The sequence below is a fragment of the Carya illinoinensis genome, chromosome 2 (genome assembly GCF_018687715.1).
Source record: "Carya illinoinensis cultivar Pawnee chromosome 2, C.illinoinensisPawnee_v1, whole genome shotgun sequence".
Classification (NCBI taxonomy): domain Eukaryota; kingdom Viridiplantae; phylum Streptophyta; class Magnoliopsida; order Fagales; family Juglandaceae; genus Carya; species Carya illinoinensis.
The window spans coordinates 33,323,916-33,441,801 of record NC_056753.1 but is presented as its reverse complement, the minus strand read 5'-3'; the positions used below and the strand labels follow the sequence as shown (position 1 = coordinate 33,441,801).

At 35.0% G+C, this 117,886-nt stretch overlaps 13 protein-coding genes and 2 long non-coding RNA genes across 27 annotated transcripts; 6 read left to right on the top strand and 9 right to left on the bottom strand.

Annotated features, from left to right (window-relative positions):
* Positions 1-14,609: 14,609 nt before the first annotated feature.
* Positions 14,610-17,711, top strand: LOC122301125 (G-type lectin S-receptor-like serine/threonine-protein kinase SD2-5). The gene has a single exon (XM_043112232.1). The coding sequence runs from the start codon at positions 15,126-15,128 to the stop codon at positions 17,559-17,561; it is 2,436 nt and encodes an 811-aa protein (XP_042968166.1). The 5' UTR covers positions 14,610-15,125; the 3' UTR covers positions 17,562-17,711.
* A 3,510-nt stretch (positions 17,712-21,221) lies between these two features.
* LOC122301123 lies at positions 21,222-23,244 on the bottom strand. The gene is made up of 3 exons (XM_043112231.1): positions 22,376-23,244; positions 22,068-22,240; positions 21,222-21,623 (listed from the first exon to the last, which is right to left on the bottom strand). The coding sequence occupies exons 1-3, from the start codon at positions 23,015-23,017 to the stop codon at positions 21,476-21,478; spliced, it is 963 nt and encodes a 320-aa protein (XP_042968165.1). The 5' UTR covers positions 23,018-23,244; the 3' UTR covers positions 21,222-21,475.
* Positions 23,245-26,018: 2,774 nt separating this feature from the next.
* On the bottom strand, positions 26,019-27,327 carry LOC122301124. Its single transcript, XR_006240141.1, has 2 exons — positions 26,937-27,327; positions 26,019-26,239 (listed from the first exon to the last, which is right to left on the bottom strand). It is a non-coding gene; the product is annotated as an uncharacterized LOC122301124 (long non-coding RNA).
* A 1,618-nt stretch (positions 27,328-28,945) lies between these two features.
* Positions 28,946-30,707, bottom strand: LOC122295440 (EPIDERMAL PATTERNING FACTOR-like protein 8). The gene is made up of 2 exons (XM_043104461.1): positions 29,787-30,707; positions 28,946-29,436 (listed from the first exon to the last, which is right to left on the bottom strand). The coding sequence occupies exons 1-2, from the start codon at positions 29,872-29,874 to the stop codon at positions 29,219-29,221; spliced, it is 306 nt and encodes a 101-aa protein (XP_042960395.1). The 5' UTR covers positions 29,875-30,707; the 3' UTR covers positions 28,946-29,218.
* Positions 30,708-32,156: 1,449 nt separating this feature from the next.
* On the bottom strand, positions 32,157-39,994 carry LOC122301121. 6 transcript variants are annotated; one of them, XM_043112226.1, is made up of 6 exons: positions 39,113-39,987; positions 38,845-38,947; positions 36,784-37,040; positions 36,333-36,423; positions 32,510-32,576; positions 32,157-32,433 (listed from the first exon to the last, which is right to left on the bottom strand). In XM_043112226.1, exons 2-6 carry the CDS (start codon positions 38,847-38,849, stop codon positions 32,380-32,382), a joined length of 474 nt encoding a protein of 157 aa, XP_042968160.1. In that variant the 5' UTR covers positions 38,850-38,947; positions 39,113-39,987; the 3' UTR covers positions 32,157-32,379. The 6 variants fall into 6 exon arrangements, with proteins under 6 accessions (XP_042968160.1, XP_042968159.1, XP_042968164.1 ...); XM_043112225.1 differs by having other exon boundaries at positions 39,141-39,986; XM_043112230.1 differs by having other exon boundaries at positions 36,784-37,045; positions 39,113-39,984.
* A 1,047-nt stretch (positions 39,995-41,041) lies between these two features.
* On the bottom strand, positions 41,042-42,742 carry LOC122301120. The gene is made up of 2 exons (XM_043112224.1): positions 41,608-42,742; positions 41,042-41,483 (listed from the first exon to the last, which is right to left on the bottom strand). The coding sequence occupies exons 1-2, from the start codon at positions 41,777-41,779 to the stop codon at positions 41,272-41,274; spliced, it is 384 nt and encodes a 127-aa protein (XP_042968158.1). The 5' UTR covers positions 41,780-42,742; the 3' UTR covers positions 41,042-41,271.
* Positions 42,743-42,885: 143 nt separating this feature from the next.
* On the bottom strand, positions 42,886-47,156 carry LOC122301119 (phospholipase D alpha 1). Its single transcript, XM_043112223.1, has 4 exons — positions 46,959-47,156; positions 46,615-46,714; positions 43,719-45,618; positions 42,886-43,568 (listed from the first exon to the last, which is right to left on the bottom strand). Exons 2-4 carry the CDS (start codon positions 46,705-46,707, stop codon positions 43,135-43,137), a joined length of 2,427 nt encoding a protein of 808 aa, XP_042968157.1. The 5' UTR covers positions 46,708-46,714; positions 46,959-47,156; the 3' UTR covers positions 42,886-43,134.
* A 9,609-nt stretch (positions 47,157-56,765) lies between these two features.
* On the top strand, positions 56,766-58,137 carry LOC122295433 (ethylene-responsive transcription factor WIN1-like). Its single transcript, XM_043104453.1, has 2 exons — positions 56,766-56,919; positions 57,422-58,137. Exons 1-2 carry the CDS (start codon positions 56,840-56,842, stop codon positions 57,897-57,899), a joined length of 558 nt encoding a protein of 185 aa, XP_042960387.1. The 5' UTR covers positions 56,766-56,839; the 3' UTR covers positions 57,900-58,137.
* A 7,031-nt stretch (positions 58,138-65,168) lies between these two features.
* LOC122301118 (DEAD-box ATP-dependent RNA helicase 15-like) lies at positions 65,169-70,246 on the top strand. The gene is made up of 12 exons (XM_043112222.1): positions 65,169-65,425; positions 65,544-65,662; positions 66,394-66,494; positions 67,029-67,201; positions 67,372-67,603; positions 67,782-67,900; positions 68,209-68,265; positions 68,354-68,538; positions 69,264-69,408; positions 69,519-69,602; positions 69,693-69,756; positions 69,927-70,246. Exons 2-12 carry the CDS (start codon positions 65,550-65,552, stop codon positions 69,935-69,937), a joined length of 1,284 nt encoding a protein of 427 aa, XP_042968156.1. The 5' UTR covers positions 65,169-65,425; positions 65,544-65,549; the 3' UTR covers positions 69,938-70,246.
* A 784-nt stretch (positions 70,247-71,030) lies between these two features.
* LOC122301117 (signal peptidase complex catalytic subunit SEC11C-like) lies at positions 71,031-82,893 on the top strand. 3 transcript variants are annotated; one of them, XM_043112218.1, is made up of 8 exons: positions 71,031-71,228; positions 71,599-71,711; positions 72,113-72,184; positions 79,338-79,373; positions 80,684-80,729; positions 81,019-81,106; positions 81,714-81,771; positions 82,542-82,893. In XM_043112218.1, the coding sequence occupies exons 1-8, from the start codon at positions 71,150-71,152 to the stop codon at positions 82,590-82,592; spliced, it is 543 nt and encodes a 180-aa protein (XP_042968152.1). In that variant the 5' UTR covers positions 71,031-71,149; the 3' UTR covers positions 82,593-82,893. The 3 variants fall into 3 exon arrangements, with proteins under 3 accessions (XP_042968152.1, XP_042968154.1, XP_042968155.1); XM_043112220.1 differs by having other exon boundaries at positions 71,033-71,162; XM_043112221.1 differs by having other exon boundaries at positions 71,048-71,203.
* Positions 82,894-85,116: 2,223 nt separating this feature from the next.
* Positions 85,117-97,044, top strand: LOC122301116 (pentatricopeptide repeat-containing protein At1g52620). 3 transcript variants are annotated; one of them, XM_043112216.1, is made up of 5 exons: positions 85,117-88,143; positions 88,256-88,326; positions 89,556-89,671; positions 90,117-90,278; positions 94,274-97,044. In XM_043112216.1, the coding sequence occupies exon 1, from the start codon at positions 85,437-85,439 to the stop codon at positions 87,909-87,911; it is 2,475 nt and encodes an 824-aa protein (XP_042968150.1). In that variant the 5' UTR covers positions 85,117-85,436; the 3' UTR covers positions 87,912-88,143; positions 88,256-88,326; positions 89,556-89,671; positions 90,117-90,278; positions 94,274-97,044. The 3 variants fall into 3 exon arrangements, with proteins under 3 accessions (XP_042968150.1, XP_042968151.1, XP_042968149.1); XM_043112217.1 differs by lacking the exon at positions 94,274-97,044 and having other exon boundaries at positions 85,117-88,132; positions 90,117-90,634; XM_043112215.1 differs by lacking the exon at positions 94,274-97,044 and having other exon boundaries at positions 90,117-90,634.
* Positions 97,045-97,715: 671 nt separating this feature from the next.
* Positions 97,716-100,696, bottom strand: LOC122301114 (O-fucosyltransferase 13-like). Of its 4 annotated transcripts, none has more exons than XM_043112211.1 (6): positions 100,459-100,696; positions 99,901-99,977; positions 99,395-99,465; positions 99,199-99,287; positions 98,706-98,927; positions 97,716-98,588 (listed from the first exon to the last, which is right to left on the bottom strand). In XM_043112211.1, exons 1-6 carry the CDS (start codon positions 100,584-100,586, stop codon positions 97,856-97,858), a joined length of 1,320 nt encoding a protein of 439 aa, XP_042968145.1. In that variant the 5' UTR covers positions 100,587-100,696; the 3' UTR covers positions 97,716-97,855. The 4 variants fall into 4 exon arrangements, with proteins under 4 accessions (XP_042968145.1, XP_042968147.1, XP_042968148.1 ...); XM_043112213.1 differs by having other exon boundaries at positions 98,706-99,102; positions 99,395-99,499; positions 100,459-100,525; XM_043112214.1 differs by having other exon boundaries at positions 99,395-99,499; positions 100,459-100,525.
* A 6,554-nt stretch (positions 100,697-107,250) lies between these two features.
* LOC122301113 (cellulose synthase-like protein E1) lies at positions 107,251-108,155 on the bottom strand. Its single transcript, XM_043112210.1, has 2 exons — positions 107,990-108,155; positions 107,251-107,903 (listed from the first exon to the last, which is right to left on the bottom strand). Exon 2 carries the CDS (start codon positions 107,784-107,786, stop codon positions 107,358-107,360), a length of 429 nt encoding a protein of 142 aa, XP_042968144.1. The 5' UTR covers positions 107,787-107,903; positions 107,990-108,155; the 3' UTR covers positions 107,251-107,357.
* A 1,361-nt stretch (positions 108,156-109,516) lies between these two features.
* LOC122295428 lies at positions 109,517-111,020 on the top strand. The gene is made up of 3 exons (XR_006238068.1): positions 109,517-110,601; positions 110,699-110,796; positions 110,887-111,020. It is a non-coding gene; the product is annotated as an uncharacterized LOC122295428 (long non-coding RNA).
* Positions 111,021-113,060: 2,040 nt separating this feature from the next.
* LOC122301112 (pentatricopeptide repeat-containing protein At1g52640, mitochondrial) lies at positions 113,061-114,934 on the bottom strand. The gene is made up of 2 exons (XM_043112209.1): positions 113,223-114,934; positions 113,061-113,116 (listed from the first exon to the last, which is right to left on the bottom strand). The coding sequence occupies exon 1, from the start codon at positions 114,876-114,878 to the stop codon at positions 113,310-113,312; it is 1,569 nt and encodes a 522-aa protein (XP_042968143.1). The 5' UTR covers positions 114,879-114,934; the 3' UTR covers positions 113,061-113,116; positions 113,223-113,309.
* Between the last annotated feature and the right edge of the window lie 2,952 nt (positions 114,935-117,886).

Here is a 117,886-nt window from a genome sequence, read left to right as displayed (position 1 = left end):
AAATTTTCGGGTCGGATCGAATCGAGTTATGGTGGCCTTTCTGTAACAGCCCGCTAGAAATTCAATTAAGGAATTTCTATTGACTTTAGGAATCTCGTGAAAATTCCGTAAGTTTACACGAATCGACTAATTGCATAGGTTTTAGCCTGTCAACATAGTTAGTGTTATCACTCACTATGGTGCCAGAAATGCGATTTTAATTATTTGAGATAGTTAGAAGTGTCAGAATACATTATAGTCTACACCACTAGGCTTAATTGAATATTTAGGATTTTTCAGTACTAAGTTTATTACGTTTATTTTTGGAGTGAATAGTAATCTTGGTAAACGTACTAAACGTTGTGTTTTCAAAATCACAGTGTGAAATGTCCAAATTACGTTGTGTTTTCAAAATCATTATGTGAAATGTCCAAGTTTATGTCGAATACATGGGGCCACAACAATTGTGGAGTATGTATTTTTAATGTTAAGTCAAGTTTGTGTAGAATACATGGGGCCACAACAACTGTGGAGTATGTATTTTTCATGTTAATTCAAGTTTCAGAGCAAGTTCATGCTAAGTCAAGTTTCAGATCAAGTTCATGTCAAGTCAAGTTCAGTTCATCATTCAATTTAAGCTATGTCAATTATGCTATGTTGTACGCTAAGTTATGCTTTAATTACTTATGAATTTGATTATGCATTTATGCTTTTACTGTCATACATGTATCATTAGTCTGTATGGAAGTTTTTTGTTAACTTGCTGAGATTTGTAATCAAATCTCACTTTGGTAGTCCCAACTACCATTCCCCCCGAATGGTAGATCTTGTTACAGGACCTGAAGGAGAATCAGGAGCTGATCAACTAGACACAGTTGACTAAGTGACGGTGCGACATAAATGTTGATATAGTAATTAACGTAAATTACTACTTGTACGATTGAGTTGCATCTCTACTACTTTTTGGATCATAACCATTTTGGACTAGTGTTGTGATCTTAGTTGTTCAATGGATTTTTATTAATGAAGTATGTTTTAAGCATTTGGGATATTTTCAATTTGGTGCATAGTATTGCTAAAGAAAAAATTTATCCGCTGCGAATATTGCATATTGTTAGATGCATGTTAGGAATATTACATCTTATATGTCATGAACGGGGGCAGGTAACCTTGTGTTGCATGTCTCGACGCTTCAAATGTCCGTCCGATCCCAAACGGAATTTGGGGGCGTCACAGGGTGGTATCAGAGCAATACGTCTCTGGGCAGTAAATCCACATGTCCTTAGGAAATGCACCAAACATTAGGCTTGAATTTCTTAAGGTATGAAAGGTAGCATGTGGTTTTTATACATATACTCGTGTGTTTCAAGAAGGGACACATGACTCGTGATAGAATACCTCGGAATCCTAATGGAGATAATAATCAAGAGGATCAGAATTTCCCGATGGATGAAGGATTAGTTGAGGTAAACATAGTTAACGTTGATCTGATTGCAATTGATGGTAGTATTGCATTATTGTTATTTTGGAGTAGATCAAGTCATTGGGGTTGGTAAATTGTACATTGTTTGATTCAAACGAGTCATTGTTTCTATTAATTGTGGTGCTTGAGAATTCAGCTTGGAAGTTGAATTGTTACTCTAGTGGTAAGAGTAAAAAATTTTCATTAGAAGTATTATTGTTCATACCAATGTAGATATAGAATACATTTTAGTAATATGAGAAAGGATATGTAGGATTGATGAATGGTATTCCACATATTTGGAGAATTGTTTTGATTCTAAAAATACGATAGAAATTGTGTTTGGAAGAGTAATTTGATTAGGAGAAGCTTTAGCCTTAGTAGGATTCATTTATGATAATAGTATTACCATGCTGCCAGTAAATGATTTCTGGCAAAACACTATCTTTATGGATACATAGATCGATCTTCTTTTGAAGACTATTATATGGAGAGTAAAATCTTGGTCTTGAGGATTTATGTGAACATTAGGAACAAATCATTTAGAGTTAGAATAATTGATAATTTATGATGGATAGAAGAGTTATGACAATCATAAGAGAGAAAGTTTCAAGTTTAAGTTATTAACTGGTCAGTTATCAAAGTACCACCTAGGAAGATGACTGATTGTTGCGATTATAAAGAAGTAAGTTAGTCCTAGACCAGTAGAACTCCTTGAGGTTTTTATTAACTTGAAGATTACTGAAAGTTTGGATATGCATGATTAAATGCATATTTATATGAGTCATTGGATCATGTCATATATATGAAAATCCCTGAAAGAAATAAAATGGAGTACATAAAACGTATACCAGAAGATAGAAACACAAATATGAATATTTGTGAAGTATTATTTTATTATCATAAAGCAAAATTACAGAAATTTGAGGCTCTTTACCTCAATCTTTAAACGTTCTTGCTCTTCAAAAATCTGCATGCCTCTCCTATCTAAAGGAGTAGCAACTCGAAAAGAAGAGTTAAGCAAAGATTTTAAATCTCTGTTCTCTCGCTTTACTGCTTCTATCTTCATGTTGGATTCCATAAGAAGCCTCTGAAGCAGAGAAATACTCTCGTGGAGTTTGTCAACCCCACCAGTCCTGGATTGCAGTCTCTGAGAATATGCGACAATGGCTGATGAGTATCGAGTACCGAGACTCACAAGCTCGTAGATAAGTTCATTTTCTGACTTATTAGTCAGATCATTATTTGATTGCATAATAGCACCTATGGAAGAAGCAGAAACAACTGGGGAATGAGGTGCAGAATACCTCATGTTTTGGCAATGAGAAGATTGCTGAGCCATTGCAAAGTGAGTAAGCAGAAAGAGATTGCAGAGTAAGAATGCAGATTAATTTCAGAAAAGTGAAGAAGATGAGATGAGAAAGAAGATGAACTGAATAATTCTTTTATAGAGAAAATTATGACGAATCACCTCTCGTGAATCATTTCTCTACAAGAGACAAGAGCAATGTAGTATCATCGCTGCGGTGCCTGACAATTACAGAAGAACAAAGTAGTGTCGTAGCTATGCGGCGCCTGACAACTACAGAAGACCTATAAAAATCACGCGGATCAGAGTTGTCTGGTCTAAAACAGAGTGCCACCGATTTTGTTAAAAAGAGAGAGGTTAACGGTTTAATTTTGATGAATTCTTTACTAACTATGGTATTTACAAGAACATTTAAAGTATATCACCTATGCTTTTCTAAAGAAGAGTTTCGGAAGATTAATTACTTAAAGTTTTAGGTTTGGAGAGTATGTCGTTACAACTTGGCCAACCTTGTGCAAAGAAGTATAATCTAATTGTTGATTAAAGTAAGAGAGTTAAGGAATGACATAATCTCAAAGGCATAAATATATATATATATATATATATATATATATATATATATATATATATACGGGATAGACAATAGGTTGGTAAGCAACACCTCCTCATTAAATTGCTACTTCTTATTTAATTCGATTTCGAGGACGAAATTTTTTTTTTAGGAGGGGAGATTGTAACAGCCCGCTAGAAATTCAATTAAGGAATTTCTATTGACTTTAGGAATCTCGTGAAAATTCCGTAAGTTTACACGAATCGACTAATCGCATAGGTTTTAGCCTGTCAACATAGTTAGTGTTATCACTCACTATGGTGCCAGAAATGCGATTTTAATTATTTGAGATAGTTAGAAGTGTCAGAATACATTATAGTCTACACCACTAGGCTTAATTGAATATTTAGGATTTTTCAGTACTAAGTTTATTACGTTTATTTTTGGAGTGAATAGTAATCTCGGTAAACGTACTAAACGTTGTGTTTTCAAAATCACAGTGTGAAATGTCCAAATTAGGTTAGCGAAATTTTATTTGGATACTTGGCAAGATCTTAACCACACATAATAAATAGTATTAGATACTTAGTACAAAGAGAAACCATTAGATGGAATTGTGAAGGAAATCAAGGTGTGAGATCATGACACCTAAGCAAAATACACATTTGGAAAATATCTTAAGAACATAGATTTAAAATACACATGGAAAGATTTTAACCACATTACTCTTCCAAGTCTACTCCACATTTAGAAAATATTTTAAACTAATTTCGTGGATATTATTGGGTAAAAATATCTTGAGTTGATTTTTATAGATATTATTAGGTAAGAGAGTCCTACACTCCACTCTCACTCCGGTAAGAGAGTCCTACACTTAACTCTCACTTTGGGTAAGAGAGTCCTACACTTAACTCTCACTCCAGCCTCATCTCTTCCATATCTTATCCACAAGTATCTCCAGCCACCCCTCCCCACGAAATTATCTTCATTTATGATTTCCATTGAAAGAATACCAAACACTCTCTCTCCGACAACTTTTAGGAGTTCTTTTGCACACCCATTTCGAAGCTTTTGTAAGTATTTTATCATAAAGTCTCCTTCATATAAGTTGTTCCTCTTTGAGTCTAGTTTCTGTAGATGTATTTTTCGTATCATTCCATGGTCATTTGGTCGGTCAAAAGTATTTTTAACCATGGAAAGGTCATTCTGGGCGTGAATCTGGAGAGTATGTTATAGTTTGGAGTTTTTGACCAAGCTAATGGATAGATATTGGTCCGAAATTTTTATGGAGTATTGTTAACATGTATATATGACTATTGGTTGAGGATTTTTGCATGATTAAAGGTTTTGATGAAAGATTTTCTTAGATTTAGAAACTTAGAAACTGGAAGAGGAAAAACAGTTTCTGTTTTGAGAAAGTTTAACTCTTTGGTGGTCTAAACCTATTCTAATGACTTTAATAATTTTATTGGAGGATACTAAGTATCTTATATACATGTTATATTATTATTTTGAAGATATTTGATGTTAGTTTCAAAGATATGAAATTTTATGCAAAGAGATATTCAAATAAGCCAAAGTGTGGATATTCTTTGCTAAATTTATGTTTTGGTTAATTTCTAACCATGTGATCTTGAATTAGAAGCTTATATATGTTTTAAGACATATTTTTAAACCATGTGATGGTTTGGTTTGAAGATCATATAATTATAAGTCATAAACCAAGAGATTTATCAAAACTAGTTGAGGAAAAAGTTTATGTTTTTGGACTAAGTGTAAAACCAAAAACTCCAAATGTTATTTTGTGATTTTGGTGACTTTAGTTCGATGATTTAAAGCATGGTTGATGTTAGGATGATATTATGAATATGTTAGAAGTAAGATTTGATTTTTTGAAATTCTTGGAGATGTTTTGATTTAAGGTCAAAACTTGTGATTCAAGTGCTTGGATCTTTTTACAAAAAATTTTGGTGTTAATTATTAGCTTTTTCTAAATGGATGTTTTAAGTATGGTTTTGAACTTAGAATTGGAAGATGTTTGTTGCAAAATTTTGGTTTAAGCATGAGTTTTGAAGTTGGAAGGAATTGCAACAAAAATCAAGGGAAATGGCCTATGGATGTTTCGGCCATAGTGTGTTTTCCATAGTTGTGTTTTGTTTTAAATTTTTCTGAGTTGATATTTAAGTTTAGAACAAAATTTACATGAGGAATGTAAATTTTGGAAACTTTTGGAATTAGTATACAAAATCCTTAAGTTATGGGTAAAACGGTCATTCTCCCACATGTAGAGAGTAAAATGAAAATTTTACTCTTTAAGTTAGTATTTTCCATATTTCAAATTATTAGTGATTTAGTTCTAACTTTTAGAATCACTAATTACAGTTCCTCGTGATCGCACTTGAAGTTTTATAAGAAACGCGGAGGTCGAGGTAAATTAGCTTTTAACTTACTAGCAGTCTACTGTGTATGTGTGCTAAGTAAAAGAGCTATAGTGTATGTATGTGTGTTATCATATATGTCATGCCACGCCAAGTTATCACGTAATTGTTTATTATACAGAATTTATTCTGTCATCAATTTTTATCTGTTACATAATATATTCTGTTATGTATTACTGTACATTACAAGTACGTCATGCTAAGTATGCCATCTATTACATGTATGTCAAGTCATGTAATATTCACTGTTGCAAGTATGTCATGTTAAATATGTTGTCTATTATATGTTATGCCATGTTACGAAATGTTTCTATCTCAAGTTGGTCATGTATTTCAAGTTATGTTCAAATCACGTTTCATCTTGAGTACATTATGTTTGTGGAGAATACATGGGGCCACAACAACTGTGGAGTATGTATTTTACTACAATTGTGATGCGTAGAATACATGGGGCCACAACAACTGTGGAGTATGTATTTACATGTAGAATACATGGGGCCACAACAACTGTGGAGTATGTATTTTTCATGTTAAGTCAAGTTTGTGTAGAATACATGGAGCCACAACAACTGTGGAGTATGTATTTTTCATGTTAAGTCAAGTTTGTGTAGAATACATGGGGCCACAACAACTGTGGAGTATGTATTTACACGTAGAATATATGGGGCCACAACAACTGTGGAATATGTATTTTTCATGTTAAGTCAAGTTTATGTCGAATACATGGGGCCACAACAATTGTGGAGTATGTATTTTTAATGTTAAGTCAAGTTTGTGTAGAATACATGGGGCCACAACAACTGTGGAGTATGTATTTTTCATGTTAATTCAAGTTTCAGAGCAAGTTCATGCTAAGTCAAGTTTCAGATCAAGTTCATGTCAAGTCAAGTTCAGTTCATGATTCAATTTAAGCTATGTCAATTATGCTATGTTGTACGCTAAGTTATGCTTTAATTATTTATGAATTTGATTATGCATTTATGCTTTTACTGTCATACATGTATCATTAGTCTGTATGGAAGTTTTTTGTTAACTTGCTGAGATTTGTAATCAAATCTCACTTTGGTAGTCCCAACTACCATTCCCCCCGAATGGTAGATCTTGTTACAGGACCTGAAGGAGAATCAGGAGCTGATCAACTAGACACAGTTGACTAAGTGACGGTGCGACATAAATGTTGATATAGTAATTAACGTAAATTACTACTTGTACGATTGAGTTGCATCTCTACAACTTTTTGGATCATAACCATTTTGGACTAGTGTTGTGATCTTAGTTGTTCAATGGATTTTTATTAATGAAGTATGTTTTAAGCATTTGGGATATTTTCAATTTGGTGCATAGTATTGCTAAAGAAAAAATTTATCCGCTGCGAATATTGCATATTGTTAGATGCATGTTAGGAATATTGCATCTTATATGTCATGAACGGGGGCAGGTAACCTTGTGTTGCATGTCTCGACGCTTCAAATGTCCGTCCGATCCCAAACGGAATTTGGGGGCGTCACAGGGTGGTATCAGAGCAATACGTCTCTGGGCAGTAAATCCACATGTCCTTAGGAAATGCACCAAACATTAGGCTTGAATTTCTTAAGGTATGAAAGGTAGTATGTGGTTTTTATACATATACTCGTGTGTTTCAAGAAGGGACACATGACTCGTGATAGAATACCTCGGAATCCTAATGGAGATAATAATCAAGAGGATCAGAATTTCCCGATGGATGAAGGATTAGTTGAGGTAAACATAGTTAACGTTGATCTGATTGCAATTGATGGTAGTATTGCATTATTGTTATTTTGGAGTAGGTCAAGTCATTGGGGTTGGTAAATTGTACATTGTTTGATTCAAACGAGTCATTGTTTCTATTAATTGTGGTGCTTGAGAATTCAGCTTGGAAGTTGAATTGTTACTCTAGTGGTAAGAGTAAAAAATTTTCATTAGAAGTATTATTGTTCATACCAATGTAGATATAGAATACATTTTAGTAATATGAGAAAGGATATGTAGGATTGATGAATGGTATTCCACATATTTGGAGAATTGTTTTGATTCTAAAAATACGATAGAAATTGTGTTTGGAAGAGTAATTTGATTAGGAGAAGCTTTAGCCTTAGTAGGATTCATTTATGATAATAGTATTACCATGCTGCCAGTAAATGATTTCTGGCAAAACACTATCTTTATGGATACATAGATCGATCTTCTTTTGAAGACTATTATATGGAGAGTAAAATCTTGGTCTTGAAGATTTATGTGAACATTAGGAACAAATCATTTAGAGTTAGAATAATTGATAATTTATGATGGATAGAAGAGTTATGACAATCATAAGAGAGAAAGTTTCAAGTTTAAGTTATTAACTGGTCAGTTATCAAAGTACCACCTAGGAAGATGACTGATTGTTGCGATTATAAAGAAGTAAGTTAGTCCTAGACCAGTAGAACTCCTTGAGGTTTTTATTAACTTGAAGATTACTGAAAGTTTGGATATGCATGATTAAATGCATATTTATATGAGTCATTGGATCATGTCATATATATGAAAATCCCTGAAAGAAATAAAATGGAGTACATAAAACGTATACCAGAAGATAGAAACACAAATATGAATATTTGTGAAGTATTATTTTATTATCATAAAGCAAAATTACAGAAATTTGAGGCTCTTTACCTCAATCTTTAAACGTTCTTGCTCTTCAAAAATCTGCATGCCTCTCCTATCTAAAGGAGTAGCCACTCGAAAAGAAGAGTTAAGCAAAGATTTTAAATCTCTGTTCTCTCGCTTTACTGCTTCTATCTTCATGTTGGATTCCATAAGAAGCCTCTGAAGCAGAGAAATACTCTCGTGGAGTTTGTCAACCCCACCAGTCCTGGATTGCAGTCTCTGAGAATATGCGACAATGGCTGATGAGTATCGAGTACCGAGACTCACAAGCTCGTAGATAAGTTCATTTTCTGACTTATTAGTCAGATCATTATTTGATTGCATAATAGCACCTATGGAAGAAGCAGAAACAACTGGGGAATGAGGTGCAGAATACCTCATGTTTTGGCAATGAGAAGATTGCTGAGCCATTGCAAAGTGAGTAAGGAGAAAGAGATTGCAGAGTAAGAATGCAGATTAATTTCAGAAAAGTGAAGAAGATGAGATGAGAAAGAAGATGAACTGAATAATTCTTTTATAGAGAAAATTATGACGAATCACCTCTCGTGAATCATTTCTCTACAAGAGACAAGAGCAATGTAGTATCATCGCTGCGGTGCCTGACAATTACAGAAGAATAAAGTAGTGTCGTAGCTATGCGGCGCCTGACAACTACAGAAGACCTATAAAAATCACGCGGATCAGAGTTGTCTGGTCTAAAACAGAGTGCCACCGATTTTGTTAAAAAGAGAGAGGTTAACGGTTTAATTTTGATGAATTCTTTACTAACTATGGTATTTACAAGAACATTTAAAATATATCACCTATGCTTTTCTAAAGAAGAGTTTCGGAAGATTAATTACTTAAAGTTTTAGGTTTGGAGAGTATGTCGTTACAACTTGGCCAACCTTGTGCAAAGAAGTATAATCTAATTGTTGATTAAAGTAAGAGAGTTAAGGAATGACATAATCTCAAAGGCATATATATATATATATATATATATATACGGGATAGACAATAGGTTGGTAAGCAACACCTCCTCATTAAATTGCTACTTCTTATTTAATTCGATTTCGAGGACGAAATTTTTTTTTTAGGAGGGGAGATTGTAACAGCCCGCTAGAAATTCAATTAAGGAATTTCTATTGACTTTAGGAATCTCGTGAAAATTCCGTAAGTTTACACGAATCGACTAATCGCATAGGTTTTAGCCTGTCAACATAGTTAGTGTTATCACTCACTATGGTGCCAGAAATGCGATTTTAATTATTTGAGATAGTTAGAAGTGTCAGAATACATTATAGTCTACACCACTAGGCTTAATTGAATATTTAGGATTTTTCAGTACTAAGTTTATTACGTTTATTTTTGGAGTGAATAGTAATCTCGATAAACGTACTAAACGCTGTGTTTTCAAAATCACAGTGTGAAATGTCCAAATTAGGTTAGCGAAATTTTATTTAGATACTTGGCAAGATCTTAACCACACATAATAAATAGTATTAGATACTTAGTACAAAGAGAAACCATTAGATGGAATTGTGAAGGAAATCAAGGTGTGAGATCATGACACCTAAGCAAAATACACATTTGGAAAATATCTTAAGAACATAGATTTAAAATACACATGGAAAGATTTTAACCACATTACTCTTCCAAGTCTACTCCACATTTAGAAAATATTTTAAACTAATTTCGTGGATATTATTGGGTAAAAATATCTTGAGTTGATTTTTGTAGATATTATTAGGTAAGAGAGTCCTACACTTAACTCTCACTTTGGGTAAGAGAGTCCTACACTTAACTCTCACTCCAGCCTCATCTCTTCCATATCTTATCCACAAGTATCTCCAGCCACCCCTCCCCACGAAATTATCTTCATTTATGATTTCCATTGAAAGAATACCAAACACTCTCTCTCCGACAACTTTTAGGAGTTCTTTTGCACACCCATTTCGAAGCTTTTGTAAGTGTTTTATCATAAAGTCTCCTTCATATAAGTTGTTCCTCTTTGAGTCTAGTTTCTGTAGATGTATTTTTCGTATCATTCCATGGTCATTTGGTCGGTCAAAAGTATTTTTAACCATGGAAAGGTCATTCTGGGCGTGAATTTGGAGAGTATGTTATAGTTTGGAGTTTTTGACCAAGCTAATGGATAGATATTGGTCCGAAATTTTTATGGAGTATTGTTAACATGTATATATGACTATTGGTTGAGGATTTTTGCATGATTAAAGGTTTTGATGAAAGATTTTCTTAGATTTAGAAACTTAGAAACTGGAAGAGGAAAAACAGTTTCTGTTTTGAGAAAGTTTAACTCTTTGGTGGTCTAAACCTATTCTAATGACTTTAATAATTTTATTGGAGGATACTAAGTATCTTATATACATGTTATATTATTATTTTGAAGATATTTGATGTTAGTTTCAAAGATATGAAATTTTATGCAAAGAGATATTCAAATAAGCCAAAGTGTGGATATTCTTGGCTAAATTTATGTTTTGGTTAATTTCTAACCATGTGATCTTGAATTAGAAGCTTATATATGTTTTAAGACATATTTTTAAACCATGTGATGGTTTGGTTTGAAGATCATATAATTATAAGTCATAAACCAAGAGATTTATCAAAACTAGTTGAGGAAAAAGTTTATGTTTTTGGACTAAGTGTAAAACCAAAAACTCCAAATGTTATTTTGTGATTTTGGTGACTTTAGTTCGATGATTTAAAGCATGGTTGATGTTAGGATGATATTATGAATATGTTAGAAGTAAGATTTGATTTTTTGAAATTCTTGGAGATGTTTTGATTTAAGGTCAAAACTTGTGATTCAAGTGCTTGGATCTTTTTACAAAAAATTTTGGTGTTAATTATTAGCTTTTTCTAAATGGATGTTTTAAGTATGGTTTTGAACTTAGAATTGGAAGATGTTTGTTGCAAAATTTTGGTTTAAGCATGAGTTTTGAAGTTGGAAGGAATTGCAACAAAAATCAAGGGAAATGGCCTATGGATGTTTCGGCCATAGTGTGTTTTCCATAGTTGTGTTTTGTTTTAAATTTTTCTGAGTTGATATTTAAGTTTAGAACAAAATTTACATGAGGAATGTAAATTTTGGAAACTTTTGGAATTAGTATACAAAATCCTTAAGTTATGGGTAAAACGGTCATTCTCCCACATGTAGAGAGTAAAATGAAAATTTTACTCTTTAAGTTAGTATTTTCCATATTTCAAATTATTAGTGATTTAGTTCTAACTTTTAGAATCACTAATTACAGTTCCTCGTGATCGCACTTGAAGTTTTATAAGAAACGCGGAGGTCGAGGTAAATTAGCTTTTAACTTACTAGCAGTCTACTGTGTATGTGTGCTAAGTAAAAGAGCTATAGTGTATGTATGTGTGTTATCATATATGTCATGCCACGCCAAGTTATCACGTAATTGTTTATTATACAGAATTTATTCTGTCATCAATTTTTATCTGTTACATAATATATTCTGTTATGTATTACTGTACATTACAAGTACGTCATGCTAAGTATGCCATCTATTACATGTATGTCAAGTCATGTAATATTCACTGTTGCAAGTATGTCATGTTAAATATGTTGTCTATTATATGTTATGCCATGTTACGAAATGTTTCTATCTCAAGTTGGTCATGTATTTCAAGTTATGTTCAAATCACGTTTCATCTTGAGTACATTATGTTTGTGGAGAATACATGGGGCCACAACAACTGTGGAGTATGTATTTTACTACAATTGTGATGCGTAGAATACATGAGGCCACAACAACTGTGGAGTATGTATTTACATGTAGAATACATGGGGCCACAACAACTGTGGAGTATGTATTTTTCATGTTAAGTCAAGTTTGTGTAGAATACATGGGGCCACAACAACTGTGGAGTATGTATTTACACGTAGAATACATGGGGCCACAACAACTGTGGAGTATGTATTTTTCATGTTAAATCAAGTTTGTGTAGAATACATGGGGCCACAACAACTGTGGAGTATGTATTTACACGTAGAATATATGGAGCCACAACAACTGTGGAGTATGTATTTTTCATGTTAAGTCAAGTTTATGTCGAATACATGGGGCCACAACAATTGTGGAGTATGTATTTTTAATGTTAAGTCAAGTTTGTGTAGAATACTTGGGGCCACAACAACTGTGGAGTATGTATTTTTCATGTTAATTCAAGTTTCAGAGCAAGTTCATGCTAAGTCAAGTTTCAGATCAAGTTCATGTCAAGTCAAGTTCAGTTCATGATTCAATTTAAGCTATGTCAATTATGCTATGTTGTACGCTAAGTTATGCTTTAATTACTTATGAATTTGATTATGCATTTATGCTTTTACTGTCATACATGTATCATTAGTCTGTATGGAAGTTTTTTGTTAACTTGCTGAGATTTGTAATCAAATCTCACTTTGGTAGTCCCAACTACCATTCCCCCCGAATGGTAGATCTTGTTACAGGACCTGAAGGAGAATCAGGAGCTGATCAACTAGACACAGTTGACTAAGTGACGGTGCGACATAAATGTTGATATAGTAATTAACGTAAATTACTACTTGTACGATTGAGTTGCATCTCTACTACTTTTTGGATCATAACCATTTTGGACTAGTGTTGTGATCTTAGTTGTTCAATGGATTTTTATTAATGAAGTATATTTTAAGCATTTGGGATATTTTCAATTTGGTGCATAGTATTGCTAAAGAAAAAATTTATCCGCTGCGAATATTGCATATTGTTAGATGCATGTTAGGAATATTGCATCTTATATGTCATGAACGGGGGCAGGTAATCTTGTGTTGCATGTCTCGACGCTTCAAATGTCCGTCCGATCCCAAACGGAATTTGGGGGCGTCACACTTTCCCTACAGGTCATTCTGGATCCGGCCAACATATGATTTGAGCGGGTCGATGTGCTCTTCGTGGCCCAACTTCTTGAACGCCTTTCTAATTTTCTACGTCTCGTGTTTAGTATTGGTATAAATTGAATATAAAAATGCCAACAATAGCTCTCAAGTAGTACTACAGTGTGATGAGTGGCATGCAACAATATTCTAGGACGCACAGCTTGATTACTTGATTTTCTCGGAGAATCTGACGCATCAAGAGGAGGTCGTACTACTAGAATCTATGAAAAAACAAACCCAATGGTTCACATGATTCACAAGGAAGTCAAAATTGTGTGCATTGTTTATCAAATTACGAGCTGGAGGTAACAAATTAATGATAATCAAATAGTTTGCATTATTGCCAAAGTTGATTTTGTTGTGGGACGATTTTCCATTTCCTCCGATGTGGCCACGACTTTTGACCAACTTCTTTCCTTTTATTAAAAATGAATAATGTTATATATAGTTATAAATTATGTTATTATATAAATTTTGTATATTTTTTTAAATAAAATTTATTATTAACAAATTATTTTTTATATAAATTTCATATGTACTTATTTAAAAAAATAAATAAATAATATATCTATACTTTATAACTGTAAATATAGTTTTTATATTAAAAATGATCTCTTTAGAAACAAACGACAAACTCCCATCAAAAACAAACTTTTGACTTTGAATAAACAACGAAAAATTGCATATTATGTCGGTTGACTATGGCGTATCGTGAGTCGTGATCGAATGGTACATTGAGGGTTGCCATCTAGGGCTACAGGTGTTACATGAAGTGGGTTAGTGAAAATATATATATATATATATATTAAACTTTTTTAGTGTGCAGAATATATTATTTAAATAATAAAATTTGATTTATAAGATTTAAATTTTAAAATATATATATTTTAAACTAAATTAGGTCATATAATACTTTATTATATCTATTCTACTATATCTACTTTACGTGTTCACTTGATAATAGAATTTTTATAAAAAAAAAAAAAATGACAGTCTAAATAATTATTGAGAGTTTCAAAACTTTGAAAGTTTTTATAAAGAAAAAGAATGAAGTAGGACGAATAAAGGGCACGCATGTTCGGTGAGACATTTGACTTTGAAAAGAAAAAGAAAAAGAAAAATATGAATGTTGTACCAATCGCAGCAGCAAAAATAAAAATGAGAAAGGAAAGGTTAAAAGGGAAATATGACAAATTTAATGCAAAATCACCCTTATGACATTTTTTTTTTAATTATTATTATTATTATTTCAAAAAGCAGCTGATTCTTCAGTATAACGGCATCTTCACCGTTTCCTTTGTATGGACAGCTCAAAGCATGTTCGTCCTTAATGAATGAATACTGCTTTCTTTCGATAAATGGCTCAAAGCATGTTCCTTCTTAATAAAGAAACACTGCTTTGGAATCTGACGATCTATTTCCACAACCTCTCTGTACGAGCGTCTCTATCTGTACCTGCACTTAAATTTAATTAGAGACAGACAGACGGTGATGGTTCGCGTTATTCATATCCACAAAATAAGAAAACACGGTCTTTGCAAACCCATTTGTTTCTGTAACTGAATCAAGAAATGAGGTTAGCATCTCTGCAAGTATCTCGACTTTTATAAAATTCTCATTTTGGGTGTCGGGCAATATCGATCATGAGTGTTAGAGACTGTAAAGTCAAATTCGAAGTTCTTCTTTGACGTTCGTTTTTCAGCATAAATTTGTCCGAAGCCCTGAGATTTTTAGCCGGTATCCATATTGATAAGATTTTTGTTCACTAATTTAGCCAAGCTCCATCAATTGACTCGGTTACTGGAATTATGGGTTTGTTCCCATTCATAATCTTGCATCTTTGTCTACTCGTTATGTTTGAGACCTGCATTGCCAGCATTCAACAGTTTGGAAAAATATATCCTGGGTACCAAGCTTCTCAGATGGTATATATCGATAACAAAGGTATATTTCTACTGTCGAACAATGTGAAATTCGCTTTTGGATTCTATACCAGTTTGGATGTTACACTGTTTCTTCTAGTTATCATTCACATACCTAGTTCCAAGGTGGTCTGGACTGCCAATAGAGACTTATTGGTTCAAAGGACAGATAACTTTGTGTTCGGAAAGAATGGAAATGTTTACTTGGAACGTGGGAATGGTGTTGTTTGGTCGACAAACACTACAGGGGAAACAACCACATCCATGGAATTGCGCGATTCAGGGAATTTGGTGTTGGTTGGGGTTGGTGGAAGAATTCTATGGCAGAGTTTTAGGCATCCTACTGATACCCTTTTGCCTGGTCAGGAATTCTTGGAAGGCATGCAGCTCAAAAGTTTTCCCAACCGTAATAACTTGTCTCAACATCTTGAATTCAGGTCTGGTGATTTGGTCTTGTCGGCAGGGTTTGAAACTCCACAAGTTTATTGGTCCATAACAAATGACAGCCGGAAAACCAATAACGGCATCAGCGGCAAGGTTCATTCTGTGACTCTGGCGTCCAGTTCCTGGAATTTCTATGATCAAAATAAAACCATACTTTGGCAATTTGTCTTCTCCAAGAATCCTGGATGGAATGCCTTCTGGGCTGCTGTTTTAGGCTCTGATGGGTCGATCTCATTTTATAATCTTCAAAAAGGGGCATCAAATTGTACTCCTGAGGCAATCAAAATACCACAAAGTTCTTGTGCCACTCCTCAGCCTTGTGGCCCGTACTATATCTGCTATTTTGAGAACAGATGCCAATGCCCTTCACTTCTCAGCTCACACTCTGATCTTTGCATGCCTCACATGAATTTAACCTGCGATGGCTCCAAGAGTTCAGTAAAGCTTCTACATATTGGCGATGATCTTAACTATTTTGCACTGAACTTTGTTACACCCTTGATGACATCTGATCTAAATGCTTGCAAAGAAGCATGCCTAGGAAATTGTTCCTGCCTTGTGCTGTTCTTTGAAAGCAGTTCTGGGAGTTGCTTTCTGTTTGACCAGGTAGGAAGTTTCCAACGGTCTAATGCGGGTTCTACTGGTTATATTTCGTATGTGAAGGTTTCAGGTGGGCCAAGTCCTGTCATCGGAAATGGAAGGAAGCACATCTTTTTAATCATGGTCGTGGCTTTTGCAACTGTGATGGTTATTTTTGGACTGCTTTATGCTGGATACTGGTGCCACCATAAAAAGAAGATATTAATACAATATCCTCTGGATGATTCTGAAGAGGATAATTTCTTGGACAATCTTCCTGAGATGCCTCTTCGTTTCAGCTACAATTATCTTTCTAGAGCAACCAAAAACTTCTCTACAAAGGTTGGCCATGGAGGGTTTGGCTCAGTCTACATAGGTGTGCTCCCAGATGGTACTCAAGTGGCTGTGAAACAGTTGGAGAGCACTGGGCAGGGGACAAAAGAGTTTAAAGCTGAAGTTACTACCATTGGGAATATCCATCATGTACACCTGGTCAACCTCAAAGGCTTCTGCGCTGAAGGACCCCACCGGCTTCTTGTCTACGAGTACATGAGCAAAGGGTCATTAGATAAATGGATCTTCAGCAAGAATGGGGACGGTCACTTGTTGGATTGGGATACAAGATTTAACATTGCTTTGGGAACAGCAAAGGGGTTGGCTTATCTCCACGAGGAATGTGAAGTGAAGATTGTCCACTGTGATATCAAACCTGAAAATGTTCTTCTGGATGATAATTACGTTGCAAAAGTTTCAGACTTTGGTTTAGCTAAGCTAATGAACCGAGAACAGAGCATTGTATATACAACACTACGGGGTACAAGAGGGTACCTTGCGCCAGAATGGATTACCAACTTTGCCATCTCAGAGAAGAGTGATGTATACAGTTACGGCATGGTCTTGCTTGAGATCATAGGAGGAAGAAAGAATTACAATTCGAGGGCTAATTCTGAGAAATCGCATTTTCCTTCTTATGCCTCCAAGATGTGGGAAGAAGGAAAATTGAGAGAAATCCTTGATACAGAGCTAAAGATTGATGAAAACGAAGAAAGGGTTGTCACTGCTATCAAAGTTGCATTGTGGTGTATACAAGAGGATATGCATTTAAGGCCACCAATGACTAAAGTAGTGCATATGCTTGAAGGTTCTTGTGCTGTGCCTCCGCCTCCAACATACTCTCAGTTGGGTTCTCTGTCAGGTTTCTCTAAATGGGGCAGTCAAGGACCTGCTTCATCTGGAGTACTTAATGGTTACTTCAGTGATGAGGCCTTGTCAGATGTTCGCTTATCAGGACCAAGATGATAGGACCAGATCTTATGGTAGAATATTTCATCTTAACTTCTCTATTGTTGTGATAAGTTTTGTAAATTTATCATTTATGTTAGATCTCAAGATTTGCTCATCTTGGTTTCTGACAACTTGTTAACGTTTTTTCACATGCACATTGAGCTTTGATTCTTCTAGTCCTGCTACGAATATTCCTGGAAAACTCACTGGTTTGGTTGATGCTTTCTGAATTGTTCAGTCTAGTCGACATGCATGTTGTCAATTTCTCCTCATAAAAAGTACAGGAGCGATCCAGAACCAGAAACAGAGACAGATCAGCAATATAATTATAAACTACAGGAGAGGAACAACATACGGGGTAGAAGACACATCGTGCATTATGATGCACGTTTGCAATCATACGCAAAGTAGAAAGGGTCAACTTGGGGACTCACTCAAGTGTCGAGATTCGCTCCCCTACTAGAGGAGCACTCGGCTCTATCAACGGGGTCAAATGGCGGGATTGAGAAAATTTACATGGGCTTTTCCGGTTTTGTTCTTAACAGTCTCGCACATACTTGGGCCATGCCTCGGCGAAACTCATCCAGCTCGGACTTTGGATTTTCATTTGCCATATTTAAACATAAAAAGAGAATTGCTTTTCATTTTCAAAGAAAATACTTACCAATTGCCATTAAATTTTAGATATTTATTTATTATAAAGTAGAATTAACGTATTATATTAAAGCTAATTGTATACTATGCACTCCACTAATATAACATTCTCATAATATTAATTATTAATCATATGGGAAACATGTTTTGGAATTTATTGATGAATTTTTTTTTTTTAACTTTTTAAAAAACAATTAATATTGTATACAATATTACATTGAGAATGTTTACAACTAGTATAACTCCTTTTATTTATAGGAGCGTGTTATAAAAGTATATTTACCTGCAAATAGATTTATCATCATAACGCACTCAAGTTACTGTATGAATTTAACGATCTCAAGTGAAAGATAGATAGATACATAAACTGAATCTTAGAATATTTATTATTTATATAAATATTTCGACCAATATTAAATGATCAATAACTATGATATGACACATTTTAGGTATCTGTCTTGTTATCATTTAAGATCTAAATTTAAACCAAACTCGAGAGAATCTTAATTTTAAAGGCATGGTTAGAGTGACCATACCGCATGACAAAAATATCATTGAGTTGCTTTTGAAACTTTAGACGCCAAATGCTAAAACGACATTAAAATACAACAAAATTCAGATACCATCATCATGGTTTGACAAAAATCTCCAGGGATACCTAGTGACTCAAAAAATAATCACTCTAATGAAAGCCGGCTTAAATATCTGTGCCTACACAGAGATCCCTATGCATATGCTCGCCAACCACAAGCAAGGTAGGTACCAATTGCCACTCAGCGGTTGAGATGTTTCACTTGGCATTTAGCACCACCACCATTGCACCATGAGTTTTAATAGTATCCTTTTTCAATATTTCGATATTCCAAGGTGATAATAGGAATGAGTTCTATTACATGTAATTATTTTTATTTTGTGTATTCTTTATACATTTTATTGATATGATTAATTATAATAGTTATTTTATATTAAAAAAATATCATAATTAATCATATTAATAAAATACACAAAGAGTATGTAAAAATAATTGTACATAAACTTTTTTAATAAAAAATTTGGTGAAAGTTTCAAGATGAAAAACTGATCTTACAATTAAAAAATCTCAATAAAAAGTACTACGAGCATTGCCAAGTCTAAAATTTAGCTAGAATCTCACATTTTGACTATAACATCAAGTTTTAATTAAACGAGTTCATGTTGAACTAGTCATCTTAAAGGTAAAATAATAATATAATATTATATATATTAATAACATTTGATAATTTTTTTTATTTTACAAATACAATTCATATATTAATTAATAATTAAATATAATATTAATTTATTTATAAAAAAATATTAATTAATAATTTTTAGTACTTTTATTACTGTTTAAAAAATCTATTTCATGAAACTAAGTAATAACATGAACCAAAAAAGCATGATCATGTGTGGATGCATAAAACAGATATATTGGACAAATGATAAAATGCAATAGACGGAAGTAATTACTTAGAAAATAATATAATGTAAAATTTTATAAAATAATCTTTTGACATGTAAACAGTAACTCAAAAATTACTATAGTTGTTGAATTTTAGACTATTCTAGTGTAAAGACTTTTTCTCGTTTAGATTTACATTGATATTTGGCTAAGTCATTGCTTTGAGTGTAAAACGAGAACAGTTATTTTTAATGACAGACTTTTACGTCACTAATATGCCGACTAATATGTGAAGTGTGCTTACTAATCAAACTTTTTCGGGTAAAATGCAAGTGAATGTGGTTCAAAGATTGTAGGCTTCGTAAAATCCATTTTCATGGGTCCAGACTCCATAGGTTCGAAGCATTCCATCCATGCAACAGGAAAAACAACTGGAGGTGCTGACCGATGATATTTAATTACGACTAAGAAGGCTGGAGCTCCACTCCTTATAATAATAACTACAGACAAAACAGACAGATTAAAGTAAGAGGGAGCATGATATTGAGATATCAGCTTATCTCTGATTGTAAGTAAGAAACAGAGGTTGATGGGATGCAAAATGATTTGAGGCCGCAAATAACAATAACATCTATTTTGCAGAGATTATTATATAGGGATTGTACTGCAGACGAACTTGCAATTTGCAAGCCGCCCTGGCCTCTCCCCTTATTCTCCTCCGTCCATTTTTCACGCTGGATATTTTTATCAATTTATGTTGATGTTCATCTGGTGTGACTGGTATTTTTCGGAAGTTAACCTTCCTGGAATTTGTTGGCTCCCACTGTTTTGCAGAAAAGTTTAAAGAGATGTGAACCTTAAAACAAAAATCTAGAACCTACTTTTTGGAATGATCTGAACCCACTAGGAATACTAGTGAAAATGCACCCGAACCAAAACAAGTTGAAAGGAAAAAAAAATAGAAACAACGTTAGATTCTAAGTTGAAAACACTTGACGTTGAGTTAAGTTTAAAATAAGATAATAGAATGTTATAAAACCCATTTAAGATTAATTTAGGTGTTAAGATAAATTTAAAAATATTTATGAAAAATAAAAAAAAAGAATAAATTTCACATATAAAATAATATTGGGTTAAAAAAAATTATATATATCAAAAATTTTGAATTTGGATGAAATTTAAACTAAATAATTTTAAAATTAAATATTTAGATGTTAGATTAGATTAAATTACAATCAACCAATTGAGCCTGTTTGGCATGCAAATCTTGGAACTCGCAGTTTCAACTTTCAACGCAGCATCTTTCCCTACTCACCTTATAACAAATTACAAGCTGAATGCTTTTTGCCCTTTTTTTTTCCCCCTCTTTTTTGGAAGCAGCCTAATGGGTCTAGTAAATATTTTTCTAGCTTATCTTCTTGTTCTTTCAGGCTGTGCAATTCATCGGCTAGATATACATACCAATTAATAAGTTGCATCAGTTTGAAAGCTCAGGGAAAAATGGAGGATTACATCAGTTGAAAATGACGTGGTTTATTGCATTGCATTGCACTGCAGCTTCATTCATCATTTTCCATTGTATAATAATTTAGACTACGGCGTTAACAATTAGGGGACTTGTCTTTCTTTTCTTGATACCGAGCAAACACAAGTCAAACATAAGTACATATTTCCTCATTTCACACATTCAAAATGTTCCTGCTTAACTGATATTGGGGTGGGGGACGGCTAATGAGAACTTATTGTCAGAAAAACAGTTCTTACCCATATTTACAGAAAAGGAGGTACGTTATTTCTTAACTACTATGTTACTTGAGCTTATCCCGCAGGGAGGAGAGTTTTCAAGATTTGAGATTTAAGCTGCAGTTAAATGAGAATGGTGAGAGGCTCCATGGAAGACACTCGTTGGAGAAGCAAGACTGTGATCAGTTTTGCGTTGTTCTTCCTCATCCTCTTCTTCTTCAGCATCCCATAGAAATCGAGCATACGAGGCTAAGACATAACTGCAACAGAAGTTTACATCGAACTTTAGCAACAACTTTGCTAAAGCGTTTTTTACAACGCATCTACGGTAAGAAAAGTGAAGACATAAAAATATCTTCTTTTTTTAGCAGTACAAAGTACAGTCCAACAAAATATCTTTGGATGAGACAAATTATTAGAAGGGTAGGGGTACTGTATCCACAATTTGCCAGCCTGTGTGGTGGCCTAATAATTGTACTTTTCTTTTTATTTTTTTATTTTAAATATTTTTAAGAAATGTTTTTTCATCAGCTCATATAGGAAAAACTAACCCTTGAAAGAATCAATCTAAAACAAATTAAGATTTTATTTACACGCACATAATATTGGTATTGGGATTAAAATCTAAAAATAGTCAAAACCCAAGCTTGATGAGCTGAAATATGACCAGGAGAGTTCGAGTAACAAGGAGATAGCTTTCTTACCAATCTTCTGGGGCGGTTTTAACCGCTTGATGAAAATATGTCTCGGCTCGATCAGCATCCTTATTGATTTTCCATATCAAATCAGCATAGAGAGAGAGAGCATTTCCATCGCTTGGATTAGCCAAAATTGCTCGTCCACAATACTCTTCTGCTTTATTGAGATCTCCACGAACCTTCATGCAAATAAAATCACCAAACAAAAGTTTACCATATAAGTGAATTAGCTAGGCCGGATCGTTTCTTTTGTGTAGCAACGTAACAAAGAAAGGGATCAATAACGTTATAATTTCAAATGACTTCTTGATTACCTCCTTTAAAAACTTTGCATAGTTTCCAAGCAAAAGTGCATTCCCTGGGTTTGCTTCAATCATCTTCTGGTAATAAACATCAGTATTCTCACTTCCATGATTATTGCTTTCAAAAGACCCTGACCAGCCATCATCACTTCCATCTCCACCATTTGATCCTCGCCTACCACCACCACCACAAATCCGACCACCATCACTCCCAACTCCACCGCCCGCCACCAGAGTCTGCATAACGCTATCTTTCTTCCCCACAGCACACACTTCATTATCCACAACACTCTCACCCAACCCAGAGCTTGAAAAAAGCCTCTGAACTGAAGATACCGATGATACCAAATATGGCTTTAGCTCCTGTTCCTCCTCTTCTTCACCTTCTTTGACAGTGAATTTTGGTTGTTTTTTATGGGAGTGAGATATGGAATTCCTCTTTCTGGGCTTCGGTGGGGATTGAAAGTCGGTTTCTGTCAAGGCTTGGGTTAGCTTCTTGGTCGAGTCCTCTGTGGGAAAATGATGAAAAGATGTTGTCAAGGAAACTGATCTGGTTCTCTGAAGATGAAGAACTGGTTCGGGCTCTGGGGAAGAATCCTTGGTGTGAGGTATCCATGAGTTTAAGATCGGTGCGGAGGAGCTCCTCAGAAGCATGGCTTTTGATTTCAGAGGGAGAGAGAGACAACGTTGAACGATGCAGAGAATGAGAACGCAGCTCGTTAATAAAAAAGAATCTGGCTTTTGAGAGGTGGTAACAGAGTAGAGAGAGAGAGCTCTCGGGGAAGTGGAGCGAGTCAAAGTCTCGAAGCCAAAGGGGATTTTCTCTGAGAGACGAAGCAATGCCTCCTCTTGTTGAACACCGAACTGTAGATCCGAAGTGGTACTTTGAAATAAAAGAAAGGGTAGGGTGTGTGAAGGAACAAGAGATGAGTCAATCTGGGCCGTACGATTGTTGTTATCTTGCTATGTGGCACAGCACATTGCTCAGTGTAAGCGGCTCGGATTAAGTACTGTTCAATCATACTGTCTCTGAGGGACTGACACGTGGGTTTATATCACGTGACGTGTGAGCCCACCATAGTTGATTGACTCTATTTTTTAATCATCCGCTGGCATCAGGATTGCACGGTCATGAATCGGTTTTGGAAGTAACGAAAGTGGCATCCGCTGCCTGCTTAGCTTTCCCCATGGACTTTGACACGTTCTTCCTTGAATCAGAAAGAGAATGTGGCTCTATGTCACCCGACTGTCACAAAATGTTCACCAATGACCAATGAGTGCCCGGATATGATTATGAGAACGAACATAATTGAGGATGTGATACATTGAGATTATTTTATAATCCAATGAATATTATAAGCTAATTATCCTAATGCATTAGGAGACGTGGATGCGGCAGTTCTTTCTAGTCAGTTTAGATCAATACATTACAGCATAACTCTCTTTACTGCAACTTTCAACTGCAGTTTTATAGTCTGTTTATCAGACTAATTAAAAATCATCATCAAACAATTTTTCTCTTGTGTGAATTGGATGAGAGCCATTTGTTTGGTTCCGATCACTCCTTTTATTTTTTCTTTTTGTGTTATAATGTGTGTTAGCTTTAGGAAGACTGTAGGGGACTCACACCCCATCAAATTTGTATCTTGTTTTTGTTAGTTTATCTATAAATGTTCTACTTTCTAGGGGGGAAAAAAAAACCTAATGCATTACAAGAATGACCTTAAAAATCTACTCATCATTCCTACGAGTGTAAAAAAAAAAAAATCAGAAAACTGGTTAAATCGGATCAGACTAAATTGAACTGGTAGATTCAAACCAGTTTCTAAATAATCCAGTGCAATACCAATTCTTAAAAATCAAAACTAGTCCTAAACAGTTAGACCGATGCGGTACCGATTCCTAAATTTTGAAAATCGATTTAAACCGAATTGAAACAGTATATATTTATAATTTTTTATATTTTATTATATATTATATGTTAAATTGCTAATTAATATGACATAAAATTCTAATCTTATTATTCAAGTCAAATAATTTTATAACATAAAATTAATATAACATGTGATATAGCATAAAATTAATCTTATAATTTTTACAACATTTGATAAATTTTGGTCTATTTATTAATATCAAGTTATTAATATAAATTTACTTTTGATATATATAAAGAATAAATACATTTTTACAGATTTGATCATATATGCTCATATAAAAAGTCTAGAACTTATATAAATTATATTTAAATTCAATATTATACTAGTATGTGTTAATTGTTATAAAATAATGTACTTGTACTATAATATAAATAGATTTACAGTTTAGTATATATAAATATCATATTATTACTAACATTGATAATTCGTAAAACTAGAAAAATTAGACCAAAATCGAAAAAACCAGAAGTTTCGATTTAGGTAGTGAATCGGCCTGATATCAATTCTTAAATTTTTAAAACTGATATATACTAATTTGATTAAAAAAAATGTATAAAACCGAACCCTTTACACCTCTAATCATTTATACATTACACTCCACAAATAATTTTTAAATTTTTTTTCCTTACCAAATATGTGATGTATAAATAATGAATAGAAAAATTCCTTTAATTTAATAAGAATAAAAATAAAAACCCTAGTGTAATGTGCGGATGATAAGTAAAAATACTCTTTATAAAATAAGTTTTATGTATTTTATCTTACAAAAGGCCATTCCATTTTGATCTCGTTTGGATATAAGTAATGTTTTATCTCATCGTATCTCATATTATCATTACAATTTTTTTAAATTTTCACACAAAATATAATAAAAAATTAAACTTTTTCAAACTTTAAAACAATAATAATAATATTTTAATAATATTTTATTCAAATTATAATTTTCATGTCGTCTCATCTCATCTCAATCCACTATCTAAACAGTACCTTAAATACAACCTATAGACACAAAATGTAGGTTTGGTTTGCTTGTCACGTACATAAACCATACTCTACTATACGAGTATCAATGTTTTGAATTTTGTACCGTATTGGCCAGTATTTCTCGTACCAGAATAGTGACCGGTATAGAAAATGCATGTATTTCATATCGAATTAAATAGTGGCCGTATTGGTATGTTTCAATCAATACCGGTTGTACTAGTACCTGTCGAAATTAATAAATTTTTGTAATTAATGTAAATATTCTAATTTTTTCATAATTTTCATTCTAATTTTCACATCTAAAGACTATTTTCTTAACTTAAAAATATTATTAAATTTTTTAAATATGTTTTAACTTTTTAAAACTTGCATTGATATTATTTTAAAATATAATTTATACATATATAATTAATTTATTATATATAGATTATTACAAAATATTACCTGAAACGATACCAGTACCGAAATATTTCTTCCAATTTTTTAACTGAAATGATATTAAAAACATTACCCCGAATACATCTCATCTTGTGGGTGGGTTCCCATGCACCCAAATAGTGGGTATAACAGTCCTACTTATTTTCTGCAAGTTTTATGGTCTTTTCTTCTGCTAAATAAAAATGGGAGACCTGATCATGGTAACATCATAACTACTGAGAACAGAACGGGAAGGATCTAGACGGTAGAAAGGCAAAGACACTCTCAAAAAATTAATGGACGTTTGATACTCCAAATTGCCAATAGCCCAGAGTCAGTGCCAAATCCAAATTCATATCATATTGACTTTGATAAACCAGTACGTTTTTTCATTTCCCGAATGCCTGATGCCTGATGTATTATCCTAATGCAATTCCCCCAATCCCATGCAGAAGCCCAGAAGAGGAAATAGTGAAATACATCCAGGAAAGAACAGTAAAGAAGATCTGTTCTCTATCTCGAAATTTGAACAAAGATGCTGCAAACTTCAGGCACTTCAGCACTAGTGTATTTTATATAATGCACACGAGAAAAAATAATAATAATAATAAATAAATAAATAAATAAGGGTATTGGGCATAAGAGGCAAAAACAGGGTGGGGCATGAGAGACAACCATCTATTCCCTGGTCAATTTTCCATTGGCATGCATCGATTCTAAAGAAATCATGGACATGCCACCAACAGATGATATGGCTTTTTACAGTCATCCTTATTTTGTTTTGCAAACCACATCCAATCTCACAATATTCATACAATTGAGATCCTCGTTTTTTTCAGTAATTGAAAATGAATCATGTCAGTAGTACGAGGCTATTAACCAATCTTGAAAATTAGAAGAAGGAATGTGTCAAGTCGTGTTTTTGTTGTAATATTGACATCATGTAAATTATATATGTTCCTCAACCACACTCATATTAAGTTTGAATTAAATTTAAAAAATAAATCATCAAGTGATTTGCAAGAATAGATAAATGGGTTGAAAAGGCATAACTTTTCTTACAATCAAAAGAAAAAATAATATCATGCAACCAAAAAAAATACTCAATATGCATTTTCAGCAGATAATTACTTGTCTTCAGAATCGGAAATCGAACGCATGTCAGCCAAAAAAACTACGTAAATGCAAAAGAAAACCAAAACAAAAAATCAACGAACTCAACGTGGAACCCGAACCTGTGAGAGAAAGCGGGTTAGAATTCCGGGTGTGGTGGCTTGGCAAGGAAGAAGGAGCGGCGGCGCGCGAGGACAGGAGGGAAGGAGATGATTGGCGGAGACAGGGAAGAAGTTGTGGGAACGGGTGCATGGTATTATAGGGAATTAAAGGAGGAAGAAAGAGAGGGAAGGGTTTTGGAAGTGGTTTATGGAAGACGGTGGTGGAGGGAGAGACGCTGGAACCGAGTCTCAGATGGTCGGGCCATTTTGAAGGAAAACCGAACGAGCTTCGATTATGGAATTTGGTTAGATGCTCTAGTTATAGCCTATAGGGCTGGTTGATGGGCTTGGTGCTTGGGCTCGTGTCAATGTGGGCTTGGCTAATTGGACTTCAAATTTCGACTCTTACTGTTCTCTGACCCAAATCTAAAAAAAATTACAAAAGCATACTTATTACTACTGTTCATACAAGCTGCCAAGCTGGCAGAGAAATGCTAAATCAACAGATGGTGGGTCCCAATCAAAGTTTTGAAATCCGTTTCGGAGACCATTCCGGTCAAGGTATTGGAACGAAATATTTCGGTACCGGTACGTTTCGGTGTACCGTTTCGAGATTAATTATATATTATATATAAATATTTATATGTATATATAAACTAATAATTAATAAAATAAATACATATATATGTAAGTGTGTGATATGTATATGTGTATATATATAGAAGAATTAAAGATTTATAAAATGAATATATATTGAAAAAAATCATAAACTTGAGTTACGACACAAAAATAAAGGAAAAAAATTAAAGAATAGACAGATTATTAAAAGTAACAATACTTCTAGTGCACGGAAAGAGGTATTTGAATTCTAAAAGTACAATTTTATTCATTATTTTTCAACTTATTTACAAGAGAGTTTTTTTTTTTTTTTTTAGACCGGAATTACTATTCCGGCCGGAATTGACCGGAACGGCCGGAATTTGACCCGGAACGGAATAGACACCTATCCGGTTCCGGTCACTGTTCCGGCCGGAACGGAACGGTTTTTAAAACCTTGGTCCCAATAGTGTCGATTTTTTTTTCTTTTTTTATTTAGTGATATTTTTTTAATGATGTTGTGAAATTTTTTTTTAAAATATAATATTTAAAGGTGTTAAAAAAATATATGAAAAAATAAAATAAAAAGATGAAATACAACCAATTTTGGTGGTTGTAGCCCAAGTAGCTAACGTATAGAATTATTTAAAATAAACTGCATAGGTTATGATCAAAGCTTAATCTCGCCTATTACCCCAAGTTGAATGTCCAAGTTTTTTGCTTTTCAAATTTGAAATATTCAGAGTGTTTAGATAGTGAGATGATTTTAGATATTTTATAAATAGTAATAAAAAAGTAATATTAAAATATTAAATAATAATGAATAGTGATAAAAAATAATGAAAATTAAAAAAAAAATTATTATAAAAGATAGATATATAAAATAAGTACTACAATATGTTCGTAATATTTGACAACAAATAAAAAAAAATGTTATAATATATTCTTTATAGATGTAGCGATCTCTGAACAATCGTTTTCTCATTAGTCAAACAATCTTGCAATGCGCAAACATTGATCAAGTAATTAAATACAACACATCCAAGGCTTGTTTAAAGAAAGCCTATATATGATGGTTTTCGAATTCCAAAGGCAATCCCCGAGACAAAGCAATTAATTAAAGTCCTTTTGACGGGTCTCTATCCGTCCGAACCCTCAGGTTGTACGTGGAAGGTGGCCGTGATGATGATCTTCATCTATTGCTACGTACGTACGTACGTGCTTGTTTCTGAAAAGCTTTTGACCTGTCGCATCGTATTAGTCTTTGCTCAATCATCATGAGGGTACTGGGTCACGAAGGGATCGAAGGGAAGAATGATTAATTCTGTTTCATGTTAGATCGATGTCGTATAAATGCAATGCAAGAAAGGCAGTAGCTGAAACTAGAGGAATTTATGGGTATCGTCAAACCAAACACTACGTTAACATTAGCGTAAAAAGTCTGATCATTATGATCAGCAAGCGCATCAAGCATTCAATGCGACTAAAAAGCAACCCAAAAGAATCTATCTCAAAATAATATTTTCTTAGACAAGATGAAGTAAAGGAGTGCAGGGCCGCATGAGATCGAAATCACTTAAATCTAATGATATCATACAGCAAACTACAAGTGATAAGAGAGACGAGAGGCGCCTTGAAATGAGCATTTTTCTGGTCTTTAATTTGTAACAGTTTTCTACAAACAGAATGGTGAGTGATTGAGATATTCATGGTTGATAGAACTTATTCCCACATCTGCATTTCCATGTGAGGAGATAGTAGCTGTCATCTTCATTAAGAGACCATGCAGCGAAACTCCCTTTGCTTTGGTGAGAAGGAATGACTAGAGTAGCAATGCAAGGCCTGCAATTCAAGCACTTGTTCACACAAGCAGGTGGCTTTGATCCCAGCACCAGTTCCTTCCGCGCTAAACTCTCGCCGTATCCTGAAGATCATAGCGATCCAATTAACATGGCAGTAAAATGCATGTAACTTTACTTAGTGCAGTACTTAAACGTCATATATAGTGTCGACCCCATTCTGGCACTGCATGGTATTAGAGACCTCACAGTTCAGAACCCCGTTAAACAGGGATGGGGGAAGATAATTTATCAAGTACACGCGTATAATAGTGAATGATGAAAAACTTAAAACAGTAAAATTAATTTAATATCCTGGAGAATAGATCAGACTCAAACACCCCGAGGAGAGAAAGTAAGATGCACTTGGGATTTTTGCACCATGTTTGAGAAAGCTCTGAACAGTTTCTACCGAATGGATTGGACTTTGTTTTACCTGATTTCGGAGGTATAAACGTGAGAAAAAAGACGAAAGCCACAGTGACTGCTACTTTCAGGCCGCGTAGACAGGTTCTTGGGGCCATCAGTTAGTCACAGCCTATGAAGATATTGGCGATTGTGAGGTAAATTACAGTTAAGAAGGGGATTCAGAGAAAGAAGAACAGAAAGAACTATAGAAGGATCGGGTGTTTGATTGAGATAGAATGGAGGGAGGGAGGGAGGGATTTAAGCACAGAGAAAGTATCTTAAGACTTAAATAATGTATGACCAGGTTGAGGGCTGTTTCCTGTGGAAGAGACAGTCCCCTGGAGCCGTGGCTCGCTCACCAATTACAACAATTCTGTGAGTAGGAAAATGTGCTTTTTTTTCTTTTTTCTTGCTCTTTTTGGGGAACTGTTGCACTGACTTTAGGTTGTTAGTAAATGACTGAGGACTGAAGTCCATATATCAAAGCTGACTTGATTGTCATGGTGTAGACTGTGTAGTGGACAGCTCATAACCCCAGTTAATCCTTGCTTTGAAATTAACTGAGATCCCGACGTGACCAAAAATTTTGAGAGTTTTAAGAAGATAGTATGAACTGTAGACTGTAGTACTTGTTTTATATTTTTGCTTGTGAAAAATTCTCAGGTGTATTTAAAAAGATATTTAGAAGGAAACAATTATTGAAATGTATACATAGAATACTCCGATGCTGATCAGATTTGATTTCTACAACCTCTATTACTATTCAGGACAGGCATTTGTACATGTTGTAGTTGTAACAATTAAATACGTCTCCCATTGATGATATTAATTAAAGCAGCATACGTACGTGTCCTTCACTGTAAACTACGATCTTCTCCCATAATGAGTTTTCCAGCAACCTATATAGTCTTCGTCCAAGCAATTCCCTCAAATATTGCTGCTCTCACTACAAGAAATTAGGCTTTTTTCAACGATTTTAGTATTGTTACAAATATAATTGCTGCAATTGCAGATTAATTCCAACGAATTTGATGTCGATGCAGACTTTTAACATCAAGTTTTAAAATTGATTTTTTGCAGCGATTTTTTTACTTTTTACAATGTGAGCCGACCCCATGTGAGCGAATGGTGGACGGGGATCAAGCATGCATGTCCATGATTCTTTTGACCTGCTTTATAAAAAAGCTCATAAAAAGAACAAACAAACAAAGATCATGAGAATGTTCTCATCATGATCGAAGCTACATTAAAAAAATATTTACATAAAATAGTTGAGCTTTTCGTATTGTTTTTTAGTACTGTTATATTTATAAATAAATTATATAAAAATAATCTCATAAATTAATATAATTTTATCTGATTTATTACATTTATTTTATAATAAAAATAATTTTATAATTAAAAAATTATAATAAAATATATTAATTTATAAAATTATTTTTATATAATTTATTTGTGATTAAAATAATTATTTTTTGCGAGTGGCGCTGGGAAATGGCGGTTCAATAAAAACGTACGAAAGGTCGATGAATGGGGGCAAAAGTATTGTCCCAATACGCAATCGTACATGAATATAAAAGAAATGTCGACGAGTACACGAATTTCGAAACCCAACAACAGGGACAAGCACCCCCAATCTAACGGTTGCTAGTAGGGGTGTCTTCACTGATCTGTCTTTGTACGGAAAGAGTGTGAAGGAATGGATTGGACGTAGCATTGGCAAAACTGTTGAAATGATAAGTACAACGTCATTCGAAAGCAGCAAAAATGCCAGATGCTACCGAAAGGTAAGGGCTTTGATCGAGTTTATCTTTTGGTGGGTCCAGATTCTGAACCTGATCGATCGAGGCTAAAAAGGAAGAGAAAACCAACCCTTGATCTGGGCAAAATGTAAAGCTCCACCCGTTTTTCCTTTTCTGTAAAAGGATATCCATGATGCTAGTCCTTTTTTCAGCACAGAAGGGTTATAGTTATATTTACTAATGAGTAAAGACTAGAGAGAGTAGTGTCGTTTGAGGCCTTCGAACCATTTTTCCTATTTCATAGTCATAATTTGATTTATAAAATTTAAATTTTAAATCCGTTTGTTATAGGGAAACTTTTCCATTGGCGACAAGCAGGATATGAAGTGATCAAATAAGAGTTCGGTTTCAATTGGAAGGGACAGGCTTGGTCCGGGATTGTCGAATTAAAAGCCAGATAAACAACATCCAAAATTCAATATCGTGGGAGATTATGATTCACCTGCATTGTTCTATTAGGATGGTCAGGAAAAAGCTAATGGAGAAAGAATGAATTAGAACCCATCTGGATGTTAGCTACGCAAACCATGAAAACTCTGGTGAGGGCTGGTGGTAATTAAGGCAGTGTAGACAACCTTTAAGAGATTCTGCAAAACTTGCCCCCATGAACGGCACCAGCTGCCGGTGCCTTATCCTGAATTAAATGTAATACAAGCGTGTCAAAAAGCCTGGATTATAAAAGCCACAACATGCCGGATGATGTTACAATTGGTAGGCAAGCCCTAGTTTGCTCAAATCACCCTCTTGCTATGGAAGCAACTTGAATGCAGCAATGGCTGATTTTTTATATCTAAAAAACTTAATGCATACTTCTGCTGCTCAATCATATAATCCCTCCTGCTCCCAGATGTCGACAAGAAAATCTACCATTTCCTGTGTCCAGGATCAACAAAGAATTACATATCGCACGGTATGGGGATCAGATCAGCTTTTGAGAGCATACACTTACAGCAAGCGGTAAAGGATGTGAGAAGGGCTTGTTGCTCCCAAGCAAACTTTCATATGATGCATTCCAACTGCAAAGCCAAAATTTTTTACCAATGCATAGACAATGAGTGCCGACAATATATAATAAATGAATTCATGAATACACCGATACCTACTTTTACAAACAAAGGGGTATATATTCCAGAAACTTTTCTGCAAACATTTCCAGCATCTTTCACCCATTGCTGTTTTTAATACAAAACAAAAAAAGGTGCCCGTTTATGAATAAGCCAAACAATTTATATGCTTAAGACCACTCATCCACGACAGTCACACGAAACAAATGGGATGTAGAACAAATCTTCCAACTTTTTCATCCTTTTGTTTTGAAGTGCCAATAATCTTTTAAGGCCAGATGGCACAACATGAAATGAATTTGTTCCACAAGATAGAATGCCGCATGTTCATATAATACAATGAACACGTTGATCAAATAAATCCAAGGAAAAGAAAGCGTTTGCCAAAAGACGATGTCCATTTTATTTTGGCAGGGTAGGGGAAGGGAGGTGGGGAGTGAGTTTGGCCCCAAGGGGAGGGAGATGGGAATAATTGAACTAGCAACCTCCGTTGCATGAGGCAAGATCCCCAACCAATTGAGCTACCCCTTAGAGCTTCTCGGGTCGATGCTATTTCCTACAATCCTGATACAAAATCATAACTTAGATTCAGATTGCACAGGAGAAAAAAAGGAACTTGCTCCGAACTTCTATATAGAAGAAATATGAAAAATATCCATTCCAATGCCCAAGGGGAAATAATAAACAAAATAAAAATCCCACCCCTTTTCCCTTCACTGGCTTTAACGGGGAAAAAAGACCAAAAGTCTTACAAATAATTGAAAAAATCTTGCTGACCAACTAATGAATTTTTTTATAGGGAAACAAAAGTTTTATTGATAAAAATAAGTGGGCCTAGCTCAAGTACACAGGACATATACAACATGCTGACCAACTAATGATTCATTACTTCAACAAGAAAAGGAGAGAGGTCAAAACAAGCACAAACTCAAACGAGAATCGAGCTTTCTTTTTTCCAATATGGAAGATGATACCTTTATGCCTAATGTGGTGCACATGGAACGAAAGAAATGGCCGCTGTTTTGAGGATAAGGAGCATTCCCCGGACAGCTTTAGGGACTTTTTCTTTCATGCTTTGTTACTTTGGGCCCACTCTATTGCATGGAATGGCACGGGACTTAATGACTTGTATGCTACTATCCATAGCACGTAGTTTTGGTAACTAGGCTTTTCTTGTATACTCCCTGTGTACTCGGGCTTTGTCTATTTACAAGGATCAATAAAATTTCTTTTACCTATCAAAAAAAAAAAAATTAAATCATCTACCAACCAAAACTAGGTTAACCCACCAAATCTGAATATAGGTTAACCCACCAAAACTACATTTTTTTTAGGTAAACATGCCAGAACTATCATTTGAGGTTGCTACTTTTATTATGCTGATCCCGAAGAAGATTGGAGCATTAGAGGTTAAGGATTTTAGGCCCATTAGCCTCGTTAATGGGGTGTACAAAGTTATCTCCAAGGTGCTCGCAAACAGATTAGGGGAGGTTTGGGGTAAGATAATTATGAAGCCACAAAATGCGTTTGTTCGGGGTTGACAAATCCTAGATTCAGTCCTTAAAGCGAATGAAGGCCTGGATAGCATATTAAAGTCTAGTTCCCTAGGGGTTATTTGTAAATTAGACATGGAGAAGGCATACGATCATGTAAACTAAGACTTCTTTCTATATTTGTTAGGGAGATGCGGTTTTGGGGATAGATGGCAAAACGTAGATCAGTTGGTGCATCTCAGCGGCAAGGTTCTTAGTCTTGATTAATGGCAGCCCTACTGGTTTCTTCAGTAATTCTCAAGGATTAAGGCAAGGAAACTCGTTGTCCCCACTTCTCTTTGTTATCATCATGGAGGCCCTTAGTAGGATGCTATCGGCCGTGGTTATGAATGGGTTTATGGCTGGATTTTCGGTGGATAACCCCAATCGGGGCCTTATTACTTTATCTCATTTATTATTTGCAAATGACACACTATTATTCTGTGAGGCAGATCAAAATCAATTGAGGGCACTGAAGGCACCATTACCATGCTTCGAAGCAGAATTAGGCTTGAAAGTAAATTTTGATAAATCAAAATTAGTGCCAGTGGGCAACGTCAGCAACACTCGGTAGTTAGCCAGCATACTTGGGTGTAAGGTGGCCACTCTTCCGATGACATATTTGGGACTGCCATTGGGGGCTGCCTCATGGGCTCTATCCATTTGTGACACAGTTATCAAGAAGATAGGAAAAGGATTGGCAGAGTGGAAGAGATTGCACTTGTCAAAAGGTGGCCGATTGACTCTCATTAAGAGTATTCTCTCTAACTTACCAACATATTTCTTGTCTTTGTTTCCAATTCCAACTAGTGTGGCGGCTTGGATTGAAAAACTATACTGCAATTTTTTATAGAGTGGGACGGGGGATGAATTCAAATTCCATCTAGTCAATTGGGATAAGGTGTGCAGGCCAATCTCATCAGGTGGGTTGGATATAAAAAATTTGAGACCATTCAATTGGGCCCTACTTGGGAATTGGCTATGGAGGTATAACTTAGACCAAAATCCCTATAGAAATTGGTGGTTGATTGCAAATATAGAAGCTTGTGGGGCGGTTGGTGTACTAGAGAGGTAAATGGGGCTTATGGAGTGGGGGTTTGGAAGCACATTAAGCGAGGGTGAGGGGTGTTTAATCGCCATTCTAAATTAGTGCTAGGTGAGGGTTCTCAAATAAAGTTTTGGAATGACAAATGGTGCAGGGATGAGGCTCTAAAGGATTCTTTTCCATCTGTTTTCCAAGTAGCACGTGATCAAGAAGCTTCAGTAGCGAACCTTATGATTCGATCAGGGGACCAAGTTTAGTGGAATGTCATTTTCAGTAAAGCGGCGTAAGATTGGGAAGTAGACAACTTTGAGGCTTTTTTCAACCTACTATATTTTGTGGAGCCAAATGGTCAACAAGTTGATAGGTTGGGGTGTACACCTGCAGGTAAGGGTGCTTTCTCAATACAATCCTTCTATAAGTGCCTCACACAATTACCAAATACTCAGTTCCCTTGGAGGAAAATTTGGAGGAATAAGGCGCCTCCTAAAGCAGTCTTCTTCACTTGGATGGTAGCCCTAGGGAAGATTTTGACAACTGATAATTTAAGGAAGCGCCAAGTCGTTATTCTAGAATGGTGTTGTATGTGCAAGAAATCCAACGAGACAGTGGAGCATCTCTTGTTAAATTGTGAGGCAGCTAGAACCTTGTGGATTGAAGTGTTCAGCCGAGTAGAGTAAACTTATGTAATGCCTGCCACAGTGGTTGAGCTACTGGCTAGCTGGACACTTCCGAGAGGTGTCCCACAAATCAAGGTCGTGTGGAAGATGATCCCAATCTGCATTATGTGGTGCATATGGCAAGAGCGTCATGATCGCACTTTTGAAAACAAGGAGAGGTCACCAGAGGAACTTCGATCTTTATTTTTCCATACCTTATTTCTATGGGCCATAGCTTTAGATTTTAATGGCCTAAACTTTCATTATTTTCTTGTGGAAACTTCGACCTAGATAGGTCTTATCTCTTGTATACCATTTTGTGTATTTGGGATATGCCTATCTCTATTAATAATATCGTTTACTTATATATATATAAAACTATCATTTGAGGTTCAAAGGCTATGCCCTCAGATCTCCAATTATAATGCCCTTGTTTATTTGAAAATTTCCAAAAACAGAAAATAGAGCAGCTCACCTTAATTTGGGTTCTCGTGCCTGTTGACCCCTGATCTCAGATCTTTTATTTCCTACCCAACGCTGCCTAGTCTGATTCCAGAGAAGAAGACCTATAGCCATTTAAGATAAATGTTAAAAGTCCAACATAAGCAAAAACATAAAACAGCCACATGCATACGCACACAAAGTGAACGCGTGACAAATGGAAGAGCAACATGCAGTAATGTTTACAATGTCAAATAACTGAGGACACCCAATCAAAAAGCATATGCAAAGTTACAGCATGAAGGGTGGTGAGGGGACATTCTCTGAAATATTAATTGGTGTCCTAATGATGCACACAGACTCTCCTCCACGCACCCGGCAAAAAAGGAAACAAAAAACAGAGTGAAGATCCACAGCAATGCCAGATATATGGATTCATAAGTTCTATAAAGTTACTGACCATCCAAGGAGAATTGAAAACTTACCATGATTTACATATTCAGAAGGGGTGTTAGCACTGCCAGCAACCCCATGCAGATCCAGAACTTGGTTGTTTGTACTAATTGATGAGATGCTTCCTTGTGACTGAATGGCGCTGTTGTCCATATCCCAGGTGCTGGTGGTCCAGAAATCCTCTAATATGCTAGGTTTCTTCACCTTCTGATCTTGAATCTGCAATCCTTTTGATGGCGCATCAACTGATTTTGTTAGTGGGGACTTGGTATAGCATCCAAGACAACCACTGCTCTGTTACAAATCACATCTTATTCTGTTACAAATCACATGTAATAATATAGCCAATAAATAGCAGCCACCACAAACTAAAAAACCCCAGAGAACCTGCTCTCTCAATGTGGAAAGAATATACTGTCATTTTATAATCAAATATAAAGAGGATCACACATGCATAAATCAGCTGACACAGAGTGAAACTAGCCAGCTCAGATGATACATTAAATTTTGTTGAAAGGGTTGCACCCCAACAAATAGAAACTGCAAGGGAAAATAGAAGAGTTCAAAGAACAATTATTAAAGATATAGCAAGAATCCATTGCATACTGGTGATAATGAACTCGGTATTTAAAAGACAGCATGAAAATAAAGCATCAGTGCCCCAAACCTCATCCAGATGCAAGTTCAAGCCGAAATTATTGCAACATGAAAAATATGTGACTATTGGAAGGACTCAAAGCTTGATAAACCACAAGGGCAATACACATGCTAAATGTGCACCAGCTGTACTAATGCACAAAGGCTCCATGGAGCCTAGGGAAAAGCTTCGAATACATATCAAGTCATTTTGTTCTTTGGGTCTATTAGATAGACATACTACTATGCAAGATCTTTGATTTTCAATCCTCGATGATAATACAATATAACTAACTTGCAAAATAATGATAAGTATCTTTAACTTAAAAAATATGACTAAATTGCTAAGCTACTAAATGCGAGTTCTGTAGTTTGTATACAGGAGAATCAAAGAGCATTGGAAATCAATCCTTTGTTCAAAATGGTAAGTCATTCCATTTAAATGGGCATGTTCTTCTTGTTCATATAAAATTAAAAATTGTTCTAAACTTCAAGTCAGTTTTGTCTGTTTTTGCCAAAAAAAAAAAAAATTTAAAAAGTTCAAGCCAAGAAGAAAAGGGGGAGGGCACATACTTGTAAGTAGTGTGCTAGACTATTCGGAACATCAACAATAGAGTTTGTACAACTAATCAATGGTAATTTCTAACCAGTTCAGACCTAATCATTTTTCTTTTTATAGGCTTCCAAATCATATTTTCTAACAAATTGAATATTTGCAAAATAAATAATCAAAAGCGCATTCTTTTTTAGTGCTTATTGCTTCACGAAAAAATGTGCACTTTTTATGCTTTGGGTGCACTTAATTACATGCTTGACAACGCTGTGCATGGAATTGGCAGAAAACTATACAAACTCCAAAAGCATATCCAATACAATTGACAAAACAAGAGAGGTAGAGTTATTGTATCACGAAATATAGCCAAAGACTCTCAATCCATTTGATTGCCAAAAAATGTTGAACTTTCTTTGCATATTTCATTGAACAGCATTGATTAAACCGTAATTGCAAGGGACATGGAAACAATGGATTTAACGGAGGCTCATCAAGGTGTTTCAGTTAGTTTAATTAAAATTTTCAAACTCTATTACCAAGATTAATATAGAACCTCCTGCCCACGAAATAATAAAAAATGAATATAAGAGAGACGCCATTTTAGGCTTTTAGTTTTAGTGGCGAATCATAGATGATGGGATTGCCGAGTTCAATTGAGTTTGTCACTTCTCAATGAACCAAATTACATGATATACTACGGGTCAGCGGTGCCCATTTAATTTCCTTCATTCAAATCTCGACTCTTTCTTTTCCCTGGAATCAAACAGCTAAATCCACAACAGATTCTAATTCAAACATAGAAAACATATCCTAAACCCACAAAATCTAGAAGCTTGAAAATTCATTCAACCAAAAAACCCGCTGGAGAACTCCAAATCCGTAATGGGAATCACAAAAAACTTACCCCATGTCATGCAATACAAGAAAGACACGCAAAAGCCTTATCAGATCTGCTTCGAAGCTACAATGGGAAACCGATTCTGGGAAAGAAATATCAGAGAGCCCTCCTGGGTGCCAGAAAAATACAAATAATGGGTATCAGAGATTTCTTTTATGGTGAATCAGAGGAAAAAATCAGAACAAAAATGAATAAGGAAAAAAAAAAAAGATTGTTTTCTTCAATCAAGGAGAAGAAAATGACCGCCCAAAATAACAAAGGAGCAGAAAAAGACCTGTGAGATTGCGTAAAAGAAGACTCACCCTCTTTCTCTTTCCCGAACCCGAAAGCCCAGTCGAAAGGGTTGGCCTTTCGGATTGCTGCTTGCCTGTCTCTGACAATAATTGGGAATAAAGAAGAATACAGGTTGAATAGGAAATACAATTATATATGGAGACTGCTAGCTCCCCTACAATTTGCCACCGTCAGGGTATTCCTTTTGGGTTGCCCTTTTTAGCCACATCGACACTCCGATGCAGAATCTACCACCACCTGGTCCTACACAACATCATCCATGATACTCACTTTTAGTTCCTCCCTCCCCCCCTCCTTCACCGACCAGCTCATACTCAAAATGCAAGTTCCGTCTTTTGTAGAGATTTACATCTCTCTATTTTACTGAAAAGACAAACAAACTTTGTTCGCTTGGGGCACGTGATTGGGCATCGAAGAAAAAACGGAAAAAGAATCCGAATTTTTCAATAGCTAGCACGCGTGATCCATACTCAGGAATATCTGTACTGATTTGTTTATCTTTGGATGTGCCTCTCCTCTCCTCTCCTTTTAGAGCAACAAAAACCTTCCTTTGCTAAATTCATCTCGCTCTTACATTTTGCTTGCTTACATGTTCGTATTTGCTTCTGACTTGCAAAGAACGTTTTGGGATTCTTGGTGCTTCTTCATGTCATAGAAAACTCCATTTCCGTCAATCAAAATTGCTTGCTTGTAGATACCGAATATGCTCGCCACAATTTAACCTTTCACGAAAGCGTAAGCGTGAATGCACCTACTTCTTTTTTAATATTAATTAAAACTTCCGAGAAAATCACTGGTTTTGCAAGCATGGCTTTTTCTTTCTGAAAGTGTCACTTTTTGTATTCTTTAACCAGATCGCACGTATATATGCAGGGTTACCTTTTTCTTTCACGTCTCCTTGCGTCAACCTCGACGAATCATCGGAGCCCAATCAATTATTGAGAAAATCTGACTGTTCCGAAAGAAAAATTCTATTAACAAGCCTCGTGCATTACAAACAATTATTTTTATTATTTTTTTAATTTTTTTTCTTATTAAATATATAATATATAAATAATTAGTACAAGAATTCAATTATTTTAAAAATAATAAAATTAAATAAAATTTTAAAAATAAAAAATTATATAATATGTAATGTAAGAACTTATAAATAGCAAAACTCGTTCCAAAATAATGAGGAGGGATGTTTTCATGTTTGATCATTCCATTCCAAAATATGAAAAGTTATTTTCAAGCAAGCGTGTAAAATAAATTTTTAATATTATTAAAATAGTAAAATTTGATTTATATATTTTAAATTTTAAATTTTATTTTTTGTTTAAATCGAATTTAATAAAGATTTGACCTGATGTTTCTTTTTTAGGCCTAGCTTGAATATAAAAAGTATTTCATCTCATCTCATTATTATAATATTCTTAAATTTTTATATAAAATATAATAAATAATTTATTTTTTTAATTTTAAAATAATAATAATATTAAAAATTATTTTAAAATTAAAAAATAATATTTTATTTAATTTTTATTTTAACTCACTATCTAAACTCCACGTATTAATATGTTATGTTGCAATACTTGAGGTTTACTTTCAAGAACAAACTTGAAATAATTGACTTTCCGAAATTCCTTGTCTTAAATAACCCAAATTTTGTTAGAAAATGACCCGCTTTAATAAATTTTTACTACTTGCGAAATTATTTCCACCACAATTCGAGTAAACTAACATAAGAACAAAATTGACTATTATGAAAGGGTTGGATACTGAAAATGATACACATTTGAAAGTTAAATAAATTATTATTTTAAATATTATTTTTATTTTAAAATTAAAAAAATTTAATTATTTTATTTTATTTTATATGAGAATTGAGAAATATTATAACAATAAATGAGATGAATTGAAAAGTTTCTTCTATCCAAACAACCCCTAAAATTCAACCAATTGAAATACATAGAAATACATAGAATTCACGTTCCCTTAAATGGAAACAAAGCATTGCCAAATAAATTTCTTATTTAAAAAAAAAAAAAAAAAAAAAAAAGAGTAAGACGGGGCAAGTATTTCCAACCACAGAAATGAGAAGTACAAGATTTTTCTTCTACTGAGCCAACCCAGAAAAGCGAAGAATATTACAACTCCTCAACATGAGCACTGCATTTTTTGCACGCGCTCCTTGAGAATTCCATTGTACAATGCAACCCGATTCTCCGGCATTCCACTCATTCTCCGGAGCTCGCTTCTGCAACCCATTTCAACTTTGCTCCGTTTCATGTGCTCCTTCCTGCATTCCTCGCCATTCCCCCTCGGATCCTTCGCATTCTCAGCAAATTGCACTTTCTTCATCTTTTTGTCTACGGTAACAAAGAGAAAACACAGTCATTTACCAACAAAAATGATTGGATGTGTTATATATAGAGCTGCACAACCCAAGCACCCCGGAACAAGTAAAAAGATAATTAAGGAACCCACACGTACCTGAATATAAGCAAGAGCGTAGAACTATTTGCTTGTCCGGCTGTTGGGAATTTTGAGTCTCCGAAAGTTGGGTTGGTGTGAAAGATTTTTGCCTGCAATAAGCCAGAAAGAGAGCGGTGCTAGAGATAAACATGGCTGTGGCCAAGACCAAACCCTGTGATATGGAAGACATGGCGAAACAAAACCTCAAAGAAGATCGAGAAAGAAAGATCAGAGCCCAAGGAAGTTCCTGTTTTTGGGTTCGAAGAGAAGTGAACAAGGAGGACTACTATATAGAGAGGGGGCGGGGAGTTCAGCAGATAATTAAAGAAAATGGGAAGAAAAAGGGATGTGGGAGTTGTTAAATTAAATGGTAAGAACATCCGGATTTCTCTGGTGCTCTTTGGCATCAGAGAGGAAGGAAATGGGAAAGAGGAAGAATTTGGTGGTTTTGGTAGGGGTTTTGTTCTGGGGCAGTGCATGTGCAGGCCAAAGCTGGGGAATCTGTTATGGGGAGACTGAGCTCAGCAGTCAACTTGGTTTGGGGGGGGGGGGGCCTCTAGAGAGAGGATGGGTGGGAGGGGACCTCTCCTGGTCAAGGTTTTTTTGAGTTTAGAAAACGAGTGGGAACGGGACTCTGGCAGGTCCCCCCGCCCGACGAACAGAGAGTCGTTTGCTCGACGCGTATTTTGAATGAAATAGGATGGCATCTTCGTCGGAGAGGGTACAACCATTCAACGAACTAGCAAGTCGCGAAGTTCCTACTTCTTTTTGTGTTCCTTTTTTTTTAATATAAGGAACTGAAAAGGTTTTATCCTTTTGATTACCGTGTAGCGGTTCGGTCAGTAATACTAGAAGAAAAAAGAGCGTGAAACCTAGCCATCTTGTGGGTCATCTGCTAATGTGACAATAAGATTTGAACTAATAATCTATCACGGTCCACGGATCGTTTTGCTTGATGATTATTGTTGGCGCATCTCTACTTTTTTTTAACTAATATATTTGCAGTATCCATAGTTTGATTGAAGTTGCACATTAAAGTTTAGGAAAATACTATCTATATTTATATTTGTACTTGAAAAATCATATAGGTTGATGTGATAAAACGAGGCTATCATTCAATACCTAAAAGAATATTTTCTATTCCATTAAATATCAGATCTGGCTAATGTGTCTCTATCATACATAGGGTAAATTCATCATCTTTTCAGCGAGTACAGAGGGAGCAACGTATTGATGAATTTTATCTTCAAGTAATCGGTAAGAAATATTCAATATTAACACTTAGGACAATATTGATTAAAAGAAAAATGGGAAGGGGGGCAGCATTTATGGGCTAAACAAACAATACTCGAAAGCTATTATACTCGTCAGCATCAAAAGCACACAGCATTACCACATCTCTAAAAATCCTGACAGAAAAATAATCTCCTCAGATTATCACAGATTAAAAAAAGAAAACAAAAGAAGAGTTTATTGCACAACTAACATAACGGTAAAGACTGGTGCAGAAGGTTATTACTTTGATTAACCAAGAAGGAAATACCACTAAGTAGTAAGGATTGGAGGCATGTAGTCAGATTTCGCACCCAGAATACGAGCCTTGGTGTCTGGGAAGAACTCAAATCCAGGTAGCTCTGTGATTCCTCCTTCACTGGCTACCCCAATGGGATAACGCAGCAGGTGACCAGGCAGGTCATGCTCAAGTGTCTCGCTTGAATACAGATCCCAATATTTGTCAGCAACCTGGTTCACCTTCCTGATACACTCCTCGCTTTCTGGCTGAAGGAAGGAATCATCGAGCATGCCAAGGTGCTCGTACCACAGTGCCATACGGAAACCGTGGACCTGGCCACGTGCTGGCTGCCTGGTGGCCAGATGATATGGTTGGTAGGCTCCCATTGCAATCTCAGAGTCCTTAGCACCATCCATAGATCTCTGGTTGATGTTGGCAGATCCAACAATTATATATTCATCATCGACTGCCAAAACACATAGGTCATTTCAATGAAATAATTTATATCGAGGCAAAAGAAACATCACCGAAGTTGAATAAATCCTTTTTGAGTTCAAACTTTGAGTGGAAAATTAGTTTTTTTTAACTAGGGTTCAATTGTGGTGGCATATCTTACCAATCATCATCTTGGAATGTACATAGATCATGAAACGCCTGGCCTCCTGGGCTCTGATGTAATCTGAATCAGGTTCTGGTTTTTCTGAAGGCTCGTATTCTCCATGCTTTTTTACCTCCCGATTTCCAAGGCAGAAAAATGTTAAATAGTTCCGAGGATCCTCCTCAATGCCCTTGCCTTTCAGAGCCTGAACAATATCTTTATACATCATCTCCATTGTCCTCTTCTGCCAATCTAATATTGCTTGAACTGATCCACTCTCTGGGATACCCTCCGGCCACATTGGGACAACGATATAGACTCTGAACCTTTCCCCTGCTTCAATCTTACTAACAATCTTAAGTGAAAGCTCCTTTGGAATCAGATGCAGGGCACCAATATCCTCAGGCTTAATACCATCAGCACTCCAGGCAAAGGAGCTTCCAAGGAAATACTGATTTTCAATATAAATGAAATCCTTTGCACGTCTAATAGCATTAATATAAGCATCCTGAATGCTTCGGTCAATGATGTTATCCTTCCCGCTAACAAGCCCAGCTCTGGCTGCATCTTCAGGTGTCTCTGGGAAGCCAAAAGCAGCCCCACCATCAATGGATCTAAACAACTGCACATTCCATGTCTCATGGTCATCCGGGAATGTAACTGGCGATGGGGTAATAAGAATATCATCAAGCTCTCTGAGCTGAATAAGTAAATCCTTACCACCCTGCTTTCTCCACCTCTGCTCAAAATTAAATAAGACATCCCAAGCAATGGGTCCTTCAAGTTGGGAATGTATATCATGCCATGGTTCCCTTGGACCACCTTTTGTGATTGAAGCACCAGTAAAATTGGGCTGATGAAAATCATCATGATGCACAGTGTCCAATGTCCTGAAAACTGAATGAAAGGCAGTGTCATATCTCCCATCACAAAGATCAATACCCCCGACAAAGCTCACAATTCTCCTCTTCTGTGATCCTCCAGCAGGCAGCTCGCTGTCCACCACCACAATCTTCTGGTGATGGGTGAACATGGTAGAGATCTGTAAATCCTGAATAATGCTCCCACCATCATCAGGATTTCGAGGACATAAGACACAGTGCACATCAGTGTTCTGAAAATATTGTTCAGTTTCTTCATCATGGGTGGCCATCAATCCATCCTTTTTCAGTAAACCGACAGAAGTCCTGTCATCCCAAACAAGCATAAGAACCCTAACACCTTCACTTGCCTTTTTCTTAAGCAGCTCACCAAGCATGATGTCTCCTCCAGGCTTTGGCCTTCTTGAGTCCCTTACCAAGGCAATTTCAGTATACACAGACCATCCAGTAATGTAGATCAAGTGCTTTGCATTAGAGATTGCATCAAAAATATCTTCCCAACATCTGTGGGGCTCATAATATGTCCCACCAGCAAGAGGGATTTTAGGAACAAAGTTATCTGGTACGTGAGCATCTTGGTACAGAGAAACCCTACATCCTTTTCTCTGAGAGAAGAATGTGTATGGTACTCCAGGAAATTTAGGACTTCTGATACCCCGAGACCAATTACGGTCTTTTGTAACGTCGAAATATTGTAGCTTGACATGAATCTTAGAACCTCCATGTACAGGGTTTTTTTCCTCATCCAATATTTCAACCCATTTATCCACTTCTTCTCCATCCAATATTTCTTCAACAGGTACATATGCTCTTCCGATTAAGGTTGCCCCAATTGGATTATCATCTTTGACGGTGAATATAACATCTGAAGCCATATGGGTGCAGTAAATATGAAAAGACTCGTACCACCTGGGGTTCTTATGCTCGTTTTCTATAATTCTTGTCCTACCAACTCTAGCTTTTCCTAGATCGATAGTTGCATAGAGTTTAGTAACCCCTTTGCCAAAACCAACAGTCTCTTCAATACCTTCCATAAGCTACAAAGTGTAATTTCACTAATAAATTACAAAAATGAAAGGAAGAAATAATAATATTGATACTGTTAGTAATAGCCAAAAAAATAAATGATAAATAATAAACCAATGCTTTTAAAATTGAAAATGAAATGCCAGTCTGTGAATGAGGAAAACAACCTTCCAAATTGGAAAACCTATAGTCCAGAAACAAGCATCATATTCCAGAGATGAAATAAATTGACGATAGACACAAATGATCAAATTGGTTACAGTGTAGTATATTAAATGCTGATGGGATCTTCATATAGTGCAGATGCTGATAAAAATTGCAACGAAAAGACCCTTGATAAGAGAACGAACAAATGAAAGGAAAATAAGAACCACAATCTTTAACAAAATCTGGGTGCCACAACAAAATCTATAAAGAAGAAAACAAAAGGAAATCTGAGTTTATGAAAAGAAGTATTGAAGCAGATAGTCATAGACTAGAAGCTACAAAATCAGTTTCTCGTTCTCAAACAATGAAATTACCATCTGCATCTAGCATCAACCATTTGTTTCCACAATTTTTCCCTTTTTCAAGTGCATGCTTGGCATACATGTCCAATTCAAGTGAGATTTACGAGTCAGAAGTCAGAACACAAATATTCGAAGTGTACTTGGACTGCACCCTTCAGAAGATGATTAAAAAACTTATTCACTCATCTTAAAAAGGTTTCTTTTAATATTCTCTACATCCTATGTTTATGTGTTTTTTTCAATTGACTCATGTCGTTGCATCGCCGATCATCGCGATTATAAATTTTTTCCCCAAAGACATATCTACATTAAACCATAACAAATAACTCTGAATACCAAATAAGTATCAAAATAACTTAAATAACTAAACAAAACAAAAACATAGCTCGTCGGAAAAAAAAAAAAATCAATAATACAAATCACAATGATTGACTCAGATCCTAGCTGACATCTACAAATTTTGTAGAAAAGGAAGTAAAAAGAAAAATAAACATATACCTTGCGGAAGATCCTAGGGCCACCGCCACTGCGGAGCTCGTCCACCTCAAAGATCGTAGCGTGAAGCGTGCCATGTAGCGGAGTGTTCTCCATTTCTCACCTGTGTTCGCCAGAACCCAAAATTAAGAGAAAGATAAGCAAAAATAACAAAGAAGAAAATATCAGGTATAAGGGCCAGAACAGAAGGAATGGTCGGATCAGAGTGCAGAGGGACCTAAAAGTGTTGAATCCAAAAGGATACTGGAATTGGAGTGTAATATTAGTCGTTGACGGTAGATCAATCAAAGACGATGATCAATTAATTACTACTATTATCAGTTTATAAATGAGAGAGATTAACCAACCTTGGGTTTGCGATTTGCGAGAGAGAGAGAGAGAGAGAGAGAGAGAGAGATCTGAAAATGGAGAGGACGCGATCCGCTTTTGGTTCACTCGATGAATGCAGCACACTGAGACGACGGGAACATAGAGAAAGATCCACTAAAACAGGGAAATTTGCTATTAAAATAGTTCCCCGTGGAGCTTCGGGGATGGAATACGATATGATGGCAATGCCATGCAATGATGATAATGGCCTTCGAAAAAAAATTATAAAATAAAATAAAAAAATGGAATTGTTTTTTAATCACGTTCAATGTCCTAAAGATGGAGGTTAATGAACAACATTATTCGATTAACTGTTTGGGATAAGATTGGTGCACTCGTTGTCGTTATCTTAATTCATTTATTAATAGGAATTATTTATAAATATAAAATTATGATCTACTATTAAAACATGTAACTCTAACAAAAATTCAGCTCGATTTATATAAGATGGTATAAATCTAATAACCTTGCGTTCATGCTTTTACAATATTATTTTTAACTTTATAATAAAGATATTTTAAGTATTTAAAACTAAAAATGAAATCATGTTTATGATATAATACAATATTTTTCATATAAAAGTACTATATATACAAATGAATATTAAATTTATAAAATAACGTGACTTTATATTATTCGTTAGATCTATTTTACAATCTAACGTACTGTATTAAATCACGTCAATTTATAAATTTATTTTTATATAATTAATTTATAGTTAATAAATTAAATGAAATGAATTGACTTATAAAATTAATAATGAGATGTTTTGGTGTAGTTATAGAGTTGGTTAATATTTATTGTTTGAACAATTCAACGTCCTAATGGCAAACTCTTGCCAAATGAAGAATATTTCATATATTTTACAAAAATATTCTTTGATCGAATCACATAGTGTTTTGACTCGTTTAGAGGTAGAGAGATAGAAAAAGGAAGACCATGATTACTTTACCTGTTTACCACCAAATCATGGACTAAAGTTACAAACTTTAAATTCATTATTCAGACATGACATAACTCTTTAATAAAATAACATTTTTTCACAAAGACGTGTCCCTCCCACGTGGTAGTTGGCTGGAGTGGCTCAGTGGGAAAGCAAAGCTCCTTTTTCTTTATCGTTGATTGAGAGTGAGAAAGATTTCATCCGTGAATGAAGGCGAGATGTCCGACCATCTAGATGACAACCAGGGAACCCCACTTCCTTTTGTTTGACAAACTCTTTAGAAGTTAAAAGGACAAGAAGGCTAAGCAAATTTTGAAATAAAAAACAATTAAAAATAACTTATTTCTTAAAAAAAAAGATTTATTATTAAAAAATAATTTATTTTTATTCGTTTAAAGTCTAACTTGGTCTAGATTTTAATAATTACTTTGTCTCTGTTTAATTTATTTGTTGTAAATGAGTTTTAAGTGCGTTCAGATAAAGAATTGAAATGAGATAAATTTAGATAAAAATAAATATTAAATAAATTTTTATTTTTTAATATTATTTTATATAAAATTTTAAAAAAATTATAAAAATTAAATAAGATAATTTGAGACGAGTTATCACTTTTTTATCCCAACCGGCCTCAATTCTCATTCTGTATTTTCTTGGACTCTTGTTTATGTCTAATCAGCATTTTGATATCTGATATTTTGGCTGATCAAATAAATATGTTTTTTAGGTTAATCTCGGCAAGGCACGTTATAAATACATATCATTCAAAAAATATGAAAAAATTAAAAAATAAATAATTATAAAATTACATTAAATAAAATTTTAAATCTATATATCCACTTTTATAAATTTCAATACAAAACATATCTTACAATTTAATCACAAAAAAAAAAAAAAAAGGAATGAAACTATACTAAAGTTTGAATTTTACCTCTCTTTTTTTAATAACTATTGGTGACAAAAATCGGAGTTGAGTCGCCGCAACATGTGGAGTTAAATTTTAATTAATAGCAGATCCACCGACTATTTAATCGCGAAAAACGTAATAAAGAATGAAGTGACAAAAATAAAGTTGAGCCGCCGCAGTACGTCTCCGAGTCGTGTCAGGATTGGATCAGACCCGACTTACGAGGTTGCCGACGGGAGGATCCAACGGCTACCATTGGGAGAGAAACAATCATCTAGGCCATTAAAAGTGATATATTTTTTATAATATTATTCTTTTTTAGTTTTTTTTTTCAAGTAGTGATGTCAAAAGATGGGCACGTAGTTTTTGAAAAAAATCGTTCCTGACACGCTATCCCTTGTTGGACTTCTGAGTTCTGACACGTATGCTTCAAGTAGAGAACGTGACCAGGCTCGGCAGAATAATTTATTTTAATATTATTAAAAAAATAATAATATTGATCACATTCTTGTTCAAATGCATCGGAATTCGGACTTACTATCATTTTTTTAATAATTAAAAGCCACCGAACATTCTATTCAGATAGGTTTTAACTATTTTTAATAATAAATAAAGAAATAAACAACGGTGAAAAACCACCGAATATTCTATTCAGATATAGGTTTTAACTATTTTTAATAATAAATAAAGAAATAAACAACGGTGGAAAACCACCGAACATTCTATTCAGATATAGGTTTTCAAGTTAAAATTTAAAATTAAATAAAATATTATTAAAATATAATTTTTTTAATAATATAATTATTTTATATTTAAAAAAATTAAATTATTTATTATATTTTATATATAAATTTTAAAAAGTGATACGTAATGTTATAATAGAAATATAAATATTAAAAAGTGATATTTTTATTATTTTTCTATAAGAATGGTTGAAAACTTAGAGAAAACCTGTTTAAATGTTAAGGTAATTTTAGATCATTTAAATTAGTTTCGTATCTATATATACTCTCCATCCAAAGACGCACCACTTATTTCATATGAGATGATCTTATTTTTTTCATCTTAATTAAATACTGTTTATTTATGAAAATTTTATTATTATTCAATTACAACATGTCAACAACAATAAAAAATAAGCACGCCTTTGTTTCTTACTTTGGTTAATTAAAACTAAAAATCTCATCTCATCTCATCTCAACTCATCATTACACATTTTTCAAATCCTCATACAAAATATAATAAACAATCTAACTTTTTTAAATCCCAATACAAAATTAATATTCAAAAATTATATTATAACAATATTTTATTCATTATTATTTAAAACATCTCATTTCATCTCATCTATGTAATCAAACGGGGCCTAAGAGAATCAATGATCGAATCCCTTCTTTTTATGTAAATAAAAAAATATAATTAATAAGATTTATTATTTTTTTAAATTTTCATAAAAAGTTAAAATATATCTCAATCTTCTATGTAGATACAAACACAACTCAATGGGATTCACAAAATCCACTTAAACATTTTTACTTTTTACTATTCACATATAGATTTAGATCATCTAATATATTCTTGACGTACAAACAAAATCGGACTCGTTTGGACACTTAAAATATCTCAGGATTATTTAAATAACAGTGAAATGATTTAAGTTAAGATAATTTTGGAGTTGTTTAAATTGAGAGAGTCTCTCAGTCTCAACTTATCTCATCTCATTTTATCAAATTATTATAACTTTTCAAAACTCTTACACAAATTATAATAAATAATTTAATTTTTTCAAATTTTAAAATAAAAATAAGATTATAATAATATTTTATTCAACTTTCATCTCATTTCATCTTATCTTAACTCACTATCTATGTGTTTTGAGAAATGATAAATAAAAGATTGAATATAAATTTTATAAAATTAAAATATTGTTACAATATAAATTTTGTTACGTAATTTGAAAAATTTTAATGGTTTTGTGTGTTTTATTTTAAAATTTAAAATTAAAAAATATTTTATATTTAAATCACATTTGAAAAATAAAATGATCATGATAATAGTTGAGAACGCTTGTATCTCCAAAGTAGCTTTAATTTTGAGATAATTATAATGAAAAATTAGACGAGTGTCATGGGTAAGATTATTGATATAATTAATGTTATTATTAAGAAATAGCTTAACCGCACCCATTTTATGAGATTTTATTTAATATTTAGTTTTAAAAAAAATAAGCAATGTGTATAACTGTAAAAATAGAAAATTTAAATCACATTATTTATATTTTAAAATGACTAATTAATGATGTAATCGAAACTCATTTAAAATTTTATAAAAAATAAAAATTTCTTATTTTTTAATAACATAAAGGCTCATATACTATCTATTATTATCTTTTATCTTATAAGATATTCCAATAACAGTGATATGGATTCAACAGATAAATTGGAAATAAATTTTGATAGGAAAATTACACTCAGGCTTATTGCAAGTACGAGTCTGGGAGTTATTATTATCGCGGGTCTTAAGGCAGGCCGAGTACAGCCACGTGAGTTGGGCCAGGGGCTTTGTCACGACTATTTAGTGCATTTTTGGGGTTGTAGTATAAAATATTGTTTTTAATTGAAGGTTTATAACTTAAAGTTTAATATGTTAAGTTTTATTATTTAAAAATTATTTATTATTTATTATCTATTTTTGAACATATTATATTTATTTAGAAACAAATTAAAAAATTATTTTTTGTGATATAAATGATATAAAAGGTTATATACTTGATAAAAATAAAATATTATAATAAAATAATAACAAAAATAATGTAATAAATTTTTTAGTAATTAATAAGCAAAGTCTTGAAAAGATTATATAAGAATTGTAAAAAGTATAGATGGACAAAGTTGTTATTGTGTTAAAATAACGAGGATCATTTTGTAATGTACATAGCATGATAAAATATGGATTACTTTTTATGAAGTGCTTTTGACAAAAAGCATTACTTTGATACTTTTGTTGAAACGTAATTTTTTGTTTTTTTTTAAAATACTTTGATGTAAAACTAATGAACATATAAATTTTGTTGTTTAAACACTTTATACCGTTCTACTGTATTTTTTAGATCTCTCACCATAATTCCAAATAGACCCTTAATCTGTGAGCTTAAACTTTACCATTTAAAAGGTTAGGCATAGTCGTGAAATGTATAAATATTATATAATTATTTTCAAAAATAATAAAATTTGATTACTATTAAAAAACTGCCATTTACATTTTAATAAATAAGCATATTAATTGGATCTCACATTGTATGTACTTCATGAGCAGCTTCGCAAATTGTTAAATTAGAAAAATGGAAAGAGAAAAAAAAAAAAAAAAGTATTTAGCCACTTTGAGGCCAGCGAGAAGCCCCCAACAAATTGACAAGGACATTATTGACTGAAATTTCAATTCTAGAATAAAGAAGATTCAATACAAAAAGAAATAAAATCATGCATAGCAACCAAGAAAAATTTTTAATAATAGATTTGATTTGGTCCGGTTGTTATTAAAATTAGTTAAAATCGTTGGATAATGAACACATATTCCATGAGTTTTGTCATGGGACACATATCCCTCGTCTAAAGTCTCCAGTTTCAATAAGAATTCAACCCAAACGTTAACCATGTTAATATTGCTACACATATTGATAATGTTAGCTAGCGATCATAGAAGAAGATGTTGAAACAGTATACACTAACAAAAGAAATGATACGTACAAATTTCAAATATACAAGTCTTGATCATATAAGCTCGTTATAAAAAAGGTAGACTTTACTATGAAAAAAATGTGAAATTTTCTTCTTCTTCTTCTTCTTTTTTTAAATGGAATTCACATTTTTACAAATAATTTGTATATTTGAAATTGAGACAAAGATATTTTAGATTTTATTTTATATCTTAACATTCTTTTTCATATATAGTTCAGACTTTTATTTAATAATTAGGTTCAACACATAAAATATTTAATTAAATAAAATAAAGCTGTAGAGTACTCAATATTTAAATTCAAGACAATTGCTATGATATTATGTAAAATTATAAGTATTTAATCTAAAAATTTAAATTGATAAAAAGAGTTAAACTATATTTTATATCTTTGACAATATTGATTGATTAGCTGTGTGACCAGCACGGTACCGGAGTTCTTCTAATGGTTTGATTCAATCCTAAAAAGGTGAGAGAGCTCTCTTCGCTAGCTAGCATGCACTTGCCTTATAAACTAGAGTTTGTTCCTCAAAAGGGTAAAAAAGGGGCTTTGAAATAATAATCAAGACGACTTGATTAATTAGTTGTGAAATAATTAGTTAGTTCCATTGCGCAGGAAATGAGTGAGACAACTTCGCCGTGTGAATGAGTTTTCCTACTCATAATTTCTATACACCATATATATTTTTTATTTTATATATATATATATTTTTGTTTTATTTTTTATAAATTAATTTAGTTATTTTACTCATCATTCATACATCATATATTTGATAAGAGAAAAAAATTAAAAATTAAAAAATTATATATAATATGTGATGTGTAAGAATGATGAATAGAATTTTTTATTTTGAATATATAAATATTACTTGTTTTTGTATATATGTATTGTATGTACATTTGGGTTTTTTAGTAGAAATATTTTAGATATAAAAATAAATTTATAAAGTGACATGACTTAATATAGTATGTTAAAATATAAAATTATTTTTATTATAAAGTATATATAACGAATCATCATATAAATCTACGTTATTTTGTAGATGTATTTTTGTATAATTATTTTGTGCATCTAACACTATACTTATTAAGAAACCTAACTAGCTAGCAAAAATATTAATACAAGTACCTCATAGGCATCCAGAAAAATGAGAAAAAGAAGGCTATATTATATATATATATAGTAAGTTGTAGCTTAGCTAGGATGCAATATTGTGGTTTTAATTAGAAGTTGTGCAAGCATGCGTGGTCCGTCTACAGCAGCAGTTCTGGTAGCAGCTTAATTAGAAGATTCAATTCAAGTAGACTAAAAATGGCTGCTGCAATATTGTACGTTCTTGAAATACTGCACCGTTTTCAATTCACGAACCTATAGAATTGCAAAAATAATTAGCTATATTTATCCAGAAGTTCCGTACCAAATTCCGCTACAATAACTTTTTTTTTCTCTAATCCGCTACAATAACTTATTGCAGCGTGATTTCCCTTCTTTTACCGGCATGCGTGCGACTGAACAAATTTTCCTTCATAAAGCTGCAATATTTTGTGATTATAAAACTTGAATCTCGTGGTATCCTTGGTCCATTGCTTTCGATGCTCACGGATTATGATATAAATGTTCAATAAATTCCATATATATATACTCTAATTAATTCCAGTGTCTATTCGGTTTCTTAAATTCAGACAAAAACTAATTAATTAAACAGATCATTTTAAATATTATTCAAAAATCATTTAACTTTTCTTATCTTCTCAACTTGAGAATGGGTAATTTTTCCATTTTACTACAAAATAAAAAATAATATTAAAAAAATTAGAGGAATTCATAATTCTTATTTATTTAAGAGAATTGATATTTGCAGTCGTGAATATGTCAGCGTCGCATAATCATTTTAAAAAAATAAATAAATACATGACCCATGCGAAAAGAAAATTATTTTTTTAACAATAATGTATCTTACTAATATTTTTTTTAAAATAATTATACTATATTTATACACTTTATGACTATATGTAATATTATTCTTTTTTTTAAACACTTATCTCATAAAACACAGAAAAAGTTGCTTGACTTCTATCCAGAACGATATTTTTATAATATATATTTATACACTTCACGACTATATATAATATTACTCATTCTTTTAAGCACTTATCTAGTAAAACACAGAAAAAGTTGCTTGACTTCTATCCGGAAGGATATATTTATAATATATGATATTCGGTATTTAACTTATTAACATATGAATTATTGATTTCCATTTTCAGTACTGTACAGTGTAAAGCATCGATCGACCTTTCAAAAGATCATGATCAGAACTGACTAATAACGCTGCCATCGTCATGAAATTGATGATTGCTCGTACAGAATACTGACGTGATCTGCCTTTCAATTATTGAGCATGTAATTATCTTCATTATAAGATTGTGAGCTTTTTTAAACAAGTGAGACAGCAAGAATTCAGATCGACATGAGCCACACTTTTGGCATTGGTTCTGTAACACGTAAGGCCGTCACTCATGAAACTCAATATTGATCTTTCGAGTATGCATACAGATATGATAATTAATAGGCGCAGCATATATATATATATATGATTAATTAATTATGTTGATTCAAGATTTTCATTGTTATAGTATTAATAGTGACAAGCTGGGGGTGATGGTACAGAAAAGCAGCCCCACATAAAATTATGTCAATATTGACATATGCCATGCAGTTGAGAAACTTTATGGCCGGCGTACTACTGCCATGTATGTAGGTGGTGCACGCACGTACCTCGTGGCTATTATTATTTAGAATTTTGTTAGGTAAGATAAGTTTGTGCGCCAATTCATATATTCAGTAGCGGAACCAGCAATTTCTTTGAGAAGGGGTTAATTTTTTTTTACCATGTGACACATTTATATAAAATAAATAGAAATTAAAAAATTATAAAAATACTAGTACATATAAAATAGGATCTTAATAATTTACGACATACACTTAAAAATAAGATTCTATAAATATAACTTAATATATGTTTCAGATTTATGACGATAATGTTTTATAAGATAATATATATCCATTATTATTTGTGTAATGAAATATTTTGAATTTAATTTAATTTTTCATAAAAACTATCAAGTGATATTGTAGAAGGTCATGATCTTTTATTCTAGTATATAAGTTATTTTATTATATTTTAGGTAAAACCTAGATATTTTTGTGTCCCATTAAATATATAATGTTATAATTGAGACATCGAATAAATTCTTTTCTTACTTAATGAAGTATAGATGATAAAATCTCTCAACTATTTTTCATATAGACTATCAAATTTAAATGATTTTTCTTGCATTAATTTCAATTTAGACTCCATACATCTAAGAAGCCTATTATTGTATAACAAAAAACTTTAGGGTCCATACTAATAAGTTTATTATTTTTCTTATTAATTTTAATTTAATTTTTGTAAGACCACATCTTTGAAAATAGAAATTATACAAAATTTATGAACTATAAGAAAAAACATTAGAGAGAGACATTTTTAAGTATATTGAAATTTTAGAAAATTTTAAAAAGTATATGGAGATTATAAATATTTTGGGGGGGCCATTTTCTATATTTATAAAACTATATTGAATAAAATCTTAGAATATTGGGGCTATTTTGAAGTTAAAATAAATTTTTTTATTTTGAAAAAATAAAAAAATCTTTTATCTTGTAAAATTTATTTTTATTTTTAATCATATCTTTTAGTTAAATATATACTTACATATTTAATATAGGTCCAGACCACAAAGCTGGATGTGCGCAGGCCGCCTCATGAAGCATGCTATATATATATATATATATATATATGAGTTTTGCTACATATAAGCACAGTCGCGCATTAATCTGTGTACTAATACTGATTTATTCATACTTAAAATTTAAATTAACATTATTTTCAATAAAATTTACTTTTTGACCAATCACATCATATTAGTATACAGATTAGTACACAATTGTGCTTGCAACTATATTTTTTCTATATATATAGATATATGTATATGCATTTAGTTAAGGAAGTCATGCTGTCAAGTAGTGTTACAGGCCGGTTATCACTTATTTAGCTTTGGTTATAAATTTTCTAAGCTCTGTAATTGTTTGTTTAACACCCTCTACCCGCATTATTATAGTACGTACGTACGTACACGTTATTAAATATATATGTACACGTCTTCTTCATTTTACGACAATTCTACATCTCTCTCTCTCTCTCTCTCAGCCATATGCATTGGCTTTGACAAACATGGTACAGACAAGGAAGTTCAGAGGTGTCAGGCAGCGCCACTGGGGCTCTTGGGTCTCTGAGATCCGACATCCATTGCTGTATTCTCTCGACTTATAATTCTCTAGTACTTGCTATGTATTTTCTCTCATAATTTTTATAATTTCCACATCACATGCTTAATTGCTAGCTTCACATGAGTTCTTAATTCACTTTTCTTTTCTCTTTTTCCTTTTCTTTCTTCGTAGTAATCGGAATCGGAGAATCCTTGGATCGATATACTGTGAACAAGTACTAGTACTACGTATACATACAAAATATTATAGGGTTTGATTCATGATTTCTGCGACTTAATTACATGTTGACTGGATCGATTCTATAGCAAACGCGGCCGTGTCTCTGGCCTTTTGTAATTTGGGCTATAGAATTCAGAGGGGTACTTGCGCTAAGAAGAACTCGGCCAACTGCATATTCACTCTCAAACTGATCTAAGTTGATTTTGTTTAACCTAAAACTTATTCCATCATTATTCATGCATTATTAGTTCTATGTGACAAAATGCATATCGATTATCGAATCAGCTTCTTTCTGCATGTGATGTAGGAAAAGAAGGGTGTGGCTTGGGACATTTGAGACTGCAGAAGAGGCAGCACGAGCCTACGACGAGGCAGCCATTTTGATGAGTGGCCCTAATGCCAAAACAAATTTCCCAATCGTCGCAAATCAGCCAAACATTAATCACAACTCTACATCCTCTTCAACTGCAGTTTCTGCAATCCTAAGTGCAAAGCTACGCAAGTGCTGCAAATCCCCGTCTCCTTCACTCACTTGCCTAAGGCTTGACACAGAGAATTCCCACATTGGAGTCTGGCAAAAACGTGCAGGGTCTTGTTCTGATGCGAATTGGGTGATGATGTTTGAGCTTGGAGATAAACATGGACAGGTGACCGAGAAAAACATACCCGCAGCAAGGACATCTGAAGTGGATCGTGAGGAGGAGCCGGATCAAGGTGGAGATGGGATGGATGAGGAGAAGAGAGTTGCATTGCAGATGATCGAGGAGCTCCTGAACAGAAATTGACCAACTTGGTAGTACTGTCAACTTCACATGGGCTGACCAAAGCACGATGTTGCTTCCATGTGCTCGGGTCATTGTCGCCATTGCTGCTTGTGTAATTCCTTTGTTCAAACTAGAGATTTGTTGAATTGAGCCCACCAAGAGGGTATGTCTATCTTCCCACATATGTTGTACTGGGGTTTTATTCAGCAATAATTAATTTAACAAGTGCGTGATGAAAATAAATTGTTTTTTCCCTTCATGATGCTGTGTTCGATCCATTAATGGTCGGTTTTTATTTATTTTTTATTATTATTTTTATTTTTATTTTTAAACAAATTCAAAATCCTTTGGCTATATATCTTCTCGTGTTTTGTTTGTACGTAGGAACTTGTATGTGAAATTACTTCGGTCTACACACACGCGCACATCACGTACAACTACTCACAAGATGAATCTCTATGAATTAGGACTTTGGTTTCTAAAATCAAAAAAGGTTTTATAAGGATATTGGATTCTAATTTGCTTAATTCCCACGACATTTGGAACAAAACTCATTTTCCTGATCATCATGACATCCAGAATAAAGGATATTTTATGGAAGCATGCATGCACTGCCAATGTGTCTTCAATTAGAGTAATTTTACATATAACCGTGAAGTGCGTAAACGCCGCATAATCATTTTAAAAAAGAATGAGATATATTATTAAAAATTAATTTTTTCATATAAATTTCATGTTTTATTCACTTTTTTCAAAACGATTACTTAGTGATTACATAATTCACGGTTGTAAATATCTTTATATATATATATAATTCCAAACATCAAATCGTGGATCCCAATTTGTTCAAGATCGAGACCCTATACTAGTACTTAATATATAAATGTGAGTAGTACTGTGTGATGGCGCTAATGGTATTTGTAATGGATGATCTTAAATCTTAATGACTCGATCCTTATAACTAGAAATCATGCATTATGGATGCGAGACACTTATGATCATCTAAATCTCGCTAGATTGTGATCAGCGAATACTTAAATTAATCTTGATATTTAAGACATGCTTGATCATGAATTTCTTAATATTAATATATAACGCCAGCTAACATTCACTGCAAAAAATAGTACTTTTTCCTGCAAGTGATTTCATTGCAATTAGCATCTATTTATGCCGGAATTTATTTTTTCCCATAAAATCTTGCCGTAGCTGACTCTCTATAATTATTTGGCAATAGAAAATACTTTCAACACGAGCATACTTATAGTGAGAATTACTACTATTTCTGACAGTAAGTAATCGTGAGAAACATATATATTTTTCATAGGAAAAAGTATTGATTCAATGCACCTTTCGCCCCACAAAAAAAGTATTTTCTAACTAAGCTATTAGCTAGAACTAGTTATTTTTGACGTGTACTGTTGGTAGGAAATTCTCTTCCCTTAGGTACCAGAAAAGCTTTTATAACAAACTAAAACTAATGGAGAAGGGAAAAAAAAGTATAAAGTACTATATATACACGCTCATATATATATATGCTCACGTTTGTAATGTATAATACGAACATGAATATTTATACTCATGCTTAAGTAGTGTCATTGAAAAGAGTAATTAATTAGTTGCGGCCTTCAAGTTAGAGTAAGTACTATTTCCTCCTACACATGAATGATCTGCTGATCTTAATAAAAAAAAAAAAAAAGAAGAAAACTAACGGCCTCGATCGTTTCTATTGAAATAGTAGTTAGAATTAATGGTTATTTATTTCATTGATGCCACAACCATTAATGATTGAAGAGCACTCGAATTGATGGTGCAGTATATATGCTAGCAAATATATATATACTGATTTCATGAATGAATGGCTTAATTAGGGTAACGTATGCGGAAAAATCGCTTTGGTTTGATCTCAAATATTAGTACATCACTTATACGTTCGTAGTCTAACCATGCATGACTTTGTACTTGAAAATAATATATCATAAATGCACTGTGACAAATAGTACTGAAATATTCCTGATCATCCTGTGTTCATTATCATACGCCCCCGGCCCGGCCCCCATCATCATTATAGGTATGAATTGGACCTTTCAAGCCTTCGCACGGTAATGGAAATTAATCGCAGATTTTGAAGTATCAGAACCCCTACGTACGTGACATTTGTCTCTTATAAAAAGATGATCATGAAAGTTCCATGGATCACTTGAAGTGGTTCAGGTAGTTGGTTGATCACCGAATCGCCGATCCTTCATTTCCAGTGCATGATCAGCTCTTTCATTTGCAGATTTACAGAGTACTTACGTACGTACATAGTACTACAACAATCTATAGTCAATTTTAGGGAAAAAAATTGTCTAAATCATATTTTTTCCAAGATGTAAGCCATCGCGCCTAGCCGAGGCTGCATGCGCATGCCTGCTGGCTGCTGGATCGAGTTAAACAAACTCAAAACCTGCCTCGATCTCATCCCATATAATTAGTGCTGCATCTTAATTTTCATGAGATGGAAATGGCCGTAGATCAAGTACTATTAAATCGTGTAAAATCTCAAGATTTCATGTAGACCAACTTCCTATATATATATAAAACGACTTCACGCGGTAATTTGGCTGCGCACACAGGCCAGCGCGCGCGCGCAGTATGCCAGTATGGCTTAAATTTGTGCAGTTCCGCAACCATAAATACATATATATGTTAGTAAGAAAAATGGAACTTTGCATTATGAATCTGGTTCTTCGCATGCAGGACTGGGTGCAGTGCAGAACAAGTACATAATATTTCGCCTAGCTTCGATCAGGTACTAGGTTGGCTCGATGGTGTCCCAAAATTAGTCACATTTATGTTGTCCTAGCTATCTAGGTTGGCTAGATAATGACTCATTATTGGCTTTATGGTAAGTAGGAGCTGCTAGCCTTCGGGTTTGATTCAAGATGATCATGATGAGATTTATAATTAGCCAATATTGACAATTCTTAATTTGTACGTACGTATTATTAATTAATTAGAGTACTAGCTGCTAGCTAGATAGTGATGCACGTGTTTAATTATTATTAGATCAAGTTGTATACGCGGAAGTATTAAGATGAGTAGAATTATTATCTATAATGAACAGTGGTTAGTTGCTGTACCAGCACTAGTTCATTTGTATAATTCTATATATTAATTAGGGCTAAGTACTATAATTATGTCCATTTATTATTATTAATTATTTAATTAGTTATCATGTATGCAAGTGGGTTTTGGATTAAGGAATTGGTCCGTCTCCTGGATCGTGCATACATGCAGTAGATCGTCAGAGTCCTAGCTAGCTAGTACGTACTGCACGCATGGATTTTGACATACTCAAATCGAATGATCAGTTCGTGGAACTGAACGATCTTATGACCGATCCATGCATGCAGTCTATAATTAATTGGGTCCGGTTAACCTACCGTCCAGCTCTTGCGCAGTTCTAATTGCTGAGAACACCGAGGCTTTTTTTTTTTAAAAAAAAAATTCATATTTTTAAAATTTTTTTAAATATTTTTAAAAAATAAAAAAAATACATTAATATACTTAAAATTACTTTTTTAATTACTAAATAAATAAAAAATTACCAAACGTCACACTTGAACGGTACCACTACCACCGATGCAGCATAGTAGCATCATGCTAATTAGGGCTGTAAAACGGTCGGTCCGGACCGAAAAAACCGACCAGATCGATCGATTTAGTCCGGTTCAGACCGGACCGAAAAATATAGGATTAGGGTTTGGTCCATGATTCCTTGGACCGAACTAGTTCGGTCCGGTCCACGGTCCATGATTCTATGGACCGAAGTGGACCGGACCGACTAAATTAAAAATATATATTTTTATTATATATATATTATTTTATATAATTAATTATGTAATTTTCATCTAACCTATTCTTATTTATAATATAAAATTTTAAATATGTAATTACAAGATAATATTCTATTAATTAAGTAGTGTATATTATCAATTAATTATAACTAATTCACCATTAACTAATTACTAACATCTACATTTATATCTAATTAAAGTTATTAGATAAATGTTTTGTAAAATACTTAAATTGTAAGTAAATATAAAACAATTGGTAAATTATAAATTAACTAACCTAATGAATTCCCCGTTATGTATATATGTATATAGTATATATATATTATAATTTATATATAAATATAATTTATAATTTAGAATATGTATTATGTATGTATATATAATTTATAATATGTATCATTGATCATATAAAATTTCTTTTTAATGAGTTAATTGCATAATCTATATTAATAATTTACTTAATTTTAATTTAGTAATTTAAATAAAATGTTTAATTGATTTATTTAGAAAAAATGAATAAAAAAGAATAATTGGATCGGACCGAATGGACCGATCGAATGGAACCGGACTGAACGGACCAACTAGATATTTGGTCTGGTCCGATCCAAAAAAATGATAAACCGAAAAAATGATGGACCGAATCGGATCGGACCGAACCCAACCAGACCGTACCGTTTTCACCCCTAATGCTAATTAATTAAGTACTTTTTAGGTAATTAGTAGTCGTAGGGCCACCCGATGAATACGAATATTATATAATTAAGATTATTAAATAAAAAATTGTATATAAGATCAGCAGTACCCGTAGTCCTCAAGTTAATTAGCTTATTCATAATGCCCAGAATTTAATTAGTTGAGCATTTTAAATATTATCAAAGTGTTTAATTTTATTATTATAATTTTTTAAAATTTTTACACAAAATATAAGAAATAATATTTTAATTTTTTCTAATTTCAAAATAATAATAATATTATAATGTATAATATTTTATTTAATTTTCAACTTTTATCTTAATTTATCTCATCTTAACTCATTATCTAAACACTACCTTAGTCTCCTTTTTCTTTTGCAAGTACTTCACCTTGTGCTTGTATGTTAGTGATAAAAAAAACAAAAAATCCACTATAAAAGAAATTGATTTTTCTAACCAAAATGATTATTTTCGACGACAACGAGTAGTGACCGTGTGATTTTGTTTGGGTGGAGAGAGGAACCAAGCTAGCTACCTAATACATTTCTTGTTTGGAAAACTAAAATACTTTATCTGTGGTTTGGATCATGAGATGTGTTAATAGAACTACAAATAAACATAATAAAAATAAACTTACTGCATCACGTGTTAATTATTATATTTATATTCATTATTATATGTAACGAGTAATGCTAAACATATTGTCTTCGTTAGGCAGGTTATCCAATTGGCTAGATGTCACATTATATTAAAAAAAATTATAAGAAAATAACAAAATGACAATTAAAAACAAAAAAAAGTAGGGTGGTTGGTTAGCTAATTAATTAGTACGTACGTAGAACAAACAACTCAAAGGTGGATTGCGCCATTTGTGTGATGGTTTTGTCAACAATATATAAATCCTCGCGAGATGGCCATCTAATGTGACATCTATAACCATGGTTAGATTTGCCTTGCGAAAATGAATGTACGTCCGCGTGGGGGCCAAATGGCCTATCTCCTATGGCGTGGTCACAACCAGTACTCCAATAAGCATATGCGCGCGGGTGGTCGCGACAACTTAGCTATATGGCCCATCAAGCGGGGTTGGCTGCGAGCTAGTACTTTTACACGGATCATGACTGTGCTCATGAGTTATGATCAAGTGTGGTGCCAGGTGTCTAGCTAACAAACTCTAGATCAATTAATCATAAATCAGTTTAGCTATATGGCCCATCAAGGGAGGTTGATACGTACGTACCTTCTTGTATTATTACAAAAACACTACTTATTTACAGTTAATTATTTTCAGTTTAATGATTATTTTTAGTTAAAATGTGTTTGTTTTAGTCACAAATAATCTATTTCGTTGCAAAAAATTAATCACAAATTTCCATTTTTTTAAGTGTATTTTAAACTTAAATATATCAATTAAGTTTATGTTGAGAACTAATGTAGTTAACTTCAAAAACCAATTGACTTATAAACGTAATTATGTTTATATGCCATACTCAAATGGAAAGTGATGGGTCTACACGTTATCATATATATGTAAGTTTATAATAAACTGGTGTGACTTAGGCTTAGTTTGGATTATAAGTCATTTCAATCAACCTCATCTCATAATTAAAATTTTTACAAATTTTTAAATAAAATATAACAAACAATGTAATTTTTTCAAGTTTAAAAATAATAATAATTTAAAAAAATAATATTTTATTCAATTTTTAACTTTCATTCAAAACTATCTCATCTTATCTTACTATCCAAACCCTACCTTAATGTGATACGTACGTCATATCTATTTTATAATAGTACTAATAAAAATATATATACTTTATAACAAAAGTTATTTTATAATTTAATACACTTTATCATATCATATCAGTTTATAAATTGATCTTTATAATATATATATGTAGATTACTGAATATTCATTCTTTGTTAAAATTATAAAATGCCAATTAAATGTGATAATCTGAAAAATAATTTGTACTAATTTCAAATAGACAATGTAAAAAATAAAATAAACCCCACGTAAAAAAAAAAAAAAAAAGTAAAATAAACTACTTTTTATTAATAAAATCTCATTTTTATTAAAATCACGTCAGAGTCCAACTGATCTTCTTTGAATGAAAAACTTCCCAATTCCATGAAATAAACTTGACATGTCATCTCTCGGCATTTAACAATTAAATTGGCAAGAAAGATAAGCTAGCGACGCAGTATAATGTTAATGCAGGTTGGATCTTAACGGTGGTTATAATACTTACCAATTCATTGTGGTTTGAACATTCAATGACTAAATAATGTTGGTAATTTAACATGCTATCATCAAAACATAGTTTATTAACGTTGCCCCCCCTCTCTGTGTTACTGTAGTCAGTAATTACTCATGAAATTATGTCAATTAGTAATTGTTCCATTTACTTGTAAAGAAACCTTTGGGGTGCTGTTACATTTATTTATTAAGATTACATTTGAATATTGAAATAATCTAAAATGATCTATAAATAATAAAAAAATAATAATAAATAACTTGTAAATAAGAATGAACAGTCATAATGTAGTATGAGGTGATCTCACTAATCATAGCCTAAAAATAAAAATTTAAAAAAATTATATATAAAATGTATGATATAATTTTTCTCTTATTTGTGAACATACTCTCTTTCCTTGGTGAATCTTAGATTTATTAACTGAATCTGATTTGAATGGAATAGATGTTAGTATTTAAAATTAATAATTTTTATTATCAATTGTGGACACATGACCAAAATTAAGGAATTCAATTTTTAGAGATTTGATCCGAGTCGGAAATCATGCATGACACGAATCCTAGTTAACGGTCGAAATTTTGATTTCCCCGCTCTCCGGTCTTCTTCACCAATTGACAACCCTAATTCTCTCTCTCTCTCTCTCTCTCTCTCTCTCTCTCTCTCTAATTTTCAGTCTCTTTCTTGGTTTAATTTTATAGACAGCTCAGTTACTCTGCAAAACCCTAAAACACACACTATCTCGCTGATAGAGCGAAAAGGTTGGCAAAGACAAACTATCAAGACTTCTTCAAAATTTTTTTTTTCGGTAGTGCTCAAGAAAACCATAGCCTAAACTCTATAATAATTCAGTTAGTGTCTTTTCCCTTTTGTTTGTAGTGTAAGATGGGTGAAGTGAAGGACAACGACTACGAGGAAGAGCTCGTCGACTTTGAAGAAGATGACCCTAAGGCCTTCGACTCCGCCTCAGCCAGACCCCAAGCTGATTCCGCCAAGAAGTTAGTGTCTCTCTTTCTCTCTCCCTCTTCTTTTTGATATTCGATTTCCCATTTGTGATGTGTTTGACTACCGAGAAAATCCTCGTATAGAAGAGAAAAAATGAAATTAAGAGAAAAATAAAATAAAATAAAATACGAGGCTCGCGTCTTGATTTGTGTTGTAGTGTTTATTATTATTATTATTATTATTATCATAAATGGCTTTATCTGTTTGGTGCTTAGTACTTGCTTGTTCCCTGCTTGGCTAATGATAAAACCAAGAAAAGTACGACTGTACCTGTAGGAGACAGTAAAAGCATTGTATCTGTTGTGTTCGGTTTTCAAGTCTAGTAATTAAAAGGTAGGATTTTCAAGATTTGGGTATGTTTGAAATAATTTGGTGAGGTATGTTGACAAAATTGCCCTAAAAATGCTTTAAGAATTTTGATCTAATGTGGTATTACCTTAATCACTCATTTGGCATTGGTTCGGTGAAGTGTTTAGCAAGGTCCGTCTGGCTACAACAGCATTTTGTCCAGAAAACTTTTTCAGAGGGTTTGCATGTGTGTTTTCTGGTTACACGTTGATTTTGTGATTGTAGGTGCTTGATGGTCCAATTTTGGTGTGAAACCTCCTATTACATTGAGACAATTTTTTACTTTCCGCATCTCGTATTTTTTTAACAAATATATTGAACTAATGTGTCAACTTAGTTTTCTAATCTGCTAATTATATTTTCTTTGCTGGTGTAGGGGCTATGTTGGGATTCACGGTTCGGGATTCAGAGACTTCCTGTTGAAACCAGAGCTTCTTCGAGCCATTGTGGATTCAGGATTTGAACATCCATCGGAAGGCAAAGTTCTAATCTATATTTTCATAATATCTCAACGGGGAGCCTTAATATCATGCCAAATTGCTGAAATTTGAGCGAACATTTAATTGCTGTTAATTTATCTTCTTGGGTGCATTTTGCCTGCTTGTTTTTTGGGTGGTTTTTTTTTTTTGTTTCCCCAATGATCCTTACTATTGCTCGTAATTTATCTGTGATATATGATATCTGTGATGGCATCCAGGCTTATTATTTTGTTGATATTGGTGACTGTGTTTGTACTGGTTATCTGACTGAAGAATTGAGATGTTCTGTTTACTTACATGCTTGCTGCATCTTGTCTTATCTTGCATATTATGTGTGCTGACATGGGTTATTTTATTTTATTTTTATATATATATATTTATCTACTTGATGTCTTGCAGGTAATTACTACTACCATATTCATGATTTGGGCCAGAAAACTGGTTTGCTAAAGCTTTCCATTAAAAGAACCTGGACGGTCATTAATACTTACCGAGGATTCGTCTGGTGCAATTTTATTTGGTTCTTCAATAGTGCAACATGAGTGCATCCCCCAAGCTATCCTAGGAATGGATGTCATCTGTCAAGCAAAATCTGGGATGGGGAAAACTGCTGTCTTTGTTCTTTCCACTCTTCAGCAGATCGAACCTGTTGCTGGTCAAGTTGCAGCTCTTGCTCTTTGCCACACAAGAGAACTAGCTTACCAGGTAGGTCAACTGATTCTTATAGTTGATAAGTGCCCCTTGGTGGTGCTACAGAATCCTAAAAATGATTTTTCCATGTGCATGTATCTCAATGTTGGAATTTTTAGAGAGATTTTCAGTGTTGTAGTTTTACATGGTAATAATATCTTCTCTTTTTCTTATAACTTCTTCAGATTTGTCATGAATTTGAGAGGTTCAGTACCTATTTGCCCGACATCAGGGTTGCTGTCTTCTATGGTGGTGTGAATATTAAGATTCACAAGGATATGTTGAAAAATGAATGCCCTCATGTTGTTGTTGGAACACCTGGAAGAATCTTGGCTCTAGCCAGGGATAAAAATCTTGGGTTAAAGAATGTGAGGCATTTCATTCTTGATGAGTGTGATAAGATGCTAGAATCACTTGGTATGATCATCTTCTTATTCTTCTTCATCTCTTAGCCCCTTGTTTATGTATTCTGAAATCTGAATCTTTTTGCAATTATCTTGTTTCAGTTACTCTTATCTATTATTTAGTTAACTGTAAATGGTTTTCTTATGTGATTTTTTTTTTTTTGTTCCCCACATGCTTGTATCTTTTACAGACATGAGGAGAGATGTGCAGGAAATCTTCAAGATGACTCCTCATGACAAGCAAGTAATGATGTTTTCAGCAACTCTGAGTAAGGAGATTCGTCCTGTGTGCAAAAAATTTATGCAAGAGGTAGTACCATCATCTTTTCTTTGGTGGTAATAAAAATACGAAGTTTTGATATCTTTTCCCTGTAATGTGTTTGCTTTGCTGGTTATGTATCGATTGTACTGTTGTGGCTTGGTTCTTATTTTTCCCTGCCATTGGCAAGGCAATCATGCCCAGAACTTGCAGTATGTGGAATGATTTTAGTACTTTATTTCTCCTTGTTTTCACTTCTTTCTGTGGGTGCAATCCTATCCTTGACACTTTTGGCTATTTAATTTAGCGATAGTGTTTGTGGGCCTAAGTGAGGATATTGGTTCATTTTAATGTTACAGCCAATGGAGATTTATGTTGATGATGAGACCAAGTTGACTCTTCATGGTCTTGTACAGGTATCTTCAACACATTATTGCAAGATTTCTTTCATCAGTTGACTGCTTGTTGCTCATCAACTAATGCCTGTCCTCTCTCTCTCTGCAGCACTACATTTTATTGAAAGAAGCAGAGAAAAACCGCAAATTGAATGATCTTCTTGATGCATTGGACTTCAATCAAGTTGTCATTTTTGTCAAAAGTGTCCACAGAGCAGCTGAGCTGAACAAGTTGCTTGAGGAGTGTAACTTCCCCTCTATCTGCATTCATTCAGGAATGGCTCAGGAGGAAAGGTTTGTAAAACCTTCCTTTGGCCCCACCATATTGATGGGAAAAGAAAGGGGGTGGGAGGGAGGCTAATGGGCACATTGGGTTTTGCCAATGTGATTACTTCTATGAAAGCCGGCAGATCACTAGTGCTAACTCGTGAGAAGTAGCTAATCTGGTGGCTGGACAACGTGTGGGTTAGGGACTTGTGGGAGAGAGATGCCTGATCTGTTGGCTGGTTGATGTAACTTATGAGAAGTAGCTAATCTTGTGGACACGTGGGACAGGTTTCCAAATGGGAGCAGTGAAGAGAGAGGGTGTTTTGGGTTTTGTTTTGGTTCAGGTTAGAATCGGTGCAAGTGTAGGAGTTGAGGAGGGAAAGAGACAGTACTTATCAGGAGGGTGTTGGTCAAAACTGTATTTGGTTAGATTTTACATCCACCATTGATCCCCAACCTTATGTTGTCAGTATTCTCGGTCCCATCTAATGTATTCCTTCATAAATATTTTATTTCCTTGTTTATTATACTCCTTTTCAATCATAATTTTATCTAGCATTTTTTAATGATCAGATTGCTAGCATCAAAATTTTAGATAATGAAAGAGACTTGTATCTTTTTACTTGGCAGAGAGTAGTTTTCTTGGTGGTTGATAGAATTGACAGTAAGGAATATTGAAATGCACTCTATCTTTTTAGCCCAGTGGAGTGAGTGGTTTAGTTGGTGGTTGATTCTGTATTGATTTTCTTCAGGTTGAAACGTTATAAGAATTTCAAGGAGGGGCAATCAAGAATTCTCGTTGCAACAGACTTAGTTGGGAGGGGGATTGATATTGAGCGTGTTAACATTGTTATCAACTATGACATGCCAGATTCTGCTGATACATACCTACACAGGGTACTTTCTTACTTCCAATGATCTGTGTTTTTTTATTGGTATTGTCACTAGTTTGTCACTGAATTTGCTTCCTTCTGTCACCCGGGGTTGCCATAACTTCATCTCCACAGGTGGGAAGGGCTGGTAGGTTTGGGACCAAGGGGCTTGCAATTACTTTTGTCTCGTCTGCTGGCGACTCAGATGTCCTTAATCAGGCAATTTAGTCATTTCAAATTATTATCCTTTTGTTTTCCTTCCAGTTACGCTTTCATGTTGATTTCAGAGTTTAGCATTTTGTTTTCCAGGTTCAATCAAGGTTTGAGGTGGACATAAAGGAGCTTCCCGAGCAAATTGATACTTCAACTTATAGTAAGATAATCTTTAGCACTCAACCAAAAATACTGTTAAGATTGGATTCAAAAGAAAAATTTATGTTGAATAAGCTAGTTAGATTGGATGCATGTCACAAGACCATCTACAGCTGTTATTTTGATCCCTTATGTTTTGGTTTCTGAATTTTCAACTTCTTTTGTATGCAGTGCCATCGTGAAGGATTGGTTTTTGGGGCGAGAACAAGCCTTTATGCAATAATTAAGATAATGACCGTGGCGATGGTCTTTAGTGGCCAGTTGTGTTTTAGTCATTTATAAAATGTAGACCATTGATATTCAGCGAATAATCCATTATTCGGATTATATTTTCTCAGTACTGATTTATTAGATCTTCAACTTCTTTTTTTTTTTTTTTTTTTTTTGTATTTTTGTTTTTATACCTCGTGTTTGAGTATATACAGTGGTTGTATAATTGTATTATTGTTGTCACTTTTTTGTTGAACGAAAAAAATTGTAATATTGTTCTATTTGTGGTGTTATTCTATTTTTATTTTGTCAGTCATCTATATATTTATGAATACAAGACTATGAAGTATCTCAAAGCATGATGAAGATTATCACTTACTAGTATGTAAACTAATAATGTCAACTCGTATTTGCATCATCATTTGATCTTCGTTTCTGTTCCAGATGCATGCAAGTAATTAAACCCTTCTTACCGTTTATAGGTTTTCCTTTTGAGCATATTTATTGAAGAGAAGTGACAACTTTATTTTCCAATAGTCGTCTAAAATTGTTTGTGGCTACACTTAGATGTTGCGATAAGTTTAATTAATTTATAAATAATAATATTTTATAGATTTTATTGAGATGAATTTAAATTTTTTATATTAAAATAATAGATAAGTTTAACTTTTTTAAAAGAAATTAAAAAAATAAAAGATCTTATTAATAATTGAGTTGAGATAAATTTAATTTAATTTCTAAACATTACCTAAAATTCTAAACATAAGTTTATATATCATATACTATACACTTTTTTTTTTTTAATTTTTTTAATTTTTTCTTTTACCAAATATTTAGCATACAGATAATAAGTAAAATACTAAAAAATTTTAAAAAATAAAAAAAGTGAGATATATGGTGTGTGGGATTTATAAGGAATAAAACTCTTTTATATTTTATTGTATTTTTAAAAAAATTGGCTGACTCGGCAGTTTCGTGACGTGGCAGCTGCTGATAGGTCTGCCACATCATCGGATTAACATGCTCAGAATCAGCAATCTTGGACAATAAAAGAGGACGAAGAAGCAAGAAACAGCCACTCGAAGAAGCAGCGGTAACTATACGGGCTAAAGAAAAGAAAGAAGAGGAGTCAAGACGTGAGAGAGTCGTTGTGGTGTAAGTGATCACACACATAGAGAACGGAAATGGGGTGGATAGGTGAGACGATGGACTCTATCAAATCCCTTCAGATCCGCCAGGTCCTCACCCAGGCCATCAGTCTCGGTTCTCTACTTTCTCTCCTTTTCTCCCCCTCTACACCCATATCTATACTTATTTCTGTAGCTATACGTCCTTCTATACCTTTATTTAAAAAAAAAATATGTGCTTCAAATCGTCTTGCATGAGGAACTTATTTGACTATGCTCTGTTCTGGTGCTAAGAAAATGTGGGAATAAATCAAAAATTGAAGCTTTGAATGATGTATACTGTGTCTATACATTAATTTATTGAGTTTCTTTAGCCGTGAATGAATGTTTGTCTATACATTAACTTGATGGGTGCCGATCGAGTTAGTGTTTTGAACTATGTGCAAAGGCAATATAAAATGATTTCCTCGCTCAATTTTTGATAAATTGTTATGCTTTTGCACCAGGCATGATCGTTACTTCTGCTTTAATAATTTGGAAGGCATTGATGTGTATCACTGGCAGTGAGTCCCCTGTTGTTGTTGTACTTTCTGAAAGCATGGAACCTGGCTTCAAGAGGGTAAGTGAATCGAATGTGTGGAGGTTTCAATTATTTTTATCGAAGTATGGTGTTTATCGAGTAGTTTTGGTGTGGCTTGGAATCTAGAACGTACTCTTTTTTCGTAAAACTACTTCGGCAAGAATTGCGTAAGACCCTATACTATTATTAAAGAAGGAAGAGAAGAAAAATCTCTTCTATTCTCATTTCTTATTTCTTTTTTCAAAATTTACAAGGGGTAGTGATTGGTTCTTTCTTAAGCAAAGTATATTCACATAAAATTGTTTTCTACGATGAGAAGGCAATGGGGGAGAAAGCCATTGCATATATGCATGCAATGTACCATATTAAATGTATCTATTAACATGGTCAATCCTGTTCTTGGCTTCTTGCATTGCTTAACAAACTATAACCTCATGCAGGGAGACATCTTGTTCTTACACATGAGCAAAGATCCTGTTCGTGCAGGGGAGATTGTTGTTTTCAATGTTGATGTAAGTTTGTTTTAAAATTTTTGCCTCTTTTTTGCATACTTTAGTGCATTATGATTTTTGATTTGTTTGTACAATGTTGATAGGGTTCTAGTAGTGAACACACTGGGTTGGAACCGTCTCCATTTTTTTTTATTAGTAAATAAGGATTTTATTGATAATAGGCGAAGCCAAGTACATGGGAAATATACAAGAGTCACACCTAGGCATGACTGTCTAAAAATACAAGAAAATCATGTACATTCATGCCATTAAAGTCTATTACAATCGAGCAATGGAATAAAGTGTGTAGAAAACAAGTTTAAAGCTCATCCATTATTCGTTCAAGATCCTCAAAGCTTTGACCGTCCCTCTCCATCTGTATGCACCACCATAGGTAGGCCGGTATCATCTTCCATGTAGCTGCAACTTGAGAATTACCCCGAATTCCTTGCCAACTAGCAAAAAAATTCAACAAACCTTCTTGGAATTACCCAAATGAGTCCCACTCTTGCCAATATATCGGTAGCACTAACCCAATACAATGAAGCAGCATTTCCTTAGATTATCTAAGGTGAGAATCTTTCCTAAGGAAGCTTTTAAGGGGGACTTAGTCTTCCATATGTTCTTCCATGAGAATGTTCTTGTAGAGTGTCATAAACGACTTATAGTATAATTGTACAATAAATCTCCCCTTCTTGGAAGCTGACCATATCATCTTATCCGCTCCTCCAAACATTCTACAAGTGTGTAAAAGATTGAAGAAATTTGTAAATGTGTCAATTTCCCAACTCTAAGGAAAATGATGTTCCATTGGGGTGAGCCACTAGAGAGATCCATAAGCTTTGCTACTGAGGCCTCCTTTCTTTGTGCAATGTTGTATGGTATTGGGTTGGCTTCTTTGAGGATTTGATCTCCACACCACATGTCATTCCAAAATTTAATTCTAGAACAATCCCCAACTACAAAACGTGTTGATCGATGGAGATTGGTCCAGCCTCTTTCCAAAGCCCCACCCCATGTGATCCATTCACTTCATTCGAGCACCATCTTCCTAACAATCCACCATATTTGAAATCTATGATCACCCTCCATAAAACTCCCATTTCTTTGTGATATCTCCATAACCATTTACCCAACAAAGTTTTGTTGAAGACCAACAAATTCTGAATTCCCAACCCGCCTTCACATATAGGGTTACAAACTGTAGTCCAATTCACCAAATGATGCTTGAATTCTTCGTCTATTCCCCCCATAGGAAATCTCTTTGCAATTTCTCTAACCGGTGAGCCACCTTGCATGGTATTGGAAATAAGGATAAGAAGTAAGTAGGCAGGTTGGAGAGAGTACTTTTGATCAATGTAACTCTACCACCTTTGGACAGGTAAAGCCTCTTCAAACTCACTATTTGCGCTCCATTTTTTCCAACACCCCATCCCAAATAGATTGTGACTTAAAGGAGGCACCCAATTTTAATCCAACACCCTGTCTTCATTTTTAATCCATAGAACATGGTGGACTAGCATAATTGCTTCATTTAGGAAATGAATAGTTATGGTGCTGTTGGGTTATCATTTGGTGTCTGCCTAGTCATGTTGATTGTAGTATAGGCATCCAATAAATAAAAGGATTAGATAGAGCAGCAGAAGGGGTATGCCTTTTCTCCAACTGAGAAGAAATCATGTAACTGATGATATTACTATAAAATGAAGCTAACTTTAAAGAATCCCCTGGGCAATTTTTTATAACATAAAAGCTGAGAAATAAAAGAAATGACGTAAGCTAGTTTTATGTGAAACCAACACTGCTTAAATGTCTAGATAATTCACTAAGTCTGTGGAAATTTATTCTAATCTTGGCACTCCTGCTCTGTATCTACAAAATCATCATCTTGGACATTAAAACATGAAAATAGAGAAACAAACAAATGAGTCGAAGACTCAGTAATTGCAGATCATACTGTAAACTTAACTTAGTTTTAACATTAGGCTTAATTTTGAAAACTGACATATATCGTCACACATTGACATAACATATATATCATTCATTAGTAACATGAGCGGAATCATACATAATCATGACAATAAATGTAACGTGGATGCATGAATGATTGACTCCATGCATTTCCTAACAATCATACACGACTTGTTCATCTTGTCTCTCACTTATTTAGTGACCATCATTACATGTGTACATCGGTCCAATTGTCGTTGACTGTATATAACATATCATAACATGTAGTGAAACATGCGTGAGTCCTTGTTATCACTTAACATCTGGTGTACCATACTTGAGTCCATGGCACCACATAACGTATCATAAAATGGAGTGAAACACACATGAGTTCATATTATCACATATCATATGATGAACTATGCGAGTCCATGATACTTCATAACGTATTATAACATGTAGTGAAACACACATGAGTGTGTTATCGCATATCATATGGTGAACCACGCTTGAGTTTGTGGCACCCCATAATATATCATAACATGTTGTGAAACACGCTTGGGTTTGTGGCTTGCACATCCACCCATCACATAAGACCAATTTTAAAGTTCACTCGTCATTCATGTGTTTTCTTACTAACTTTCATAATGCATGTGAACATGTTTGACTTCATGAATTTACCTGGCATGACATACTCTTGTTTATGGCATAACATTATGCATGACATATTAATATGAGTCTTACACCACATAGCATAACATGGCATAACATGATCTAAACATTACATGGCATACATGTGATTTTCATAACATCTCATCCCTCTAACAATCTATACCAGTATAGCATCACAAGCATATCATCGTAATTCATTGAGATTCGTGAAAAGTGGCCTAACCTTGACTTGGCTTGTAGTGTAGCGTAGGTAAACATCGCATTTTTCATGCACAATCAGAATAATTATAGGACACATATAATTATGATCATGCTACTTACCTCTTAGCGTTGCTTCCACAATCTCATGTCGTAGCTTGTGATCTATACGAGGCACTAATTGTCACTAACGTTTCTTAAAAAAACGTGTCATATCATTCTAATTGCTTGAAATCATACCATAGAGATAATTTAATAAATATTCACTTATGCTAAGATTAATAGATAGTAATATTATTTAAATAACATATTCATTGATTTTCTATTTAAAATATAACATAATAATTTTATTAAAAATCCAATTAAATAGGCAATTGGAATATTAACTAAAATAATAGGCTCAATAGTATACTTTAAAATATACTTTAAATTCCTTAAATATTTTTTTTATAAGTAAAAATATTATACATATCAATAGGAGTAACCAAGTACACTAGATGTATACAAGAAAACATCTAGCCCATACTAGCTAGCCCCAAATGATCCAAAAAGCCCATGAAAATTGGAAAATCTATCCAAACTACATCAAGCTCGAATTGGAATTGAACACACCTCCCTAACCCCAACCCCTGTAAGACTAATACTCTACCTGAAACTCCCTCTACGAGGACGTCTTCATAATGCCCTCCCTTTTGTCTTCCCTCGACTTGAGCTACATCCCTTAGCATTGTAGTTGATTGCCCAAGAAAGACACTTTAACTCTCTTCTTTTCTTAAAACTTGATTTGGTTTCAAGCGAGTTGCCCACCTCTATCGTAGTGAGAAGTGCTTTAAATTGCTCTTCAAATCCTCCACATGAAAGCCTCACAAGATGCTGAATCTTGTTAACCTTATGCAAAACTCAATCTGATGGTGAACCCGCTATGTTGTTTGTCGGAGGAAGAGAAACCAGGGGAACAACATTATCCCCAGACACAGTTCCCAATTGCTCTCTCGACCCTAGACATTCCTCCTCACAAGGCACCAACGATAAACATGTAATTTCCTCCTCGCAGTATCCTGCATTCAAATCCCAAAGCTCCTTAAAAGCTTTGTTGCTGTCCACTGTTGCTGTCATTAGAGGTTCCTTCACCTCCAACATAGGTTTCGTCATTCCATCAATGAGAACATTGATTGTAGGTGCTCCACCCTTCGAAGATCCTTTTTGTGCCACTTTGTTAGCCCTAATACTACCTTAGGAGGCATAGAACAGGTAGGGGGAGCACTACCTTCTGTTACCCTATTTTCATCTTTTGAAAGAAGCTCGTTTGCTTCTTTGAAAGTACACAAAACCCTAGAAGGACCCCCATCTTCAACTGAAAGTGAACCTTGGAAAAAGGTACCAACCCCAATTGCAACTAGTGACTGAGGGCAGTCAGACGGCCAACCAGCTTGAACAGTGGTGTTGGCGTCTGACGACCCTATATGTGACAGTGTCGAAGTGCCCTTTGCTGGCACACTTGAGGCCTTCAAACCCATAGGATCTACCCCAACCCCCCTTGTCTGTTTTCAACCCACCACCCAAACCCATGACTAGGTCTTACCCCTTATCCACATTAATGGTAAAATCTCTCACATACTCCATAACTCTCGTCAATTGAGCTTTAACAGTCCACAAAGACCCCCTCCACTTCTCTCACACTCAAATACTCGACCGGGGCAGCCATTCCACCCTGCACCACATGGTGCTTACCCCCAATTTCTCCCAATTTCACCCGACAACCTTTGTCTCCTACAAGTGTCTTACCCTTTCTTTATGCCGTGGAGCTATTCTCGACTGGACTACCCGCCAATGACTTCAACATAGATGAGGCACCTTCGACCGAAGGAAGGCCTTCCTATTGTCTTTCAATCAACGAACTCCCATCTTTTTGCATGCTTTAGAACAACGGCTTTGGACCCAGTGACACTTCGAATGGAATTTAGAAAACCTTTCCATCTGATGCCATTTTCCCCTTTATGGATCATCAACAAACATTTCCTCATCCCATTTCAGAATTCTGAAAGTTGCAGAAAACTTCCCCTTGAGTTGATATGATGTCAAATGATGAGAACTCCATTACCCATCCTTAACTCCCTGAAGAATCCATCATGACAGATGAGTTCTAAATAATGCTCTATCCCCTCACCAACCCATGAAGCTATCATCCCACATAGGCACATGAACTTAGCTATCCTTTTATTATGTTTAGAGAAGCGAAAGCTATTCCCTCCCTTTTTCGTTAAAACGGAAGTTTTTTATTCCACCTTTAACCACATCTCACCTTCCATCTGAAACGAATCAGCGCTGCGCGTCATCATCCTTTGGTCCCAACTCATAGCATCATCTCCCAAAACATCAAAGCTTCATCTCACATTGTCATCTCAGGCATCATCTCCCAAAACATGTAGATCTGATTTGGGAGTGGTTTCCTGAGAAAATCCGATCGCCGGAGGGAGGACTGATGTCGGAGTGTCCTTAGGGGAGTCACCTAAGCCCGACAATATTGTCTGTGGTGGTGGAGGCATAGATCCGATGGACGACAGTCTGAGAGATCTCCTTGACGATTCTGAATCTCATTGTCGGAGGGAGGACCGATGTCGAAGTGCCCTCAGAGGAGTCGCCGTAGCCCGTCAATCCTAGAAGTGCCCTCAACAAAGACGATGGAGTCTGTTGGCCTTGTTTGTGGTGGTGGTGGGGTGTCTTAGGTGAAAGGTGACACCGGTCAGTGCCTTAGGTGAAGGGTGACGACGGGGTTAGCCTTAGGGTTTTCTCTCTCTTTCTTCTAAATTTTGCAGGATCTGTTAGAACCAACTCAGCTCCTTCCTTAAATATTTCTAGTAAAAATAAGTCTATGACTAATATATATATTCAATTAAAAGCTAAGCCTATTTAAAACAACATACAAGGGATTTTCTGAAAAATACAACCAGCCCATCCCACTATAAAACATAAAACACATCCAACAAGACTTAGCTTAATAAAAGGCATTTTGGGAAGGTTTTTTTTTTTTTTTGAAGATAAAGGAAATAAAAGAAAACACATAGGCTTACGGGGAAGGCAGCACGTCATGCAACAAAGAGGGAACTGGGACTCACTGAGAGAGGAGGTTGATGCGATGGAGGCTCTAGGTGGCTGGAAGTCACGGTGGCGCAACGGGAGGTCCCTCTGAACGTGTGGTGAGACACAAGGGAGAGAAGAGAAATCAATCTGGTGCTTCGCATCGAGAAACGGCAAGGCAGAGGGAGGGAGGGAGGGGTCGATGTGGCTTATTGAGGGAGGAGGGATGCGTGACTGAGTTCAGGTGGCTAGGTCGGTAGTTTTTGGGCAGTGTAGGTGGTGCTCCGACATCCTTTGTGGTCTATGATGGTTGGGCAAAACATAGGGCCATTTTATTATTTATAGTGGAGAGGAGAACAACAGGGGGGGTTTAAGGGGTCGACACACGTCGTGAGTGGAGGGAAGACTTAGAGAAAGTGCTACGGTAGCTTCTGTTTTCGACGTGGGGCTTGCTGTGAGAATGGGTTTGGCTGTGAGTATGGGTAGTGGCTAATGGGAAGGTTTTGGCCACAAGGGAGCTGCTGGTTTGATGGTTAGGAAAAAGAGAGGATTTATGGGATTTTGAGGTGAGAGTTGGTTTCCAATTAGGAAACTATTCAATTAGGAAATCAAACAGAGAGATAAAAGGGGTGTACCATCTACCGAGTAGAGGAATTCTATTAAAATCAAATTACTATCTCAAAACATATAATAATAATAATAATAATAGTGATTATAAAAGTAATAATTATAAGCCCTAATTTAGGACCCGTATGTTACATATATGGTTGGGACTGGGTGCTAGCAGAAGAACTTCTTAAGTTTTGATCAAATTTTAGTTGTATTGCTTTTTATCAAGCATGTCTTACCTGAGTTATGGACATCTTTTGAGTATATATTAAAGATGAACTGATTCTTGTTGAACCATATGCCCTGCTCAAAGAATAAATTGTATATTTTTGCACAGGAGCTGGGAGATTCCCTTTGACGGGCTGAGTGGGATTTGCTTTTATATTCTTTCTTGGCCAGATAAAGCACGATTTAGTTTTCATGCATTATAGTTGGTTCATTATGTAAAAACCAAATTCGACCTGCAAAAGTTCAGGTTTGCAAGCCAATTGAATCTTTATTTATATGAAGATATTATTGCTCTCCAATTTTGCAGTGTTTTAGCATGCATGGATGTCTATTTAAGTTGTTTTTGTTCTTGAGATGTGATGCTCTCTCTCTCCTTCTCTCCCTCTTTCGTCTCTGTGATAATATATAATTTTCCTCTTTCATTTATATAATTTTTCAGGGTCGCGACATTCCAATTGTCCATCGTGTAATTAAGGTAAATACTTTATGCAGACCTTATCAAAAAATTAAATGTTATTGTAATGCTCACTGAGATCTCCATCTTAGTGTACTCTTACTGAGTATAAGTAGACTTTAAGTTGGTCTCTAACGTGTTCAACTATTGACTTGTAAGTATAGTAGATCCTGTGTATTCGAAATTAGCCAACAGAAGTGCGCAATTGGATGCTTTAATTCATCTGTTGACACCTGACCCATATAGATGATGATGCTTAGCGGCATGTAATGTTCTGCTTAATTACTCATAAAAAAAAATGTTCTGCATAATTTGGCACAAATATTGGGCCAGATCAATGTATGAAAACATGAGATGTTTTGATCTGCATTCTTGGTATAGAGTAACACATAGAATGTTTGCTGTTGCTCATAGGGTTGACTCTATAGTTCTTGTTCCCTGTAAAATGTTTTTTGTTACCACCACTAGCCCTCAGTTCAAATGAAGATAATCCCATTTTTTTGCTCCTGTTAATTTTGGCTTACTTGGTAATTTCTCTCGGTTAGTGAAAAACTCCCCTCATCCCAGCCCCTTTTTTTCTTGATTAGCAGATGCTCAATTCAACTTAACTAAGCCTTAATTCCAATTTACTTGGGTTGGTATATGGGTTCATTTTTTTTTGGTAAGTAACCATATTTTCCTAACTGAACCTAATTTTCTTAAATAATTGGAGTTGGGAGATACCTGGAAGAAAGCCAAATTGACTGGGGTTGGTATGTGGAGCAGTTTATGGTAAGTCAACTCTGTCCTTGTATAGCACAGTCACTTAAGTACAGTGCTGTTTGTTCTGAAGACCCAGTCTTCTCTTTGTGCAGCTGCATGCCTGTCGTTTGTTACTCCAGTATGGCTGATACCCATTATCTATAAATGGCTTGGGGATCTCTAGAAATTGATCATTGACAGTATTAAAAACATCCAAAGTTTAATTATTGTAACTATAATGCTCCAAACATACCTATAAAAAAAAAGGTCACAATGCACCAAACAAATGATACATAGTCTGTGGCATTATAATTGCTTATGAAAATAGTTTTAAAAAGATTTATTGCCAGGAGATTTTGGGATTGTGAAACAAGATATGTTACATGACAGGAGAAATCTGGACTGCAATTAATTTCTAAGAGTGCAATTGAGACAATTTTTTTGGCATTTAGGCAAGAATTGTTGGGAGTTAACTGAAAGTGACATTTTGCACATTCCATTGTTACTGAGCTTTTGCCTTTTCTTTAGTGAGATGAATGAGTTATGATCAGTGTTGTTTAGTGAGTCTAAATCGTTGATTTTTCTTACAGGTCCATGAAAGGCAAGATACTGGCGAGGTTGACGTCCTTACAAAAGGTGCCAGATTTTGGAAAATTAAACAATTTTGTTTGGAATTTAGTGAGCTGGTCCATATAATCTCCCAGGGTCTTAGATGGGGGTTACATGTGGAGGTGGTCTTGTGTCATTGTTCATGGGTTTTTGATAACACATAATTCATTCTCTCTCTCTCTCTCTCTCTCTCTCTCTCTCTCTCTGTGTGCACATGAACACGTTAATTGTATTATAACATTGCCTGGTGTATTTTGTGAATCATCTGCCATAATGCTAATGTTTTTCCATTGTTATGAATTATTGTCCATCTCAGGAGATAATAATAATAAGGACGACCGGGTTTTGTATGCTCATCGCCAGCTCTGGCTTCAACAGCACCATATAATGGGCAGAGCTGCAGGGTAAAAACTTTCGGCGATACTCTTCATCTCTTGAATGTTTTGGCTTATACTTGCAACATGTTAGCATAGCGCCATGTGATGCATGAAGTCATTGTAATGCACCAGCATACATATACACACCACCATCCTCCCCAGACGGGGTATATTTCTAGGGCAATTTGGATGTATCATGGTTCTGAAATTATCATTAATTATGCCTCGTTTGGGAACTTATCTCAACTTATCTTATCTCATCTCCTTTCCAGATATCACTTAAACACAATCACTTCAACTTCAAATTTTCAACTTTTTCATCTAATCATATTACCTAACTATTACAATTTTCCCAAACTTCCAAATAAAATACAAAAAACAATTCAATCTTTTCAAATTCCAAAACAAAAATAATATGAAAAATATTATATTCTAACAATATTTTAACTTTATAATGTTTTTGTTCAACTTTTTCTCTCTTCTTTTCGAAAACCCAATAAAATATCTTGATAAAATAGAATGCTGAAAGGGTGAATCTGAAATAAAATAAATAAAAAGAGCAGGCACCTTTTTTCCCCTCAAATTTGAAAAATTGATCTTCCTACTGCTTAGATTACATTTATGTTGCTGGCAGGTTCCTACCTTATGTTGGCTGGGTGACGATTATCATGACTGAAAAGCCAATTATCAAGGTTTGATTTAAACCCTTGTTGCTTAGTTTTGATAATTTCCATTGGTCTGTAACTGTTGATTTAAACTTATTAGAAAGACACGACAGGCAATCAGAAATGTCACGAAATCCCCCCCCGCCCTTGGGGGATGCCCTCAGCGATGAGGAACATCTACTAGAGTGTATGTGTGGCTTGTTCAGAGCATGGACTGGGACAAAAGAAAAGAACCCATTTTTCCAGTATCAATGATCAGTACCAATAAATAGGATAAAATGGAAAAAATCCATTCACTATATAAAAAGAATCTATCATATTTTTCTATTGTTTATCAAATTTTATGGTTTCTATTGGTGTAAATCGTAAATCCAAGCATCTCAATTTTCAATTTAAGATGAAAAAGCATTTCCCATTGGTAGCAAATGGTTATCCATTAAGCAGGGAAAATATTATTTAAATTAAAAGGCAAAAAGATTATGCCCTTACTCTTGCAACATCGGACTAACAGAGTCAGCTGCACAGCTAATCTTCTTTTCCTCTTTTTGGTCAGTATCTGATCAATATATATATTTTTGGTTGAAAATAGCATCTGAGCAAATTTGGTTGGTAGCTGTTTGTCCTTAGTATCGATAAAATAGTAGAGTTCAACCTTAGAATCCCAAAACTGACAGTCTAAAGTTTTGATTTTTATTCTTCGCATGAAGTTTCTTGATCGGTTAAATCTTTAGAATCCCAAAACCGTGAAGCTATTGAGTTTTGCATGGGAAGTCATATGTGCAATTTCTCTCTTGCAGTATATTCTTATTGGTGCATTGGGGTTGCTCGTTATAACATCGAAAGATTGAAGAATGAAGCAATTTCAAGTCGTGGTTGATCTCCAATCAAAACCGTTTAGCGGCTGCTGTGCTCTTCTTGAATGTCCCTTGTATCATTGTATGTTGGGAGTTTTAATTAATGATAGTAAACCAGAATAGTTGTTTAAGAGCGAGTGTTTTGCTTTTTCTCTCAAATCTTTACCCAAAATGTTGCACCTGTGATAATCTGTTTAGGGAGGCCGGATAAAGGATACAATGCCTTGCTACTTTGAAGGGAAAGGTACTGTAGAAAGCCTTAAGGATATGATAATTTAGGAAAATTATTTGTTAATCTCGAACCATAATACTTTCTTTCATTCTATCAAAAAATGTTATGCCATTAAACTTGCATGTATGAACACCAATTTTTAACGACACACGACATAATCTAAAATCTCGAACTACATAATTACTCAACAATTTAACAGGAGAAAGGGCAGAGATGAGAATGAAAAATCAAATTGGGTTGAGCCTAAATGAGAGTGGCAGGCAGACAGGAAGATGTTACTAATATTGAAGATTCTGCATTTGATGGATGATCCGATGGTATGATATGTGAAGCTCATATATGATATATGGCCGTCCTCTTTTAAGAAGTGACAACTGCTTCAAGGAAAATTAATAATATATATATTAATAATAGCAATTTAAACTTATGATTTTACATCAATCATATTATAATTCCTTATCTTATTTGTTTTGCTCTACACCTAAAATTATTTTCATTCAAGTTTTAAAATATGGATGTCTCAATAAAATTAATATTTTGCAAGTAAATAAGTAGCACGAACAGCAATTTAAAATCTTTTAATTGTTTTATTTTGAGGAAACTTCACTTTTGCAAGAAGCAAAACAATTTGAAGTGATCTTATGGCAGGGCAAACTATTATTATTCTTGTTGTTCTTAACTTATTATTATTATTATTATTATTATTGGTAATTCGGAAAGGATGAGTTTACGGCAAAAAAATAAAATAAATAAATAATAAAAAATAAAAAGATAATTATTTGATAAAGAATATTGTTAATATGTTTTCTTATTTTGACTGCTCATGTATTTAATTTTGTTTATTTATTCATTAAAAAAATAGATTTTACCTAGGGGCTGCGCTCAGCAGTCACTGCTAGGCGGCTCCTTAACAATACTCTTTGAGAAATGTTTGAGACCAAAATTTGTTATGACTAATCACTTTTAACCATTCTAGCACTCCACTTCCTTATTGTGAAACCAAAAACCTAACCCCAAAGAGAAATTCTTTTCTTAAGCCTATTTTTTAATACACTGGCCACGCCTCCATGTTGGTAGGAGAGGAAATGACCAAAAGGACCAAACCCAACATCTTGCCTTCTTGTCCCGTCGTCGAAAGTCCGTGACCTAGCGTTCCTCAAATCCAGTTCTCCTCATGTTACATTCCCGTGATCTAGCCTTCCTCAATCCAAGTTCTCCTCAACATTTGGTCTTCCGATTCGAACATTTGTAGGATTTATTTTCCCATTCGCTTTTGTAATTCTTTATGAGACAATAATAGCAAAGAAAAATTTTTTCTGTATTACAAGAATAGCAAAGAGAAGCTTCTCTGTATGACAGCTGCTTTGCTGCTCTTAACAGGATCTTTACTAATCTAGAGTGAGTTAAGAGGGTCATTTGGAGGTTGTTGTTGTTTGCTAAATGCCACCGATAGATGACTTGACAATGTATCCTCAACTGAAGCAATTTTATAGGGAGTGTAACCACTTCTAAGCTGTATTGTTGTTTAAAGATGTTAGCTTTGAGTTAGATTGTATATATTGTTGCTCCTTCAAGAAAGTCTATCAGATTCCACTTATTAACTAAAACTTGTCAAAAGCTCAACCATTAATAATAACTTTTCCATTCTTCTGCAATTAGTCAAATTGAAGAACGCAAAATGATGGAAAAGTGAAAAACAGAGATGAACAGAAAGAACCATAAAAACAAGTCAAGAATTTCAACACGGAGGCGTGGCAAAGTCATTTTGAGAAAAGACATGAAAAAACCGGAAGAAGAGTTAGAATTTCTCTCCAGACTTCGTCGCTTGGAGAAAATATAAATTTATGAGCAATGCTATATATAGTCGTGGAATTACAAACGCCGTGCAATCGTTTTGAAAAAGAGTGGGATCTACGATTAAAAAGTTAGTTTTTTTTTTCATGTGGATCCCATATTAATTCATTTTTTTCAAAACAACTGCATGTCACTTGCACAACCACGATTATAAATATCATTTCTCTAAATCTATTGTGCTGCTCCATTGATAACGTTCTAGTTTTTATTTATTTATTTTTATTTTTAAATTTAATGAATAGGGAAGTAATTTTTAGTATATTAATGTATTTTGTTTTAATTTTTAAAAATATTAAAAAAATTAAAAAAAAAAAAATTGAAAAGTGAACTAACGGTAAAGTTTAGCTGGCGCGAAAAATTCTTGCTAGAAGGCTAGAAGCTCCTCTTAATGAATCAGCTTGTGAAATATCTATTTTACCCCCATTTAAATCACAACCTTCCTCTCCCTTGCTGCTCACCCACGACGGATTACATTCCCCTTTCTCCCCCCATCTTCTTTTTCCGGTTTGGCCTCCTCGTCCACCTCCCAAGTCTTTCTCCCGATGAACCGCTTCACGGAGTAGAAATTGTTCTCCGGATTCACCAACGCCTGCCTCTTAGCGATCTTCCCTACCAGCCCGTCCCCGTTCTTTGTGTAGGCCACCACGGACGGCGTCGTTCTCTGCCCCTCCGCGTTGGTAACGATCGTCGGCTTTCCGCCCTCCATCACCGACACAGCTGGTGTTGTGGCAGAAACAGCCCCCAACTCTCTCATGTCTAAAACCCTTCTCTCTCGCATCAAACCCCTTCACAGACCCAAACCCAAACCCATTTCTTCTTCTTCTTCGTCTTCTTCTCCATTTCCCTTCAGGCCCTACGTCAAACTAGTTCAAGACTGTGTCCAAATCCTCAAAAACCATGAAAAATGGGAGAATTCCCTCGAAATCCACTTCGCCGAATCCCAAGTCCTTGTTTCGGACATTGCCCATCACGTTTTAGACAGAATACACGATGTAGAACTGGGTTTGAAGTTTTTCGATTGGGCCTCGAAGCGACCGTATAGTTGTTCGCTCGATGGATATGCATATTCTTCGCTTTTGAGGCTTTTAGCGAGGTTTAAAGTGTTTTCGGAAATTGAATTGGTGTTGAAGAGTATGAACCTTAATGAACTAAAGCCGACCCCTGAAGCATTAAGCGCTGTTATTCGTGCGTATGCGGATTCGGGATTGGTAGATAAGGCTCTTGAGTTTTATTTTATGGCGGGTGAAATGCATGCATGTGTTCCGAGTGTTTATGCATGTAATTCGTTGCTTGATGTTCTTGTGAAGCATCGGAGAACTGAAATCGCGTGTCGGGTGTATGATGAAATGCGTAAGAACTCTTGTGTGGATAATTATAGCACTTGTATCATGGTTAGGTGTTTGTGTAAGGAAGGGAAGGCCAATGAAGGCAAGAAGTTGATTGAAAATATGTGGGGGGAGGATTGTGTCCCGAATGTAGTGTTTTACAATACACTCATCGACGGGTATTGCAAGACAGGTGATGTTGAGAGTGCTAGCAGGCTTTTCAAGGAGTTGAAATTGAAGGGATTTTTACCTACATCGGAGACTTATGGGGCTATGATATATGGGTTTTGCAAAGAAGGGAACTTTGAGATGATTGATCGACTTCTGGTGGAAATGAAAGACAGGGGTTTGAACGTTAATGTTCAAGTTTATAATAATATAATCGATGCCCAAAATAAGCATCACCATACAGTTGAAGCAGTGACGGTGATGGGGAGAATGATTGAGAGTGGTTATGAGCCGGATATTATAACCTACAATACGCTGATAAATGGTTCTTGTAGGCAGGGGAAGGTTAAGGAAGCTGAAAAACTTCTGGAGCAGGCATTGCAAAGGGGATTAAAGCCGAACAAGTTTACTTATACTCCTCTTATACATGGCTATTGTAGACAAGGAGAATACTTAAGGGCTTCAGATTTGCTTATTAAGATGATGGAAGAAGGGGACAAACCCGATTTGGTGTCTTATGGAGCTCTCATGCACGGACTTGTTGTTACAGGGCAAGTTGATGCTGCATTGACAATGCGAGACAATATGATGGAAAGGGGAGTATTGCCCGATGCTGGCATTTACAATGTTTTGATGAGTGGACTCTGCAGGAAAGGAAGGCTTCCTGCTGCAAAGCGGCTACTTGCTGAGATGCTTGACCAAAACATACAACCTGATGAATTCGTTTATACCACTTTGGTGGATGGATTAATCCGAAATGGTGACATTGAGGAAGCAAAGCAACTATTTGAGCTCGCCATTAAAAAAGGAATAGACCCTGGTGTTGTGGGATACAATGCCATGATAAAAGGTTTCTGCAAATTTGGAATGATAAAGGATGCATTCTCATGCATCAGTAGAATGAGGAAAGGGCATCATGCTCCAGATGTCTTTACTTATACCACACTTATTGACGGATACATAAAGCAGAATGACTTGGATGGTGCACTGAGGATGTTTGGGCTGATGCTGAAACAGAGATGGAAGCCAAATGTGGTCACATACACCTCTCTCATTAAGGGGTTTTGCAGTACCGGAGATTCCAATAGAGCTGAAAAAACTTTTCGAGAGATGCAATCTTGTGGTTTGGAACCTAATGTTGTCACATACAGCATACTTATTGGGAGGTTTTGCAAGGAGTGTAAACTTGCAAAAGCAGCCTCCTTTTTTGAACTGATGCTGATGAACAAGTGCGTTCCCAATGACGTTACGTTTCATTATCTTGTAAATGGGTTTGCAAATACTCCACCCGGTTTAATTTCCAAGGAATGCAATGAGCTTCAGGAGAGTAGTAAGTCTATGTTTCTAGACTTTTTCGGAATGATGATGTCTGATGGATGGATGCAAATGATTGCGGCATATAATTCTATTATTGTTTGCCTTTGCCAACATGGAATGGTTAAAACTGCTTTACAGTTACGAGATAAGATGATCAGTAAGGGCTTCCTTGTAGATTCTGTTTCTTTTACTGCCCTGCTGCATGGTATTTGCTTGGAAGGAAGATCAGAGGAATGGAAGGAGATTATCGCCTGCAATTTGAACGAAAAGGAGATCCAAACCGCTGCCAAATACTCAGTTAAATTAAACCAATACGCAAGTCAAGGAAGGACGTCTGAGGCTCCACTTATTGTACAGACATTGATTGAAGACAAGAAGTCTAATGATCCACGATTGGAAGATCCAGAGCCTCAGTGAGGTGGTAAAAACTGAAAGACCTCATCGTGGTCTGTGAAAATCTGTGGACCATGCATCACAATTGTCTGTAACTACATTTAGATATTAATGAGCCACTTATGTGATAGTCTCGAAATCTTTACTCTCTCCTTCATCAGTGTGAGTTTCAAACACACCTTCTGCTGTACTGTGATGGACAAACATGTAGTATGAAGAGACTCTTTGGGTTCCACGACTACATGGTAAAATCTTGGTAGGCAATTTCTTATTGGTCCGTTGCATTTATTTGTTGATTAATTTATTTTGAAGTTTAGAGATAGCTTCTTTTGATATTGAATTAATCTCAGTTTATGGTTCTTGTGCAGGCTGTTTGCTGCCATTCTAGGAGAAGTGAAATCAAATAGCTGCTCATACTCCATTTCAGTTCTGTTTTACTGTACGTTAACTGTCTTGTTTTACAAAGGCAACTTCATGATATCGGAGCAAATCTTTAGATTAACATGATAGTGAAGCAGACTTCGACTTTCAAATTTTGTGGTTTTTTTTTAAGTTCTTTTTAATTTATTTTTAATTAAGTCGCAAGTTCACTTAACTGGTTTTGAGAAGTCTCTCCCACACTGAATATAGCTGGGTTCATTGTTGTAATGCTCTTTTTGACGTGGTATTCAGAAGAAGTTACGAGTTAGCGGGTTTGAAGGTTAAAGTTTTGCATGCTTAATCATTGTTCTGAGTCCTTGTGCCTGGGATCCTTGAGATATTCTGCGCTTGGATAGTGAGACCAATGGTGTCTGATTGCCTAGTAATTCTATAGTTTTGTTACACAGTGCATGCTCCTGTTCAAAGTGTAACGTACCAGTTTCTTCACATTATGTGTTTAGAGTGGCATTGAACAGCTGAGTCCAATATGTTGTGTTATCAGAAAGGCAGTGCCAGTTAGCTCCTATGGCGCGCAGATAATGTTGTATTTTATGCTAAACAGCATGCATTGAATATGGTATCTGTTATTTAGTGTCGTTGAGGTTTCTGTGATCACATTTATTTCTAATGTATGTATTCAGATGACAGCTTCTTTGATCACATATGTTTCTAATGGATATGTTCAGATGAAAATTTTGCTCTCTTTAAAACTATGTTTTATCAGCAAACTATTTGTAGCCTTCCGTGGTGAACTGAGTAGTTATTGTGACAGTATGATATTAGGGGGCGTTATGAGGAGATCAGGCCTCTCCGTTTCTGTACTTGTCTGACGGTTTTAAAAATTTTGGTACTCTGTGAAATTAACTTGAAAATAACATCCTTAACAAGCCCTTCTGTTTACTTTTTTTTTTAAAGCTATTAATACTGTTAATGGATTAATTATGGACTTCTGAATGCATAGAGATTATCATCATAGTTGATCAGTGCGATATATGTAATAAAGCATTATAACAATGTTTAATTGCTCTGTTGTTATAAGCCATACCATTTTTTATAAGCATAAAATGTGACCAAAATGTATAAAGTACAATACAAAATTACTTTTGGCCACATACGTTTTTTGTTCTCTTTCTCAGTTTTGGCGGGGACATGAGTGTAATGATGGCTGGATCATTCTTCAAGTTCAAATTAGGAGATATAATTAATCTGTATTAATTACTGAATGGGTGGTACATTTTTCCCCTGCAGAAATTGGCAGACTACATAGGTTTGCCATGCCACATAGCTCGAGGTTGCAAGTACTGTGCAGCTGATCATCGCTCTTCTTGCCTTGTCAAAGTAGAGGACAACAAACAGTCCTCAAGGTTTGACACATTATCTGCTCTTCCATGTCTTGTTTCTTGCGAATAAAATTTGAAGGTTCTTCAAAATCCAAAATGGCTGCAAGATGATTAGGCATTTTAATTTCTTCCAAATATGGCAATCGGAAATTCAATTCATTCCTTGAGCCATATTGTTTTGTTTGGCTAAACAATTCTGACCTCAACATTGGTCATTTTCAAGTTTGTGCACTTATGTTTGCCATCTTCAATCCAATGATGGTGTACAATTGATAGATGCGTACTCATTATTAAGGTGTATCATGTTTGATGCTCTGCCAGCTTGAACTTTGTTATTTAGCTATTATTTTTTGCATGTATTAGGTTGCATTACGTTTGGACTCCAATAAATGCTTGATATGAGGGCAGTTTGTATGGCTTTTCCTATACTATTCCATGCCTTGTTGTTTTATGTTGGATTTTTTGACAGGGAGTATGTAGTTGATCTAGTTGGGCAACCAGGAAATGTTCATGGTCCAGATTCCTCAATCAATGGAGGATCACTTTCTTCAATGCCTTCACCATTTCAAAGTTCTCATCTAAAAGAATCCAGATCACATGCGTGCTCCTCCCATAAATCCTCTATTTTCAGGTGTGATACATTTGGCATACCTTGGACGGTTTTTTTCCTATTGATATTTATTATTTTTATATTAAGGGCCAAAGGATAACTCATTGAATTGAGGTGGAGGCCTCAATGTAACTATATCGATTCATTGAGATGTCTTGGTCCAGATAAATCCAACCAGGGAAAGATTTTGATAACTTAGTTTGCAATACAATACAAATCCTGTAGACAAAACCTTCATTAAAATGATTATGAAATGTAACTTAAAATAACTGAGATTGTGAGGCATGCAAACAACATGTACGTACAGTAAGTGTGCATGTATCTTGAACTCTATTCTTCTCAGGTTAAATCCTATGCTAAAAACTTGCTGTTTTGAAGTCTGGATCTGATGTTGTTTCTCTTGTTTGTTTATTTTAAAATCGGATTTTGATGTTTTGCCCTCTGAAAGTGGTTCGGCTGAAATGGTTTCAAACACGTGAACATTGTGCACAATCTGTGTGCATGTACCTTGAACTATATTCTTCTCTGGTTAAACCCTGGGCTAAAATCTTTCTGCTGTATATAAATCTGGATTTGTTGTTGTTCCCGTTGTTTTCTACTTGAGTTTTTACACTCTGAAAGAGGTGGCTGCAATTTCAATTTTCTTTTTGTTGGCGTCATCGGAACCTGTCTGTGGTATGAAATCTCCTCCAGTTGTCTTTTGGCTGGACTAACGTATTATATCCTTCACATTTTCATCACTCCGTTCTTAGTTAGTTATAACTATAAATGGTTGTATTGCAATCATGAAATGACTGAAAGAATGGATTCTTTGTTCATTGTTTTTGAGATTTTTCTGCTACGTCAAAACAAGACAGCCTGCTTCATTTATTTTACATCAATGTAATATGAGATGTCTGAGTATGTATCCAATAATATGGCAAGCCTACATGGCAAATGTTGTCCGTCGAAATCGATGATCAATTCCTTGCATCTCGCTTCTATGCCAAATAAATTGAATGTCTAGACATTCAAGGAATAGGTTTATTGAATAGATTAATTGATTTCAGGTACTCAATTCTTCAAGAAACCCTAAATCATAATTATGTGGCATACAATGCAGATTGACAAAGAGAGAGTTCTTTAATGGCCGTCAGTATGTTTATATCTTCTTCAAAATGTTTCTTTTTTGAGATGAAATAAAAGGTGAAGCAGTTGGTGCTTTTGAAAAAAAAAAATGCATTTAAATAGATAGTGTTCTTGAATTATTATTATTATTATTATTATTTTTATAAGCAGATAATGTTCGTGAAAATGATATCACTTGGTACTTTAAAACGTGACGTCGTTGGAAACGGGAATGTACTTAGATGTCGTTCTTCACCTATGGACGATATTTTCATTTGGTTTCATGTTTGTTTGTTTGAAACCCCAAGGGGTTGGCTCAAGTGGAAAAAACCTTGGGCTTAAGGGCATGCTCTCCCGGGTCTAAGGTTCAAATCCTCTTGAGTGTAAATAATTTGTAGGAGTAATCGGACTAAGAGATTTTCCTCTTGAATTACCCAAGGTGCACTTGCGGGAAACTCTTTGTCGAGAGCTTGTGCATCCCTGTGATTAGTCGGGATGTTATTCCTGGACATCCAGTGCCAATAAAAAAAAAAGTTTGTTTGTTTGTTGTTGGTTTTTTCTTTCTGATTATTTTCCTTGGGCAAAAAGATAGGAGGGAGCAACCAAAGCGGTACTCGACATGCTAGAAATTGGACAAGAGGAGTCTAAACAAGTGGATTTAGGCGTTTTTTGAAGTGTGATAATGCCACTACTTGTGTTACTAGGCTAGAAGAAGCGAGAATTTGCGTCAAAATGGACATATCTAAACCTCTATGTCATCACTTATGGTTGGGCCTCTCGGGGCCTGAGTCAAGTCATTATCAAGAGATCGTCTACGAATCAATTTTGGCGTTTTGTGGATGGTGTCAGAAACAAGACCACCTTGAATTGAAGTGTGGATTTAAAGAAAAACCTATGGAGAAAGGCAGGGAGAAGGTGGTACAAGAGGATGTTGGAAAGGGTATTTTGAAACAGGCCTAGAAGGTGATTGGGTCAAAAAAAGTTCTTGAGGTAGAGAATGATCTTGCAAAGGTGGATGAGCGTAAATCCAGATGAGAGGCGATTCTAGTAGGCATTCGCGATCGAAAAGGTGATGGGATTCAACATTTACGTTCTTTTCGCAAGTCTAAATGGTGAAGTGTTCTATCAGAAACAATTGCATCTTGAACCAGATTCAGGTTCTATTTTGCATATGAGGGAGGAGCTAATGGTAACTACAAGTGGTTTGCTCTCAAATGCTAGAAATATTAATTTGCATTGGGATGTCTCTCCTTTGAAGACAAACAAACCAAATGAAAGTTGGTTTGATCAGTCTGAAAAGGAAGCAACTATGGCAGATTTTGATGATCTTAATGATGGCTTTTTGTTGCCCAGATGCTTATTGAAAGTTATAGATGAAGGATTGGAGTATGAATTATGTCGAGAAGAGGATAGGGTTGTGGAGGAGGAGGAAGGTATGGTTGAGTTGGAGAGGATGTCTGGAAATTCTGTGTCGGATAAGGAGGATGATGATATGGAAGAATTGGCTATGAAATGTTATGAGTCGGATATTGATATTAATGTGCCGATTAAGCATCTTTGGGGTTTAAAAAAAAAGAAAGATACTGTAGTGCTGGAAAGGACTACACGTTCTAATAAACCTTATTAATTGATGAATATTCTTGCATGGAATATTAGGGGTATTTTTTCGTCGAATGCTAGAATGCGGTGTATTATGAATAAATATAGGCCATCGGTGGTGGCCTTACTAGAACCTTTTCTTTCTATTAATAAGTGCAAGTGTTGGGCTAGGTGGTTGCATCTTACAAATTATTGTCATAACATTGAAGCTGGAGGTAAAGCATGCTTGTTTTAGGATGATGGGATTGAATTTGATTTGATCTATGTTATGGATCAGGCACTATCTGGCTGGTTTTCTTGCGGATCTACTTGTATTTTAGCTACTTTTGTGTGTGCTAGCTGCTTCTAACAGCAACATCGTTCTCTTTAGTGCTATCTTTGTGATATTAACGTGAATGGTTCTCCTTGGTTTCTTGGAGGAGATTTTAACATAATCTGGGCAGAAAATGAGAAACTTGGTGGTATCTTTCGGTCTTCTCTAGCCATTATGGAGTTCAATAATTGAATACAAACATGTTGTTTACATAATATTCCTTCGACTGGTCAGCGGTTTTCATGGTGTAATGGGAGGTTAGGGGGTGGTAGAATTTGGACTCGGCTTAATAGTGTTAATGAATATTGAGTTTTTGGCCTCTTTCGCAGAGGGAGGATGGAATATTTATCTAGAACATCATTGGATCACTGCCCAATGATTATTTAATTGCTTCGTGATCGACAAAGTAGGCCTCGACCGTTCCAGTGCCAATGCATGTGGTGCACTCATTCTAATTTCTTGGAAGTTGTACGTGAATGTTGGGAGCATGAAGTCTCTACTTGTGCTATGGTGAGGGTGAGTTTGAAGCTAGAAAAATTGAAACGGGCATTGGGGAAGTGGAATGTTGAAGTTTTTGGTAGGATTAAGTTGGATCTTAAAGCTATTGAAGAGGATTTGGTTGCTTTAGAACATAATGTGATTGATAATTTCTTGCAAGAGGCTGAGGCCAAGTTATTGTTATGTAAGCAAAAACATATTCATTTTTTTCATCACCAAGAAATTATGGGATGTCAAAAATCGAGAATTAAGTGGCTTTAAGAAGGTGATTCGAATACGGCGTTCTTTCACGCGTTGTTAAAATGTAAAAGGAAGAATAATTTATTGATCACATGATGCTCGAAGATGGTCGGATTCTTAATACAGCAGATGATGTTCATAATGGTGTGGAAAATTACTTTCAAAATTTATTTTCGACTTCTATGGTTTCTGGGGATGAGGAAGCTATAAGGTTATTAATTCCTTCAATTTCAGATGAGGAAAATTTTCTTTTGTGCAGGTCTCCTTTGATGGAGGAGATAAAGGAGGCTCTTTGGTCGATTCCTCAAGATAGCAGCCTAGGTCCTGATGGCTTTTTGGCAAAGCTTTTTCCAACATGCTTGGGATATTATTAAAGAAGATTTGTTGATCATGGCAACTTAATTTTTTGATGGAAAGCCGCTCTCTACTTTTTTGGGTGCTACAAATATAGTGTTGTTTTCAAAAGTTGATGCTTCATATAGTTTTACTAAATTCCGGCCCTTAAGTTTGTGCTCAGTGGTGTACAAAGTGTTGACAAAAATAATGGTAAGAAGTTTGGCACCGTTAATGGGGAAATTTATTTCTAAGGAGCAATCAGAATTCCTTAAAGGGTGTAGTATTTTTTTTAATATTGCCATTGCAAAGGAGTTGGTCCGCAGTATAAATTGCAAGCTTGAGGGGGAAATATCATGATCAAGATTGATATGGCCAAAGCATATGATAGGGTTAATAGGAAATTTTTTATGGAAGTTATGAAGCGATTGGGTTTTTCAGCGAAATGGAGGGACCTTGTTTCAATTGTATCTCTTCTCCTATGTATTCTATAATGTTGAATGAGATGATTAAGGGTTTTTTTAAGCCTTCTCGGTGTCTTTGACAGGGTGATCTTTTATTGCTGTACTTTTATATTTTATCTAAAGAGATTCTCTCTCGCATGATTCGAGAAGAATTTAACAAAGGTATTAAGCCATTCAATCCTCTTGGAGGAGTGCTGATTAGTCACTTGTTTTATGCGGACTACCTCCTCATTTTTGTTGATGGTGGGAAGCGATCAGTTCGGAAGATTATGAACACGTTACATTCCTATGAAGCTATCTCAGGCCAACTTGTAAGTCCTACCTAATCCTCTATTTGCTTCTCAAATAATTTTCCTCTTAGTAGGAAAGTGGAAATGCTTCAGACTACAGGATTTGTGGAGGGGAAGTGGCTTTGTTTTTATCTTGGAGTTCCGTTACATGTTGGGAGGCTTACAAGCCAATTGTTTGATCCATTGCTTCTCAAAGTGCAGAAAAAACTTGCGGGATGGAAGAATAAAATTTTGTCATTCAGGGAAAAAATTACTCTCATCAAACATGTCCTAAGTAGTATGCCCATTCATATTTTATCAGTGTTGAATCTTCCAAAAGCTGTGTATAAAGCGTTAACTTCCATTTTCTCCAATTTCCTTTGGAGTGCGGGGGAGGATTCAAAAAAAAAAAAAGAAAAAAAGAAAAGAAAATGGGTAGCTTGGCGTAAAATTTGTTTGCTGGTGGAAGATAGTGGTTTGGGTATCCCGGATCTCTCATAAGTGCAATCCTCATTATCTATGAAATTTGCATGGAAATTGCTCGTTGGAAATTCCTTATGGGCTGAATTTTTTAGAAAGAATTATGTTGGTGAAGCACACTCGACGTCGGCGTTGTGTAACCAATGGGGTACTAGATTTTGGAAGGGTATTTTGTCTGTGCTTCCTTTGGTGATTAGTAATACAAAATATTTGGTTTGCCGTGGGGATATCAACATCTAGTATGGTAATTGGTTGGGAGATGGAGCTTTGGCAGCGTCTTTTGAGATGAGGGGAGATCCTTCTCTGAAAATTAATTTGGTTCTTGCTAATACTATTTGGGATGCACCCAGGTTACTTGAACTTTTACATGAGGAAATTGTAAATAAAATTGTGGCATCACAGGTGCAGTTGAGAGCTGGTAGTGATATACTTATTTGGACATCGAAGGCTGAAGGTATTTTTAGCACTAAATCGGTTTGGGAGATTATTCGTGAGAAATGAACTTCTTGTCCTTGGAGGAAGTGGCTTTGGCATGAGTATGTTCCTAAAAAGATGTCATTTGTTTATTGGAGAGTTCGGAAGGAAGCATTACATGGGAATGATTTGATTATAAAGCTTGATATTCCAATAGTTTCCAAATGATTTGTTGCAATTCTACTCAGATTGAAATTATTGATCATGTATTGTGCGAAGGTGAGGTGGTGCAAAAAGTGTGGGAATATTTTGTTGCTATTTTCGGCACAAGGCTTCCTCAGCTACGTCCTTGGAAGGGAGTTGTAAATGTCTAGTGGTTTCATGCGTCAAAATTGTCTCAAGCTGGTTTGTGCAAAGGCATTACTCCCATTTTAATTACTTGGGCTCTTTGGCATTCAAGGTGTGTGGCTCGTATGGAGGATGTGGCGTCAAATTGGGAGGGTTGTGGTCTGTATTGTGAAAGGTCTTTTACTGGATATTTCTTCTTAATTCCAGCTCTACACGGCTATCTAGTAGAGATGAAAGCTTCCTGAAGGAGCTTAATTGTCGTATTGTGCCTATTTCTGTCAAACCTTCCAAGGTAGTAGCTTGACCAAGACCAAGGAGTGAATGTTTCGAGCTTAATGTAGATGGTGGTTCAATGGTAATCCAGGATTTGCAAGTGGTGCTAGCATTATTCGAGATGATCGTGGTCGTGCCTTGGCGGGTTTTGTGCACTCATATGGTGTCTCGACTAATATGATTGCAGAGGGTCGTGCTTTATTGGAAGAGTTGAGAATGGCGCATCAACTTTGCATTACAAACTTAGTGGTTGAGTCGGATTCTAAAGTAATGGTGGGTTGGCTGAAGTCTAGTGCTTGTAATTTTTGGTACCTACGGGATTTTTTGGAAGAAATTCAATCCTTACTCCGGCTTTTAAACAATCGCATTTGTTGCATTTATGGAGAAGCCAACATGGTAGCAGATTTTTTTAGCAAAGGAATGTACTAAAAGTAAGATTATGGATTTTGACGAAAACGAGATTGAAACTGGATGTTTGTGTGGTCTTTTGCAGTCGGACTTTTTGGAATTGCTTTATTTACGTAAATAAGTCCAAGCGTCTTGTTTGGATGTATATGGTTATTCTTCCGCCTCAGTGAGAGTTTCTAATAAAGGTTTTATTTAAAAAAAAAAAAAACCAAGTTTGAAGTTGAACCCAGACAATTTAATGATTAATAGTAACAATCTAAGATGAATCCTTAGGTGAAAAAGGCCAAATAGTCTCAAGTAAATTCATATCTAATTTCGAACTCAAAATCTAGTAAATGTCAAACCATTTGAGAGCAATCCAAAACTATTGAGCCACAACCCTTTTGTAGCTCATTTTTGTTTTTCGATATGGTTAAAGACGGGACATTTTAGGAGCCGGAATTAAAACAAGTGGCACTGCATTATTTGTCGTTTTGAAGACAGTTCATTTCATGTTGTTTCGAATGGGTCAAACGGCTTTTACGATTTTAGAGAAGCACAATGCTTTGAATTTCTTGCGGTCTCCAAACTTCCACTACATTACATAATCAAAGTTCTCAAATGAGATCATAACTTGAAAAAACAAGTCTTTCGGGGAACAGCTTGACGCAAACTTCTTTTCTCTTTTCTAATTTTAATCTTTTTTTCCCTCAAGTTATCCACAAAACCGAAATTATAAAGAAAATCTTGCAAATAGTTCTTTTTGCAAAATTTATGACGGCTAAATGTGGTCATACAATACAAGTTAGTTTATAATAATAAAGAACGGAAAAAACATTAAAAAGATGGAAAGAAAGATTTGAAATGTACAAATCACAATGTTAATTCACAAAAACAGTCGGGCAAAGCAGACCCTATTCCCATGACATAATTATCTCTGTGAGACTTCCATAGGGCTCGCATCAAATCTTTTCCGCTAAAACCCTGTGAAGTGAACTCTGCAAAAGCTCGCCTGCTTAAAAAGAGAGTTTTGTACAACCCCTTCAAAGCTCTCATTGCCGCAACCATCTTATCCATATTTCCAAAATATGTTGCCACATAAGAATCACTGTTAATAGACACGTGATAATCCAATGCGGCTTTTGTGTTTCCATGCATGCTTGTGAAATCCTCACCGGTAAGGAGGCTAGACTTGGTAACTACATTGGTGTAAACAGATGTTAAACCTTCAAGTTCCATCAGACCATCTCCAGCTGCCAGATATATATTTGTGTTTGTGGGAATGGAAAGTGCTTGAAGTATGAAGGCCGTTTCATTAGGGGTAAGAGGACACCTCCCTCGTTTTCTCCAAATGCGAGCCAGCTCTCCAGTCCATGGTTTTCTATCTCCTCGTGCAGCCTCAATGGCGTTGATGGAGGCAGAAGAAAGGCCGGAGTATTCGCATTGGCTGTATGCTACCATGTCAGGTTCGAAACGAAGGTGAAGTGAGAGAAAGGGTTTGGGTATTGCTTCTAGAAGCTTAGAGGCTTTCTTCTTCAAGGATCTTGCGAGGCGCAATGCACTGTAACAAGCTTGACAAAGGGCAGCTTTAGCATATAGTGGATACCTACAAGATGTAAAAAGTAGAGTTTTAGGAATAAAAGTGAATGTATTTCTCATTCATGGCAGTAGGCTTCTAACGGCATCATTGAGAAAAAAAAAATACGGCACCATAAGGAAATACCTATCTCTTCTTTGGCTCATTGCTGGCGTAATTGAAATATAATTATGTTCCAACAATGATGGAAGAACACTTTCAATGTAATCAAATTGGCCTCGGCGTTTGCTACAGTCTACTCGAAAAGGCTCTTTTGATGCAATCTCTGATGGCAACTCTTTCACAACCTTAACAAAGCCATTCATCTGGCGAATAAAGTATTCGACATCAAATACATCTGCAAAGCCGCTGAGATCAAGATAATTGGTCATACAAGGATAGTACCTAAAAATAAACCATAAAATAATTATACAAGATTTGCACAAATGTAAAACCAAAGGAAAACTACGAATAACCTCCATTCATTACTTCACCATTGTCTAAGATGGGATGCAACACTCATATACTGCTAGTTGCTTCTAAACTGCAAACAAATTCTTGCAAGCATAACAACACAATCTTATAGAGCTCACTGCTCAGAACAATCCCAATGTCAAAGATAAAGGCGTATTGCTATTACCTTGATTCATTCCAATATGCAGCCACTTCAAACTTTGGTAAAACCAGGGTTGCATTTAACAGACGTGCAATACCAACACCATCGCACAACTGCACTCAACATGAAGTATCATTCCATTGTTACAAAGCAGCAAGTCAAAGTGACATTTTTCCTCAGATCTGAAAGTTGTAATAACAAAGCTCATCTGAGCACTCACATCTCTTCGCATCTGATTGAGGCCACCATAGCAATCCACTCGGATATATCCATTAGTCTCTACTGGCAGAGCTGCAGCATTTCAACAAAAAACCAATGCAATAATCTGCAATGAACGCCAATTAACGTTTCCCCAGAATTATTGAAAAAATGAAAACCCTACTACCCCAACCAAATTTCTTGCTCCAACCCAAATAGAGTACAAAGTCTTAGAACTCTTAAAAATTCCACAAAATTTTCAGAAATCAAATATGTATAATCATTGCTCGGTAATTCTCAAAACTTATAAACAGAACAATTATAGACTATCAAAGAACCCTCATTAAATTCTTTATGTAAGTTCTTTGATTCCCTCTTGGATCTTAACAAATAATGCTCCATACTTGGTAAAAGAATCTAATATTCCACAAAATCTATTTGCAAGCTACCCAACAAATCCAATAAAGGTGACAAAGATCCAGGATACATTGTAACAATAAATAAAAGATAAGTTAAAGCACCACTTACCAGTGGGATCTCCTTGTAGCCACCACTTGCAAGGTCTCCATTCAACGATTCTCCGAACAGTCCATATGTCTAATTTTCTGCATGAAAAAGAAAAGCTCATATATAAAAAACAAGACCCACAGAACCAAATTTCAACCTCCAACAAAAATAATAATAATAATAATAACAATAACAATAACAAGATAATGGAAATTTTGACTCTTATGCCCTACCCTAGTTTATTTTTCCATCCATCGAAAACCAACCTCAACTAACAGGGAATAACTTACCGTTTCAATCTCCTCTTTTCTTCTCTCAAACTTTCTTAAAAACAAACACAAAATTCCAAGGAAAGAAAAAGCTATCAATATTTTGTCTCTGAGAAACAACAGAAAAATACATCCAATTATTTGAGTTGGGTACAAAAACGTCTGGGAATTATAGTCACTTCTATCAAAATTTAATTCTACCCTGAAAAATCTCGTTTTCTTCCATTTTCCTACATTTTCCAGTTGCCAAAAACAGCAAGAACTAGAATACAATACCAAAAAAGGAAAAGAAAAGGAATTGAACGCTTACAGAGGTGAATTGAAAGGAAGTGAGCTCTGGGAGAACGGAGAAGAAGGGGAAAGCAAAATAATAGCGAGAAGGAGAGCAAGAGAGACCACTAGAATGGTAAACAAGGGTTTCACTGACAAAGCCACCATTTTTGGCGTTCGAAATAAAACCTATACATACAGATACAGAGTTTGTGCTGCTAAGGCGAGATTGGATGTGAAGGAGGCGAGTTTATTTGTAGAGTTTTTTTTGGTGCAAGAAGAGTTCGTGGTCAATTCGCGCATTGATAATTATTTTATTATTATTATTATTTTTTAAAAAAATTTTCTCTCATAAAATTTATTTTTAATTTTAATCCATATCATTTTATTAAATATATTTCTTATATATTAATATATGAGCGAGATGATATCCAAACTCTATTTACAAGAAAATTTTTTTTAATTGTATATTAAGTTTTATTATGTATAAATAAAATCACACGGCGTTACGTTAAATTAAAATTTATTTTTTTAAATTTTAAAATTTAAATTAATATTATTTTTAATAAAATTTACTTTTTATTTATCAAATTAAATTAAAACACGTATTAATACGTAATTTTATTTACGATTAGATTTTTCGTTGTATAATATATCGGCTCTTCTAGCGATGGACGATTTCACGGTTGAATTTACGGACTCTGCTGACATGGCGTTACGTCAGCAATTGTTTTATATATATATATATATATATATTTATTTTTTTGAGAAAAAACGAGGAACAACCCAGGCCAAATTTTCGCGTCCTCTCCCGCTCAGATCCCCATTGTTACGTTCCTCTCCCTCTGGGTTTTTCCCCAGCAATAAGACGCTCCTCCGTTTTCTCCTCCGCCAAGCAGTCCCAACGCCGTCGTCAGATCGGCCATAAGCTCCCCCACTTCTCGGGCGTCGAATCCTGCAGTTTCTGGTAGGTAAGCGCATTTCCCCCGCTGCATTGGAGCAAAAATAATTTTCATCTACCAGATAATCTGCATCAGCCGAAACACTCATGAACAGCTCCCCTCCCCCGATTTCTAAGCACTAGTATCTACAATCTTCATCTTTTCTCTGTTGTTGAAGTTATGTGGATGGAGGGAAGGGTTGAGCGTCTGGTGGTTTCTTTTGATTTCAGGTGTTGTTGATGTTGTTCATATCTTGCACTCTCGTTACCTGGGGATTCTTGTGAACTTTCTTGTATTCCTGCAATCGTTTTGATGAGTAACATCCATTTGTGTTCAGTCAAGAAGTTTTCTTGCTGTGCCCTTTAAATTTTGAAGAATTTTAGATTTATGAGGCTATTGTTATTGATTATTTTGAAAGAGAGAGAAAGCACCCGCTAGAGTCTAGACCCGAAGAATTATTTTTGTTAAGGTTACATCGTATATACAATGTTCAGATTCATTTTGCTGTTCTTTTTCCTTCATTTTATTTTTTTGTTGTACCCGCACACCCACATGTAATTTGCTTCATTGTATACAATTGTTTCAGATGTCTGTTACTCTGTACACGCACACCACACCCACATGTAATTTGTTGTTCTTTTCCCTTCATTGTATTTTTTTTTTTTAAATTTCAAAGCCTATTGGGGATTTCAAGCTTGTTATTTATTACCTTATTTTTGGCTCTTTCTGTTTGCATCTTTGTTCCAAATGGTCAGCTAAACAACATCAATCACTATGATTCATCTAACTACTTATTTCTTGTATAGCTAATAACTTTTTCCGGTCATCAGCATCCAAAGATGCCTTTGGTACACAGAATATGCTGTTGTATTCATTGGATCATATGATATAACCTGATTTAGAACCCACCCACCCCAATAGAAAAAGGCATCGGTGTGCTTGGTTGGGCTAGCTTTTTCCAACGTCTCACCACAATCTTATCTTTTTTTTCTATAAGTTTTATTTAGCCGTTGATTTTTTATTTTTCTTTAGCAGTTGGTATGTTCTTTGTACGGAGGATTTGTTAGCATACTATGTACAAAGAACCAGCATGTTTGAACTTTCACCTTTCACAAAAGCTGTAATTAATTACTTTGAACTTGGTTTTGCATGTTTGGGTATCAGTGTGACCATTAAGGGAAGAGCAGATGGCCAAAGGCAGCTCCTAACTCTGGCTTTATTTCACAATTAAGGGACTTCGAAAAATCTCTTCAAGGTGTGTTGTTTTTCACAAGTATTATTTTATTTACATTTTATTTTACAGTCTCATCTTTCTTAGCATCCATGTGGAACTTTCTGAGAATTTTAACACTTCTAAATTTTAGAAGTTCACCATTAACCCAATGAATCTTTTAAAACCAAGCATAGATTATTGTTTCATCATCCCAAAATACTTGGGAAATTTTTGCAGTAAGGTAATTGTTCTATTTTGGTAATTGTTCTATTTTGCTCACAGGTGCAAGTTAGGGCGGATGAAACACAAGTGGAGAGCTTATTGTAGGAAGCTGAAGATTCAAACTTCTTATATTAAAATCAAGAGTCTGTTGCTACTGTTGCTTGGTACCAACTTCTTTCCATCCCACCAAAGAGTAAAGAGACTACTACTAAAGGTCAAATAAGCATGGGTGTCTGGATATGGGTGTCAAATCGTGTTAACGGGTCGTATTAAAATATGTATATTATACTATATAGCTCAACTCTAACCCAACCCGTTAAATTTATCATGTCAAAATCTCAAATCCTAATACGACCTATTAACATAACTAGTCGTGTCGTGTCAACCCGTTTTGACCCATTAGTGAATATTACGAAATAGGTTAACATGATACAATACGATCCGTTTCAAACTGTTTATGTAAATAGATTAAATAGGCTCGAAATTAACTAGTTTGACCTAATTAAATTTAGCATAATTTTATATAAATTTAAAAATCACAATATTTATCAAAATTATAAAACTAAATACAAGTCCAAATTTACAATCCAAATAATAAAAATATCGATATTAAAATTCTAATAATTTTACTTTTAGGTATAAGGGTATAATTGTAATTTTAACTTTATTTAACGTGTTATAATGGGTTGACTCGTTATCAACTCGTTAAGCAATTATGTCTTAACGGGTCAACCTGTTTTGACCCGAACTCATTAAGACTAAACCCTAACTCGCTATTTTCGTGTTGTGTTCATGTTAGGTTAACGGATCGTGTAACATATTGTCACCTCTACATCTGCGTGAGCATTCTCCCGACAACAGAATAACACCGTAGAAACAACCCCCAACTCTCTCATGTCTAAAACCCTTCTTTCTTGCATCAAAACCCCTTCACAGACCCAAACCCAAACCCATTTCTTCTTCTTCGTCTTCTTCTCCATTTCCCTTTAGGCCCTACATCAAACTAGTTCAAGATTGTGTCCAAATCCTCAAAAACCATGAACAATGGGAGAAGTCCCTTGAAATCCACTTCGCCAAATCCCAAGTCCTTGTTTCGGACATTGCCCATCACATGTACTAGAGTGTATGTGTGGCTCATTCAGAGCATGGACTGGGACAAAAGAAAAGAACCAATTTTTCAAGTATCATTGATCAGTACCAATAAATAGGATAAAATGGAAGAAATCCATTCACTATATAAAAAGAATCTATTATATTTTTCTATTGTTTATCAAATTTTATGGTTTCTATTGGTGTATATCGTAAATCCAAGCATCTCAATTTTCAATTTAAGATGACAAAGTATTTCCCATTAGTAGCAAATGGTTATCCATTAAGCAGGGAAAATATTATTTAAATTAAAATGCAAAAAGATTATGCCCTTACTCTTGTAACATCGGACTAACAGAGTCAGCTACACATATAATCCTAATAGAGTTAGAGCATTGGCATTGGCTTCATCAAAAGCCAATGCAAATGTATAAAATGATGAATATGTGTAAAAAGCCACTGCATTGGATTAGTCAAACTGGTAAATGGCAAGTTTTGACCTACAATGAATTTATGGTTTCCTTCAAATATGAAGGGCTACTGCACATTCATCTTCTTATTATTTTACTCGATTTTAATTCATTACCGAACTCCCCGCATTTTCTCTTCCCCTCTCTTTTTCATTTCTCGCATAAAATAACACTCGGATTCTTCAATCCACCGAAACAGCACTTGGATTCTTCATAAGAATCACTCTGATCTGAAGCAACACAAACAGCACTCGCATCCGCTGCTTCAAGTCGTCGAAGCTGCACACATCTTTCAAAGAACAACGTAAATTTGAAAACATCGAATCCTAAAACTCGGCCACGAACTTCTCCTCGGCCCGCCACAGCAAATCCCTCTGCCTCTTGGGGCTCCGCCATGTGTCATTGATGCCAACCTCGATTCCAGGCCCACTATCGCTCTTACCCTTTGCGGCCGCACGATCCCCATCGCCTCAGATGGATAAATCATAGTCGCAGGAGCCGGGGTTCTCAAACAGGAAGTTGAGCCAGACAGTGAGCAAAAACTCGGCCACAGACTTCTCCCCGGCCCGCCATAGCAAATCCCTCTGCCTCTTGGGGCTCCGCCATGCGGCATCGACGCCAACCTCGATTCCAGGCCCACTGTCCCTCTTACCCTTCGCGGCCGCACGATCCCCATCGCCTCGGATGGATAAATCACAGCCGCAGGAGCCGAGGTTCTCGAACAGGAAGTTGAGCCAGACAGTGAGCGAAAACTTGGCCACGGACTCTAGCGCCGTCAACGAGAACCTCCTGTATTTCATCTCACCTGTGCACATCGGCCCTCATTTTGACCAGCACAAGATTTGTTCTAAGTAAATTGATTTTGTTTTTCGTTTCCCCTGTATCGGCCATTCTCTACTTTTTTTTTTTTTTTTGTTTCTCTGGGATTTACTTGGTCTTTGTTCTTCTCTTTGATTTTGCCCCTATATCTTTGGTCTTTGCTTGGAATTTGTGTGTCTGTTTTGAGCACCAAGTGCTCGACAGAACATAAATTACTACTTTGTGTGCTCATCATATTCCAATTGTTTAATCATCGTTACGTCAAATTAAATTATTAATGTACATATAGTAGGTTTAATTGTAAAATATGAAAAAAAAATATATTATTAAAAAAAATAATATTATATTATTATTTTGATGAATTCAATGGCTAATCCAATGTGGAATTATGGATATGAAGATTTTATAATTATGAAAAACTTGTACTTTTATCAAAATTTGAATATGACTTTGATGAAGCCAATGCCAATACTCTTAGCTACACAGCTAACCTTCTTTTCCTCTTTTTGGTCAGTATCTGATCAATATATATATTTTTGGTTGAAAATAGCATCTGAGCAAATTTGGTTGGTAGCTGTTTGTCCTTAGTATCGATAAGATAGTAGAGTTCAACCTTAGAATCCAAAAACTGACAGTCTAAAGTTTTGATTTTTATTCTTCGCATGAAGTGTCTGGATTGGTTAAATGTTTAGAATCCCAAAACCGTGAAGCTATTGATTTTTGTATGGGAAGTCATATGTGCCATTTCTCTCTTGCAGTATATTCTTATCGGTGCATTGGGGTTGCTCGTTATAACATCGAAAGATTGAAGAATGAAGCAATTTCTAGTCGTGATTGATCTCCAATCAAAACTGTTTAGCAGCAGCTATCCTCTTCTTGAATGTCCCTTGTATGTTGGACGAGTTTTAATTAATGATAAAGTAAGCCAGAATGGTTGTTTATAGGGGTGTGCAAAATTTCGAATTGCTCGATTTCGGCTGAATTCCTCTCCGATTCCGACTCCGACGGAATCGGAGGGTTCGGAAGTCGGATTCGGAATCGGAGGGTTCCAACTCCGTAACGGAATTCGGAATCAGAATCGGTAAATTGAATGGTTCCGAATTCCGATTCCGATTCCGACTTAAAAAAAAAAAAAAAAAAAAAAAAAAAAACCAAATGCAAAACGACGTCGTTTTGCATCTGGTTTTTGTTGACCTGTAACTTTGAACGGCGTCGTTCCATTTAAATGAGAACGACACCGTTTGAACTTTGAGTCACGGCTTAATGGCCTCCGGCCCTGCGCGAGGGTCATAACCCATTTCTCACTCAGTCACTCGGAGTCCTCGACCATAAGCTCAGACTCAACCATTTCTCCCACTCTCCCCTCACGCTCACGGCTCACGGACCTCAGCCGCCATAGCCCCCCATCGTACACCAGTCCGCCGTAAATTGGCGTCAGGTCATCGTCGCCGAGTCGCCGCAGTACCACCACTTGGAACCAAGATAATACAAGAGGTAAATATATATATTTGCATTGTGTTTACTCCAAATTTTTGAGCCGGATGTATTTGAGAATTGGAAATTGGAAATTGGGCAATCTGTTTTCTACGTTGGCCGTGAATGTATTGAGGAGGATGATGGTCTTTTTCAACCGGTGTGTTAGTTGGATGGAGTTTGAAGGCTACGGCCTACGTGTTTGTGGAAATGTCACAAAGAAATGTCACGGCCAACCCTCACTAATAACCCTTACGATCACCTCCCAGCTGAATCAAAGGATGCAAATACTTGATGCATGTTATGTCGTTTCATCACTTTGTCATCTTTAATTCTATTATATTTTTGGTTCAAAACTTTCTTCATTTTGGGTGAATTCATATATTCAGAATTATTGTGTTTCATTAGTTTATTAGCATGTTTAAATAAGGTGTATTCAGCCTACAACCTGATATCTTTTGTGGCATTTAAGATTGTCAACGGATGCTTTGCATGTTAGAATTCTCGTGTCATACAATTTATTAAAACTGGTAATAGGCTAGACAAGTCAGCATCATTGGCAATTAGAGAAGTAAAAATGTTTCCAAACTCCAAAGCGTAGCTTGTTACAAAATAAAATAGGAATTTCTATGAAATTGCTTTCACTTGAAATGTCATACAATATATTAAAACTGGTAATGGGCTAAAGTTTTGCTTGGCATCAGGATAGAACTTAACACAGGGCTAATGCACAAGCCAATAGTGCGAACATAACTGCCTGTGTTGTTACTGAGCTTGGCATCCTGCCATTGTCTTTCCTGAGGAAAAGACCTTGGTAAACAGGCAGGTTGATTAGAATCAAGAGAGCACATAGAAGAATTTGCAATGAAAATGGGTCTGAAACCCAAGTTTTCATATCCATAATCAACCTCTTCATTCTTCCAATGAAACAGAATGCATTTAGCAGCGCAAGTGTAGCTAAAATGGTAAACATTGGGGAAGAAGTGCCAAACTCCATGACCTCCTGCTCATATCTCTGCGACACATCATCTTCAACCACCTTTGCCGTGATGACAAAGGCTGACTTTGTATGTCCTAGTAGTTTTAGGATACTGTCAAAGAAGCCAAAGAAGTAGGAACTAGTTCTTTTGAATAGCCACATCCTTTGATCATTCCACCATCCTTGGAATGTGCCCCCACACCAAACAAATTCTCCCAGACTGTATGCTCGGTGGACAAAGATGACTAGTGCAAATGGTAGCACCCATGGGTTTGAAACCTGTTAGTGCAAGATGATTCTATTCTTAGAACACAGATTAGCAATAGCCATAGACAAGTTTGATTCAAACAAGGGAAGTTCCGTACCTCTGGAAACAAGGAGATACCTCTAAGCAGGAACAGCAATGGCACTATAACATAGTACAGCGTAGGCAAGCAGTTTGCAGCCCATAGTAGATAGAGAGAGTATGAAAGTTGAAGTTTAAGGGGAATCTTTTTATACCCATGGACAAAGGGACAGTATTGTCTAATCTTTTTTTTAAATATTGTTTTTTCTTTTTCTCCTCCAAATATAAAATATTTTTATATTGGTGGCTTTAATGTTCTTCTTCTTGTGTGCTTTTGTTCTGCTCTCCTCATCTCCCTTAATTGCTTCTTAACTGAAACTTAAGATCTTATTCATATTCAGTCCCTTGTTTTTACTCTTTCTTATAATGTTGATTCTTGATTTTATTTAATAAACTACTTTAATTTTTGGAACTAAATGTGTCAGATTTCAAGTTATGGAGGAAGAACTATATGGGATGCCAGAACAAGATCAGAATGCCACAACTCCGTCCCCAGCACCGAGATCCAGACCCACTTCCAGAGCACAAACTTCATGTGCAAGTAGTCGATTCCCACTCCCGGTAAACATAGAAGATGAGGATACATTTAATGAGGATGAGGAGATGGGGCTTGGGGATGAGCCGGATGTACCACCACCTTCATCCACAAGGACCAGACCACCACGTCCACGATCAAATAAAAAAAGATCGTGGACGTGGGAACATTTCACAAAGGTTGACGGTGATCCCTCGGAGCCGCACGCAGCTTGCAACCATTGTGCCACAGAAGTTGCATGTCATTCAAAGAAACAAGGCACTGCTGGTTTGATATCACATCTAAATAGTTGCCAGATGTATAAGATAGCGAAAGGATTGGCGGCCCGATATCAGACAACGCTAAGTTATGAAACTTCTACTGCAACTGATGGTACGCAATCCAAGAAAATGGTCATCCATCAATATAGTGAGAAGATGTTGAGAGATGCGCTTGTCGAGATGATCATCAAAGATGAGCTGCCTTTTACTACAGTTGAGAAACCAGGGTTCCGATCGTTTATCAAGCTTATTGAGCCACGATTCCCAATGCTGTCACGGTATACAGTGATGCGAGATTGTATGAAAAGGCACTTGAAAGAGAAGGCTGAGATGAGAAAAATGTTTGTGACGACTGGCCAGAGAGTCTCATTTACGACTGACATATGGACGTCTATACAGAATGTTTCATACATGTGTATTACAGCACACTAAATAGACTGTTCATGGACTTTAAAAAAACGGATTATTGGATTCAAAGAAATAATTGATCATAAAGGTGCATCAATTGGGGCAGCGATGGATGATTGCTTGAAAGATTGGGGAATACAGAAGGTTTTATGCATTACAGTTGACAATACCAGTGCTAATGATACTGCAATTGAATGGTTCAAGCGGAATACGAGAGTGAGAGATGATGTCATCCGGGACCATGAGTTTATCCATATTCGTTGTTGTGCTCACATAATCAACCTGATTGTGACTGAGGGGTTAAAAGAGGTTGACGATTCCATTACAAAAGTCCGCAACATTGTGCGGTATGTGAGGGCTTCCCTGCAAAGGCTGAAAAAATTCAGGGCAATAGAAGAACAACTTGGGATAAAACATTCTCGGACGCTGTGCTTGGACGTTCCCACTCGATGGAACTCTACATACATGATGTTGTATGTGGCATAGAGGTACCAAAAAGTGTTTGAGTGGATGGAGGTGGAAGATGGGGGTCTGCGGTATGCTTTGCTGGAGCTTGCAGGAAAGGGGCTCGGTCCGCCGGACACACATGATTGGACGAGTGTAGGATTCTTTGTCACATTTTTGCAGATTTTTTATGATATTACAATGAAAATATCTGGATCCGCATACACGACTGCAAACTTGTGGTTCAGTCAGATCTCGACACTACACCACCACTTGGAAGATGGTTGCGATGACCCTAGCGGACTGTTATCTGGTATGGCTCAGAGGATGTTGTCCAAATTGAGAAGATAAATAGATTACTCTTTGTAGCTGTGATCCTTGACCCCCAAATCAAGTTGGCCGTGATAGAATATTGGGCAAATTCCGTCCTCGGGGCAATGAAGGCTGCATCGTTTATTACAGCGCTGAAAACTGATCTCGATGACTTGTACAACCACTACAAAAATAGTGGATAGCCTTCATCTTCAGCGGGTACCTCACACGTGAGTTCGACACCTCTCTTTGATGACTTTAGCCCAACTGACACATTGCCTCGACGCCGTAGGAATTACGACATCATGAACGAGTATCATCAGCTCGTTGCATCGAAGAATATTATGGGGTGTACTTCAGAGGTTGAACGGTATTTTATGGAAGAGGTCGAGGCACCTAGTCCTGCTTTTGAGATATGCATTTGGTGGAAGGCTAATTCCATCAAGTATCCAATCCTTTCCCGTATTGCCTGAGATGTGCTAGCCATTCCTATTACGATGGTTGCATCTGAGTCGGCGTTTAGCACTGGAGGTCGAGTCTTGGATGCTTTCCGGAATTCTTTGTCACCGTCAACCGTGGAGGCCCTCGTTTGCACACAGAACTGGATCAGTGATACACCCCTTGGACTAGATAGCATTGGCATTGATGATGAGAGCTATAGGCTTGAAGATGGTAACCTTATTTTACTTGATTTTTTATTATTGATTATTTTAATTGTTTTTATGATTTCGGAAATTTATTTAATTTATATTTTTTCATCATTTCACAGATCTAATTGTGAACCCCAGTATAGTTGCCGATGAATGATGGGGTATGGATAAAGATAAGTTGATGTCAGAATTAACTTAATCTTTATTGGTATTAATGGTAATTACATTTTACTTTTATTGTGTTCAATTTTCTGTATCAATATTTAGTTATATTTATTGATTGAATACTTTTTTATCTTAATTTCAGGTACTTCAAATGACCAAGTACGATGCTGCAAAGTGCAAATGATGTATTGTCCATTGTCCATAATATTGTCCATTTTTTATCTTAACGTGATTGAAAATATTGTCCATTGTCCATAATACTCGTTATACCAGAAAAATTAATTAATTCATTAATTAATTATACGCTTTAACGTGATTGAAAATATTGTCCATAATACTCGTTATACCAGGAAAATTAATTAATTCATTAATTAATTATACGCTTTAACGTGATTGAAAATATTGTCTATAATACTCATTATACCAGGAAAATTATATAATTTTCAAGTCATTATACTCGTCATAACACGCTTTAACGTGTTCAAGTCATTATATAATTTTCAAGCTTTGAAAATAGGGATAAAATAAATTTTTTTAAAAAAAAAAAATATAAAACGTATCAAAGTTGAAAGTCGGAATTCCGAATTTCGAACGGAAATCCGACTACCGACAGTAATCGGAATTCCGAATTTCGAACGGAATGGAATTCCGAATTTCGAACGGAATGGAATTCCGAATTCCGAACGGAATCGAACTCCGATTCCTCTTGGAATCGGAATCGGAGCTCGATTTCGACTCAGACAAAAGTCGGAGTCGGAAGTCGAAATTTCGATTCCGACTCCGTCGGAATCGGAGCACAGCCCTAGTTGTTTAAGAGCGAGTGATTTGTCCTTTCTCTCAATTCTTTACCCAAAACGTTGCACTTGGGAAAATCTATTTATGGAGGTCGGATAAGGATACGATGCCTTTGCTACTTTGAAGGGAAAGGTACTGAAGAAAGCCTTATGGATATGACAATTTAGGAAAAATATTTGTTAATCTCGAACCATAATACTTTTATTATTCTATAAAAAAAAATGTTATGCCATTAAACTTGTGTGTATAAACACTAATTTTTAACGACGCACGACATAATCTGAAATCTCTGGGAACTATATAATTTCTCAACAATTTAAGAGGAGAAAGGGCAGAGATGAGAATGAAAAATCAAATTGGGTTGAGTCTAAATGAGAGTGGCAGGCAGACGAGAAGATGTTACTGATATTGAGGATTCTGCATTTGATGGATGATCTGATGATACGATACGTGAAGCTCATATATGGCCGCCCTCTTTTAAGAAGTGATGACTGCTTGAAGGAAGATTAATAATAATATATATCTATGTATTAATGACAGCAATTTAAACTTGTGATTTTACATCAATCGTATTATAATTCCTTAGCTTTTTTGTATTGCTCTACACCTAAAATTATTTTCATTCAAGTTTTAAAACATGGATGTCTCAATAAAATTAATATTTTGCAAGTAAATAAGTAGCACGAACAGCAATTTAAAATCTTTTAATTATTTTATTTTGAGGAAACTTCGCTTTTGCAAGAAGCAAAACAATTTGAAGTGATCTTATGGCATGGCAAAAAAATAAAATAAATAAATAACAAAAAATAAAGGGAAAATGTCTCCTCATTTTGACTACTCATGTATTTAAATTTTTTTTACTTGTTGCTTATAAATTTTGACTACTCAAGAAGGTCTATCAGATTCCACTTATAACTAAAACTAGTCAAAAGCTCAACCATTAATAATAACTTTTCCATTCTTCTGCAATTACTTAAATTAAAGAATGTTAAATGATGGAAAAAGAAAAAACAGAGATGAAGAGAAAAGAACCATAAAAAGGATCGAGAACTTCTACATGGAGGCGTGGCAAATTCATTCTGAGAAAAGACAAAGAAGACAAAAAGGGAAAAAAAAAAAAAAAAAAAATCCACTGATGGAATTTCTCTCCATCCCACTAAATACTAAATAGTAAAGCAAAAATTTCTAATAAATTCTTCATCTTATTTTTTAAAATACCTCATCAAAATTCATTTATTCTATTTTATATATTTATTTTTATAATATGCCATATATCAGTTTATTTATTTTTTCTTCATATTATTTAGACATGAGAGAGTTGGGGGCTGTTTCGGCGGTGTTGTTCTGTTGTCGGGAGAATGCTCACGCAGACACCCAAGCTTATTTGACCTTTAGTAGTAGTCTCTTCACTACTTGGTGGGATGGAAAGAAGTTGGAACCACCAGCGACGAAGTCCGGATGCCCCTTTTCTCTCACCTATTCACCCCACGCTAACATGGTGCAAGTAACAAGGGCTTTATCTACTTATTTTGCATGCTTGAAAGTTCCAATTAGATATCCTAGAAAAAATCATTGACCTAACATATACAAGCAGACCCAAAGATATGTGTAAATATACTAAATACGTAAACCGTACTTGAAAAAAAAAATTGGAAAGAGATACAAATAAGAATAGGGAACTACCTCTGAGACTTCACCCACAGAGTACTCCTAGAAAAGATATCACCACTTTCATGTAAACAATCCAAGATGCTCATGGCCCATAAATCTTTACTCGCTTTCAAGATCTGTCTCTTCAATTCTTGAGGTCTTACAAGCCTTATTACCTCTCATCATGCCTGCCTGCTCCTGTATTGAACAGGAAGTGCTACGGTCCATTTTATCTGCAAGTATCTCAATACGGTCCAAGAAACCTAATCCCAACAGACGGTTCCTCAACAAATCGATGGTAGAAGTATACGGTGGTATTCCTTCATCAATCATCCTCTCAATATACTTACATGCCTCCTCTAGTTTACCTTTCTTCTGGCATAAGCCATGAACCATGACAGCATATGTTGAAACTGAAGGATAAAACCCTCTCTCCCCCATACTTTCCCAAACTTCAGTTGCCCTATCAAATCTTCCTACCCTGATTAGTAATTTGAGCGTCATGTTATAGGTATGCCGGTCTGGCATGCAATTGTATTTCTCCATCTTAGAAATCAACCTAAGAGCCATATTCACCTCACAGTGATCACAATGGTAAGCTAGAATGGTATTGTAACTCCAACCATCCGGTCTAGCTCCCCTCTCAATCATTTCATCTAAAAGTTGGTAAGCCTCATCCACCATTTCATTCTTACAAAGTTTCTTGATAATGCAATTGTAAGTATAAACATTAGGTGAAATATTATATCTCTTCATTCTATCAAGAACCCTAAAAGCCGAATGTATATCATTAGCTACACAATACGCTCGGATGAAAACCGAGTAAGTACAAGCATCAGGGTCAATTCCTTGAGACCCCATCTCCCGAAACATCTTGCACGCTTCATCCACATGCCCACCTTTGCATAAAGCCTCCAACAAACTATTATATGCTGAAACATCCACCTTACATCCTCGTTCGAGCATTTCATCGAACAACTTACGCGCCTCATTTGGCTCGCAGATATCCCCCCATCCTCTCATCAAAATGGTATAAGTTTTCGCATTCAGCACGAACCCACTCTTTACTTTATCAAAAAATTGTTGGGCCTGCCTCACGTGCTTCCTTTTGCATAACACATACAAAAGCTGGTCAAGATCATCAACTCCCGGCTTGATATCAAAATCAACCATTCTATTGAAAGCTCGAATCGCATCTTCCGGAAGATTAGCTCTACTATAAACTTTAAAAACAACCCAGAAAATTTTTGGATTAATCTCACAACAACGAGCCTCTCTCATTTCTATAAGAAAATCCCATAATATAGCAAACTGCTTACTACTTCCCAGGATATCAACCAAGATCTGATAGTTCTCAAAATTAGGCTCAAAGCCCGGAATTGTTTTAGCCCAAAGAAAGAACCGGTGAGCAGAGAACCCAAGATTCTTGCACCTCTTCAAGACCTGCTCCACCAAGTTTGTAGACATTTGAGTTGAAAATGTGGCGAGGGAGAGTTCTAAGTCGTCATGAGGGTTCCGATGGTCACTGACTATTCGAGAGATCTCGTTGACAAGGTGTGGTAATGGTTGGATTGAGACTGGTGGATTGTGCGAAGAGAAAGGCCGGAGACGTTGGTATTGGGGTTTGTGAAGAAAGTGGAGGACAGAATACAGGGTTTTTGGTTTACAGGAGACGTACCTTGTGGCCATTTTTGACTCGGTTTTTGTGCACAGAAAATAGATTCAGACTGATCAAAGAGCAACCACGTTGATTTATGCATCAGAAATGATTTCTATAGTTGGAAAATGCAGTCGGCGTGCAGTCGGTTATAAAAAAAATATTAATATGGAATCTATATGAAAAAAAAAAAATTATTTTTATAACTTTTTATAATTCATGTAGGTCTCCCTGAACATAAAATAATTTTTTTATAATTTTTTTTTATTCATTCTGTACAGCCGACTACACGCCGACTGCATTTCCCGACTGTATGTAACAAAGCCCGATAAACATATACACACGTAAAATCACCTCTTTATATATCTATTTTGCCATTTGTTGCTTTCAAGCAAAACTTCAGGACAAAATGATAAGAAAATATTATGATTTTATTATTATTTTTTTCTTAAATTATTTTATTTTATAGAGTTTGCAATTTTTATGTATTGGGTCAATAAGTGTATTGTTTTAATACATGCAATTAGTATTTAAAGAAATTCTATCATTACCCTATACATGTACTTAAAACATGTGAGAGAGAGGTAAAAGGATTTGATCTTCAAATATTTAAAATATTTGAATAAAATATTTTTTAAGAAGTGAATGAATAAAATATGTAAGATAAAATATGTAGAAAGAGAGTGAGAGAATAGAGAAAGAATGAGTAAAATATGCTTTGAAGAGTGAATAGTAAATCTTCAAGAATATAAATGTACTGTTTATAATTATGTAAATATTTGAAGATATATAATTCAATATATATAAATTTAGGCTCATATTATGCAAATATAACTTTGCATATGGATTTGCGTAGACCAATATAGATGCTCTGTGAAATCTAATTAACGCAAAATATCAAAGAAAAAGAAAAAAAATATATTATTTTTTTTAATTCTTGAAGAATTTATTTATAAACTTTTAAGTTCATTATTTCAAGGTATTATACAATACACACTTAACTTATTTTTATCGAATAACATTATATACAATTATATAAGAAAAATCCTAGGCCTCGTGGCTCTTATTGGGATTTTTTTTTCGTGATTAAAAAAGAATATTTTAATGATATTACAATTTTATTTTTAAAAAATTAAAAGTATTAAAAAAACACAAAAGAAGTAAAAAAAAATATTTGAAATTGTATTAGTAGAAGCACCCGTGGTGAGAGTAGCATCAGTCATTATATAATATACAAATTTTACGTATTTTTTTTTTTAAAAAAAAAGTCTGCCATTACAAAAATGGAGTTCCAAATTTATCTATTTTTAAAATATATATTTATATATATATATATATATATATATATATTAATATGAGATTTGCACGCCTTAAATAACATTTTTAAATCTCATCATGCATAATCCATGTAATTGAAGTAATGATAGAGGCACTAGCTTTTTTTATAACATTTTTATAAAGTAACTTATGAATCCAATTCTTTTGCTTTTGCTTTTGCTTTTGCTTGTAGGAGAATCGATCTAAATCATCCGATTACTCAAGTATTCCAAGAAATCAAAGAAAGCTCAAGAACACGAATAGAAAGGAAAAACTGATCTTCTGTGAAAGTAAGAATTCATAACTGTGCAGTGTACAGAGTAGTTCAGCTATATATACAAGAGATGAAATACATGTGCAGTACACGTGCAATAAAGTAAATTGACAATTAAGGGTATTGTAAAACTAACTATTTACAATAATTGTTTATACTTCAATACTCCCCCTCAAGATGGAGTGTGAATATTGAGAACACCCATCTTGGAAAGAAGATATAGAAACTGATTAAGAGGCAAGGCTTTGGTGAATGCATCTGCTAGTTGATGTTGAGAGCTGACATGTAGAGTTCTAAGCACACCAGATTGTATCTTTTCTCGAACCAAGTGACAGTCAATTTCTATGTGCTTAGTTCTCTCGTGAAAAATAGGGTTTGCTGCTATGTGAATTGCAGCTTTACTATCACAAAATAGCAAAGCTGGAAAATCATGAGTAATCCCAAAATCTTGAAGTAAAGCAATTAGCCAAGTTAGTTCACAAGCAGTGGAAGCCAAGGCCCTATATTCAGCTTCAGCTGAAGATCTGGAAATAGTATTTTGCTTCTTGGATTTCCAAGAAATCAAAGAGTCACCCAAGAACACACAAAATCCAGTCACTGATTTTCTGGTGTCTGGACAAGTCGCCCAGTCAGAATCTGAAAAAGCTTTCAGTTGTAACGAAGAAGAAGATGGCAGAAAAATTCCCTGACCAGGTGTAGCTTTGAGATACCGTAAAACATGAAACGCTGCATCCAAGTGTGTTTGAGCAGGTTTATCCATGAATTGACTTAAAGTTTGAACAGAATAAGCCAAATCAGGTCTTGTTATTGTCAAGTAGAGCAACCTCCCCACCAATCTTCTATAAACTGTGGGATCTTCCAAGAATGATGAATCAGTTTTTGTCAAACGCAGGTTAGAACTCATTGGAACTTTGGCTGGTTTACAGCCAAGAAAACCAGAATCAGCCAATATTTCTAAAGCATAATGCCTTTGACATAGTGAAATTCCTTTAGAAGTTCTGGCCACTTCTAAACCAAGGAAAAATTTAAGATCTCCAAGATCTTTAATCTGAAAAGCACTATGAAGAATGGATTTTATGTCTTGGACAGCTTGAAGATCATTGCTAGCCACAATCACATCATCAACATATACCAAAAGTGCAAGAAAAACTGAACCAGAAATTTTAGTGAATAACGAATAGTCACATTTGGACTGTTTAAATCCATGCTGTAAAAGGCAATTAGTGAGCTTGCAATACCATTGCCTTGATGCTTGTTTTAAGCCATATAATGACTTAGTTAACTTGCATACCCGAGTCTCCCCCTTATTTCCATATCCTTGAGGTAGGGTCATATACACCTCCTCATCCAAATCTCCATGCAAAAATGCATTATTTACATCCAACTGATGTAAATACCAATTCTGAGAAGAAGCAACAGCTAGTAAACAACGTACGCTTGTAAGCTTGG

Bases quoted from the DNA above. Each gene is read 5' to 3' on its own strand.
- LOC122301125 (XM_043112232.1), top strand. From the start codon at position 15,126: ATGGGTTTGTTCCCATTCATAATCTTGCATCTTTGTCTACTCGTTATG.
- LOC122301123 (XM_043112231.1), bottom strand. From the start codon at position 23,017: ATGCTTCTGAGGAGCTCCTCCGCACCGATCTTAAACTCATGGATACCT. The intron at 22,241-22,375 runs GTAATCAAGAAG...ATTTGCATGAAG, and splicing joins ATGCAAAGTTTTTAAAGGAG to GTTCGTGGAGATCTCAATAA. The intron at 21,624-22,067 runs GTAAGAAAGCTA...CTTCTGTTGCAG, and splicing joins AAAACCGCCCCAGAAGATTG to TTATGTCTTAGCCTCGTATG.
- LOC122295440 (XM_043104461.1), bottom strand. From the start codon at position 29,874: ATGGCCCCAAGAACCTGTCTACGCGGCCTGAAAGTAGCAGTCACTGTG. The intron at 29,437-29,786 runs GTAAAACAAAGT...TATGATCTTCAG, and splicing joins GTTTATACCTCCGAAATCAG to GATACGGCGAGAGTTTAGCG.
- LOC122301121 (XM_043112226.1), bottom strand. The intron at 32,577-36,332 runs GTGAGCTGCTCT...TTGGCTTTGCAG, and splicing joins GCACGAGAACCCAAATTAAG to TTGGAATGCATCATATGAAA. The intron at 32,434-32,509 runs GTAAGTGTATGC...TCCTGGACACAG, and splicing joins CACATCCTTTACCGCTTGCT to GAAATGGTAGATTTTCTTGT.
- LOC122301120 (XM_043112224.1), bottom strand. From the start codon at position 41,779: ATGTCTTCCATATCACAGGGTTTGGTCTTGGCCACAGCCATGTTTATC. The intron at 41,484-41,607 runs GTACGTGTGGGT...TTGTTACCGTAG, and splicing joins ACGCTCTTGCTTATATTCAG to ACAAAAAGATGAAGAAAGTG.
- LOC122301119 (XM_043112223.1), bottom strand. From the start codon at position 46,707: ATGGAGAACACTCCGCTACATGGCACGCTTCACGCTACGATCTTTGAG. The intron at 45,619-46,614 runs GTATATGTTTAT...TACACTTTGTAG, and splicing joins GCCCTAGGATCTTCCGCAAG to CTTATGGAAGGTATTGAAGA. The intron at 43,569-43,718 runs GTAAGATATGCC...GTGTTTTGGCAG, and splicing joins ACATTCCAAGATGATGATTG to TCGATGATGAATATATAATT.
- LOC122295433 (XM_043104453.1), top strand. From the start codon at position 56,840: ATGGTACAGACAAGGAAGTTCAGAGGTGTCAGGCAGCGCCACTGGGGC. The intron at 56,920-57,421 runs GTATTCTCTCGA...CATGTGATGTAG, and splicing joins GAGATCCGACATCCATTGCT to GAAAAGAAGGGTGTGGCTTG.
- LOC122301118 (XM_043112222.1), top strand. From the start codon at position 65,550: ATGGGTGAAGTGAAGGACAACGACTACGAGGAAGAGCTCGTCGACTTT. The intron at 66,495-67,028 runs GCAAAGTTCTAA...GTTCTTCAATAG, and splicing joins ATTTGAACATCCATCGGAAG to TGCAACATGAGTGCATCCCC. The intron at 68,266-68,353 runs GTATCTTCAACA...CTCTCTCTGCAG, and splicing joins CTCTTCATGGTCTTGTACAG to CACTACATTTTATTGAAAGA.
- LOC122301117 (XM_043112218.1), top strand. From the start codon at position 71,150: ATGGGGTGGATAGGTGAGACGATGGACTCTATCAAATCCCTTCAGATC. The intron at 79,374-80,683 runs GTAAATACTTTA...TTTTTCTTACAG, and splicing joins TTGTCCATCGTGTAATTAAG to GTCCATGAAAGGCAAGATAC. The intron at 81,107-81,713 runs GTAAAAACTTTC...TGTTGCTGGCAG, and splicing joins ATAATGGGCAGAGCTGCAGG to GTTCCTACCTTATGTTGGCT.
- LOC122301116 (XM_043112216.1), top strand. From the start codon at position 85,437: ATGTCTAAAACCCTTCTCTCTCGCATCAAACCCCTTCACAGACCCAAA.
- LOC122301114 (XM_043112211.1), bottom strand. From the start codon at position 100,586: ATGGTGGCTTTGTCAGTGAAACCCTTGTTTACCATTCTAGTGGTCTCT. The intron at 99,288-99,394 runs GTGAGTGCTCAG...TGTTGAGTGCAG, and splicing joins TCAATCAGATGCGAAGAGAT to TTGTGCGATGGTGTTGGTAT. The intron at 98,589-98,705 runs GTATTTCCTTAT...TACATCTTGTAG, and splicing joins ATGAGCCAAAGAAGAGATAG to GTATCCACTATATGCTAAAG.
- LOC122301113 (XM_043112210.1), bottom strand. From the start codon at position 107,786: ATGTGGCTATTCAAAAGAACTAGTTCCTACTTCTTTGGCTTCTTTGAC.
- LOC122301112 (XM_043112209.1), bottom strand. From the start codon at position 114,878: ATGGCCACAAGGTACGTCTCCTGTAAACCAAAAACCCTGTATTCTGTC.